Here is a 124,602-nt window from a genome sequence, read left to right as displayed (position 1 = left end):
AGGGCGCCGGACACTCGGGAGCACCGGCCAGGCCTTATGCGGATGGAAAGCGGTTGGGATTTGGGAGGGTTTCCTCTGTCATGCGTGCCCAGTGTTCCTGGACTAGTAGACTGCGTGGCTTTGGGCGGGTCGCTTCTCCTAAGCATCACTTCTGTCCCCTGCAGAGTGACTAGCGCGGATACGGGGGAGAGGATGCCCGCGCCCCCAGGGGCCCCGGCAGCAGATGGGACGGTGGGAGCCGCAGGGCGGGTTTTCTCCCTCGGGCCCCCTGCAGGCTCTGGGAACCCCTGTCCCTTTCCGTCCAGGCCCGCGGTGAGGCCTTACTGCGGCTTCAGGGTGTCTCCGGGAAGCGAGAAATCACCACGGCCTCCTGCCTGGGCCCAGGCTGGTTGCCCAGCGTGGACGCCCCATGGCCGAGTGCTGAACACAGTCGCCTCATACTAAATACCGAACAGATACTGCATTCGCGCCTATTTTACATATAGTTATATAATTGTATTGCTTCTGAAATACCGCTAAGACCAAGAAAAAGTAAAATTGCATCGAATAAAGGACTGCAAGTACTAACTCGTGTGATCTTGGGCGTATAACTCTGCCTCTCTGGGCTTCGTTCTCAACAGCAAAGTGGCTGTGGGACTGCGTAACCACTAAGGATCATTTGTTTGTTCGTTCATCCATTCAGGAGGCCCTGATGCCCTGATTCTGGGCAAGGCCTGTGCCAGCCCACCAAGTGTGTACGTACCCTGTCCTCACAGAGGGGGTCAGACAGGAAAGTGTGAAACACGTCGGTGTGGGGTCGTGAGAAGGACCACCAATGTTTGTTACGTTTTAAAGAGGGTGTGCTGGGATGGAGAATGAGGAGGTGGGTAGGGTGGCTGGCCCGGCCCGAAAACGGTAACCTGGAAGCTGTGATCTGGAGGGAGCAGGCAGAACATTCTAGAAAGGAATGTGGGAAGGCTTTTAGGCACTTCTCTCGCTCCAGGCTGCACATGATCTCCCCTCGGTCTGCCCCAGGTGGGTTCTGCTTCCCAGGGGACACTTGGCCGTACCCACAGACGTCTTTGGCTTTCACAATGGGGGGCGGGGGTGCTACTGGCATCTCCTGGGTCAGGCCAAGGCTGCTGCTACACACCCTGCAGCGGCGGACAAGACAGGCCTCCCAACCATGGATTGTGCAGCCCCAAATGTCAAGACTGCTAAGGTGGGGAGACCCACCCCATTTGCAGATAACTTAGCCCCATTTGCAGATTTGTATTTCATTGGTGGAGTGGAGCCCGAGTTTCAGCAGGAAGAAGAAAACAAAACAATCTCCAAGTGACTCCAACCCCCCCCAACCCGGGGGCAGCAGGACCGAATGGTGCTGAGCCAGGCGAGGGGAGAGGGGCTGGGGTGCCGGTGAGAGACGGAGAGGCAAGTCATTCTTGCCGTGGGTTCAAGTCCTCGAAGGGTCGCGGATCTCCCATCTTCTAGCAAAACTCCTTTCTCAGTTTCCTAACTAGTGATGAGTTTTTACCGATTCAGACAACTGTGCAAGTTGCCCTTCGGGGATGCCCTAGGGTGAGCCTGGGGCCTGGGAGTCAAACCACGCAGCCTCAGGCAAGGTTCTCTTGACTACTCTGAACCGGTCTCCTCCTCCCTGTGAACAGGGACTGCCTCAAGAGCCTCTCCGAGGGGCCCTGAGGGTTCCGGAGCCCTCGCGCCACAGGCCCCTGCTCGCAGGAAGCACCTCACAGAGACTCCTTGCCCTCTTTCACAAGAGCCCTGTGTGCGGCGTGATGGGATTTTCCCCTGGCAGCTCAAAAGTGGATGGTGACATAGTGACATACGTCTTTCCAAAACCTCTTTCAAGGCATTGCCTTTAAAAGGGTTTAAGAGGGCGCCTGAGTGGTTCAGTCGGGTAAGTGTCTGACTTCGGTTTAGATTATGACCTTGCGGTCTGTGAGTTCGAGCCCTGCATGGGGCTCTGTGCTCACAGCTCAGAGCCTGGAGCCTGCTTCCTATTCTGTCTCCCTCTCTCTCTGCCCCTCCCCCACTGGCGTACTGTATCTCTCTCTCAAAAACAAACATATAAAAGTGTTTCTTTAAAATACCTCTTGGGGCGCCTGGGTGGCTTAGTCGGTTAAGCGTCCGACTTTCGCTTAGGTCATGATCTCGTGGTTCGTGGGTTCGAGCCCCGCATCGGGCTCTGTGCTGACTGCCAGCTCAGAGCCTGGAGCTTGTTTCAGTCTGTGTCTCCCTCTCTCTCTGACCCTCCCCTGCTCACGCTGTCTCTCTCTCTCTCCTAAAAATAAAAAAACATTAAAAAAAATACCTCTTTCATAAAACTAAAAACATCCCTCCAAATAGAACAGATTTATCAAATATTTATCTAGGTCATTAAGACCAAACCGGCAAGGTATGTGTACCACAAGTCCACATTGTAGGGATAATAGAGTGATTTGTACCCTAAAGGGGGAAGGAGGGGCAAATCTTAAAATTACATGCCCTGCGGGCCTGAGAACCCGGTAGCAGGCAGATACACAACTTGCTCTCACGAGGACCAGGATCATTGGAAGACTGTTTCTCAGTCCCAGGGTCTGACACAGACCCACATCCCGCCCCGCAAAGTATTGTATGTAGGTTTTGGGAACAGTTCTTGGCGAAAGACAATAGTGTTTGAAGCAAACTCCAAAGAGCAAATATTTTAATTTTCTTCCAGGGTTCTTTTCATTTCATAATATTTTCAACAGTCACACTGACAACATTTCCACAAAAATACTCAATACAGCATTGGTATTCTTAAAGTTCTCACATCCAACACTCCCTTAGGGAAACTAGGAGACTCAGCAACGGGTATACAACATTGTGGTGAGATTAATTAGAGATTCAGTCTCTAACGTCAGTCGGGATGGATTCACAGAAGAGTCGAACTTGGCGCCCCTTTTAAATTCCGCGGTCAAAACGCAGCCGGTCCTGTGTGACCGCCGAGCTTCTATAGAAACGAGGGAAGACAAGTCCACCTAGAAACTGGAGGCTGCCCTTTCATATACACAAAATCCATGTGAAACAGCAAAGGAAACACACTTTGTAGAGGAGGGGCTGCCACGTTGGCCACCCACAGCCCTGCAGAGGTCACGGTCAGCCAGCGTCACACCGGCCGTCTCCCCGCAGCCAGCAGGGGGCGCTCTGGCACTCACTGACAAAAGCTACAGGCTCCACACCAAGGTGTTTTTTTGAAACCCAAAAACTAATGTTTTTGAAAACTGCTGACATCTCAAAATGTGAATTGTTGGAAGTCCAACTTCTCATCCCCGAAGGAGCCCATCGGGATGGTGTGTTGAGCGCCTTTTCGACCCCTGACGTGCAGGACACAGCGAAAGGCAAACACTCCCCATGTCAGGGGGCTGATGGCAGACGGGTTTGTTAAGTTCACCGTTCACCGAGGGGAGTGACCTGCCGGGCTGATCCTGACGCTACGGACTTAGAAATAAATAGGCATCAAAGCACCCAGCTCTTGTTGTATGAAAAGACCACAGAAATAGGCTTGCTCGGCAAAAGATTTTTTTCCCCCGACATTAACGCTACACTATGTAAATTACCTTCCTCGTTAAACCTGAGACTCACAGGTTTATATCTGATTCATTCTACTTGATGCCAACTGGCATGTCCCATCCACCCGCAGATACAAAGAGAATCACTAGCTTTGGACAGTCCCTTCCTTTCGAGCTTAAAGAACTTTATAGACATGGTCTCTAAGGCCTTAAGTGGGTCAGGAGGAGGTGAGGGGAACCAGAGAACTGCTCACGTGGAAGAACAAGCCCTGCCACGCGCCTCCCCACGATCCGAGGAAATACAACCAGTGCAGGTGTAAGAAAATGGAAGCAAAGGCCGGTGATTTCTCCTAAGTCGAGGCACAAAGCTCTTTACAATTGTCACCCGTGAAGCCACTTAGTGCAGGTGTGTCATTTACACCTGCTGCGCCCCAACACCACGGGTGGTCTCCCTGCTCGGGCCCTGAACCTGAACCTAACGCACCTGAGCGGGAAGGACAGCTTGGGACACGCGGCCCCCGCGGAGGAGAGACAGAGTCGTCGAGACGGCTCAGAAACAGAACAGAGGCACCACAGCTACAGGGCATGGTTTTCGGAGGGGGCGATTACAAAGCAAACAGTACTTTCCCAGAGAAGTGACGCGGCAGGAGGCAGGAAACACCGGGTTTTAGTATTTTTTTGCCATTTTCGGCACACGGCTCCTTGGAACGATCTCTTAAAGTGAGTTTTTCATTATAAAAACGTTGATGTTACATACACGTGCTTAAGTGGGAATCCAAGTTGGACCCAAACTTCGCTAACGTGAAGTTTATTGCTCTGTCCATCCTAAAAGGCAAATATTGAAGGGGAGGTCCTACTTGTAAGTAACAGCAATCTGGGGACAGAAAGGGAAACTGGGGGTGCAAATTAGTCCCCGTTCAAAAGAAGGTATTGCCATGGACCTCAACGACTTTATCGAGTGGTCCTCACGCGTGTCTGTCACACTGTATATTCTAAAACTCGCTGACGGAGCTCGGTCGGGCTTGCTCGCGGGGCTCCTTGGGGAGATGCCTGCCCGGCCTCCAGGCGGCTCCAAGCAGACACACGCAGCCCAGTCCTGTGAGAACTGCCCCTCGAAGGTCACCACACGGCTGCTGTGGCCGCTCAGACGCAGCGCTCGCGGAGAGCCCAGGTCTGGGGGAGCCCACGGCCGCTGTGTGTGTGGTGTGGCCTCGGCGCTCTCCTTCAGCGCCATCAGCCCGGGGGGCCCCAGGACGGGGCGCCCTACCACGCACTGCATCCCACACCACCATTCACACACACACACACACACACACACACACACGCTCTAATCATCCAAACATCTCTGTTGGACTTTGTCATACAAATCCCCTTAGTTTGCAGGCAGGCGCTGAGGCTCAAGAGGCATCAAGTGTCTCAGCCACGTCACCCGTCTAGTGGGTGCAGGTCCGGAAGCCCCAGGGCCCTGCCCAATGCTCTTCTTATGGTGTCGCTGTGACATAAAAGCCGGAAAAGACATTTTTAAAAGAGGAAAAACTAGAAGATACTGAATACTGCAGAAGTGTTCAAACATAGTCTACATAAACATCTCCGGGAAAGAGCATCTGGATCAAAGAGGCAATGGACAGAGCCTTGAACCTGAACCTGAGGCAGGTTTCTGGTTCCCAGGTTCTGCGGACAGTGGGCACCGGAGCACAGGCACAGACCGGGTCCACACATCTACGTTATGAAGATACAGGTCAAAACAGGATTTATAAACCGAATTTATCGCAAGACAATCTATTTACAGCTCACAGTGCAGAGAAGAGGAAGCTTAGGTCTCCCTAGGCTGCATCTAAGTGAACTTTATAAATAATTAATGTAACGAGGGAAAATATATTTAAAAATTAAAGGTCTTTTATATTTTTAAGCCCTTGATCCAGGGCTTTTCGGTCTGATTACTCATCACAGATAACATACACAGTATGCTCTGTTTTTCAGGAAACCTGGAGCCTAGCAGGGTCAATGAGCAGGGTGGTCAGAACATGCCCCCTTCCCTCCTGAAGCAGATGACAGACAGGTGTGGCCAGTGTTGACTCGGGATCCCGTTTTACATGGACTCCACTTAATAGCACAGAGTAAGAGATGGTTCTGTGACCCGTAAACAAGTGTTTATCTGAGCAGAAGTTTTTTCAGCGGTACAAAGGAAACAAAATAAAAATTAAACACTGTTGAACACGACTTTATAAACGTTAAGTGTCCAGATTTTTGGTTCACATTGCCCTCTTGTTCCGAAAACCTGGAGAATGAAATGGATTCCACACATTTTTCAAACCGCGAACTGAAAAGCAGTTCTGAAATCCAAACTCCCTTCAAAGGCATTCTTCGCACTTGAGGAAATGAGAAGTCCCATCATACAACTGCAAACACTGGACAGACACAAAGGCCTCCACCGTCTCTGCCAGATTAACCTAGAGTCAAAAACGAGTTCTTGAAGACCCCTTCCCTCTCACTCCTGGGCAAAGATTTCCTGGCTACGAACCAACATCAGCTCTGAGCGAGGCCCCGGCATCTTGGGAGGGTTCCCACTGCTGCACCAAGGAGTACACGCTCTGAGAAAGGCAAACCACCCACGGAAGCAGGAAACAATTTTACCTTTAAATAAAAATACTTTATTCATTCCTGACAGGTTATCAAAACGTACATTGTTAACCACGTAGAAACGGTACTTCGAAATCGCTGGCTAGGGCGTATTTGGAGGATTTTTGGTTAATATCACAAGAGGAGAAATCATTTCCAGTCTCCATCTCCACACATCCCTAATGGGCCTGCGCTAGGCCTGCTTGAAACTGAACATATAAACAATCACATGGGCCCCAGTTCATTACAGAATGAACATTTTCATTTACACTTAAAATAAATGGAACTCATTACATTCGAGTTACTAGCTTCCTTTGCCAAAAACATTCAGTCTTACTCCTCTTTATGCTTTGTGAAAATCTGGAAATCACATAACGAATGTATCACAGGACTTGTATTAATCTACACGCACACACACGCACGTACACGCACGCACACGCAGAATAAAGTGCAACACAACAGAACACATCTGCCACATTCCTGTTCTGAAACTCCCCCGGAACGGTTTCCTGGGGAAACGGAGATCACGCTCTCAAGCGCACGGACATGAACTCCGACAGACCAGGTTAGTTATTCCCCAGTGACGTTTGTATGAAATTCCTATTTGCCTCGCTTTTCACGGGGGCTTCGGTCTCTCATTCTCAATGAAAGCTTCGAAGCTGTGATTCTTTTTAAACCTCGAGAGAAATCGACCCCTCAGGGCGACATAAATAGGGCTTTCAAAGCGTGCAAATGTTTCTGAGCGCTCGGTGCTGTAACAGGAGGCTTCCAGCGATCTCCCGTCTCCAGCAAGAAGTCATTTCACTAAAAGCAAGCTTTCCACTCACTTGGCAGCAAACGCTTGAGGACTTTGACACCAGCCACTGAACACCGCTACAGGCGGGCGCCACACTAGCCCTAAGATGTCACGGGTTTTTGGTTGCGTGGTTTTTTTTGATATTAAATTATTTAACTAGGAAGTGCCTTTGTTCCTGAGATGAGCACAATAAAACGAAAGGAGTCCCCTCTGCAGCTGCTGGCGGGCCGCCACGCTCCTGACTCCCACCCGCACTGTCCTCCTGAAGGGCCGCGTCGCCAGCGTCAGTCTTCCCCACGGCGCCACTTCTGGGACTCGTCCTGCCGGACGTCTGGTCTGATCTGGTTTCTCATGCCACCTAACACATTGGAGGTCGCTTCCGTGGCAACAATCAGAGGCTTCACCACCGCGGGGGGAATCTGGCGCAGGACCTCGCCCACGGCGCCGGTGACCCCTCGGCTCTCGTGTTCTCGGGCTGCCGTCTCGTAAATAGTCTGAGCCGTGTCTGTAAGTCCCTGAAAGAGGGAGAAGAACAGGTCAGAAAAAATCTCTAAATTACCCTACAGTCCACAGCTTCAGCCGAGTCCATTAACACTATGTTTGCAACTAGACCCAAAAAAAAAAAACAAACAAAAAAAACCCACAAAAAAAAACAAAACAAAAACACCCACTGTGCTATTGAGATAACCCAGGATAATTATATTTATGACAAACCCCAATTATAAGGGAAAATAAAAGGCAATTATGATGATTTAGTATTTTGTTGTGACAAGTGTATAAAAAATATAGCTAAACTACAATTTCACACAGGGAAGTGTAAAGAAATATGTAATGATGCAAGAGTAGCTTTCCTGGCACTATCAGTCACTCAAGTTAAATCAAACTCGGCAAACAAAGCTTCTGGAATAAACATGGCACTATCAGTCACTCAAGTTAAATCAAACTTGGCAAACAAAGCTTCTGGAATAAACATAATCACAAAAGAAATATGGTGATAGTTCCTTTGATTCAACTGTAACAAGGAAACCTCATTCTACACAACTCCAGAAAATTACTTAATTTGTTTTAAATTACTGGCTATGGACTGGAAAAGATAGCTGTGGAACGTTCACTTAAGATAAAAGGCTAAAGAGAACATCTTACTGGATTAAATAGAAAAAAATCCGAGAACATAAAGCAGAAACATGTTTAATAATTAAGAACGGGGTTTCTGTAGCATGTTTTCATCTTTCTTACCACTGTGTAACATTAAAACAATGTTTGTTAGGCTTTAAAGCTGAATCTAAAAATGTGTTGATCAGGCCAAGATGGTACAATTCACATGTGACCTTTGAACCCAGCACCCATCTGACTCCGGAGTCCCGCAGGGGACAGGAGGCACCGTGCAGCTGTGACCGGTTTCGGGAGGGGAAAGCAAGGAAGCTGTCCTAACCCAGAACCCAGCCACCACTGGATGGGACAGGGGGACTCAGGCAGGCGGGCAAGAGTATCCCTCCCACCCAGCACAGCCGGAAAAAAGTGCGACACCAGGGAAGGGGAGGCGGGGAGAACCAAACTAAACAACAAACCAAACCACCTAAGTGCTATTTTTTAAAACTACCTAGTACACGCAAGGAAGAAAATGCTCAGTGGATCCACACGCCCCATCGCCTGCCCCCTCCCCCTCAACCCCCTCCGCGGCCCGCAGACAATAAATGGTACTGGGTGACGGCCACCCGGCGAGCACCACCACCAGTGTGGAGACAACAGAAGTAAATGCTGTCTTGGCTTCTGCACCTAAGTGTTACCTTCGCCAAGTCCTTCCAGTGGGGAATTCCAGCTGTGCGGGGACCATCAGATAAAAGGACACAAGGCGCCTAACGAAACCGACGCGGCAGGAACCGCGGGTCCTCCAGACGTGCCCCAGATCCACCAGACCTGCCCCGATCGCCGCCACCGCCCTCATCACAGCTACCAGCCTCCCACGGGGGAAGTTCCTCAAGCCAGGGTCAGCCAACAGCCTCTGGAAAGGGCTGGATGGCAAATGTCTGTGGGCCACACAGGCTCTACTGCATACCCTTTTTCTTTTTCTCTTCTTTTTACAATCCTTCAAAACCGTAAAACTAATCCTGAGCTAGAAGGTCCACACAAAACAGGCTGGGGCCAGATCTGACCAGCGGCTGCCAGGTGCAGAGCCCAGATCTACAGGGCAGCCCATCTGTGAAACACATGGAGAGTTCTCTCTCAATCTCTGAGTTACCAACATCTAAAAGGAAAAGACGTCTTTATTGCCATGTAGGTGCCTCTATTTAAAAAGTTTTTAAACACAGAACTCAGATTCCATCTACCAACTCAATCCATGCTCACTATTCATACCCTCCCTGCCGCAGTCTCATCCTTACGGTCTGAGAGGAGAATGACATGGCAGATCCGAACACCCAGGTTCCAATCCTGACTCCACTGTGACACCCCCCACCCCAGCTCCACTGGGGAGCTGTTCCCGCGGAGCTGGTCCTCAGGTGCGAGAGGACCACCACCGACCTTTAACGGTTGCTATCCACCTGGTACAAAGTAAGCACACAAATATTGTTTTTAAATGAATATAGATTAAGTTGGTCAAGCTTTGTGTAAACTGTAAAGTGCTCCCTATCCAAGTGCCATTGTATCTGGCCTTCAACGGCCCCCACTAGGCCTCGAACCCCAGAATCGTTTTTACAAACCTGATTTCTAACTGTCTACATGTTAGATAAGTAGCCCAAACTGATAGCTACAGGAACAGGTCTGACCAGAAATTCTCTCTATTCTCCCAACTGAATCTCCTCTTAAGAAAGGCAAGTGGTCTTCTTTATTCCCAACACATGTCCTGGGGGCCCTACCTCAGTGGTCGTCTGACGGTCGGGACCACAGAGGCCGCTCTGTCAGGGAAAAGATTGTCCTAGGCGCCTGTGCCTGTCAGAATATGTTGGGGAAACAGATCTGTAATGAACTCCTAACACCTGCATCCTGAGTAAAACAACCTCAAACTTCAGGTCACATTAAAAATAATGTCAAAAAAGATTACGACGAGGAATGTCCCCCAACAATGCCCATAAAGAATCAGGATTCACTGGTGCAACTAAACCGCAATGTGGCGATGCTTAATAAATGTTGGGACTCAAATAGTTACACGACCTCGTGCACAAATAAATAAAGGGACATTTATACGAACATTCCGAAAGTAGTGTTTTAGGGGAAAAAAAATGGCAACTGTCTCCCAACAGGAAAAAAAGTAGAGTCCTACGATAAAATGCTGGAGGACAGTTAAATTAGATGTACATATATCAACATGGATCGATCTTGGAAGGCATACGTTACAGAGCGAAACCCATACGATGATCCCATTTATGTCAACTTTTAAAATATAAATAGTACGTGTGAACACATTCATAATAAAACTATAAACGAGCATACAAAACAAACATGTACCACCTTGAGGACAGTGAAGGCCTGGGATCGGGATAAGAGTGCGCGATTCACCTGAAAGGCAGTACTTCTACACAAAGCCGAGGGAATGCGGCGCGGCATGACTCCGGCGTGACTCGGGTCACAGCCGGCTGGGGAGGGCACGCACTGGCCTCCGGGACCTGGCTGGCTTCTGCACGTAAGGAGAACCGGTCTTCCCCCTAGAGCGTGACTCTCTGTGTGAGCCGGTCACTAGGTGGCCCTGGCCTCTGACCGCACGCAGATATCCGCACTTGCTATTGGCAGCACTTCCAGGTCTGCTCCTGGGGACACTCGGGAACAAACTCCAGCGCTCTGTAGACAAAAGCCAGGAAAGCGCGCCGGCTGAACCAGCCAGCTGGTCCTCTCAAACGTCACTAACCTCTTTGACAACACTGTAGGCCTTGGCCACACCTTCCCGCAGGTCCACTGGCTGGTGGGCGAGGCGGTGGTGAGGAAACCTTTTGATCTTCTTGGGCTCAATAGAAAGGGTCCCAGGAGACACCATGTCATAAGCAGTCTCTGCTGCTGCCTGCATCATTTTGTCAGAAAGAATGAATCAGAAGCAAGCCTGCACATGCTCCAGTGACATACTTGCCAAAAGAACACAGGGACCCACAGGCCCCTAACTTCCGCAGGGGCTGAGTTCTTCACAACAAAAACAAGAACGGTAAAGTGCACATTAAGAATGAATTTCTAGGGGCGCCTGGCTGGCTTAGGTGGTTAAGTGTCCGACTTCAGTTCAGGTCATGATCTCAAGGCTCATGGGTTTAAGTGTTGACAGCCCAGAGCCTGGAGCGGCTCCAGATTCTGGGTCTTTTTCTCTCTCTGCCCCTCCCCTGCTCTTGCTGTCTCTGTCTCTCTCAAAAATAAATGTTAAAAAAATTTTTTTTAATTAATATCTGGATTCAGCAGACTTTTCCAGGTGCTCCTGTCCTCTGAGAACACTCCCCAGGTTACCAGGCTAGTCAAGAATGCCCTGTCTGTGAACAATCGGATAAGGTCTGTAACAAACCTTAATACATCCACTGTTTGCTTTCTTTACGGGTAGCTAGGATCTTTTCACATAAATGAGGCAAAATAAATCCTTGGCTAACTTAATGGTCACAATTTAACTGAAATAGGCAAACAAATTTGACCTTGCATCCACTTCTTTATTCTATGAATTACTTAACACCGGAGAGCTAAGCGATAAAAGAAGTAAATCATCATAAATATCTACCCTCAACATTTTGTATATTTTCATGATATCGTTTTAAATAACAAAAAAAACCCCACCCCAACCATCTTACAATAGGTCCTGCTCTCTGTACAGAGAAGGGCAGGCTAAGGGGAGATACCTGTATGGTCTGAACCATTCTGTTGGTGAGTTCGAGAGCAGCCATCGCTGTGGAGGTGCCGAAGGAGGCGGCACCTCTCTGGAACCCTCTGACGATGCGCCCGTCTTTCCGGTACTGCTCTATGGGTAACCAGACCAAGTCCTTCAGGCCTTGCACTAGAACGACAGCCAACACGGGGAGATCAGTGTGCAGAGCCCGGGGTCTCTGCTATCACTCTAACTCTGGGGCTGTTAACCTGAGACAGGAGGCAAAGTGTTCTTACAGGTGTGCATGACCACACAGCAGCATCTTCTAGAAAGGTCCGCACAAAGATACTCAGAGGCATCCGTGAACTCCAAGAGGGTGAAGAATCACAGATCAGGCAAAAGAAATCATCTTTTGATTAAAGAAGAAAACTCACCTAACTGTACCAGCGAATGCATAGGCCCAACACCTCCCAGGATCCCTGGCAGCTGGTTCTTCTTAATGTCCGTGAGCCATTCAGTGATCGCGTACGAAAACAATTTGTCAACACCTAGCAAGCTAGAGCAAATGACTATGAGTACACAGGACAGAGCAAGGTTTGGGGGCTCACATAAGTTAAAAAAAAGAAAAAATGCCCTAACTTAAGACAAAAGAAAATTTACCAGTTACAAGGACAAAGTATTGTAGGTGTTCAGTCTGCGTCCGTTATACACGGACATACGCGCACACGTCTAATCCAGTTGAACGTCAGTCTCTATGAGGCTCAGGGGACAAGGAGCTGTTCCTGAGCACCCAGGACTCTGGCATTGGATGAATCCAAGGCCTATAAACTGCTACACGGTTCGCAGCTACTAAGAACCATCATGGTGTGAACTTCCAGTCTTTTTGCTAACTAATTTACAACTTTGGGAAACTATTTACAAATAACTATAGCTCTTTTTGAAAAAATACGCCTCAGTGCAAACTACCGTTACTCTCACCGAATAACAAGTAGCCCCTACGTGGGAAGCATCCTCTAAACATGAGCTCTCTGCAGACAATACTGTAAAGTAATTATTTACATTGGTTAAGAAAACGCCAACATTCATTTTGTTGGGAACTAACGGTCATAACCACACCATGAAGCCTCATGTAATGAGCCAACCTACCCGTGCCGGTAGAAAAGCCGCTTCAGTTTCAGTTCTGAGCAGTTTAACTGGGCCAGACCGATCAGGACCCCAGCAAGCGTGCCCTTTACAATTGAAAACAGGTTAATGTGTAGATCGAGAGGCCTAACATTTAAAACAGTCGTTATCTGGGAAAAGCAAAGGGATATTGATTCGCTACTAAAGCCAGAACACTTAAAATATTTCCAACAAAAAAATACATAGTTAACAATACATGTATCCCAACTTCTATCAAACTTTACTCGTGGGTTCTTAAACGGCATTTACTTTAAGAACAGAATTTTAAAATCTTGCACATCATTTCAAACATACGTAAACTATGACAGAAAAGGTTTAAAAATTAACTCCTAACAAGGAAAAACAAAGAGATAATGAGAAAACAAAAAAACAAAGGAGCTAATTTTGTACAGTAGATTTATACAAAGTTTCCAAACCTGATCCATTGACATGTGTTTGCCGTGATAATCAAGTCGGATAGGAACTTCTGATGTGAATCTAAATTCTCTAAAGACAGAGAAAGGGAGTTATTTATATTCAAAAGTACTAACAGCTGAAATTAGATAGAGCTAATTTATTCAACTGGAGAATAAAGACAGTCACAAAATAATGTAAATAGAAGTATCTCAAGGCCTAAATAAAGAGGAATGTCTTTTAGCTTTACTTTTCTTAAAGTAATATAACAACTAATCAGACATTTATCAGATTATATATAGTTTTTGTTTAAATTTTCTCACACAAATCTTTTCCTAGTTTACTAAATAATGCTTACCTTAGAAAAATTTATTCTGGCAGACAATCTCAGTTTATACAGAGAACAAATAGAAGAATCCTTCAAAATTAAACCAAATAATATAATCACTACCAAGATGTAAGCAAGGAAAGATGCAAGGGATGTAAGCTCCGTGGTGATGCAGAAAGTGCCGGAAAACCCAGCCGCGAACCCCAGTTTCACCAGGTATACGGGATGCAGTCATGGGTAAGGAGCTTAAACTCTGAGCCTAAATACCTCTGTATTTTTTTTTAATTTTTTACTTTTTACTTTATTTTAGACAGAGAGACAGAGCAGAGCAGGAGAGAGAGGCAGAGAACCTCGAGCAAGCTCCATGCTCACCGTAGAGCCCAATATGGTGCTAGATCCCACGACCCTGAGATCATGACGTGAGCCGAAATCTAGAGTCAGGACACTCAACTGACTGAGCCACCCAAAGCACCTCAAGTCAGTGAATTTTTATTTTTTGTAAAATTTTTAAGTGTTTTTTTATTTCTATGAGAGAGAGAGCGAGCAAGCGAGCGAGAGCAGGAGAGGGTCAGAGAGAGAGGGGGACACAGAATCCGAAGCAGGCTCCAGGTTCTGAGCTAGCTGTCAGCACAGAGCCCGACGCGGGGCTTGAACCCATGAACCATGAGATCATGACCTGGGCTGAAGTCAGATGCTCAACCGACTGAGCCATCCAGGCGCCCAAAGTCAGTAAATTTTTAAAATGCCCCCTACGCTGGTGAATTTCAGTGAGCTTGCAATTAATGCTTTTAAACAGGGTATCAACAACCAGCCACTGGGAATTCTGTGAGAATGAAGTCATAATTATACACTGATGATATATACCTCAAACAAAAGGAGCTGACTTTCCAAAGCTGGGCTATAAATTGGACTTGATACACAATTTTTCTACAGAATTAACGTCTGCATTTATATCCTAAGCCATTCCACAAAGGCCCAGTTTAACGCACAGTAAGATGGAAGCTCCGTGTTCCATCAGGCACTACAAGGAGCCTGGGGCCCCGGGCCATCCCCCGTCTTCCAAACATGCACCTCCATTTGGTCTCATTGCGTTTTCTCGGTGACAGCCCCTTGAAGCCTGCCTCTCCCTTTCGCACTCTTTTTTCCTACATGGCACAGAATATGACAAATCATCTATTGTAATTATTTGTAATCTCAACTGTACACGGATTTTTCTCTACTTTGTTTGCTGTGCCCAGAACAAGAGTTGGCATTTGGCAAACACAGAGGAAGAGCTCAGTTGGTACGGGAATGGCTGGGGGAGGGGTGCTATTAGGCCATCACTTAGAAAATGCACTGGATTTGGGATGAAGACCTGTGCTCTGGTCTTGACTCGGCCACTAACTGCGTGGTCTTGAGCAAGTCAACTTCTCTGGGCATCAACTTTCTCGTCTGTGAAGGGAGTAGTCTGGATTATAGCACTGCCTACCACCCCAGGGTCACAGACTCTCTAGGAGTTTTGAAAGTATAAACGATTTTAAATAGTCTAGAAGACTAAGCTATTTTAAGTAGTCTAATGATAAAAATAAAACGTTTGCCTAATAAGTAAGGCTACACCAGCTGACTAAATAAAAAGTGTCCAGTCTCTCTGCTTTCAGGCCAGAATTGTTAACAATTCAATTTCTTTTGGGCCGGTTATCCAGTGTTCACAAAAAAACAAACTAGAATTCCAGTGATTACTTCGAGTACACGATTTCTTGGTAGAAAAGAAATGAGATCCTTCCTTTCTGGTGTAAGGTCTGGAAACACCAGAGATCATCTCTCCAGGATCTTTCCAATTCTCATATTCTGTTATTCTTTTCTCTATTTCCTAGAGTACAGAAGATATATAAAACATGAAAGCACTATAAAATAATTACACTGCCTGCTTTGGGCCACAGCTAAAGTGTAACCTGAAGTCCACCTGCAAAGAGAACGTGGGGACCATTGGTGTCAGCAGGAGTAGAGAAAACGAGGGGAAGTAGCTGACAGTCCCTCACGACACAGGTGGCTTGGATCCTCATCGTCTCTCTTTGCGAAAGAGCCCAGGCTCCACGCCCACCGTCAAGGGCTGGAGAGCAGGAAGATGGGGAGGAAGACAGGTCTGGAATAGAAGGACAAAGTCCAATGTGCAAGCGGCGGGCCGAGTCGTGGGGCAGTAGCTACAGCAGAGGGTGGCAACGCAGGGGACCCGTCTTTCCTGATAGTGCCGACGAGCCGGGGAGAGAAGGGTCCCGAGAGACACGACAGTGCTGGGGAAGGGCAGATGGAAAACCACAGAAAATTCTCACATAGGAGAAGGGAAACACAGCAAGCCAAGGTGTGTAAGGGACATCGTGTTTGAGGAGGTACAAAGAAGCCACCACAGTGCCTGGGAAGAGGGACCGGAGGGGGAAAGCAGCAGCTAAGAGGAAAAGGCCATTCCTGCTGCAGAATCAGGAGAAGCGGCTCCTGAGCCAGGGCTGCTACATGTGATCGAGGGGTGAGGGAGATGCTACGTGTAATGGGGGGGAAGGGGGTACGGGAGGCATTACATGTAATTGAAGGGTGCGGGAGATGCTACGTGTAATGGAGGGGTGCAGGAGACACAACATGTAATTGCGGTGAGGGAGATGCTACGTGTAATCGGGGGTGCGGGAGACATGAGGCCCACTTGTAAACATACCAGGCGATGGTTTGGCAGCGCACAGAGAACCCAGCCTAATCTCACGATTTGCAAGTGTACACGAATACGTTCAAGAATAGCCTGCAGGGGTGCCGGGGGGTGCAGGGCTCAATCGGTTGAGCGACTCTTGATTTCGGCTCAGGTCATGATCTCACAGTTTGGGGGTTCAAGCCTATATCGGGCTCCATGCTGACAGCACAGAACTTGCTTGGGATTCTCTCTCCCTCTCTCTCTGCTGTCCCCACCTCCCCCACCCCCGGCTTTCACACTCTCTCTCTCAAAATAAACAAACATTAAAAAAAAACCCTTCAAAACTCTAAAATAACTTCATTTGTTATCAAAATTACATGATTTACCTAAAAAACACAGGCTGATCACTAAATGGCGCTTCCTCGGCTGAGAAGTCCTTCTGTTCCTCCCCATTAGGCACGTCCACTGAACTGGCACTACCATCCTGGGAAGGCTGCTTTGGCCCCGGGAAAGAAAGAACTAGATTTGGCTCCTTCGAGGTTAAATGCCTTGGCAAAGTGCAGGTGACATCAGCTCCAGGAGACTTTTTAACTGCAAATGTAACGTGCACATTTGAATAATCAGGTTTGCTTCTTTAGAGCATCCACTTAAAATCAATGTAGATTAACTTGTTTTGCTACATTTAATAAATACAATTACTGTTACAGAGAAAATGGACCACCACCTTTTAAAATACTACTTTTACATAAACTACATTTGCAAGATATGAAAAATAAACACAAACACACAAACCACATTTATATAAATCAAAATAAAGACTGTAAGTACGCCCTCAAAGAGGCTTCATAACAAATCAATCCAAGTACTTGTTATAGACTCTTCCAAACTATACATTTTAATACCTTCTGGATCTGGAGCCATTAGAAGCTCTACTTCTGTAGAAAGACTTGTGAAGAAATCCTTCAGGAAGAACAAGGCATCCTAGAATGAAAAGATGCCATTATAATCGAAGGGAAGGGAAGGGAGAGGTAGATTTATTTCTAAAACTAAAACACAAAGTATCTTAAAGTCCCATATTTGACTTATTGTTCATACACAATTTTCACTCTGTGTGAGGCATTATTCCTATTCACTCTCTAACACATACACACACTTCGTTGTTAATTCTCAAAACTCTGAGAAACTCAAATGAGAAAATTAAGACAGAGGGATTAAAAACTACTATAGCTATTTCTAAATCAAAATATATTTTAGTTTTCTTAGAAACACAGCGTTCTCGTTCTTCAACACTCGTTCTCACTGTAAACTCGTGGTGGTGAGGTCACTGGCACTAGCAGCAGCAGCTGGCGGCCCCACACATGTGCACGTGCCTTACAAGTCCCTCCTCTCCTACTGTTGCCTGTAACGCTAGGTCACGTTGCTTTAATACATATTCTTCCTGGAACATGACGCTCAAAACTAAAATCCATAAAATCACCCAATATGGTCTCTTCTGAAATGATATGGTAACAAAATGCACGGACCTGTCTTGAGGTCATCCGAGCAAACCATATCTACCCATTATTAGCAGCTTCCTTGTAGCTGCCTCACTTAAACCAACAAATTCACCTTGGAAAATAGGAAAATCAAATGCCCGAGCCTATGCTTTCTAATTCTTCCCTTCCATTTAGAAAAATTCTAATATAAAACATTAATATCACACCAAAAAGAGCGACGTGACAGTGAATTACACGGTCACAATAGTTGGTAGCGTGCCTACAGTTTGTAATTCCAAAGGAGCTGATCAACTACTAATCACATTCACCAGAACTATAAATGATGGAAGATGGAAAGGGATTTTTCTAGGCAACATGGCATACGGGAGACTAAGGATGGGACTAAGGAATAAGCAGCTACTTCGAGCAGCACTGGAAATATTCTGGTTCTGCAGCAGGGTAGTCAGTTCATGGTTTGCCCATTATTTTATTATGCTTCACACGTGTATATGTATATATCTTGTTATTTACATTACATAACATATGCAGATACGTGTATGTGTATATACACACATTTTATATATACATCAAATATTAGATGTTAACAAACCTAAATGTTACCTAAAATGTTATTCTTTGACCACTAGATGGCAATATTTTAACACTATAAATGCTTTGACTCTGACTGCCTTCAAAAAAATAATGAGAGAAAAATCTAGGTAAAAATATGCCTAAAAGGGGCACCTGAGTGGCTCCGCCAGTTAAGCATCTGACTCCTGATCTCAGCTCGCGTCATGATCTTGCAGTTCGTGAGCTTGAGCCTCATGTTGGGCTCTGCTCACAGCACAGAGCCTGCTTGGGACTCTGTCTGCCTCTCCCCTGTGCTGCTCACTCGCGCGCTCTCTCAATAATACAATTTTTTTTTTTTTTTAAAAGGAAGACTATGAAGACAGTGACTTTTATACATTGTTAACTACAAATGCACAAAACAGAAAAGGGGTACTAATCATCAGCATTTCAATGTTCTCAGAAGTTCTGATTTTGGTATTCATGCTCCTCTTTACAACTCAATAAAACCTGACTTTAAAGCTAGCCAGAAACAGACCCTTCGCAGCAGAGTGTACAAAAGCACACGGAGTGTGTACAAGCACACACAGAGTGTACAAAAAGAGACACGCCCAGCGGCAGCAGCGGCAGGCCACTCCACGCTACAGCCACACGAGCAGCGAGTAACACGGTCCGCTCAGCAGACGGCACCAGGTCCGGTCAGACGGTGCCGAGGCGGCAGCTCTCACCTGCTGCTGCAGGAACGTCTGCGGCGGTGATGGGCAGCTTCTCGCAAGAGTTACCACACATCCACCTCGTGGCCTGGAAAGTGCTTACAGTATCCAACACAAATGGAAACCCAGGTCCGTACAGAGATTTGTACACTAACTTTATAACAGCTTCATTCACCCCAGGGTGTTAAGTCATCTGTTTTCTGTTGGTCCTCCCCCCACCCCATCGCCCCACACAGAGATCTCTGTATCCCTGACATCCTAGTACAGAAGCTGGGACAAGGCTGGCCTCTAGCAGGTGACTTGGAGTTAACAGGTGTCTCTTCCCTACGCAGACTCCCTCCCACGCAGTGCAACACGGAAATGGACGCCAGACGAGGGGAGTCAGGAAATGTGGCCTCTTCACATTTCAGATCTCAGACTTCCTAGTTACATGACCTTCATCGTCTGCTTAGCCTCCCCCGGACGAAGCCTGCCCTCTGCCTGGTGTCTGCCTGCCCTACGGGTACACTGATCTTTGGAAGCAATGGGCATGAACTTCAACAGCAATGCAGCCTTTTGAAAACATGAGAAACAGTATGTTGCTTTCCTACTTCCTGTCTATGACCCCGTTAATAAGGTCAGGGACATAGTCGGTAAGAAAAATACTACTCAAAGCACTGTCCTTCTTCAGCTGATTTGTTTTCAAAAGAAAACACGGAGAACGAGAGTATTTGGTCTTCCATCCAGATGACCAATTGGTATCTCAAACTAAGGACCTCAGAAGATGTGGACCAGAAGGGGTGTCAGTGCGGCGAATCCCTCACCACACACTTGGGGAGCGTGGCCTGGGTCGCGTGTAAAGGCATTACATCTCAGGGAATGATTTCTTCTCCTCCTCTCAGTTAAGCCATGACAGTTATTTCTGTTTCCTCAAAGATTAATAATTTTCCCATTTCAAAATCGCAATGCTTTATAGTTCTAAATAAGAAATTAAGTTCACTATTAAAGAAAAAAGTGTATTAAAGGAAACTGGGTTTGCGAAGTCTGGCAAAGTCATGCTATAAAGACATATCTTAGTCAAATTCTTGTTCACGCTGGTGAGCTCCACAGACCAAATTTCCTGTAAATACTTCTTCGGATTCCTATTACAGTACAGGCCAATGTATGGATAGATCAAATTAAAATACGGGTCTCCAAAGATATTCTTCTCCGAAGGAGAGAATGTAAATCTCAAGTGCACATCAGCAGGTCCATCACAGCTCAGAAGCTACCTATGTTGACATAAAGCTGTGAACTTCTGTGCTTGGCAAGACCTCTTTTCTGAGAAATGCTGAGCTTTCCTTTATGATGTAAATGTTAATACCTTATTCCTGAAATATCTGTCACTTGCATAAATAACAAGTCACCATTATTCAACCCACACTACTTAAGCAAACAAATAGCGCTATCCCACATACACGCTACTTCCGAACCTGAGCTCACAGCAACGTAAGCGGGAACAGGACAGTCTTATTTCAAAAACAGGCTATTCTAATAAATAATAAATAAATAAAAATCTATTTTCTCAGCTGCCACATGCTTTGGTAGTAAGAACAGATAACACCTTCGATCTTTAACGAAGCCAGGCGCCAAGCTAAATATTTAATGCCCATTATCTTATTCAATCTTCATTTCTAAAACTGATGCTACATCTTCTCTTACTTGGATTTTACCTGCCAAGAAACGGAGGCATGGAAAAATAACCTGCCCAAAGCCACACAACCAGTACAGAAGAACAGAGATGCAAATCCAGGTCCAACCCCTAAGCCCAGGCCCTGCGCCGCAGGCCACACGCCTCTGAGGCACCACGCAGTCACGCAACTTGAACAAGCGTGTGCACGAGGTGCCGGCCACGTTTCACACAGCCGAGCCAACTCGACACCCACAATAATTCAATGGGATGCTTGCTAAAACATGGCAAGTGGATTTCTTTATGTTTTTCCACAAATCTCTGCTGCATGTGACTGGTTTAGGTACCAATTTACTATTTGTCATTCTGCCCAGGGCAGTAGTTCTCTTCCAGGTGGTTCGGTTAAGACAAAACCGCTCATGGAGCACCTGGGTGGCTCACTCGGTTGAGCGTCCCAACTTCGGCTCAGGTCATCATCTCATGGCTTGTGAGTTTGAGCCCCACACGGGGCTCTCTGCTGACAGCTCAGAGCCTAGAGCCTGCTTCGGATTCTGTGTCTATCTCTCTCTTTTTCTCTCTCTGCCCTTCCCTGCTTGTGCGCTCACTCGTTCTTTCAAAAATTAACATTAAAAAAAATTTTTTTTAATAAAAAAGACACAACTGTTCTTATCTTTCAATCACAGACAGGAAGGAGTCATTTAATACTCTCTGAAAACACCTGTGTACCTGCACGCATGTGTATACAGAAGGATGGGGGTGGGGGGGAGCGGGTACTCAGCGCTCCAGCACACACGCAATGAGGAGATGGAAGGATAATATCTACCAATGTTTACCCACCAATGGTTCAGATCCCAAGCGCCTAATGAATCTGCCGTGTTCCTTACCAGCCAAACTCTGCTTTAATTCTGCAACTTTCATAAAAGTGAAATAATAAACACTTCAATTCTCCTAGATTAAACCTCTTCTTGGGGGTGTGGGACGGTTTTTACACCCTAACTCCCTAAGCGAGGTTTGCGGCACAGACCTGGTCAATGTTGAGGCGGAGGGGCGTCAGCGACACTCTGAGGCAGCACTCCTGGGGTGACCTGCCCGACTCCGGGCGCACGTGTAAAGCTTTCACGGTCAACTGCAAGGGGAGAAAAACATTTTCCCCCTATGACGTTACAACCTTGTTTTCATTTAAAAAGGAAAAACAGAAAAGAAACAAAAGGAAAAAGAAATCCCATTTCTATTTCTGGCATGAGAACTCAAAGTGGAATTGTTTAGCCTTTTTCCTTAAAAGCCTGGGTCACACTCTCCTGGGTCATGCACTCCCTGAACGATCTCCAGAGAGATGTGGACTCTCCTTAGCAGAAGAAGACAGCGCTGTGTGTACAGACTCGCAGGGGCTTGCGGGCCCCGGAAGCTGGCTAGGGCCACGCTCCAGAGACAGCCGCTGTGACGTTTTCCTCCAGCAGGCCTGAGCCAATCATGCCTATTCCACTAAAACTTACAAAGTGCTAGACTTTATTGCTGGAACATTCCCAGCAATACTAAATGTCCCATGTAGATCACTATGGGCTTCCTGTTTTCCTCAGACATCAATATACTGGCAATTGTAATGAATGGACCCTCAAAGTGACGTGTAAAATAATTTTTAAAACCTAAAACTTTAAAAGCAGCATATTTCAAAGGGATTTTCATATTAAAATGATTTAAAGAAAACACCAACCAACCCAGCAATTTCCCCCAGTCTAAATCTTCTGCAGTTACATATAATAAAAGCGCTCTCCCAGCACTAACCCGGGGGCAGCAAACAGGAGCTTAGGTCTCACCATGTTGGAATGCGCCTTCCGGGGCAGCTCTTTGCTGCAGTACAGGTACAAGAACTTATTCATCTGCGATGTTGCCAGACGGTCTCGGATTTCAAGATCCTGCACGGTGAGCACCTGGCGGGACACCGGGTGCTCTGAGAGGCTGGGGTCACACGCTGGTGTGCAGGGCGGGTAGACCTCGTGCTGGAACTTCACCTTCACAGACACCAAGAAACACACGGCAATTTTTACCTTTTCTTTAAATTAAAGCCCCTTTAAAATGCAAAACATCGCCCCTCGTTTGTGGACTTCTCAGCTTTCAATTCCACTTTCAGAGAACAGAACAGTTCTTCATTTGTTCACTTATTTATTGACCTGCGTGTCCCCTCCGAGGATAAGCTTGACTGACATTTCTTACTTGATCATGGCAAAATCCCTATCCTTTTCAGGCAAAACCCTCAACAGGAATAACACACAAGATCAGCATCTGGCGTTCCTATGAAATTGCTTGAAAATGAATCAATGGACACAGGGGTTCAATTTCCCAAGGGGGGAGGACAAAGGTAAATGAAATCATGGAATTTTCGTCACTGCACTGTTTCTATGGTGAGTACCCTACCCTCATATATGACACTGGGCACAATCCCAGACGAGCTGAAAGAAGTAAATGCACAGAACGTCACTGGTGGCCTGGACACACTGGTCTCAGACATTCGTGAGGGACGGACGGAGGTGCTGTCCACGGCAGGGCCCCTCCCCCAGACACTCGAGGGCAGTGGTTCCCCAAGTGTGGGCCTGGGAAAGGGAGTATCTGAACCACCTGGAGACTCATTAAAAATGCAAAGTCACGGGCCCCACCTCACACCTACTGAATCAGAAACTCTGGGGCCCAGCAACCTGTGCTTTAACAAGCCCGCAAGGTGCTTCTGACACTTGTTCAACTCGGAGAGGCGCCCCTCTAGGGAAAGCCTGGGAAAACACAGACAAGAGCCCTCAAACTTCTCAGAACGTCTGAGAAAGAAAAAGAGGTTGAAGTCTTACAGGATCCCCTGCACTTTTCCAATCCAGAGGACTGGGACTCATGGCTCAAGGCCACTGGGTGGGGGAGTGACCCCAACACCCCCATGAACGCTCCTACTTCAGTGGCTTTTTCCTTTGAGCTGCCATCTTACCTTGCTTAACTGTATTTCCATTAAAAAGTCATGGTTTCTTCCTTTGCCTCCACATGCCATGTTACGTCCATGCCGCGTGGGTGTGTGAGAAGGAGAGCTGTGAGGACTGCTGTAAATGGGGAAAAAACAAAAAACAACCAAAAAAAAAAAAAAAGCCAGAAAACCCTTTTGTTAAAGAAATATTCAAAGAAAGGCCATGAGTGATCTCAGGAAAAATGGCAAGATAAAGAGAGAAACTAAGACTGCGAAGCTATCCGCATGGTGCCACTAACTGTCTATGTATCAAAGCCACACCTTTACGCTCTGGAGACCCTGAGAACATGACGCTTATGGCAGTCATCGGCCTGCTAAATACTCAGAACTGCAGGAAAACCTAACTGCGATGTTCACGTAACAGGACCCGCAGAAGACAGACCTCCTGGTAAGTTCCTTATTACTTCAGAAACTCCTTACAGTTAGAGAACAAGTCCTAAAAACCCCTGTCCTACAAAAAAGAATTCTACTAAAGTCACAACTTTTTAAAAATATCACTTTTAAATAGAAAGTCCTCTACGCTGTTGTGCCCAAGGTCCCCACTCCCTGAGGCCTCTTCGGACTCCCCTGACCCAGTGAGAGTGCGTGCCCCCACCTCTACCTGCTTCCTCAATCTAGCCCTCTGCCACCACCACCGAATGACACACACACTGAGCAAGTACTTCAGGAGATCGAGCCCATGCCTGGCACCCAGCTGGATGCTGGAGAGTCAAGGGCACATGTGGTCCCAGCCTCCTGAGGCACCCGCTTTACTGCCTCGGGCTCATGTGCTCACATAACGGTCCTTCTGACTGGAGGCCAGGGCCTGGGTCTTCTTCATTTTGGTGAATGTGCCTCTAACATAGGCTCCGGCAAGTGGTAGGTACCCTGAAGTTTTGCTGAACAGAAATCACTTAAGTTGCCATATTTTGGGAAATATACGTACAAATACGTTCACAAATGAAAAGCTGTAACACTAAAGAAGTAACCTAAATTATATAGTTCTCAATACTATTTTATTAACACTCCTTAAAATGACAGATACTATGTATTCTGCTATGAAAAGAACATAGTCACCTATAAAAAAAAATTCTGTAGAAATCAACTTACATATAACTTTTAGCTGGAGAAGTAGGAGGGGCTGTTCCAAAATCCTTTCCTCCATAGAGGTGCCAAACCACAGAGATCTCTTTAACCACATACCGGACGACAGGGATGGGAAAGTGCAGTGGGGCTTTGCTCGTATCGGTCTTCTTAACGGGCTGACTAAAATAATTCTCTCTTATTACGATTGCATCATCAACCATAATCTTTACAATTGGTTCTTCTTCCTTCTCCTACAATAAACAGGGAACACACATATCATTGTGTCGCCGAAGGAGCCACTGATTACGCTGCATATCTCGAGATTTCTTGATTCTGCACTCTTTTCAACAATTTCAATACACAAAATGGGGCAAGTTACAATGTAGTAATCACCACGTTGGATACTCTGCATTATTAGCCATAAAATGGATTTTCTGTTCTATGTAAATCACTCCGTAAAAATGTTTTATAGTCCTCAATTCAGCTTTTACTATTTGATAATAAAAAGGCACGGATTTACTGGGTGTGTGTCTGGGTGTATGTGGAGGGGGGTGTACAGTTCTCTAATTCAAAGCCAATACTACGTTCCAAACTTAATGTACTTCAACATGCTGGCCAAATTACCATGATCCTAATAATGAACTTACTCTGAGTTTGATTGTTTTTTAATTTCCCAGGATGTTTCACCATTTTAGTAAACTGTGGATTCATTAAATCCAGGCCATACTTTTTAAATATGAGGATTACTCTCTGGGGCACCAGAAGTGAAGCCTATGACTCTTGATTTCGGGTCAGGTCATGATTTCACAGTTCCTGGGATCAAGCCCCACATTAGGCTCTGCGCTAACAGTGCAGAGCCTGCTTGGGATTCTCTCTCTACCTGTCTCTGCCCATCCCGGACTCCTTCTCTCTCCTTTAAAATAAGTAAACATTAAAAAAAATAAATAAATGTGAGCATGACTCTAACATGGAAATTCTACGTCTCAACCATCCATCAGCCTTCACACAAACTGTATCTTATCTTTCCCAATTCTTGGACTAGCAACTCTATATATACTCCCTTCTGCCATTTCTTACTCTGAAGAGCTTTCTCACTACACATAACATCTGTAGCTTAATAACCTATGTAGAAAATTTTGCAAATATACAGCATTCTTCTCTGAGTCTCGGAGAAACGTGTCATAGAGATAGTAAAGTATGGCAAACATATGCAAAGCCTCAATAATAAATTAGAAAATGACACCATTCTCAACTACAAAGAGTTAAAATAACCTAAAGACTCTTTTGGGTACCCTTTGATCAATTTTCCTTGGAACACTCCCTTCAGGACTCAGTGACATTATCCATGTATTACCTGAATGGTTGCTCTTGGTGCAAAAAGAATGCAAAAGTCATCATTCTCAGTGGGTGCACCTGTCATTGCATCACTGATCAGGTGGTGTGTGAATGACGTGTAGGCAGGGCTGGGCTCCTGGGACACATTCCCGCTCTCATCTGGAAACAGGAAGAGGTCTGAACAACATGGCTCCTGAAGGTGAGATTTTTCATTCAAAACACCTAGGTTAAAAAACAAAACAAGACAAAAAAACAAAAACCACTCAATTTTGGCACATTTTGAAACATCAACAATAACGCTTAGTAAACATTTTAGCCGCATGTCAGGTGACACTATGTTGAATGTTTTCACCTGCAATATCTCATTTATTTCTTACAATAACCCTCTGACTACTACTAAGAAGACCGATCACAACTTTGATGTTCTCCAAGCAGACAGTAAATGACGGTCTCATAGACAGTCTCCTCTTAGTAATTCGGCGTGAGCAAAGCTCAGAAATTCAGCAGCAGCTGGTTAATGCTGACTGGAGGTTCGTTAGAGCCCGATTTTCATATGAACAACTCTGCCCTGTGGGTGGAGCTCTGGAAGAAACTTCTGGGACAATATTGCAAGCGGGGGTGGGAGGGGAAGTGGGTTATATCTGGCAGTCCCTCCCCCCAAAACTACAGGAAGTATCTGCTTCTGGAAGGGGGTGGGAGAGACAGCAGCCAAGTGGTTTTCGGCCAGGGGTTGGAGCCAGGCAGCAAACAGACAGCTTCACCGGGGGCCGGGCGTCCCAACGGGACCCTCCTCTCGGGGGCTATGGCAGTGGGAAGCTCACAAAAGACTGTATGTGAGCCAAAATCTGCACATGAACACACATTTTCACGCATTCTATCACCTAGCAGGCCCACTACTTCCTCCATTCAGTCGTTCCAACCACTGAACGGACGGAGAAGCCTTAAGAGGCTCACAGACCGGATTTTACTTCTAAGTTACTCAGCCTTTACCATCTCAGCCTGGTGCACCGGAACACTGAAGCTGCTCCGTAAATATTCATGAAATATTCTGTCCCACATAAGCACATTAGCTGCTAATATTTACGATAGATACTGTAGCACACAAGAAGCTAACAGTTCCTACTTGCTTCCTGAGCTCTCCTTTATTTCAAATTGGAACAGAAGCAATATTTAACGCTAAACTTTTCTAACACCAGGAGATAATCTTTTAAAGCTGAGATTTCAGAATATATAGAAATGACTGTGTTTATCCAATTAGAAAACAGTTACTTAGATGCTTCAGGTGGGCTATCAAGGCTCTGTTGCCAGCTGGCTCCTCCCCGTCTCTCCAACTTCACTGGCTGATTCTTTTCAACGAGAAGGGAGCTTCTGTGCCAGTAACAGCCGGGGCTGTGAGATAATTAAGGCTCATGCCTGCTTCTGTGCCCTGTCCATGTTCACGATCTTGCCAAGTTTACCTTCTCTCCTCTCCACATCCCTAAAGCTCGTCCTCTCTTGAAAAGCCGCTCGTGTCACTTGCGCTGAAGCCTAATGAGATGGTCCTCATCCCTCCTGAACAGTAGTTAGGGGATGGGACCCTTTCTGAAGCGCTTTCTCATGTCATTTCTCAATCGTTCTAAGTAAGAGCATCAGTTTGGTTTAGTGCCGATCTGTTTTACGAAACTCTACGCTAACAGCAAAGATAAGCTTTGTCTTCCATTTGATCTGTTTCCCCCACGCCGCCACCCCGGCCAGTGTCATTTATCTACTAGACACTCGATAAACACAAGCTGACTCACTACTAAATATCCACCAAAACTCAGACTTGTCTTTTGTTAATAAGTTACTTACTGAAGAATTTACATGCACACAGATAACATAAGCCTCAACTACAGCCCCGGGGGCCCCGGGGAAGAAGGCTGGGCTCGTCCTACCATTCGACTGGGCTTGTGTGGACGCGGCGGCCTGCTGCAGGTCAAGCTCCTCCATGGCATCACTCATCAAATCCCGCAATATCTGCTGATCCGCTTCAGGAAGCACTGGGCCCCGTGAGGCTGAGCGACCACTGGAATCTACCTACAGCCAAAACACCTAATTAAAAATACCTGAAAATGCTCTCAGAAGCAGATGACGTAGCATGGTTTTGTCCTGGAAACACACATTTTACAAACACACCAGAAGCGGGAACACAGGCAGTGTTGTACATTCTGCCCAGCAGCGCTTACATCTTACGTTTTCAGCATTGTCACCATCACCCTGACAATTACTGGCAACAGAAATAAATATGCCATCAGCTCCCAGGCAGCACAGGGAACCGGGGTCAGAGAGAGACAGAACATCAGAGGAGAGAGGATAAAAATACTGCAGTGAGGCCTGGGGCGACAGAGTCTCTCTCCGCAGAGCTGGATCTGCTCAAATCCAGCAGCTGCAACAACGCTCGCTCCTGACCCCGAGCTGCTGGGGCTCAGAGCCTCGGGTCTCGGGATGAATGGACATCTAAGGACAGCAGGGGGCACACACAGGAGGGGAAACCTACTGAATGGGGGGCAGGGCTCAACTCCAGCACTGACACTTCACCATTTTGGTCAGTGAACGGTGCACTCGTTAAATCCAGACCACGCTTCTTAAATGGGAGCATGGCTCTAAAGTGGAAAGATCCAATTTGAAAGGGGTAATTTAAAGCAACTTTTAGTAAACTGGAGAATGTTTTTAAAAAGAGAATAAACAACCGAGAGGGAGTGTCATGAATTGCCCTCTAATCAGTGGGAATATAGCAGGAGCAAGGAGTCAAAAACAGAAGCGTAACACAAATGAAGTGCAGAAGCATCCTGAATGAAAGTCAAGGCCAATCAGACCCTTACTAGAGGCTCCATCACTGGAGAGACTGAGAATTCTGTTCACAGACCAGACCATGAAAAAGAATGGAAAAACACTTAACAAGGGGCACCTGGGTGGCGCAGTCAGTTAAGTGCTTCACTTCGACTCAGGTCATGATCTCGCGGTTTGGGGGTTAGAGCCCCGCGTCTGGCTCTGCTGACAGCTCAGGCTGCTTCAGATGGGGGGTGTGGTGTGGTGTGGTGTGGTGTGGTGTGGTGTGGTGTGTGTGTGTGTGTGTGTGTGTGTGTGTGTGTGTCTGCCCCTCCCCCACTCACCCTCTGTCTCTGTCTCTCAAAAATGAATAAACATTAAAAATATTTTTTAAAAAAGAAAAAACGCTTAACAATTAAAAATGCTAAACACACTCAACACTGTTCAATCTAGATGTAAGAGAGGACAGAGAGGTACATATTGGGGCATAAGAAAGCACTGACCTGAAAATCAAAATATCTGAATTTTGTTGCCATTTTTACTACTAGGTTGGGTAAATCACCTCAATCTCTGGGTTTTAACTTATTTATCTGCAAAACACAGATGATAATCTTTACTCTGTCATACTAGGTTAAGGGAAATCACACAGGAGAATATAGACTGAAAACCGGACAGAACCCTACATAACAAACATGAAAGAGAACAGAGGTCTTCTGGAAACAATACGTTTCCTGCGTCTCCCCCTCTCGGATGCAGTTTTACACCTGACTTACACCTCACAAGCTCTTACATGCTAAGTGTTTTCTTTCTGCCCGGAGGGGAGATGAAATAACTTAAGTCTAGAAAAAACTATCATGTTGGCTAAGATTAGGGTTTTGAAACAAAGAATATCAAACAGTGGAACGGTTTTCCAAAAAGGCCCCTGGATGCACCTTTCCAGACACCACCACTCTGAAGGTAAATAACAGATGATTTTCGATGTTTCTTTGCTACCTCATGACGGTCATGAAGACCTCACTGACCACCCCTGTCACCTAAGTGGCTGCAACGGGTCACAGGGAGTAAGTTCTCATGCACGCCGCCGTCGGCTGTACCTGTGTCTTTCTTTCAGGGGCTCCCGGCTCCGTTTCCGCCTTGTTAGCCCCGTGTAAGTCCCCGTAGCTTGCGATGTATTGAATGAGATTCATTAACGCAGCACAGGAGTCCGAGCACGTTCTGATATGGACGATGTCACTGGAACAGTGTAGCTCGAAGCGCGGCTCGGTCTGGATGGAGACAAGGGAAAAAGGATGAAAACATTTTCCAGGGGCACCCGGGGCTCAGTCAGCTGAGCACTCAACCCTTGGTTTCAGTTCAGGTCATGACCTGACAGTTTGAGAGTTCAAGTGGGATTCTCCCCTCTCCTCCCACCCCACCCCACCCCCGTCTCTCCCTCTCTGTCTGCCCCATCCCCGCTTGAGTTTGTGCTCTTTCTCAAAAATAAACTTTAAAAAAATATTTTAAGAAAATTTTTTTCCAAACACAAGGTAAAATTTTCTTGTGTTGCATAGGTTTACATTAAAATAGAATTTTTCTTGCCACAGGAAATGTGTATTTATAATGAGTAAATCCCAATTTTAAAATATTTTATCTACTTTTGACCAATTTTTACAGTAAATTCAATACTTCTATAAAAAGTAGGACTTAGATAAAAATTTCCATTTATTTTAATGACTTACTTGCTCTCCATCAGAATCAGATTTCACTGCAGTGATGGTTAGTTCCAAAAGCCCCATATCCATCACACGGACATAATCTGAAAGTTTTTAAATTAACAAAATGTCGGAGCAAAGCTTTCAAAAAATGCTTATCCAACCAACATGTATTAAAACTAGCATCTCTTGGGGCGCCTGGGTGGCTCAGTCAGTTAAGCCTCTGACTTTGGCTCAGGTCATGATCTCACAGTTCGTGGGTTTGAGCCCCGCATCGGGCTCTGTGCTGATAGCCAGCTCAGAGCTGCAGCCTGTTTCAGATTCTGTGTCTCCCTCTCTCTCTGACCCTCCCCTGCTCATGCTGTCTCTCTCTCTCTCTCAGAAATAAAACATTAAAAAAAATAAAACTAGCATCTCTTTAAAATTTATGGCATAATTTGATGCATTTAACTGACGTTCTAAGGCCATGACAACTTCAAACTGGTGCTTAGTAAGATCCTCAGTTCAACGGCATCATTCCAGAGTTCGAATGCTTTAAAATACTCATGTACAAAAAATAAAGAGCATTCTCCTACCCCAGATTTGTTTTTCAACTCTTACCTCTATTCAAATTTATGGTAACAGTATTACACTTGTCGGACAAATGTAAAGCAGCTTCATCCATGATTATTCTGAGGAAAAAAGATAAAAATCAACATCTAAAAACTTAACTTGGAATACACAACACGTGATCACGGCACACTTAAGTGTATCAGATTGATAAGTTATCAAAGTCATGTAAAGTTTCTTACAAGTGCCATCTGACATTTCCTTAAATTTCACTGCTTCTGCTAGAAGGACTCAATGTGTGCAAAGAGGAAGACTGAATCATCTGCTCAAATTCATTTTAAATTTTCAGCATATTTTGATAGATGCCCAAATTCATAAGACTTAAATTAGGAAAATAAAGGGTATCAGATCATATGTGAAGTTTATATTCTGTTTTAAGAAGTAAACTATCCATCCCAAGAATTCATTTCCTCCCTAAAAATGAAAAACATGGATATACAGAAGGGATGGGACGAATCATCTGAAATCTAAAAATTAAAAACCTGGAGAGAGTAGCCGGACTACGAGGAAAAGAATGCTGGTGTTAATGAAAGACTGGGACTCTTATCGGGTTTAGGTGAGTATCAGGCAGCATGTTTGGACCAGCTGCATTTAGTAGACACCAAAGTTCACAGACACCTGAGAGTAGATGATGATTTATCCAAGGCCACGCTACTCGAGACACTGAATGTTTCCACGGTGAGAAGAGATCGAATCGGCAAATAAAGAGGCCTAACACCGAAAAGAAACAAAAAAACATCACTTGGCTACCACCACAAAAACTCCCTCAAAGGGCAGGATCAACCTTAATTTGAATTAAGTATTTTTTCAAAACTTAGTACGTATTTTGAATAGTTTTATTTTGTTCCATCTGTGAACTAACCTATAATCGAGTGCACAGCTCCAGAGATGAACGTGAAAAGTTGTAAATGAAGTTGGAGGATTATATCCCAGGACAGGTTCATCAGCAATATTCAAGAAGTATAAAATCTATAATCACAAAAATAGTAAATGCCCTGCTTTAGAAGGGAAAAAAAATTGATAGGACGTCCTTAATACCAATGTAAAATAAAAGATCTCACAGAAAAAGCAAAACCAAAAAGCAAACCATTTATTGAAAAACTAAAGCTGAAAGAAAATACTCATCATTTTGAAGGAATTCATTTCAAAAAGTATTTGCAAAACTAGCTTGAAATGGAGAGAGGCCATCTGACCGCTGCAATGCTACAGACATCTTGGCAAAATCCTACCTTACGAAACTGAAGCATGTATGATACACTTTCACGTTACTTTGCCAGGGACAATTCTTGAAAAAAAAATTTTTTGCTAAAGACCACTTATGCTCCCCGCCTGGTTTTATACATAATCCATTTTTGGGAAAAGTTACTCCTCCTTAAATTATACCTAACTCAGTATGAAAACCAGTCTCTCTCTCACCAACATCTATTCTCCCAAATTTCTATCTAAATGAGGTTAGACCAACCTCTCCCTTACAACCGAGCTCAGTATTCACACGAATCAGTGCTTTACCCTCACCACGCTGGGCTAAGCCTCCTCGTGTTTCCTAAATGCTCTGATGAAAGCTCTCTGAAAACTTGCAAGTATAAAATATTTTCAGAGCAAAAGGAAAAGTTCCCTTTTCTAAGGAAAATGAACAAAACTCACTATGCACTAGTTTTCATTCTCACATAGAAAAGAATTAACCAACCGTATTTCATTAATCAAACAGTTGTTACACTGGAAATTAATTACAGAAATCCTTATAAATGCCTCAATGCTTGTTACTGGCTTAGGGAATCATTCTGAAATTACAGCTCTTAAGGGATATAGGGTTAGAAGTTCAATCACTACCTCATTCATTTCCCCTCTACACTAGGTGCTCCAAGGTTCTGGGACACAGAATCCCTTCCCTTAAATGATATATATGAGAACTCTGAGAGGTTTAGGGCCCAAATTTCAAGGTAAAAAATCCATTTCATTCTGGAGTGGTGATAATGTTCTATTTCAGAATACACCTAAGAGGTGGTTACATGGGAGTGTTTGCCTCCGTGGAAATTCGGTGAGTGCGGATTCTGTATGACTAGTGACTCTACAGTGTGTGTATTACACGTCAGGATGAAATAAGAAGTAAAACAATCCGTGCAGAACAACTCTCTTACCTGCTCGTGCCAGCTAAGCCCAGAAGGAAGCATTCTGTGCTGGAGTGTGGCTCCTTTCAATCCCACAGCAATGAGAAATTCCTACACACAACAACACAAAGAATTCCATTTACCACCTACGTAACCCTCTAATTCAAAACTTGAAAAGGTTTTCTAAGGAAAAAATGTGTTGCCTTTTATGCGATCACGTTTAGCTAGTAATCAAATGGATGGCAAGCATTTGATGGTATAAAAATACAAAAGACAAACCTTTGTGTTGGACTCTGATTTATCAGACAGTATTTTAACTGCAACAGAGAGCATATTCAAAGGATCTCCTCCAACACCATCTGAAGCGGCTCTACTGACGCCATCTTCTTCAGAAGAATAAATAGTAGGTTCCAACCAATGTGGGCGGGTTGAACTGGGCAGTCGTGTTTCTGTAGGGAGAATCGCTCCATCCACTATGCCTACATCCACAATGAGAAGACAACAAAATGATAATCTGAAATTAGTTCATAGACTTTCGAAACTCAAAACTCCATACACTTCCACTGAATATAATGACCCAGAACCAGCTTGACATTACTAATCTGTACGTCTCTGCTAATGTNAAATGCTTTTAGGAAAATTAAACAGAAAAATCTGATAAACATGAGGACTGTCCAAGTATGGTTTTCTACACTTTGGGAAACAAAAAAAAAGAATGGTGCAAGTCTCTTCTATTTTCTATTCACAAGGTAACAGGGAATGTACACAAAGGGATGTTAAATTCTGTATTTGTTAGCATAAGGAGATACTGCTTAAGAGTAACAAATGTAAAGTCTCATCAACTCACTGGTGGATAATAAGATATGGTATATCCGTAAATGGAGTTATTATTCAGCAATGAAAAAGGTTAAAACACTGTCATACTTGGATGAGGCTTGGAAACATCATACAAATGAAAGAAGCCAGTCACAAAAGACCGTGTACTGAATGACTCCATAAACATACAGAATACATAAATCCACCAAGTAGATTAGAGGTTAGTTAGTGCTGGGGCGGGGTCGGGGGATAGTGAGGGTTATGGGAGGGGTACAGCTAAGGGGTACATAGTTTCTTTTAGGGATGATGAAAATGTTCTAGAGTTGACTGTAATGATGGTTACAACTCTGTAAAATACTAAAAACCAATGAAACGTAGAGTTTAAATGGGTGAAATACACAGTGTATGAATATCAATAAAGTTGTTGCCTCCCCAAAAAACCAAAACATCAACTCCTAATGTACAATAAGCATTACTTGGCCAGTGGCATCAGAACACCCCACAGAAAACAATTTCTATTATCAGAGTTCTGTTCTCAGTAGATTTTATGAAACAAAATTTAAACCGGTCTAAACAGAAGCGAACAAACGCACATGAAACGTGTCCTACCTTTGTGGTACAGACTGAAGCTGCTAGAATGAAGGCAGATGTAGTGCTTGTCATCAAAACCTTCGTATTTTGTCACACAAAACAAGGAACCACTGTTGAACTCTAACCAGAATTCACCATGCATATTTTCCAACAGCTCTCCATTATCTTGCTAATAAAAAGATCGGAAAAACACAGAAGCCATTATTTAAATGCAGAAAAGGAAGAATGGCCCTTGGGTTGCTCTTTCCTGATTCAGTTTAGAAGATTCTCCCATGTGGCCACAAACTGGTCTGATTCTGGAACCACCCACCAGGGTGGTATTAAAAACCGAATAATCAAATTCTGGGTGGGGCCTCTTCTGTCAATCCCGGTACTTCATCCTTTGTACAGATGAAATTTCTAGTCATCACTTCAGGAGCAGAACCAGCATTTTTGCCAAAAGAAGGACCATATAACGCTGTCTTCCAATCTGCAGTGACAGACTGATCTTCCCCAAGCGGGAGACAACCTCACACTCCCTGGATGAGAGGACGCTTGTATAGATGGGGGAGATTTGAAACGAGATACACTCGCAACACTTTGCATTTGTAAATCCTCACCTTTACTTCTGTAAACACGGCCATTAATCCATGATTAACGCTCAGAAGAACAGACAGAAAACTTTGTGAGTTCTTGTTCTGAGAGTCTAGTTTTTTTTTCCTACGGGACCGGTAGCTGGGATCAACAGTAGAAAAATACTGCAACGTCTCCTCCTCAGATCCACTTTCCTCATCTGTGAGAAACAAATGTCAAAAATCTATGGTTCTGACAGTTATGAAAATAAAACAGTACCTGGAACAGTATCGCAATACTTATCTGACAACCTGTTTTTTACCGAAAATCTGGCATGACAATAAAAATGTATTTTCTATATTGTTCTTTCCCACTTAAGACCATGTATATACTGTCCCTAAAAGACAACATATTTCATTGATGCCATTCTCAATATGGACATAAAGTGGGGAAATACCGGAAGTTACTAAGAGATGTTATAAAATATATTACAAGTAGAAAACAGCCAAGAAACATTTTGATATCAATTGAGAAAAGGTTACTAATTTTAATTCAGAACAGACTTAAAATACATTACCATAGTGAAGTGTAGATTTAAATTGACTAAAACTATCTTTGTTGAAGGCATTTATCAGTTGGCTGGCCACGGAAAGGCCATGTGAAATATTCTCAAATGTCTCGACCGGTGAAGGAGCCGTTGGCTCCCAAAGCAGCAAGTCATTAAAGATCCTGTTATAGACACAAGGTGACAAGTAAGTACGTAACTCGTAGTTCAAGTGGAGGTACACTAAAGCACAGGCCTTTATGAAGGCACAGGAATAATGATTTTTCTAAATGGTGACACAGAAATTAGATCCTACCCCAAAAAAAAAAGTTTTTAAGCATTAATTATGTTCTTTCAATGGAAAAATCACTGGGCTGGACCTAGTGCAGGGCGGTGAGAAAGGCATCTGTGCGATGCGATCCCTACTTCGCTAGCTGCCCAGTTGTGCCTGTGTGGTGTGCCTCGAATTACATACACCCAAAAGCACTTTAATGGAGGAAGTTAATCTAAAACCCACGAAGAGCAAGAAAGCGGTTGACAGAGTAGCGCACACCTCGTTCTGTCTCATCTGACGGCCCCCAGTCCCACGGGGCAGCCAAGGAGGAATCCTTACCCTCACTTCACACTCGGAGGAGCTGCCTTGTACGGGCCACACAGCTGACGTGCCAGGAGCTGGGGCCACAGCCCAGATCTTGTCTGGCCCCCTCCCCCACCACTCACTGTCCCCAGGGACAAGTGCTTTCCGTCCCGCAGAAGTGCAGCTTCATCAGGGAGAGTGCAGGAGACCAAGAGTGCGTGTGAAGCGGGAACACAGACAGGAGACCCACTCACGAGCGGCCCCGCCACGGCAAGGGCGGTGACTGAGACACGTCAAGCCAGGCGACCAACACATCCTATTTCTTCAAAGAAACCTGTCACTACCCCACGCCCTTCTGCTCCTGCCCCCACCCTCAGCACCCAGGCTTCACGTTTCCACGAAAACAGACTTCACAACGTCCTCTCTCCCTCAGCAAAACCTTCACGTCTAACTCCATCATGGCACCCGTGACACTCTATTTTCTTGCTTCCCCTTCTCAGACTGTAGCCTCTGAGAGAGAGCACGCAGGTCCTGGACACCTTTACATGTGCTCGCACAGTGACTGTCACATAACAGGCAGCGAGGGTTTGGTGACCGACAGGGAAGGACTGCCAAAAGCACAGCCTCACATAAAGCCTAGTGTGAATACCACTTATGGTGCCAAGCCATGATGTAGCCCTGGCCCTTCCTGTGAGAAGCCACTCGTCTAGGAATTTTCTGGGCCAATTCCCGAGCTTCTGAAGCCCTAGAAAGTATAAACCGGGATGGAGTACTAGGACTCCGAGTAGACTGAAGTCCCCACTCCAAGGGCTCTCCATTTGGACGCATCAGTAGGTGAAGAATACCAGTGACATGGGCCAGAAATAGGTCTCATCTCAGACATGATGACAGCTGGGGCCCCAGACAGTGCGGTACTCATTGGCTGGCTGGGCTCTCTTGGGCATATTACTTACTGGACAAAGAAACAAAAGAGCCTAAGCCCTGATCTTACTTTGAACTCCTATATAAATAAATAACGACGATATAAAAGAAAAAAAAAACAAAATGGAAGAATTTTCTCAGGAAATACTCTTCCTTTACTTACTCCCTACAACTATTCTCTTATCTTCGTAGGCTAAAAAGAAACCATTACTTTATCTAAAACCTGGAGTTCTGGTAGGTGACCTGGAGATGTAAGTTTCATACGATTTTACATTTTGGCCTAAACACAGTCCTGATACCATTAATACTATAAAACACTGGATGGTGTTTCTACTACGAAGAAAACAGACAAGACATTTAAGGGCACATCGCCGCGGTTCTGTGGCTATAAGCCTAAAATAGAATATGTTCAATAAATATCTGATCCAGAAATTTTTTTTTTTTACATTCTATTCTAAATACAATTTTCTATCTCAAACGTTTAAAACAGAAAAAATGGGCCTGTACCTGAGACTGTGTGTCTAAACAGCCAGCTGACCAAGGGACTGATATATGAATAAACCAAGATCCTAAATGTATGGAGTTAAGGCAGAGTTGGTTATAACTCCTGCTCAGAGTTATGTTTTTAAATGTATGAAAATTAAAAATAAATAAAAGTAAAAATTATATATTTCGTTATACATGTGTATATTTTTATATATAATATAAAATTAAATTTATATATACTGTAAAATTGATGTTAAAATTATATAATTACATAATATGATTATATAATTAAAAGGGCAATATTGAAACATTTCGCAAAACTCGAATGGGGTCGGAGGATTAGGTAGGGCAGAATATCAACTTTTTCACTTTGATGGCTGAGTTATGATTACGTGGAAGAATGTCCTTGTTTGTGGGCAATACACATTCAAGTGCTCAGAGAACCTCAGGTGAGCAGCTCACTCTCAAATGTTTTGAGGGATTGGGGGGAAAGAGCTCTTTGTGATGTTTTCTGTAAGTTTGAGAATATTTGAAAACCTTAGTATTAGCGTCAAAATAAAAACATACATATTTAAAGGCAAACAAGGAGCAAAGACCTCACACCTGGGAGCGTGGATGCGTGACTTACGAGACCCGCCGGGTAAGGAACCCTCCGTTATCTATGTAACTGCGGGCTCTGGGCAGCAGGAGAAGAGGGCAGAGTGAGGTTCCACAGAAACGCTCTTGAGGAGCCCCCATTTAACCAACTCCTCAGAAGAACAGATACTCTGGCTCCCCGACAGGTGCAGCCACCTGCCCCACGTGCCATGCTGACTGATGTCCCCATATGCTAACTGCTGGCTCCTTGGGGCTACTCTCCAGCACACCTGAGAAGTCTGCTCCCACCAGGCGAGCTCAACGTTCTGTGTATTCAAGTGTCCTTGTGTTTGGCCTCAAATGTGCTCATCCCAGCTGTATTTAAGTATATTTTCATAAAATACTGTGCTAACAGGTGACTTTGAAATACATAGACTGGAAAAATCTTAAAACCCAAGAAGGATTTTGCACTCAGATTACTTTGAACCTGTTTTATCAGAAACTGAAAATTACAGACAAACCCTTTTGGGTACTACAACAACAACAACAAGGTCCGGTCTTGTATTTAAAACGTGGTAAATGAACATATTTATAAACTGAATGTTTAAGGTACATATTTCTGTTCTGATGTTGCACTTTAACCAACAGCCACCTGCTCGAGCAAATGCAGGAAGAGGAAGAAATGGACTAAGCCCTCTGACCTCTGGGCTGGACTTTGAACTAGTCTTTCATTTTTCTGTCTTAGCCTTGCACATCTGTCAGCTCTTAGATTATTTCTCAACTATAAAAGAGTGGTTGAGAGATCAGTGGTTTCCAAACTTTAGATCACGCATAAACCCTAACTGCTAAAAACATAAAAGCCTTCTGATGTGAATTTACAAATTATGTTTTAATCTACATATTATGTATATCAGAAGATATATACACCTTATAAGACTTTTTAAAAAGTTAAACAGAAGAACATTTTCTTCCTACATTTCAATGGACTGTCCTATGAATCTATCTCATCATCAAGACAACTGAACTACATAGATCTTTCTTGAACTTAATTTTCTGGTTCTAAGATCAACAGCCTTGGTCACTGGTAGGCAATAAGGAGGTTCAGAGCTTATTAACAGGTAAGGGATAAGAGCCAGGGACATCTGATACTAAGTAAATGTATGGCGGAAACAAGGAGCTTCTGAAAATTAATAAAAATGAAAATAACAAGTTTTACATATGGGAAGCTAGTGATAAAAAGACACTAAGAACATCTTTTTCTAGAAAAGCACATGACCATCTTTAAAGTATGCTACAGAAGAGACTCCTTCCGTGTATGGGAATGAGGACAGTAACAGAGGACCACTGAGTGCTCACCATATGCTCGGCACTGTTCTCAGAACTTTCCGTGTACTGTATCCTCTAATCCTCTAAACAACCCTTTGAGACAGGTATAAGTATCACCCACTTTTTTTATAGATAAGGAAACTGAGCTTAGGGAGGCCACATAAGTTGGGAAGGTCTTCAGAGTCTAGGATATTTCAACTCTTCTCATGTACGTTGGGAAGGTCTTCAGAGTCTAGGATATTTGCTTGGCATGTATGTTTAAGGATATTTATAATCAATTTAAATTGTTACACACAAATTGACAAGTTTGAGTTGCAGAATTCTAACAAGCTGCTTTTTTAAACTCTGAAAAAAGATGCTCCTTATAAAAGATTGAATTCTTTTTTTTTTTTTAAATATTTTTTTATTTATTTCTAGTGTAGAGAGAGAGAGAGAGAGAGACAGCGTGAGCAGGGGAGGGTCAGAGAGAGAGGGAGACACAGACTCTGAAATAGGCTCCAGGCTCCGAGCTGGCAGTCAGCACAGAGCCCGACGCGGGGCTCAAACCCACGAACCACGAGATCATGACCTAAGCGAAAGTCGGACGCTTAACCGACTAAGCCACCCAGGCGCCCCAAAAGACTTTGAATTCTGAGTGTACCCCAGCACCCACTGGCCTTACATACAGGGATCGCCCCACCAGCACCTGCTGGCCCTCCATACAGGGATCCCCCCACCCAGTACCTGGTGGCCCTCCATACAGGGACCTCCCAACTCTTTTCATGTCACTGCACACACAGAAGACATATTTGCTCAGTGCCCAGTCAGAGGTAGGGTGACAGACAGCAACCAGCCAACCACAGTGGAGGAAATAAACATTTCACACACAAGTAACTGGAGTTACCAGACACACTGGTTAGGAAACTCTGCTATGACAACAGCCCACTATAACGGTAAGTTTTGAAATCAACAGCACACAAAGTACCCAGAGATGGCAGATAATATTAAAAGCAAGGAAAGAAAAGGGGAAAGTGGGGAAACAGCGGGGCAGTTAGGCAGAGAACTCCAATCCCAAAGACTCAACTAAATGTGTTTAAACTCACCTATTATACAGCTTCTCATAAAAACCTTTGTTCGGTAGTGTTATATGAATGCTGGGCAATGTAAGTTCTAGCACATAGTGAGAATTGCTGATTGCTTTATCCTGAAACTCTGTCATTTCCACAGTGTCTCCTGGCATCACCATCTAAAATATAACAGTTTGGTGCAGAAAAAGGATCAAATAACCATTTCGTATTTAAAATAAGAGTAGCATCTTCTTACCCTATCCATAGGACTTGGTGTGTGAGCAATTAAACAAACATGTAATAATTGTAACCAAGGAAGAAATAGACATTACTCAGTCTTGCAGTTAAAAACCCAGCAAAAATAGTATACGAAGTATTTTTTTTTAAATTCAGAATGAAAATGATTGGTGTATGACAGAGGATAACCCCCTCGTTGCTAGCTCACTTTTATCTTACCTGTTCATTTTCAAACATGACTCTGCGAGAAGAAAAGGGAGAAGGCGCTGGTCTTCGCAGGTCACAAACGTCCTTCAGGGAATGAGCACCACCTTCCTCTTCTTCCTGGTAGCGGCCGTCATTCTCTTCTTCCTCAGCTGCTATTCTCTCCAGAATGGAATGCATAGCTGGCGGATTTATTTTCAGTACAATTCTGATAGCAAAGACAATTTAAAAACTCAAGGTCTAAGAGAAAATTGCAAGACTTTAACCTTTCTGCAAACTAACACAAAAACCACTGACGACAGGATTCAGCTTCTCTACAAAGTCTAATTATTGACATGTAACCACTTCAGAGTGCGGTGTAGCTTCGAAGTACAGAAGTAAATAAAAGAGGGGCGTTAACATTTTACACTAGGCTAACTAAAAATCTGATCTTTTGAGGATAAAAGGTGATCTTTGAATTTCATGAACAGCCAGCGAATTTTACCTAAGAATTCTATTTATCATCATAAAACCAAATGCTTCTGGGGTTTGCTCTGCCATTATGGAATGCTTGCTGACCTAAGAGACCTACATTCTAGAAATTGTTCACATGGAAAAGGAGAGGTTGATAAGGGAATAAACTAGAACTGCAACAATAAAGTAATTTTTCCTTCAGGAATGAAAGGCTTGCAGGGCTGTTGCCCTCGGCCCCTCCCTTCCTACCCCTGCTCACCACTAGTAAAGGCTCTGCAGTCTCCTTAACACCACTGCGAGGCGGCCCGACGTCCCCAAACGAAACAGTGGCCCTGTACCTATAACGGGTTTTCCCCCTACGTAGGTGGGCAGTTGATTCAGTGATGAACAAGGACAACCATTTCCTAACTTAGATACTCTCATATCAAATGTGCTTCCAAATTAAGTGAAGTAGATCCATTTCTTATGATGGAAACTCATACACTAAATTGCCCATGACCGGGCACGTACTGAACACGCCCATCCGAAGAGCCTGCCAGGCCTGATACACTGGGGGCGTGTGTAACATAAGGCAGGCAGAAAACCGGGGCAGGCAGAAAACTGGGGCAAAAAGACAGACCACTTTAATTCTCAGGTTTCAAATATTCAGCTTTCAATATAATAAAAAGTCACTATTTCAAGTAAACTACGTCCTTTTAAATATATCCAAGCCTCCTGTCAGGCCATTAAGTTAAATAATAATATACAAGGAGTGACAACTGTGTTACAGAATAATTAGTAGTCTATAATAAATATAATTATTTTATTAATTCTAAGAACTCCTGAGGTAGTTCTTGATACCCACCCACCTGCACACTGGAGTCACCTGGTGTAATTTTAGACCGACTCTTCTGATGCCCAGCCTCGAACCCAAAATCTCAGGGCAGGGTCCATGAGTCAGTATTTTGTAAAAGCTCCCAGATTTGAAAAACAGTGTCCTAAAGAGATCACGGACTAGAAGACTCATTTGACAACTAACCACTAAATGATGCCACACGACTCTTCTCCTAGAGCCCTGGCGGGTTTTAAGAGTTCAGGATTCTGGGGAGCCTGGGTGGCTTAGTCAGTTAAGCGTCTGACTTTGGCTTAGGTCATGATCTCACGGTTCGTGGGTTCGAGCCCCACGTCAGGTGCTGTGCTGACTGCCAGCTCAGAGCCTGGAGCCTATTTCGGAGTCTGTATCTCCCTCTCTCTCTGACCCTCCCCTGCTCACACTGTCTCTCTCTCTCCTAGGAATAAATTAAAAAAAAAATTTAAAAAAAAGTTCAGGATTCTTCTGTCCCTCTAGTTAAACTGTGTAGCTTGAGACCAGGGAATACACTTTACGCTTCTTCTCACACGATACCAACAGATACCTTTCACAGAGTAATACACTCAACATGCACTTTTAAGTTTATTTTATCCATCTTCCTCTGAGCTCTCTCATTAAGGCTGAATATTTCTAGTTTAAATTCATAGCCAAAATGTCGATTCATACCACTGCAGCAGTTTATTTTTGAAAGGATAATCTCACTAAATGCCTATCATACACATCTGCTACTCACCGTGGCCAGTCGAAGTCATCTGATGATGCTGTATCTCCATCTACCCCACTACACACATGGAAAAACTTAATAGATGGTTCTCCTTTATCTTCCTGGAAGGACCCTAAAGAAACAAGACTGATTCACTAAAATGCATTTCGTCTCAAGTGCTAAAAGAAAAAGTGGTTTCGTTCTTACATAAGCACAGATCCCCTAGATCAGGGACATGGGGCAACATGAAATTGTTCAGCACTTATTTTTTTGTCCCTATCTCATGGGTACATGTAGGGAGACAGGATGAGCAGATGAATTAAAGATGATGTTTTCTGTTCAGATTCAAATTCTTGGGTACCAAGTTCGATGTATGTAAGGTGCATAATCATGACATAGTAAATACAGCAGGTGCCACTTACTGAGGGCCTCTAAATGATTATTGTACATAAAAGTTTATACAGTTAATCTAGGAACACAGGGATAATAACTACATTTCTTAAATGTTTTGTACCAAGCATGGGAAGAATTCCCTCCTTTCACAATAACCAATGCATGATTTTTCAGTCCACTTTACAAAGAAGGACTTTCCCCCAGGATCCTGAGTTTCCTATCACTGTAGATAAGATCGGATAATCCCCAGATCAGCAAGTCAACTGTAAATATCTGTCAAGATGTGTAAAACTCAGAACAAGGAGAAAGAGGCTTTGCAGCATTCCCCTATAGAAAAGTACTTTAACGAAGTGAGTAATCATGGTTAGTAACTGAAAAAAGATTATCTCCCATATTGGTATACACTACTAGAAAAAAGCCACTCCTCTTGTTTTCTAACGGTATATAATGTTACTATACTAGGGGCTGTCACAGATGCTTTCGTGTTTGTTTCAGTATCAGTTGTTTCTGGTCTGGCTCTTACGGGAACATTCAATCTTACCAACTAGTTCTCTAAAGGTAAGTTCCAATTTAATCTGTTCTGGGGTTGATCCTCCTATAAATTCAGTCTTAAATTCTAGATCTGTGAATGCTAACTGAAGGATCTCCTTCTGAAGTGACTTCTTGAACCACGGTCCTCTTTCCTGATCAGAGCGAAGATCAGGTATTGGAAAGCGAACAGAAAGATTTAATGCCGGTGTGGCAACTTGGACTGATATCCGACAATTTGCAGGATTATGTGAATCATCCAGAAATACTTCAGTGAAAGCCTTGTGCTAAAACACAAAACATCAAAAATACACCAAAATGTCAAATGAATAAGCACAAATGAGGTTAGTATTCAACATTACAATATGTATAATCACTATTTCCTCATTCAGTATCAAGCATTAAAATAAGATTCAAATTAACTACTACCATATTAATTTAGTGCAATGAAATTTTATAATGTAACAGCTATTGGCACCATGCCAAATTACTGGCAAAAGTTAAATCCTCATGTAAAACCAAAAGAAAAACTGAACCAAAGTGAAGATACAGGTGCTATCGATGCACACATATATTAGAACGGACTGAAGAGGGATAGTGTGTAAAGTAGATTATCAATGAGTCCAATACAGTTAAAAATCAATTTGACACTCAACATGAAGGATTTTTCTACCACTGTGCTACTGGAAAGGCTCAATGTGAAGTAAGATAAATTAAGCCAAATGCAAAGGCCCACTCATCCAACCCTGACCCTACTCTGTATTTCCAGGCCGAAGCCCAGGGCCTGGCACAGCGTAAGTTCTAAACATTCACCAGATGACTCACGCTGAGCTCCCATCCAACCCAAGGGTATAGGCCCATCGAAGGGCTCTTAGAAACCCAGACATGGACGCTCCCTTTGCTCAGAGTCATTTTACCACCCAAGTGTCAAAGAACATGCCCTTCAGATAAAGGTCTATTAGTAGTTTTTTTCTAAAATGTATTGAAGCTTACAAAGCTTTAGTCCAGAGTGCACTGCAGGTGAGAGCACCCCTCTACCTCGTGAACTGGTATTCTAACCTCCCAGATTAGAAACCCCCCTTCTTACCCTAGACTTGGATTTTTAACACACCTATCCTTTCTCTCCCCTACCGGACTCTGTAATACTAGCCCCTCTTCCCAGCAAAAATAACTGGAGAGATTAAGCCATCATTCCGGCACATCTACGGCTAGCACACTAGCCCCATAGAACTTCAAGTAACTCGTGATTGGTGAGAACATAAAATAAAGAATGCTGATTTAATGTGAATACCCACCATTCATGAAGGGAGAAACAAGTAAGCAGAAACACAGCTTTTCCCTTTTCTTTTTAAACCAAAGTTGTCTCTATCTGTTCCTGGTCCTTAGAGCCCCCAAATTCCTAATAGATTTCTTGCAAATCTGACTTACTTGAATTGCTTAGAAAAGACACCAAGCACCAGATAGATCTAAGTAAAGGTGACCTAATGTGATGCCCAATAACCCAATACTATAAATTATATTCCCACCTTCAAAAGTATATCTTTCATATGGGCTACATTTATAGGGAGACCAAGTAGTTTACTAAATGTGTGAATGAATTTTGCACAGATATTGTAATTAAAATTTATAAAATCTGGATAAACACAGAAAAGGAAAGGGAATCTAATTCTACACTCTACCACAATCAATGCTACCAACTGGTACAGTTCCATCCATTCTTTTGCTATACCTTGTTCATTTACACAGTTGTCACAAAAGTTTATGTGGAGTAACATGTTTCACTTTTTCTCTTAATACTCCTTCATGAACTTTCTTCATGTTGCCACCCATCTTTATAACCATCATTCAACATGGCCACAAAAATATTTTACTCCATACATTAGCAAAGCTTATTCAGCTAGTCTACCACCTAGGCAGAAAAGTCTTGGTTTTTCATTATTATGAATAATGCTGTTTTAGTAATATGTGCTATTTAAGCTATTAAGAATACTTAATCTCACAAATGATCTCAATAAGCCCATTAGCTAGCTATACTCATGATTAGCATTTGCAATGTTCTCAATACTTACCAGACTAATATGTTTATTGTATGAAGTATACATGTGAGATGCCATCATTTCCACTGTAGTAAGTTTTTGTGGTTGAAGCAAGGAATTTAATCTGTCCACAATACTGATATCCAGCTCACAAAACACCGGATTTAACTTAATTTGTAATTCTGCCTTCTGAGGAACAGAACTAAGTCTTGCTTGATTACCCTTTAAAAAAAAAGGAAAACATTAATAGGACCATCAATACCATAAAATAAAGTGAAAATCTTAGGATTGTGACAAAATACATATCAAATGTAAAGTTATAGGTGGTCATCACATAAAAAGGCTTCTTACCTGGGGTCCTTTATTCTCAGAATGCTTATAATGAAGCTGAAGACACACAGGGGGATGGGAATCAGTTCGCTCTTTGGAATGGAACATTAAAAGCTTATGAGGGAAGATAAAAATAAGTTAAATGTAAGGTACTTAACTATCATTAATCCCATGAATTAACAGAGGTGTTAATATAATAGTGGGAAAACCTTAAGCTTTCTGAAGCCAGGAAAGAGGATTTTACATTTCATTTTGGGCTCTTATAAGCAGTGCAAATCCTAGACAAGTTAGTTAGTTCACTTCTGGGATACTTAGGATCTCATCTGTGAAGTATACCTGAGAATTCAAGTAAATTAATGCCCAAGAAAGTACTCTGAAAATAAAATAATGTACAAAGGCAGTAACAACAATAAATGTTATCACAACTTTGAAAAGTTTCCCTAGAAAACATTTTAGAATTAGAAAAAAAAAATCAGACTACTAATAAATGAACAAAAGAGATTATGCTGGTATTAAACACTGTTATGAGCACACTGCAAGCATTCAATATTTGCTGAATGCCAAAATTCTTCTGAAATTAATGGTGCTTGAAAAATTAGTGAAATGAAATCATCGGTCTCGTAACATATCTGCCACTCTAAAACAAGTCAACTTTAAATTAAAAGGTCTAACAGACTCTTAGAATGACCTTGAACGTCATACTTTTAAAATGTTCAACAGGGGCACTTGGGTGGCTCAGTCGGTTAAGCGTCCGACTCTTGGTTTCAGCTCAGGTCACAATCTCACACTTTGGGAGACTGAGCCTCATGTGCTGTTAGTACAGAGCCTGCTTCAGATTCTCTCCCTCCCCCACCTCTCTCTCCGCCCCTCCCCTGCTCGTGCTCTCTTACCCCCTCTCTCAAACTTAGAAATGAAGAATCCTAAAGGAAAAGTATCTAGCATTTACCTCTGTGTAGTGAGGAGGAACAGAATGAAAATCAGTTGGAAATAGGCACTCCAAGAGTTCCATTTGCCCAATGGACATATCAGTACTAAAATATCGGGAAGCTGATCTTTGTCTTTGTTCATAGGACACTTTGACGCCAGTACCTATAAATCTGTTATAAAAAAATAAAGCATTTAAGAGTATTCATGTACTTCTACATTAACCAATGTGTTAAAGAAGAGTACACAAGTGTTATTAAAGCACACTTATCTGCCCCTTCTGACAAATTCAAGTTGTTAGTAATCACTAACAGCTAATATATCCCTAAGGATATTAACCAGAGAGATTGTTTCAAATTTCCCATTCCCTGACATAATGAGGCAGCTCTATTGATAGGAAATGATCCAGGATATACTCATTTCCTAATACTGACCTTCGTTCTTTGGCATTTAAAAATTTATATTGCAGTGGACAAAAATCTTTCACATCTGTAAAATAGATGTAATGGATTCTTAAAATTATCTAAGAGCTTCATGCAATATTTTTCAAACTTCAGTCAGTGGATCTCAAGTGAAAGTCCATTTCCAGTTGCTGCTACTTTTGTTAGATTTCCTCCTGGCATATATTTGAAGCCTTGTCAAAAATGGCGATAGGGGATGTTTCTACCATTTTATTATAAATACTATGGTTCTTACCTGTAGAGTTTCTTTTGCTAGGTATAAAAACTACTCTATAGCAACTGTCAACGCTTTAAAAAAATTGAAGTTAAAATAAAAGGCCAAACCATTTTCTAAACATATTAATGTATGTCCCTAAACTACTGTATACACTACGAGCAAAAAATCACTTTGTTAAAATAAACGGTATTTACATATTAAGAATATTACACTTAACAAATTTAATTATCTCCTCGCTTACCTATTAGGACTCAACCCATTAAAGCAGAAGTTGAAAGTGCAGCACCGAGGCTCAAGATCAGCCTCAGTGCCGTCCCCCACCCCATTGCCAGGGGCAGAGGGCCACACTGCATCCACCTTGCTGAGCCACTGACAGTAAGAACTATCTTTAGGATTCTAATGGTGTCAATATTTTAACTGGCTGAATGTGGTTGAAAAAACTTGTCAAAAGCAGAGAAAACTCCAGATTATCTCAATCGAAAACTCCAGATTATCTCAATCTTTATGTGAATTGTTTCACGTGCCAATGAACCAGAACGAGAGACTCCATGGTAAGCATGTTTCCAGCGCTGAAAGAAAACCTCACTCCTCCTCTCCTTGACAAGTAAAATGGGAAATCAGAAAAACAAATGCAAATAGGTAGATACAAAAGCCCACATCATCTGGTTCTTTTTCAAGGAGTGTTAATAAATATGAGACAGTTTACCTAAGGTGATCGTGTTTGCAAGCTTCTGCAAATACTACTCGGAAAGATTTCAAATCATCTGTTGAAAATCTTGCTGGGTCAATCTTTTCTATGCACGTAAAGAAAGCTATCGCCAAAGGCGTCAATGGATTAAGGTTCAAAGACGTTTCAGGTGGAGACAAAGGATCGATATGAAGCACGGAGATGGAGAAGGTTCCCACAGCAAGTCTAAAAATAAGCTCGGGCCTGGATTCATCCACTGAAACAGATCTAGACGGGAGAGCTGGAACACATGGGTTAAAACGGGATACATAAAATACTTAAAAGTAATCCATGATATCAAGATTATAAAACATTTACTCATGTTAGTTTAAAAAAAAAAACAACAACAACAACCAGGTGATCATACAACAGTTTGAATGACATTTGATGTCAAACAAGATAAACTATTCTCTCTCTGCATTTTATATCCTGGATCCTTGATAAAGAAACATATGGGGGTTGAGCATGGGACTCAATCTCAGGTTGAGTTCAAGCCTCACACTGTGTAGATTAAATAAAGCAAAAAACAAAAAAATGGGGCGCCTGGGTGGCTCAGTCCATTAAGCAGCTGACTCTTGACTTTGGCTCAGGTTATGATCTCACGGTTAGGAGACTGAGCCTGGCATCAGGCTCAGTAGAGCCTGCTTCGGATTTTCTCTCTCCTCTTTCTCTCTCTGCTCCTCCCTCGCTCGTGCTCTCTAAGTAAATAAGTAAAATTAAAAAACAAACAAACAAAAACACATGAACAAAACTTTTGCAGTAATAAAACTGTATTGGAAAAGTCACAGATGAACCAAAAGTTGCTCAAATTTTCCTTTAAGCCTCGTGTCTCTTTCAGTTAAATTTTGCAGAGGAGAAGCCTGAGGTTCTCTTTCAAGAAAAGCGTCAGACGGTTGATGAGGCTCCTCAGCTGCGACAATAATAGGAAACTTATGTGTACTTTTTAATAAAAATATTTAAATATGCAAAGACTACAAGTTCATTTTCTTTCTAAATTTTGTTAAAGGGCCTAGATCAAAAGATTTTATGAAGGGAAAGCAGTGGCAGAATGGCATTTTCAAGAAAGAAACAATGTGCTGTAATTTTCAAATCTTTTACAGTTCCAGGGGCACCATCAGTAAACGTCTCCTAGTACGTACACGTTTTCTGTAAAGCTGGAGGGGGACCCAGGGCAGATGGGGGTGCTGACCCCCTCGCTGGCTGTTCTTTGTGATGATCAAGGAAATCTCCCCATGTGGGCTGAAGCTGTGAAAGAGTTTTTTTTAAAACACATGAATAAAGCACAGAATTTTAGAAGCCACTTTTCAAGCAGAGTAACAAATAATACTTTACCACAGTAGCACTTAATGGAGATCCTGCCGGAGTATTTGTATTTGTGTATGTACTAGTTAACGATAACTCGAGGTCCATATTTGGAGGGTCTCCAAGGGGTGGAAGAGAAGAGAGACTATGGGACATGTCCATATCAGCCATGGAGAAGAAAACTTCTTCTTCTAGAGAGAATTACACTTTGTCAATGGTATAATTCATGTCTTTGTAGTAAGTTAACATATATTAATGTAATATTCTTCCTTCAGATTATCTGCAATACAGAGATGCCCTAAATTTTACATTCCTTCCAGTGGGTTAGTGGGTTCATTTTTTTGGATCCAAGATATAAATGGCATAATAAAAACTCAACCAAATACAAGTGTAACAAAAGGTTATGCTATCCTACTGGTGAACTTGTTTTGTGTTTTTTTTAAATATATGACATGCAGTACCATATGGTATATTTTTAGGTGTCATGTGACAGCTTAGGAGTTAAAACCCAACTTTAAAATAGTATGAAGATCTTGCAGTGTCTGGTTTCACATGCATACAGCTATTTCTTTAAACACAAACAAACCTGAATATGTTATTTAGAATTCTATTTACATTTCACTTTCTTCTTTCTAGAGGTTGTTTTACCCTCGTATGAATGAAGTCTGTTATGACCAGAATTTCTTGAGAACACTTTCTTGTTTTTAATTTATTTAGGTCAACATTCTGGATTTAAATGGATTCTTATTACCTCAGGTATTAGTGCTTAAACATTCTAAAACACCTGTAAATGCCAGGTCTACCTGGTAAAGACTATATTTACAGATAATTGATAGAAGAGTAGAGAAAGGTTCCTGAAGGAATCTACTGGAAATCATTATACAAGTATGTAAGAATCTGACAAAATGAATAATTAGCCCCAATTTATCTTTTGCGTCAATCTGCATTTTTGTAAATTGACTGTCTTTAGACTAAAAGAAAGGATAACTCACGACTTACAAGGTTACACAGTCAACAAAAGCCACACGTGGCAGTAGAGCGCTGTAATTAATGTCACGGTTAGATCAACGTATTAACTTAGACCTTCCTGGAGCACAGATCTTTTGTTCTTTACTGAACTCCATTTCACAACAGCCAAACTGTTTACCCTGCTCTATGAGGACACTGTAGGGACGTAGTGTCAACTGCTTTAGTTGCTTACCCCGGCTAGAAGGTGTACGAGCAGATTCGGTCTCATAAAAGCTTTGCTCTGAAGACACGCCCGCGGAGAGGGAATCTTTCCTCAAATAATACCGGTTTAATTCCATCTGAATTCGATACTCATCTTCCTGCTGCATAGGTCGGTTTTTTCTATCTTTATTACCTAAACCTATTTTGCTAGAATTTTCTGGAAGTATAGAAAGGAAAGCAAAAGAAAGCAAAACAGTAACTAAATCTGGAGTTCATTAACTCACTCCCCAAACCCACTACTTGTTCAACACTAACAGCAACTTCATGCCACAATCAATGCAGAACTACCACTATTTAATATTAATCAGAGACCTACGCAGTAGCTTTAAGCAGCTAGCTAGAAATCATAGAATCTTTGATCTTAATTAAAAAGTTTTAAAGTTAAAAATAATAACAACAGAGTTGTCCGTTGCCATACTTGCCTGGTCCAGCAATAGCTGCTAACATATCCAAAAGCAAGTGCACCTGCCTTGGTGACAGGAATAGATGAATAGAGTCTATCTGTCCATCAATATCCAACTTCAAAAAAAAAAACAACAACAACCATTCAGGATAAACACTCTTGAAAATCTCATCACCACAAATCCCAGTATACTTTAATGCATGGAGATGAATATGGATTAGTCACTCTTGAATTCTTTGACCTAAGAGTCCATCCACGAACTCACACAATCTAAATAAAAAGACTTATGGCCATCAAATTGCTGTTCTAAGAGGGAAAATCCTCCTGAGGAATTCCATGTTGGCAAGTCCAAGCTCTTCGAGTTTTCTATGGAGTATTTAAGGTATCTGAAGACTTAAGACACAGTTGCTAAGAAAGAATATGAAGTTGAGCCTCCCTGGGTGGCTCAGTTGGTTAAGCGTCTGACTTTGGCTCAGGTCATGATCTCATGGTTCATGAGTCTGAGCCCTGCATCGGGCTCTATGCTGACAGCTCAGAGCCTGGAGCCTGCTGCAGATTCTGTCTCCCTCTCACTGTGCCCCTCCCCGGCTCATGCTCGCTCGCGCCCTCTCTCTCTCTCTCTCTCAAATAAACAAACATTAAAAACAACTAAAAAAAAAAAAAATATGAAGTTAGTAGCACAGTATTCATTCCCAACAGGACTTCAAGACTCAAGTCACAATCCTCAAAGCTAGATTCAACCCAGCATCATATCCAAGCTCGCCCACTTGCTAGCAAAGCACGTGGGGACCCTCTCTACCAGCAGTGGGCCTCACACTCTCCGCTGGGGAGGAAAGTGCAAGCCACAGCAGCGAGGCTGATGGAGTGGATGCTCATGTGAACTGCCTNCTCTCTCTCTCTCTCTCAAATAAACAAACATTAAAAACAACTAAAAAAAAAAAAAAAGAATATGAAGTTAGTAGCACAGTACTCATTCCCAACAGGACTTCAAGACTCAAGTCACAATCCTCAAAGCTAGATTCAACCCAGCATCATATCCAAGCTCGCCCACTTGCTAGCAAAGCACGTGGGGACCCTCTCTACCAGCAGTGGGCCTCACACTCTCCGCTGGGGAGGAAAGTGCAAGCCACAGCAGCGAGGCTGATGGAGTGGATGCTCATGTGAACTGCCTTGCTCTTTTCCAAGTCTCCGTCCATCTTATCTCCTAGAAATAGGAGCCCACCCAGTCTCATCCTGATTCCTAGGCAAAAATATCCTAACAAAACAGTTACTCGTTCTCTCCACCACATTCTAAAAGGCTGAATATGCTGTGCTCGCCTTACTTTTCATTCACCTCCTCTTAGTCCTAATGCTAACACTCCTATTATCTTTATGCCATTGTGGAATTTAAAAAGAATCAATTAATAAAATAAATACATTCATATTTGGAAAATGGCATCTTTCCCAGGGGGAAAAACAAATTTCTGATTCTAAAAACAAAAAATATTATATAGTAACTCTGAGAAATGTCCATGATCTGAGACTATAACAACATTCTCCAATAATAACAATCATCAGTATCACTGTGTGTGTGTGTGTGTTTGATGGGGTGCTACGTCCCAACTTGCATGAGGCTCTCTCTGCCCCTCCCTGACTCATGCTTTCTTTCTCTCAGAATAAACTTTTTAAAAAAATTTAAAAATAAAGTAAAATAATATCAAACTCAATGACACAGTAACTGAAATGAAATGTCTAAAAATTCAATACATACAAGTCCTCTATCACCTTATATAGTGCACTCCTGAAAGTGCATGCTAAAACTGAGTATGTGAACCATAAGGCTTATACACTATTTGGGGTGGGTACCAGTCTCAGAGAACTAAAAAAAAAAAAACAACCAAAAAACAACAACAAAAAAAAACCCCAAAAACCTTTCATAACATTTTGAACTTGCAGTTGAAAGACGTGGGTCTACAAACATCAAAGGGACTAAAGATCAGACACTTTGAGTGCCCCTAACCAAGGCCACCTTTGTCTACACCGCACCGTTTATGAGATTTACATTTCTCAATGCTAATATCTAGAAGTTCTATTTTTCCATTTAGCCTTCATTTTCATTAAATAAGAACAATATGTACTCAAAAATCAGGTTACTACTACAAAAAATATTATCATATAGGCGAAGAGAGTAAGATCCCCAAATACCACACCCCCATGGGGCGCCTGGGTGGCTTAGTCGGTTGAGCATCTGACTTTCGCTCAGGTCATGATCTCGCGGTTTGTGGGTTCGGGCCCCGCGTCGGGCTCTGTGCTGACTGCCAGCTCAGAGCCTGGAGCCTGCTTCAGTCTGTGACTCTCTCTCTCTCTGACCCTCCCCTGCTCACACTGTCTCTCTCTCTCCTAGAAATAAATAAAACATTAAAAAAATTAAAAACAAACAAACAAACAAAAAAACAAATACCACACCCTGGCTGGCAAACCATCAGGCAGTAACTCCAGGCGTTGTTACCTGTCACCTAACACACAGATGTCCAAAAGTAACAGCGAAATGGCACTGATACAGATCAACACATAATGTGCATAAGTCTGGGTCTGCACAAAGATCAAATACACAACTGATGAAGTCTATCTATAGTTAATCAAAAAAGAACTACCAAAGTTACTATGGTGATTCCTTCTTAGAGAAAGAGCAATGCTCCCCCCTCAGAGGCAGGAGTGTGTTAGCTCCCCAAGGACGTTAGCACATCAGGGGATTCCCTGAGGGCTTAAACACACCTAAAGCTGGCTTTCTCGAGTTATTTTATGATGAGGCTTGAGACCTAGAGAAAGGAGGTCCTAGCACCTGACGCAGGACGGAGCAGTAAAGGAAGGAGAGGGAGTCATCAGAAGCAGGAAGGCTGGCGTTCTGATAGCACCTTCCCCTGCCCCCCCCTCTAGCCAGGGTGCCAACCCAGGGACAGGTGCTGGAGACCCTTCAAGCCCTGAAAACCCTACGAGCACTCACATGCACTCAGCTGCTCCCTTCCCACGTCCCCCCAGCAACCTCTGCAGCCCGCATCACACGCTGCATTAAGGCACAGCCAGGATTCCACCCCTCTCTGCATCTGTCCCGAGTTGCTGCGCGGGGCCTGGCCTACAGCAGCCACTCAGACACCTACAGCTGAATAGCACAGTGAAGAAACCCTGACATCTTCTTAAACTACATTTTACACAGATCGTATAGAAAATTAGTTTTCAAAGAGAACACGTCACAAATACATTTTTAACTGGCGACACAAACACAAGCTTCCTGATTCCCCAGCAGACCGCCCAATACTGCTCCCTACGTACCAGGCGCAGCTGTCTTTACAAGCTCTTCCAAAAGCCATGAGTTATGGGGGGAGGGGGGAGGAATCAATCTCTTTTCATAAATATTCCACACCTATAAAAACAGTCCTTCTGCTCAAAACGGTGGGCACTTTCACCTGGATACAATTACATACACACCTTCTACAGTCCACTTCTCGCTTTCCAAAGCTCTTCTCCTAAACTTACTTTTAGGATGACAGATTCTTTAATCAGTTGCTAGTTTCTGAACTAATGAATGTTTCTGAGCCGCTCAAGTGCAGGAAAGGGCGCGTAGGCGACGGTGCTAAACCCAAGCGGCAGCAGAAGGGCAAAGGCGATCGTCACGTGAGCCTTGCAGCCGGAGGGCAGAGGCCCTGGCTGAGAGTGAGGACACGGACTCCAGGACCACGGGCACCCTAGTTACAGGGCAACCCACGGTGACCAGCGAAGGGGCCACTGCACAGGTTAAAGAATACTTGTACTTCTGTTTTGTTTTACTATAGAAGATAAAACAAGTGCTTACCTTAGCTCCAGGAAGTACTTCATTCTGTTTCAATGTGAGACTCAACTCCAACCTACCAATCAGCCCTCCAATCTGCACGGGGTCAGAGGGCGCCACCTCTGGTAAATTTCTAGTTAGTTGTGGGTGTGGCTCGTAGACAATTTTGGGATTCCAGCTAGGTGACAGCTTTGGCTCAGTTTCCTACAATGAGACAATAAGAATAAAGTAATTCTTTAAAATACCTTAGTGTAAAAAAACTAAATTCAAAACACAAATGTCAATATAAGAGTAAAATACCTGACATGAAAAACTTATTACGTGACAATGAATAAACCAGTATCTTAAAGAGCCAAGGCATGGAAAAGGACTTTACGAAAAAAAAAAGCACAGTACCTCTTCAAATTATAGCAATAAAAAAATAGGCATTCTGAAATAATGTAAAAGATAAATGATGGAAGGACTGACTTATAAAAATGACTCTCTACTCTCAGAAAGGGTTAATAAAGTCCCTTAATTATAAAACCGTTTTAAGACATGTGTAAGCTTTCTGCAATACATCCATTACGTAAGGTAAATGTGAACACGGTTTTTGTTTTTACCCTAAAAGGATATTAGCCGTCGTTATACCATTTTCCCCCCAAAACACAGTACCAATGTTACACACCTCACTGGTAGGAAAGGCATTAATCATAATAAATAGGAGTGTTTTAAAAACCCTGAAGTGTAGACATTACTTCAGATCAGACGCAAACTCAGTGACACATATTCCATATCCTAGCAAACATAACAGCCCCCACTTAAACCTTTTAAACATCGAGGAGTTAGTGTTTGGGGTTTTGTCTTGTTTTGTCGTTCTTACCACTGGTGCAGTCGAACACACGGGGGAGGATTTTGCTGACGCAGAAAACTCATCCCAGAAGAGGGCCACCCCGGAGAGCTGCAGCAGCTTGTGTGCGAACGCTGTAGGCTGATGCACGTTCACGCCCGCGGACTCGTCAGCAGCCTCATCACAGTACACGGTCCTGCACGGTCAAAACCAAAGCACTTGCATAAACACCTAAGAAAACCCACTTGCAAGTCTAAGAAACACATGCAGCCTTTTCAGCTAAAGGACCTGTCATGTGTTAGCACAGCTTAGAGAATGCCTAGAACGTGCTCGGCATTTCGGTGCTTTACTATGAGAAACGTTTTCGCCAGGAGACCTCAGCCGCAAGAAGGGTGGTTTTAGGGGGCTCCCAAGCTGGGGGGGAGTAAGAACTTCCTAAAGCTGGCCTCCACCCCTGTGCTCCCTCACAAACCTATCTTGGCTCCAAGTCACACATCTGACACAAATGACATTTCTTGAATTCGCACAATTCCATGAGCTCAGTTTAAACAAAATACATAATGTGGTTCTACATGCATGAGATTTCAGTAACTTAATGTACCTTTTCAGGGGAATGCAACCTAATTTCAAAAATCTGTTGACAATAACTGTTTCACAGGACACCTGGGTGGCCCGGTTGGTTAAGCATCCAGTTCTTGATATTGGCTCAGGTCTTGACTCACAGTTCGTGAGATGGAGCCCCATGTTGGGCTCTATGCTGACAGCACGGAGCCTTCTTGGGATTCTCTCTCTCTCCCTCCCTCTCTTCCTTTCCCCCTGCTCAAGCTCGTTCTCTCTCAAAAATAAACGAACATTTTAAAAAAAATAACCACTTCACTCATAGGTATGATGTTTTGTGAAAGGCAGAAACCATATCTGCTTAAAATCTGCCAACAACCCCCACAGATCCGTATCCAAAATGTCTTTGGGGCTCAGTGTACATACTCCATTCTCTATATTTCTGCATTAGGGCACAGGTGAACTCCAACTTCAGCTCCAGTCATGATCTTGCAGTTTGTGGATTCAAGCCCCGCGCTGGGCCCTGTGCTGACAGTTCAGAGCCTGGAGCCTGCTTCAGATTCCGTGTGTCCCTCTCTCTCTGTATGTCCCCCTACTCCCACTCTGTCTCTCTCTCAAAGTTAAATAAACATTAAAAAAAAAAGTTTTTAAAAAAGACACAGGTGAACAGTGACTACCTCAAATCAACAGTCAGGAGCGTGTACATGAATCAATCTGTTTCAGAGCTGTTTATAAGATTCCAAGTGGGCAAACACAGAAAACTAAGTGGTGGTGTCTATATTTTTAAGTAAATCACAATCACACAGATGGACTTTAAGATACTCTCATAGAATCCTCAAAGAAAACAACAGCCTTAACCTTTCTCATGAAAGCAGCACTTAGATCAAGCAAAGGAAACCAAAAAAGCCCCTCATGTTAACGAGACGTGCTGCAACGGCGCCATCACTCATATGAAAAAACTCCCAACAGGGGTGCCTTAAATTCAGCAGCACTCAACTATTCACGATTTTTATTTGATATTAACTAAAAGAGAACCATTGCTTTGAATTCAATATTATATACAAATTATACCCCAACTGGTATTATAAGTTTTCAGTAATGGGATTAGAACGTATCTTGGAGAGCAGCACTTTACTGTGAAATCCTACGATGTATTAATAGCATCACCTCTCATCTCTAAAAGCATCATAAACTCTCACGAGAGACTTAGCTCTTACCATTTATAAAAGAACAGAACAGGGTCATTTGTTCTCAGCTACAAGGAGTCTTACCTTTCTATCCGAATTTCAAGTGCAGTTCCAGTTTTGGAATTTTCTGGCACGTGTTCAATCCTCAAGACAGTGTCTATAAAAGTGACTTTCACTCTTCTTAGTACTAGAGTAAACAGGTAACCGTCAACATGAGGCCATAGGTTTATTGAATAAAAACTTCTAATGAAAAGAATAAATGCTAGTTTGACAAGAACTTCCAAAATAAAAAAAGTGTATTTCTTCCCTTAAAAATCCCCAAACCTTAAGTTTGGTAATAAATATTTTGCTTTGCTGAGCACCTACTACATCACATCTCAACAGACACTTGGGCTATAGCTAACACTCTCTGTGGAATTCTAATCCCTTACACAAGCACAATAAAATAAACGGGGAAACTAGGACACAAAAGGACATCAAATTAAATCGGATATAGTATTTAAAATAGCTTCAATTCTAAAGTTCTGAAGTGAGAACAGTAATTCATTTAAAAAACAACAACACTCCAATGGCTTTACCTTATACAAGGCTTACTAAATAAAGGTACTAAAATACTAAAAACAAAACAAAATCTAAAATTTTTGAAAATACTCAATAATGCCAAACCTGTTTCAATGGTTTCAGCAAACTTTTCAAGTCCTTCAAAAGGCTGGGATCCTTCTCCTTGTTCATCTGTTAATTTCTGGCTAAGACATTCTTTTGCCAACTGCATACTGCTGGTCATGAAACTTGACCAATACATAGGCTCAGAACCAGTTGCTGCAGAAAACATAGATTAATTCGAAATAACTTCTCATAGTTACAAGAAAGCCATTTCGTAAAATGCCACATTTGAAATAAATTCTTAATCCTCCCAGAGATGCTTAAATATTTAACATGGTGTTACCTAGGCATGTGACACTCTAGAAATTACTCTTGAGATGTAACCACCATCTTGTAATAATGGAGAAGAAGAAAAAAAAAATCACAGAAAGAAGTCTAGAGACATATGTTCTCATTAAATGACATATATCTGCCAAATGTTAGTAATTTGTGAATTCCTTCAACAAGTATTTAATGCATGCACGGTACTGTTCAAAAGACTAGAGAATAAGGGTCAACAAACTTCTTTGGTGAGGGTCCAATGGTAAATATCCCTGGCTTTGTGGGTCCTATAGTCTCTCTCCATGAGACCATGAGGACTCAACTCTCTCACTCTAGTGCAAAAGCAGCCGGAGAGAGTAAATGATTGAATGAGTATGGTAGTGTTCCAGTACAAATTTACAAAAATATGACAGACGAAATTTGGCCTCCAGGCCGTGATTAGCTGACCCTGCTATAGGGGATCCAAAAAATATTAATTCTGCCCTCCAAGAGCCCACAGTATAACAGAAGAAATAAGATGTGGTTAAGATGGATTAGTAAGCAACTAAGTAACGTCAACAGAAAACACAACTAAGTCAAGAGGTTAATTCTTCTCACGGACAGAATTTAACAGGAAAACTGGTAGAGTCGGTACTTGGCCGAGGTTTTGGAAGGTTAGTATAAATGTAGATAAAACAGAAAAGCATCCTTGGAGAAATAAATGAACTGGGAAAAATCCTTTCCAGATCCACCCTCAGCAGAGAGCTGTACCACTCTCACATTATTCAAAACAAAGTCACAGAGACTACTAGCATTGCTGCCTTCCCAAATGGACTTTAAAAGCCCTTCTCATGGAAGATTTTTAAAGGGAGACTATTTGACTTTCCACAGGAAAGTATTGTTATATCTACTCATCATGGTTAGAAAAATAAAATATTCTTGTTCATTATATGCCATCATCAAGGGCGATTTCCATGCAGACTACCAATTTTCAAACTATAGGTGCTATTGATTCTAGTAAGTATACTTTAAACTCTGGTGTTCCAGACAGCACTTGGGATTATAACCCTCCAAGTACATCTTGATAAACAACATTTGCCACTGAAGGAATTCAAGTTCAGAATTTAAGACGATTTACATCATGACTCTACTGGCTTATAAAACATACACACGCTACACACACTCCGAAGCAGAAAATCTTAACATAACAACGTAGCACGGTGGTTCCGAACAGGGACTGCACAACTAGACTGCCTGGGTTCAGATCCCATCTTCCCACTTAACTAGTATGACCTTGGGCAAGTCTTGAATCTGCCTGTGCTTCAATTCCCTGTTCTGTAAAATAGGGATAATAAAAAGTATCTATTTCAAAGAGCTGTCATAAAACAGTATTTGTACAGCACTTAGAACAGTATCTAGCATGCAAGAAGCACTATATACGTGTTTGGTAAGTCAGAGAACATCAAATATGTAATTAAAGCTACCACACACATCGATTTGCAAATAATGACTTACTACCACTTTAAAGCTTTTCCTTCCCAAAGTTTTCTTTTGAAAAATTTCAATCCTAAGAAAGAGGTGAAAGAATGGTACCATGAACACCTGCATAGCCTTCACTTAGACTCACTGTGACTGTACCAAACATACACAAATACATACAAACTCTCATCGTTTTGCTGAACTATCTGAAGGTAAGCCGCAGGCACCCTACCACTCACTCCTAAATACCTCAGCATATAACTTCTAAGAATACGAACATTCCCCAGCAAAAGCTCAGTAACAATAACACACCCAAGAAAGAGAACACTGACAAAATATTATCTTCCATATAGTCCACACCCAAATTTCCCTAGTTGTCTCAGTAACATCCTTCGTAGCAAAAACAAAAACACAGGATTAACTATTGCAGTTATTCGTGTCTTAGTCTTCTTTAATCTGAAACAATTCCTCTACCTTTCTTGTCTTTCAAGATACTGATACCTCTAAAGACTGCCAACCAGTTAGTCTGTAGAATTTCCCTTATTTTGGATGTGTCTACTTCCTTCTTTATGATCTGATTCAGATTAAGCACTTTTAACAGGAACAATGCATATTTGATGTGTCCTCACACGACATCACATCAGGACACACCTGATGACCATCTGATCCACTATTGATGAGATTAAGTTTGATAACTCGGTTGTTGCGATGACAGTCAATTTCCTCCATTGTGAAAGAAACATTTTTCTCTTTGTAAATTATATGCAATGGATGGGAGGTATGTTGATACCATCTAAATATAAAGCTCCTCACAACTTTCACCAAAAAGTGTTAGAATTCATTGATGATTATCACCTGTATTTTTTTTTTTTTTTACATGGTGGCCAAAAACATGGTTATGGTCTATCATTTTTCCCTACTCTATGAAGTAGGTATCCTACTGTAATAAAGAGCTTTTCCTTCTTCCTGCCTCTCTTACATACTGATTACTTATTTATAACAGTATGAACTTGAGTTTTTTTTTTTAATTTAGTGTGTTATAATCCACTATTGTCATTATTCTTTTTTCACTCAAGTATTCCCAGATTTGGCCAATGAGAGCCCCAATGAGCCCAATCCTCTGTCCTTTTAACATTTATCCACCAATCTTTGAGCAATTCCTTTATTTCTGGCACAGTACTTCAAATCTTTAAAACACAAGTCACTTTAGATCATCAGTAACAAATAATTAAACCGAATCATCATTATACCAAAGTTCCTGCAGGTAAATAGGGCAAGAAGTAAAGGTAAAATCATACACACCCAAGTCCTACTATTTTTATCTCCTGAAAAGCTCACAAAGACAATGCTAAGTAATAAATTAAATACTTAATACAATTAGGTTACTTTCCCACTCTCTGAAGAATACAAATAGAAACAAATCAAACACATAATGCACGTACCTAGGCGAGGTCTAGGCCGGAAGACCATTTCTAGCCCTTTCACTTCCAGTGCGCAATTATCCTGTAGCAAGGAGCCCCATGGAACTGACAGAGATATTGACTGTATGAATCCTTCAGTGACTTCTAAAGGTGCATCTGCTGACTCCAGGATCTCATTGAGACACTAAAGAGAAAAACCACGTATAGTTTGAAATCACAGGAACAAGAATTCAAAGATGCTAAATATGCTCCTCTAGGTGTCAGACACTAGGGATTAAGAAAGCAGAGTCCAGGGGTGCCTGGGTGGCTTGGTCAGTTGAGCCTCTGACTTCGGCTCAGGTCATGATCTCACGGTTCGTGGGTTCGAGCTCTGCGTCGGGCTCTGTGCTGACAGCCAGCTCAGAGCCTGGAGCCTGCTTCGGATTCTGTGTCTCCCTCTCTCTCAGACCCTCCCCTGCTCATACTGTCTCTCTCTCTCAGAAATAAATAAAAAACATAAGAAAGAAAGAAAGGAAAGAAAGAAAGGAAAGAAAGGAAAGAAAGGAAAGAAAGAAAGAAAGAAAGGAAAGAAAGAAAGAAAGAGAAAGAAAGAAAGAAAGAAAGAAAGAAAGAAAGAAAGAAAGAAAGAAAGAAAGAAAGAAAGAAAGAGGAAGGAAAGGAAAGGAAAGGAAAGGAAGGAAGGAAGGAAGGAAGGAAGGAAGGAAGGAAGGAAGGAAGGAAAAGCAAGCAAGCAAGCAAGCAGAGTCCAAGGGGTGCCTGGGTGGTTTGGTCGATTAAGTGTCCAACTTTGGCTGAGGTTATAATTTCACGGTTCATGAGTTCAATCCCCACATCGGGCTCTGTGCTGACAGCTTGGAGGCTGGAACCTGCTTCAGATTCTATGTCTCCCCCTCTTCTCTGTCCCTCCCCTGCTCGTGTTCTCTCACTCAAAAATTTTTTAAATATTTTTTAAAAATGAAAAAGAAAGCAGAGTCCAAGATAAAGACTCCCCATCCTTCTGAAATTTACTAGATAGTTTACCATGAAAGACACACGTAATTAAGATGTAGTGAGCTACCTGAAAGTGGAAATACGCTGTACTGTTTAAGCATGTAATACAACCTAACCTGGCATCTGAGGAAGTGCTATTTCAAGGTGAGACCAGAGAAGGCTGAGGAGTCACCAAAGTGGTCCACACAGAGACTATAGTGTGTGAAAGGATTCAAAGAAAGCAGAGGTCAGAGAGTGCAAGCCCACATACTTGAGACGCAAGACTTTTTGAAAAGGAAAAGCTACTCTAGACTCCACTGTGGTGTGCTAGGGTGAGGAGCCAAAGATAAAGCTACACAGATAAGGGAGAGGGAGTCCAAACAGCCTTGTAATTCACGTTACAGAGCCTGACATTTATCTCAAGAGCGAAGTGAAGCCATTGAAAGATTTTAAGCAAGGGCACAAGAATGGGATTAGAACTTTTAGTGAACCACGTCTGCTACCGCACAGAGCGTGCACTAGAGGAAAGCAAAACTCGGGCAGAAAGGCTGTCATGAGTAAGAGAAGCCAGGGAAATGGGTTTGGCGAGGACAGTGACACTGAGGGTGGTTAGAAGTGGACAGACTATTATATTTTAGGAAGTAGAATTAATTGGCATCATGAGAAATTAAAAAAATAAAGGACTGCAGAATAACTCTCAGGTTGCTGCCGCGGGCAACTGGATAGATAGTGCTATCTACAGAGAGTAAACCTGGAGAAGGTTAGGGGAAGCAGAGGAGTTCAGTTCCCAAGAGCAGGCGCGTAGGTGGAGATGTTGCAGCGGCAGCTGGTTATTCTGGTCCAGGTATCAGAGGAGAGCCATCCGCGCTGAGGCCCTAGGGTGATGAGATGGCCTTTGGAAACTTACGTAGAGTTAAGACAAGAGGCCTAGGACAGAATCCTGATAAACACCAACATTTAAGTATTAAGAATTGGTTTATGAAAAGAAGCACCTGCCAAGTAAAGTAGAAAAAAGCAAACAGAGAAGTAGAAGGAAAATCAAGTTAAGTCTTATGTCCCAGAAAATCATGGAAAGACAATTATATAAAGAAAGGTCCAGTGCAACAAAAGGTAACAAGAGGTCAAAGATTTTTAAATGTCCACTGGCTTCTGTGATATTTAGGGCGCTGGGGGCCCCAGTGAGAGCGATTTTAATGGCGTGGTAAGGCAAAGCAGACGGCAACAGAAGGAAGACAGGATGGATGTAAATGTAGTTAACAGAACAATTAAATGTATTTCTTGATAATGTACTTTTTTAAAATTTATTTTTAAATGTTTGTTTATTTTTGAGAGAGAGACAGAGCATGAGCAGGGGAGGGGCAGAGAGAGGGGGAGACACAGACTCCAAAACAGGCTCCAGGCTCTGAGCTGTCAGCACAGAACCTGACGCGGGGCTCAAACCCACAAACCATGAGATCATGACCTGAGCCGAAGTTGGACACTTAACTGACTGAGCCACCCAAGCGCTCCGCCCTGATAATGTACTTTTTAAATTAAAATAACACAGTTTATAAAATGCCAGCTTATGCGTGAGATACGTCCTGCATGCCATGGTGAGTAACGGCAGTGTCATAATTCTTTGTCTACAGACCTATCGCTGAATGTTGGTTTGGACTGGCTTGTGTTTGGTCACTGGAGGTTACCACTCTAAAAGGCTTTCTTCGTGCTGGCGTTTCCGTAATCCTACAGACATGCTGAAGAGTACCTGGGCATGGATGCTTTTAAGGTAAACACATACAGATCCTCACTCTCCAAATATACTCTGTTCTAAAGCCGATCTTCCTGAGAAGCGTACTTGACAGTGGCACCATGTTGGCTCTCCTCTCCCGTATTCCCTCGTACAATCTCCCTTCTCCCGCTTAGGCAAAAAGGCCTTTTCCCTTCCTGAATCCTCCTTGGTGCACTGCCCCAGGTATAAAAGACTCCAGGCAAGGCCAGCAATAGGTTGCTACGCTTTCCCTATCTTACACATGTTTTTGGCATGGCACGCAAAGAACCAAGTGATGTTGCTACTGCAGAATGCCTTCGAGTCTCATCTACTTCTTTATGACATCTACGTTTGTTAAGCTTCTATTTCCAAAACTTAGAATGAAATTTATGATGAGCCCGATCAAATTCTAGTAAAATATATCCATCTATGAATACACAAGCTAATCAGGGGAGGGGAAACCACCTGGCCACACCATTAAGAAATGTATTCCCAAGAGAAGATTTTAGGTTTAATTTTTCAAACATATTTATATCGTTTTGCTCAACTGCACACTTATAATAACACAATCCACAGGAAAAATTTTAACACGTAAAACCTAATGATTACCTGTAGGAAATACCGATAAGATTAATATGGTAGGGCCTAGAGGAACTACTAAGACGACCACTAAAAAACTGAAAAAATAGGAAATGAAGAAATCATTAAAGGAATTAAAATGGGAATTAAAAGGAATTGAATTAAATTTTAAAAGGAATAAGGAGGAGCCCCTAGATGGCTCAGTCATGACTTCTGACTTTAGCTCAGGTCATGATCTCACGGTTCGTGAATTCAAGCCCCACATCAGGCTCTGTGCTGACAGCTCAGAGCCTGGAGCCTGCTTTGGATTCTGTGTCTCCCTCTCTCTCTACCCCTCTCCCAATCACCCTCTGTCTCTCTCTGTCTCTGTCTCCCTTTCTCTTGCTCTCGCTCAAAAATAAATATTAAATCATTAATTATATTTACCTAATGCAAAAGAAAGCTTGATAGCATGTCTTAAAATATGATCAATTTCAGCTTAGTCACATGTTTTTACTCAAGAGAAATGACAGCATGATCAACAAAAGACTTAAGCATAAAATACATAAGTTATGATAAAATTTTGCAGAGGAAGTAAGGTGAACTGAACATAAGCGTTCCATGGGAAAAAGTAGGTTACATTTCCAACTTTAATGAAGAACTTGTTCAAGCATTTTTAAATGCATGATGGTGGATATTTAGATCCTACTGGGTGAAAATACATATTTTTATATCAATATTTATAACAGTAAGAATTACCCTCTACAACTATTTAAGCTGTTAAGTAAACTAAAGGCCAACGTCGAGTCACTCGCCCTCCAGGACAGCAAATCAAGACTTAATTGCAGTTTCCACCTCTCCAGAAGTGAAATTTTAAGCCAATCAATCTGGATTTTCTGGTTGGCACCAATGAGGTAATCTATCATGTGGGTTCTCTCCTCCAAAGGAAGATGAGGTAATCCACCTAAGACTCCCTGCTCTTTCCCACTGAGGAAAAGAAGTTCTGGCCTGAAACCATCTTCTTCTTTTCTTTTGCTAATAACTTCTCCCCACTCTCCTCCCTCCTTCCTATAAAAACCTTCCCTTTTGCACAACTGTGGAGCTCCTCTATATCAGCTGGGTGGGGTGCTGCCTGAATCACATATCAGTGAAAAAAGCCAATTAATGTTCAAATGTCCTTGGGTGAATTTTGTTTTTTATCAAAATTTATAATGGATACCTTTTAATTTTACTTTTTTAAATATTTGTTTTGAGAGAAAGCACGCGCGCGCGCGCACACACGCGCGCACACACACACACACACACACACACAGTGGGAATGCAGCTGGGGGGCAGGGAAGAATTCCAAACAGGCTCAGTGCTGTCAGTGCAGAGCCCAAATGGGGGTTTGACCTCAGGACAGTGAGATCATGACCTAAGCCAAATCCAAGAGTCAGTTGCTTAAACTGTTATGTCAAATTTTTTTAATGTATGTTTATTTAGAGAAAGAGTAAGAAAGAGTGCAAGCGGGGGAGGGGCAGAGAGAGAGAGGGAGACACATGATCCAAAGCAGCTCCAGGCTCTGAGCTGTCAGCACAGAGCTCGACGCGGGGCTCGAACTCACAAGCCATGAGATCATGACCTCAGCCGAAGTCGGACACTTAACCACCTGAGCCACCCAGGCGTCCCAAACCATTAAGTCAATTTTAAAATGCACAAGACGGTAGTTTTTCAAAAATTTAAGAGAAAACTGGGCAGTGTGTGAGGGACACTCCTTTGAAACAGCATGTGTTCTGGGCCCAGCTGGCTCACTCACTTGCTGGGTGGCTTTGGACAAGCTCTTGAATCTCAATTTCCTCGTCCATAAAACAGGATGGTATCTATGTCACAGACTGACTGTGAGCATAAATGAGGTAATAACATGTAGAGCTACCAACATAGTTCCTGATACCAAGTACACACTTTATAAGTGTTGACTATTGCTCTTCATCTTCCACAGTGCCTACCTAGCGCAGTGATGAGCACTCTTAGGAATCCAAGGTGTGTCTGACAGTATGCAAAAAGAAAAACATTAAGTTACGGTTTTCTTTAATACGTACCATCAGACTAACCAGGGAAAAAAAACACATCCTTATTAGTTTAAATCAAGGCATCAAAATTCAAAGACAGATAAAATAGAGCATAAAAATTAGCAAGACCTAACCTGAACCAATTAACACTTGATTAGCACTTACTGCATACAGGATATTGCACTACACTATTTTATACCTATGTTATTGCATTAAATCATCACAATAGCCCTCTGAACTAAGTGTTTCTGTGCCCATTTTACAGATATGGCAACTGAGATCAGAAGAGTTAACTTTCAAAAGCTCTTCAATTAATCACGGCAGAAACTATAAAGAAGAAATATTTTCACAATGTAAAATTTTGTTAAGAGGCAAATCAAAACGACGTGGTAACATCAGTAAGTCTCAAAAAAACAGCACGTGGGCTTGCGAGCCAACTTCTAGAACAAGCTTTCTATGATAGAAAAACTCTCAATCCCTTTGTACCAGTTTTTCAAAAGTCAGTCAAGGACAATATACATCAGACTCCCATTAGGAGGCTTCCTAAAAATGCAGATTCTTGGGTGTTTAGAACAAGAATCTATAGGGAAGGGGCCAGAAGTCTGCATCTTGCCAAACTTCCCAGGTGAACCCAGAGCTGCTAATGTTTTTAGAAGCCCAGCTTTCTTCAATCTTTTGAGCCAGTGTGATGTACAAAAAGAATATAGGAGTTGGAGGGGCGTCTGGGTGGCTTAGTCAGCTAAGCGTCCGACTTTCGCTTGGGTCATGATCTCGCGGTTCGTGGNAAAATAAAAAAAAAAAAAAAAAAAAATATAGGAGTTGGAAAGACTTAGGTTTGAAATCTTGCCTCACTGCTAATCTAAACCTGAGTAAGTTACTTAACCTTACAGTAAAAATGGAAATGGTCACACCCAACTTACAGCAAGAAAACCTACATGAAAGCACCGACTACGGTACACGGAGATGGAAGGCGCTTAACAAACGGTCGCTATGATCTTCAGAAGCAGAATAAAATCCCCTACCTCGATTCCGTCTCCCCTCCAGTCATCATTCTCTGTGGGTAGCCAAGGCAGCCTCACCCGAACCACCAACGACTACCTGCCTTCTAACCGTCAGCTCCTGTGACGCTGCTCTGAACGCTGCCAAGAAGAACTGCCACAATGAACAATACGCAGTCCGCCCCTTCCTGAGTGCTCAGCATAACTCGCACGCCACTTCCCTCTCTGGAATTCTAACTTTCTTTCGCTTCTGAAACACTCTCCCCGCTGCCACTCTTCTCCCAGCCCTTTACCACTCGACATCGGTATTCTCTTAAGTTCCATCTGCAGCCTTTTTGGTTTCTCAGACTAATCTACACACAAACCACGCACCTGTGTGCTTTCTGTGTTGCAGTCACTACGGATACTCTGATAACTTCAAATCTTTGGCTCCAGCTCTCCCTCAGCGCCCTACTATCTATATGGTGAAAATAAATGAAAAAAAAAACTCATTTAAAATGGAGGCGGGAGGGGCGCCTGGGTGGCTTAGTCGTTTAAGCGTCCGACTTTTGCTTGGGTCATGATCTCGCAGTTCGTGGGTTCGAGCCCGTCGGGCTCTGTGCTGACTGCCAGCTCAGAGCCTGGAGCCTGTTTCAGAGTCTGTGAATCCCTCTCTCTCTGACCCTCCCCTGCTAGTGCTGTCTCTCTCTCTCTCTCTCTCTCTCTCCTAGAAATAAATAAAACATTAAAAATTTTTTAAAAAAATAAAAAATAAATAAAATAAATAAATAAAATGGAGGCAGGAGGCCAGTAAGGAGAGTTCTCAAGTCCCTAGCACTGCGGTCAGTTGCAAACCCAACGAGAAGAGACCTACCTTCCAAGTCCATCCTACCTGAGCTATGAAGTCCGGTCCCAGCAGGAGGTAGGAGATGTTCCTCCTTCCCCGCCCCCCACAACAGCCCAGTCAGGAAGGGATTTCCCGGCTCAGCCAGTGAAGGGCCACTCCACTCTGAACTCCAGTTTACTCCAATGGCCTTTTTTTTTAGAACGGCCCTCCCAACCTCCCTCTTTCCTCTGTAAAAGAGCTTACTTCTTCTCCTTTGCTCTCCAGACTTGCCTAAGGTTTTATTGTAGCCCACCTGTCCCAGATTGCAGTACTCTGCTCTTCCCAAATAAACCAATTTTTGCTGGTACAATACCTGGCGGTTTTACTTTTGAGGTTAACAATATACAGCTCCCACTGGCTCCTGAGCGTCTCTGTCTGGATGCTCCAAAATTCCCTTAAAAATCAGTGTTAAAACTTATTCTCCCCTCAACTTCAGTCTCCTTTCCTCTCCCATTTGCTCCTCATCCCGACAGGGACAGGGACAGTGACAGGGAGGAACACAACCTTCCCCTTCTCTACTATTTCCTATTAAACCAATAAACTAGTGCAGTAAGGGACGATCATTTAAGACTCATCCCTCTATTCATGTTTTTCGTATTTTCATAACAATTTTAAAAGAAAAATTTAGAATGTCTGGCTCTAAAGAGTCCCATCACAGAAGACCAAAACAAGTTCAGACTGGCTCATGGGTTAGTTACTTCCATAATTAAAAGTCTGAAATCTGTGTACCATATTGTTATTTCTGGAAGAGATGAGATTAAGGACCATTCATACTTAATATATTTTAGGTACATATGTGTGTGTGTACATATTTCATCTTTATTTCTTTACCATTTGCTTTTTCCACAATTAGCATGTTAATTATATAAGAAAAGTAAACAACTGGGGCTCCTGGGTGGCTCAGTTGGTTGAGCATCTGACTTCGGCTCAGGTCATGATCTCATGGATCATAGGTTCAAGCCCCGCGTCAGGCTCTGTGCTGACAGCCAGCTCAGAGCCTGGAGTCTGTTTCGGAATCTGTGTCTCCCTCTCTCTCTGACCCTCCCTTGCTCATGCTGTCTCTCTCTCAGAAATAAATCAAACATTTAAAAAAACTTAAGAAAAGGAAACAACTTAAAATACACCAAAATGTTTTAAGCTGTATATAGGCAACGACAGCCTTTGTAACATGGGGATCTATCAACAGTAGACAACAATCTAGGAAACTGAATGTGATAGAATTCTCTTCCCGGTAAACACCAAGATTTCATTTGTCTCGATTTTGTGGCTACCTTAAACTTTTAAATAGAATAGGAAGTTTTATTACGGCACTGAAGAATGGTATTAAAAGAAGTCTGGTAATGTTAAGGAAATAGTTCTGGAGAGAGTAAACAGTTGAGGAATTTAAACTGGTGCTGCTAAGGTACAAAATAATACCCCTAAATATAAGATGTTTAAATAGATCACACTTCTATAGTCTTACATGCACTTGGACAAAATCCTCTATATAAGGATAATCATAAGGCACTTAGAAATTCACTCATTCTATGAGACTCCAAGGTCTACTACAGTATACGTGCAGGACAAAATTCTTAGCCTACATGGCCAAACTGATTCCTTGGTATCTATCTACTCAGGCAATACTTTCCTCATTAGCCCACAGAAGTAGATCCTTGAGATTGAATAATTCTTAACCTAAAAGCAGAGACCTGAAGTGCTAAGCAAGTATCTTACAGATCACCTTAGAGTTTCTCTTATGTTAAAGGCCGTTTTGCTTTTAGTTATCAATGAGTTTCATGCATGTAAAGGGAAGGTAACACTGGTCTACTAGACCATCTGGCAAAGAATTAGTAACCGATATTGCTTGAACTGAAGATAATTTTATTATACATGCCAGTATAAGTAGGAAGGCAAAAGAAAGATTATTAGGTTGAAATTAAAAGGCTTCCATGTCTTGATGTCCATTCTCCAGGAAATACTGAACTTCCATGAGGAAAGGGTCTTTATCTAGTTAACTGCTCTATCCTCCAGCCTGTCATAGCGGCACATACTAAGAACTCAAGAAGTGTAACAAACCAACTGATGAAAAAACTTTAATTAAAAAATATGGGGCGCCTGGGTGGCTCAGTCGGTTAAGTGTCAGACTTTGGCTCAGGTCATGATCTCACAGTCTGAGTTTGAGCCCCACATGGGGCTCTGTGCAGACAACTCAGAGCCTGGAGCCTACTTTGGATATTCTCTCTCTCTCTCTCAATACACACACACACACACACACACACACACACACACACACACACACAGCACCTGAGTGCATCAGTGGGTTGGGTGTCTGACTCTTGATTTTGGCTCAAGTCATAATCTCATAGTTCGTGGGATCGAGCCCCGAGCCAGAGCCTGCTTGGGATTCTGTCTGCCCCTCTCCCACTCGAGTACTCTTTCAAAATAAACAAACATTTTAAAAAAATAATAAGAATAAAGTCACAGTCTTAAAGAGTTGGAAAAGAGTGAGTCATCAAATCCAACCCCCTACCCAAGTAGAATTTCCTTCTTTCAACATTTTGCATCTTCAAACCCTTCCTTGGGAACTCATGAACTTAGGAGTGCGTTACCTTGCGGAATAGCTCCAAGCCCCTGCTTCTATTCCTCCCTCCCACTTCAAGCCCTTCTAAGGTAGTGATCTCCCAAGTGGGGAGTGTAACAGTTGATCTACAGGTATGTAAGAAGAAAATTAGACATTCTATATGCAATTTTTCATTTTTAGACTTAAAAATTGTACCGACGGGGCGCCTGGGTGGCTTAGTCGGTTAAGCGTCCGACTTTCGCTTAGGTCATGATCTCGTTGTTCGTGGGTTCGAGCCCCGCGTCGGGCTCTGGGCTGACTGCCAGCTTGGAGCCTGGAGCCTGTTCCAGTCTGTGACTCCCTCTCTCTCTGACCCTCCCCTGCTCACGCTGTCTATCTCTCTCTCTCTCTCTCCTAGAAATAAATAAAAAACATTAAAAAAGTAAAATAAATAAAAATTGTACCGATATTTAACATACAAACGGGCAGTGGCACTCTCACTCAGGCCATACACCAGAACGGCACAAAGGGAAGAACAGTAGCTCCACAATGGGGAAAAGTGAAGAGTGGTGCCCTCATCAGGGTATGCATTCCAGGGGAGCATCCTGAAGCTTATTTGGGCATACATTCTCCGTAATAAAAACAGATCCATAAACAGAATCCTGTTAAAGAGAACGTGACTTCTGTAACTTTCTGATTTCCTGATTTTCTTATGGCCAAATATTTAAGAGCTGAATTTAAAGATAAGCAGTTTTCTTCTTCACAAAGAGTTCCAAATATACTAACCATGTATGAGATGACCCATGGCTATCAGTAGTAGATGCTACCTAGCAGGTATATTCCAAAAACCAAACACACTTTATCTCTGTAAAATAAAGGTATCACTTTTTAATTTTTTTTTTGAGACTTTATTTTTAAGTAATCTCTACACCCAACATGGGGCTCGGAGTCACAACCACAAGATCAAGAGTCACATGCTCCTCTGACTGAGCCAGCCAGGTGCCCCAAGGTATCACTTTAATAATGAGAAAAATAACTGATCTTGGGATTGTGAGTTCAAGCCCCACATTGGGCTCCATGCTAGGTGTGGCGTCTACTTAAATAAAAGCATTTTGGGAGCATCTGGGTGGCTCAGTCAGTTAAGCATCCAACTTTGGCTCAGGTCATGACCTCACGGTTCATAGGTTCNAGAGAGAGGGAGACACAGAATCTGAAGCAGGCTCCAGGCTGAGCTGTCAGCACAGAGCTCCACACAGAGCTCAAATTCACGAACCATGAGATTATGGTCTGAGCCAAAGTCAGATGCTTAACCCACGGAGCCACCCAGGTGTCCCAATAAAATAGCTTTTAAGGTGGGGCACCTGGGTGGCTTGGTCGGATAGGCGTCCGACTTCGGCTCAGGTCATGATCTCACGGTTCGTGGGTTCAAGCCCCGCGTCGGGCTCTGTGCTGACAGCTAGCTCAGAGCCTGGAGCATGTTTCAGATTCTGTGTCTCCCTCTCTCTCTGACCCTCCCCTGCTCACGCTGTCTCTCTCTCTCTCATAAATAAATAAAACATTAAAAAACATTAAAAAAATAGCTTTTAAAGTTAATTTATATATACATATAAATGCAACAACTTCCAATTAATTAGCAAGAAAAACTGAGATCAAGAAAGGAATGTCACAGTCCATCACAACACAGCCCTAAGCATAATTGATGGCAGAGAATTAAAACATTATGAATGTTACCAATGACAGAATTCTACCACTTGAACCTATGAATCTTTGTGAGGTATTTTCTTCAGTCATGAAAGTCATTAAAATCAAAAGCCAAATTTGGAATCAGAACTTTGAAGAGTTATTACCTAAGTGTCACATCCAAATTTACCCTAGTTCATACACAGCACGCTATAAGAAATAAATCGACATCAAATGTTTACTGGATGCTTTGACATTTTATTTTTTTTCTAATTAATTTATTTTTATTGCCAAAGCTTTGACATTTTAATTAGACATGTTCTTCACCTTCAAGGAACAGAACCATAATCTTCCGACTAGGTCTAGCCAACTGTAAATTCAAATATCACCACCTCTGATTTCCCATGAAGATTAATTAAAACTACACAAAAAGGAGTGCCTAGCACAGTGCCTGAAATAAACAGATACTTAATAAACATTTAACTGCTCTTTCCCTGGCTTGAAGCCATGTGATTAGTGAAGAAATAGGGGCTTACGGTTTAGGTTTGATTTCTCGGGGTACCACCTGCTGGCTGTGTAACTTGGGGCATGTTATTTAAGTCCAACATTAAAATGGAAATAATAATACCCATCTTACAAGATCAATGTGAAAAGTCCTTAAAGACAAATTCATATAGTCATTCTGACGGCACAGAGCCTGAAGCCTGCTTCATATTGTGTCTCCATCTCTCTCTGCTCCTACCCCACTTGTGCTTGCTCTCTCTTAAAAATACATATTTAAAAGAATTTTAGGGGCACCTGGGTAGGATGTTAAGCGTCCGACTTCAGCTCAGGTTGTGATCTCGCAGTCTATGGGTTCGAGCCCTGCGTGGGGCTCTGTGCTGACAGTTCAGAACCTGCAGCCTGCTTCAGATTCTGTGTTTTCCTCTCTCTCTGCCCCTCCCCTGCTCACGCTGTCTCTCTCTCTCTCAAAAATAAATAAAACATTTAAAAAAATAATTGTAATAAGTAAGTATCCAACCCTCCTGCAAGATAGCTTATTCGTACCTATACCAAAAGAATAGATTCATGGGTCATCGAACTTAAAACTATCCATCACAATCCCTATCTTCCGCTAAGGACTACAGCACTATTGTACCCTGACCCAGTGCCTACCATGGACTGTATACCCCATGAATGTTTACTAAATTCAGGTGAATGACTGTGTCCACGGTCACTTAGCTAACTGGCAGCCTGGACTGGCGTGATCTACCCAGATGCAGGGCTGGGTCTACTCAAACCAAGGCTCTTTCCACTATCATTTGTACTCTGCCTAGTTAAGTCATCTACTCACTGAAAAAAAAATGTTTATTCATACTAATATAAATAATTGAAGGGTCATAATAAGGTATTAACTGTAATTTGAATTTTTCAGGTGTCTGCGGCTAAAGTCACTAGTCTGTTAAAATACTTTTATATAAAAGAAAAAAGCACTTAAGTTTTTTTACATAGCTTATATGAGGGGGAGGGGTTTCCTTTTGTTTTGCACAACTATGACCGGAAAGTCACCTATGCACATAATTTCCTAAATGTCACCTGTATAGGATTCAAACTCCCAGGAGCCAACCCTGGCACAACACGTAAAGGGTTGGGGGAAGGAGAAACGCTGTCCCAGGTCCCATTCGTGTTCAAGTCCCGGCTGACGACTATGTCCTCAGCATACAAATGCAGGTACATCTGAACGTGGGGAGTTTATACGTGAAGCACCTGTAAGACCCACGGAGTCAACTCACAGCCTCGGGATGACAAGCCGACCACAGGGTTTTTTTTTGTTTTGTTTTGTTTTGTTTTTTTTTTAAAGGTCTGACACTCGCAGCTTCAGCGCTTTTGCAACACCTGTTCGCGGTCTGTCACGTGAAGCGAATAAGCATAAGTGCACAGCACCAGCCGGGGCCCCACGGCCACTCGCAGGGGAGGGGGCCCTGTAGACGCACCATCAAGCAAGAGGCCTTCACCTGACCTTCCTCGCAGATGACTGCCTGCGGGGTTCAAGCAGCGCACCCCGAAAAAAACAAAGGAGTAACTCCGAGTTCTGACATCCCCGAAGGTCCTCCCCATCCTTCCAGAGTGTGGTCCCACGAAACGGGATTGGTTTGCCACAGAGGCCCGCGCCCCCTGCTACCCCAGGGACAGGACTGGTCACCTCCTCCCAGGGACCCCGTGCGGCCAGCGTCAAAACCTCCCCCGCCCCCCAAAACCACTGACGCAACTGCCGCCCTCCGTGGAGACTCGTTCCCGTCTGTTAAGTTTCGGAAACACGTGACTGGGGGCCGCAAACTTGCTAGACACGGGTTAAACACTTGAACACGTTTCTCTGAGTCCCTGCCACACTCCACTTGGCGCCCGACGGTTCCCAGGGACGCGCGGCACGTCGCCAGTCCTGGGGGACACCGTTCAAAGCGCCCCAAGGAGGGCGGCGGGGCCCGACCGGCCGGCCGCCGGCGACTCTTACCCATTTGTCCAGGGGGACCTGGGCGAGGGAGCCGGTGCCCTGGTACAAGTCCAGGCTGAGCTGCTCCAGGCTCAGCTTCTCCTGCAGGAAGTGGCCCAGGTACCGCTGAAGAAGGTACCGACAGGCCCTCTTCTTGATGGACTCCGAAAACGGCCAAGGCATGGTGACGGCTGGCCGNAGCAGTCCCGGGGCCGGATGCGGACGGGCGGTCGCCGTGAGGGGCTCGGGGTCGCTCAGGGGCCCTGCGAGCGGGACGCAGCGCAGCAGGCCGGGCCGTGGGGGGCGACGGAGGAAGGGGCCCGGTGTCCGGGTTGACAGGGGTCTGGGGGTGCGTTTGGCCTGGGCCGTCCGGTTACCCGGGACCCCGACCCCGGAAACGGGCGCTGGAAGCTCCGCGGACCCCAAGCGGAGGGCTGCGGCATCTCCCCGTCCTTCCCGCCCCCGGTATTGACCGGTGCCCATTGTCAGCAAGTTCTGCGTCCCCCGCCTCTTTCAGGTATTGTTTCCAAAGCCTCGTCCTCGGTACAGTTTGGCTAGCGGCTCGCAGTTTCCCGAGCGCTGCCTTCGTGCGGGCTGTGCTGCACCGGCGACCGGGAAACTTGAGTTTGGGAGGCATCTGTGGGCAGAACTGCTCTCTCTGACCGCTGCCAGAGCCTCCGGACCCCGCGGAAACCCGGGTGAAGTACTTGTGCTGCTCTGGGAATCTGCGCAATCGTATTTCCGCCTTCATTTAGGGGGAAACTCCATGCAGAGGCCGAGGCGGCCGTGAACTTGGTCAACCCCGAAAGGCCTGCGTGCGGGTAATCGGGGTCCTGGAGGCCGATGCCCGGGGTTAGACCCCACACTAGCAGAGCTGGAAATGGGGAACGAACCTAAGCAGAGCCGCGATACATCCGGTTTAATTAAGACGGACGGTTTAAGGAGATTTCACGGATACGTGCGTTAACTTGCACAAATGCCTTAGAAACACCGAGACAGCCTCGAAATGTTGACAGATGAGAGCAGCTCCCCTTTTTCACAACCACCTTTTCGTTTGAGAACCAGTGGGTTATCTCCTGTACTTAGCGGCTTGGATTGCTGGTTCCCCTCATTCTTTGTAGACTTGCCCCAAGCAGTCTCAGTAACTTCAGTTCCCTGGCTCTTCATTCGTTCAGAAATATCTGTTAAGGGCCCATTAAATCAAGGTCTCCGCAGTTGAGGTTGTGGAAAAGGTGGAAAAGAACCCAAGGAGTTTGTGTTGTATAGTGAAAGGGCCATTCCTGTATTCAGTAAGTATTGATTTACTGAGTGCCCTATGCCAGGGACTGTTCTCGGTGCTGGGGATGCAGCAGTGAACAGATTAAGTCTTTGGCCTCATGGAGCTTAACGTTTTATTGAGAGGAAGGGAAACAGTAATTAAATAGTGTATGGTATGCAATGTGCCAGTAAGTGCTGTAGAAAAAAAATAGAGTGCTATAAAGAGAATGAAGAGGGAAGAGACTTACCACTTTTGCGTAGAGGGGTAAGAGAAAGCCTGACTTATTTAGTAAGGCGATGTTTTAAGAGACTTGGAGAAAGTGGGGAGCAAGGCATGGGACTACCCCAAAGAGTTGTTTCCCAGGGTAGGGGAACAGCATGTTCAGACCCCCTGGCAAGGGCTTGCTTGACGAAATCAGGGAACATCAGCAGCGAGCGAAGACGAATAGAAGCTGGGGGCTGGAGTGGAGGCAGGCATTACAGAGCCCCGTGAGGAGTTTGGCCTTTTCCTCGGGGTGAATGGGTTAGAGGAGAGGAGTGACATGATCTGGCGTAAGTGTCCACAGGTCCCTGCTAACTGGAGTGTGGACGTGGGAGGACAGAAGGAGAGAAGGCCAGACCAGGTAGAGGGAGGTATTGCAGTAATCCGGGCAGCAGAAGGCAGTGGCTTGCACTAGAGTAGAAGTGGTAAAGGTAGGAAGAAGCAGTTAGATTCTGGGTATATTTTTAAGATGATAAGTAAAATATGTGTATGAGTAATAATTATATTTGGCATCAAAGGAGTATAAACAAAGCGATGAAAAAGTGGGATCTCATCTGGCTGGGAATTAGAATAGGCCTTGGAAGATTTGAACTGGACTTTTGGTCAATGGATACAGTTGACTTCTTTCTTTTTTTGAAAAATTTTTTAACATTCATTTTTGAGAGAGAGGGAGAGGGAGCATGAGTGGGGGAGGGGCAGAGAAGGAGGGAGACAGAATCTGAAGCAGGCTCCAGGCTCTGAGCTGCCAGCACAGAGCCTGACGTGGGGCTCGGACTCACAGACTGTGAGATCATGGCCTAAGCCAAAATCAGACACTCAACTGACTGAGCCACTCAGGCGCCCCCAGTTGACTTCTTTCAAGTCCAAATGATAGGTGACTTCCTTTGGAATATAGACTTGCCTTCAGGCTGTCTGAGGAATGCCTGAAATTTCAATCGGTAAAGGAAAATAAAAATCGGAAGATTTTACAGCAACCTACATGCTCCCTTTGAGTGTTAAGGGTGTTGCCTTGTACATTCTATGCTTTCTAGGAGAAATTCAGCATAAATGTTAAGGCTTAGGATGTAGCATTATTATATCTTTAGCTCAAATAGGGTATGAACTCACCCTAAATCCCAGTGCTATGTTGGCGTTTTCATACAAGACGGAAGGCATCACAAAATGTTAACCCCTGGTGCTATTTAAATGAGGGAAGTGCAGAAACACTGTCGACTTTTTAAGAATTCTGTAAAAGGGGGCACCTGGGTGGCTTACTCGGCTAAGCGTCCGACTTTCGCTTAGGTCATGATCTCGCGGTTCATGGGTTTGAGCCCCGCGTCGGGCTCTGTGCTGACTGCCAGCTCAGAGCCTGGAGCCTGTTTCAGTCTGTGACTCCCTCTCTCTCTGACCCTCCCCTGCTCACGCTGTCTCTCTCTCTCTCTCTCTCTCTCTCTCTCTCCTAGAAATAAATTTAAAAAAAAATTAATAAAAAAAAAGAATTCTGTAAAAGGCTTTGAAGTCACAGGTTAGAAGCTGCACACCATAGCTACATACATCCTTCAGAGAAATCCACGTTAACGTGTGAAGCAAAAGGGAGGTGGATGAAATGCTGTTTTGAGACTTGCACTTGAGGGAAGAGGAATGTTGGCCGTAGGGCTCCCATGTTCCGTGGTTCTGGGAGCTGCACGAGACAGCAGCAGCCGCAGCACTTTACGTGATGTAAGAAGTACCAGACTCGGAGTTAAGTGGCTTGAGTTTCAGGGTCAGGTCTTTAACGATCTTTTTAATATATAATAATTGACAGATACTGTTTCTGAGCTTCGCACCATGCTAAGCACTTACCATATACTCCTTCATTTAGTACTTGCGGTATCCCTTTAAGTAGGTGCTGTGGTTAGCTTCCTTTTAGAGAAGAAGGAACAGTGTGACTAGAGACATTCAAGTATTTTGCCCCAAGTCTCAGAGTAGAACTCAGATTCTGTCCCTGTTCAAGACCCTTTAACCACCACATCGTCCTGGCCACTTCTTGTTCACATCGAGAGGATTTTCTAGACTGAAAATGAAATGAAAGCAATCATGATTAAGATACTGCAGTCTAGCCCTCTGTGAATTGTTGCAATGTCAGCCGTAAAGTCAGACTCTCAAAGTGAAACTTAGAACTCGGAATACTGCCCTTGAAATCATGCCGCCTCTATTTGTTAGCCATGCTGTCTATAGGAACGGTGTTTTGTCATCAAGGACAAATCTACAGTCTTTTTTCAGCTCTTTGATGCTGTAAATTTGTGACAAAACACAGCAAAGCCAACTAAATGAAGTAGAGAATGAAGAATTTAGGGATAAATAGCTTGATAACCAGTTCGTAAATCCTCCAGAACACCAACAGATGAAGTAAGAGCTTGTTCCTAAATAATTGATGTATGATGTTATAAGGAATCATTTTGGAAACTTTAGACAAGGTGATGCAAATCTCCCAGAATAACTGAGAGCACCCGTGAGGTATTCCAATTTTTTGAAGGTGCTGGCAATGGAATGTTGCTCAGAACCTGGTAGAGAGCCAATTTAGAGTTGAAATGGAAAGCAGAAATGTTTTCTATTTTATATCTCCTTAGATATTGATTTCTTTTCTTTCGCTTATACTGTACTTTATATTAAGTATAGGACCAAATCCTCTGTGTAACCTAGAGGATTACATGGAAACAACCTAATGCTAGGAGGATTTTTTTAAGCATTTGATATTTGAGTCTTTTCTTAGGATTTCATTTACAGTTTCTGGTTTTGAAGGAAAGGTTATTTACAGGGGTATAGTGTTGATGCTTGCTTACAGTTTAAAAGGCTTCTCAAATTAATACTATCCATATATTTCTTCACTGTTAGCTCTCTCCATAATCAACAAGAGCACGGTACAATTCTGTTGGCTTGATTTGTTATTACTCAGTTGTATATATGTGTCTCTGTCATTGTTGGAAATGGGGTGCAGACTAATTTTATGAATCAGTGTATAAATGGGAAAATAGGCCATTTTTATTTGAATTACAAATACTGTGAGGCTCCTGGGTGGCTCAGGCCGTTAAACATCCGACTTTGGCTCAAGCCATGATCTCCAGGTTCATGAGTTCGAGCCCCATGTAGGGCTCTGTGCTGACAGCTCAGAGCCTGGAGCCTCCTTCTGATTCTGTCTGTCTGTCTCTCTCTCTGCCCTTCTCCCACTCATGATCTCTCTCTCTCAAAAATAAATAAAACATTAAAAAAATTTTAAAGATAAGTAAACATTAAAATTTTTAATAAAATAAAATACTGTATATTTGTAATACTATAAATGATTCTGATTTTAATTGCAAAACACACATACATCTTAGAGCTATTGAAAACACATAAAATGTTATGTGTTAACAGAAAATAAAGATTTAACTAGCTTTAGCTTTGGCTAATTTCTGCACGTTGCTAATTATAATTAATCAATTTTATTCACCTTTACTTTCAAAACACTTATTTGAAAAACAGGTAAATTCAAACCTCTCGTTCCTCTTGAAACTGAAGCTACCAGTTGCTACTCAATAGCTTGGTTTCTCTAAGAAGAATGTTTCTGCTTCTGTGCCTTGGACTTTCCAACATATCACATTTTCAGAACACGTTTGTCTGATTGCAAACATAATACATTTCCTTTCTGCCACAGAAGAATTAGAAGATAAGAAATTAAGAGGTTGGGAATAAAGGACTTAGAAATCAGTATCTTGATAACCAGTTTCATGCATCTTCCAAAAACACTACCATAAGGTCCCAAACCATACCAACAGCTGGAGTGAGAGCTATGAGTAATTACCTTAGCTTTTTTCAAAACACAGTATCCTAACGAGTGGGGGAGGTCTGACTGCATACTAACTGGCTACCTTTCTACTAGCCTCCACCTCTACTCATTAATGTACGCCTAGCTAGTCCCGGTTCCTGGAATTTTAAGCTTTAGACTTAATTTCTAAGGTTAGGGTGGTACTTCTTTTACTTTTCACTCAAATATTTTTTATCAGAAGCAAAGAAAGCTCTAGGGATCTCGAGGCATAAGCTGAAGAGGGTATGGCTTAAGACCTCCATGTGCTTTAAAGTCTTAGGCGATTCTGCATCCTACTCCATAATATGTTACTATCACAGTGACATGTATTTGGGGGGAATGCCTACAGTGTTTATCCTGTGGCTTTGTGTGCCCCTTGTCCCAGGGCCAAGTATCCCAGCTTGAGAAGCAGAGAGTTAGAATGTTTTCTTTCGTTTATTCAGAAAATATTCAGGAAAGAAGCACCTGGCTGGCTCATTCAGTGGAGCACATGACTCTCGATCTCAGAATCGTGAGTTCGAGCCCCACGTTGGGTGTAGAGATTATAAATAAAAAAATATATGTATATTCAGAGAAGACCTGCCTTATGGGAGATGCTTTGCTGGTGATGTAGACATCATGGGCTCTGATTTGCAATGAAGTATGAAAACCTGCAGCACTACTGATGCAACAGAAGAAGGACGTAATGATTCACTCTTGAGATCAAGATATAGAATCCTGAAATAAATGTGTCTGAGCTGAATTTTGAAGAATTAAAAGTCTGAAAGTACAGCTCAACTTTGAACAATGCAGGCACCAACCGTTATGTAGTTGAAAATCCAGATAGAACTTTTGATTCCCCAAACTCTTAACTGATACCCTACTGTTGACCTGAAGTTGTACCAATGATATGAACTGTCAGTAAACATCTATTTTGTATGTTACATGCATTTATGTGCAGTATTTTTATCAATAAAGTAGAGAAAAGATGTTATTAAGAAAGTTATAAAGAAGAGAAAATAAATTTACAGTGCAATACTTTGTTTAAAAAATCTTCATAAAAGTGGAACTGTGCATTTCAAACCTATATTGTTCAAGGGTCACCTGTAGTGTCAGAATAATGATTTTTAAGTTTGAAACATGGGTCTTATACAAACATAGTAAGCATGTGTCAGAAACGTTTTTAACTCCATGGAGTGAGTCATGAGAATAGAAGACACAGCCTAAGGAATACAGTTAATGATGTTGTAATAGCTACGTAACAGGACAGACGGTAGGCATACTTGTGGTGAACACAGCACAAGGTACGAACTTGTCAAATCAGTAAGGTATACACCTGAGACTAACATTGTGTGTGAGCTATACTCAAAATTTTTTAATATATTTAATTCATTAATGAACTGGCAAGGTGGTAAAGTTCATCAAAGTAATACGGGAAAGGGGTGCCTGGTTGGCTTGGTGGACAATACAACTCTTGACCTTGGGGTCATGAGTTTGAGTCCCGTGTTGAGTATAGAGATTACTTAAATATTAATATATATATATGGGAGAGTCCAAAATCACTGAAGGAAAAACTGAGAAATAAGATCACAAAGTTAGCTCAATACTGGCTACTGGGATCTGCACTCCTGGCAAAGGCGGAGGGACAGGGCCCAGATTTCCCCTTCCGTCTGAAACGATAAGAAAATGGGCAAAAATATATGGGAGAAAAAAGACTTTTAAGAGTTTGGGGATCATACAGTGAAGGACACTGATCCCTGAGAGGCAAGATACAAATGAGGTGAGCCCATTGCCGCAGCATATTGCCTCGAGAGAATTTCTAGGCATGTTACCAGGAGAAGAAACCCATGTAGAGCCCAGTAGTCTCCCTGAATTGAGGATATGGACTGAGGAGTTCAGAAAGGCCAAGCCAAACTAGCAGAGAGTACTAGAAAGTAAAGAGCTTCGCGGAAAGCAAGAGCTGTGGAAATATACGGAGGATCCTCCTTCTGGCTGAAGCTGAATACTGATCAACACGTAGGTGTGAGGAAACCACCCAAAAGAACTTGAGGACTTTTCAGAACTCAAACAGGGCTGGGAGTGCTCCTGTTCCTATCACCCAAAATGGAAAACCTCATAATCCATAGGACATCAGAATTTTTGGGAAGGTTTTTGACTCTACAGTTGGGTCAGAATTAACCAGAAATGAAGTATAGCTTTGATACTGCCTTAAAAAGTCTAAAAGCAAGATGCCAAAGGATCAAGCTGTTTCCAGACAACTATATTCCAGAAGAATGCTTAGTAATAATTATAGGAGTATTAAAATAGCCAAGACTGTACAAGGTAAAATACACATTGTCTGGCATCCAGTAAATTACCAGGCATGCAAAGCAGCAGTATACGACCTATAGTAAGAAAATCTACAAATTGAAATTAACCCAGAAATTGCAAATTAGTAGACAAGGACATTAAAACGCTATTTTGTATGTTTAAAAAGCTAAAGACTGAGCAAATTAAGTACAGACATGGAAAATATGTTTTTTTTAAGACTCAAGTTGAAGAGATTAGGTACAGCAAAAGAAAAGATTAGTGAATTTGAAGACATAGCAACAGAAGCTATTCAAAGTGAAGCACAAAGAGAAAGAGACTAAAAACATTGAAAAACGGAGTAGGACAACTTTACTTAGACTAATGTTCATTAAATTGTGGAATCCCCAGAGAGAGGAGGAACAGGTCAGTGTTTGAAGAAATGATGGCCACAGGGCGCCAAGGTGGCTCAGTCGGTTGAACATCCCACTCTCGGTTTTAGCTCAGGTACCATCTCATGATCTGTGAGCTCAAACCCTGTGTCGGACTCTGCCCTGACGGTGCAGAGCCTGCTTGGGATTCTCTGTCTCCCTCCCTCTCTGCCCTTCCCCCACTCGTGCATGCTCACACTCTCTCAAATAAAAACTTAAAGAAGTCCCAGATTTTTCCAAATTTGTTAAAAACTGTATAAACCCACAGATGGAAGAGACTCAGAGAACCCCAAGCAAAAGAAACGAGGAAAACTACACCAAGAGGAGCAGAGATAACATGATATCAGATTTCTCCTAGGAAACCATGTAAGCAAGAAAATAGTCGAGAAATGTCTTTAAAGTCTTGAAAGGGGGGAAAACCCCTATTAACCTAGGATTCTCTACCCAGCAAAACCGTCTTTCAAAAATGAAGGTGAAAGGAAGACTTGTGTAGATACACAAAAGCTCAAAGATTTCATCAACAGCAGATGTGCACTACAGGAACTGTTAAAGGAAATCTATCAGGCAGAGGAATATGATACAGATCACATGCAAATGTAGATAAACAGGAAAGAATGTGGAACACCAGAGGTAGTAACTATATGGTTAAATATAAAATACTTTTTCCTTATTACTTAAATCTCTGAAAAATTATCAACTGTTTAAAACAAAAGTAGTTTAAAGTATCATTATAAAGTTTCAAACATGTAGAAGTTGCACAAAGGCTACATAGTATACTCTTGTAAAGTACTTATATTCTACATGAAGTGGTATATCACTTCAAGGTTGAGGTAGATGATGACAACTAAAGATGTATAGTATAAACTAAAGCACCCACTAAAAACACATAACAAAGAGTTCTAGTTCTCAAGCCACCAAAGGATATAAAATAGAGTCCTAAAAAGTGGTCAGTCTAAAAGTAGGCAGAAAAATAAGGAAAAGGGAGAGAGTACAGATGGCATAAAGAGAAAACAAATGAGATAGATAATAACCATATCAATAATTATAGTAATGTTAAATGTATATGGTCTAAACACTGCAATTAAGAGGTAGAGATTGTCAGATTGCATTAAAAAAAGGACCAAATTATATGCTGCCTAAAAGAAAGCCACTTTATTATTTTTTTTTTATTTTTTAAAATGTTTTATTTATTTCTAGGAGAGAGAGAGAGAGACAGCGTGAGCAGGGGAGGGTCAGAGAGAGAAGGAATCACAGACTCCGAAACAGGCTCCAGGCTCTGAGCTGGCAGTCAGCACAGAGCCCGACGCAGGGCTCGAACCCACGAACCGCGAGATCATGACCTAAGCAAAAGTCGGACGCTTAACCGACTAAGCCACCCAGGTGCCCCAAGAAAGCCACTTTAAATGTAAAGACATTTTTACCATTCTTAGGAGCTTAAAGCTATTATATCAAAATCAAATTTTCCTATCTGGGTTTCAGCACCCTCCAAATTGGGCCATCTGCGTGTATTAACCTCCTAACATTGACCTTGTATTAGACTAGTTAGGCTAGTCTCCTTAGAATTCCTGCCACACCCCATGCCGACTTTTGCTTATGCTCTGCTCCCTATGAAGAATTCTTCACAGCTCTCAAGTCCTTTCTGCTTTACCCATAACTTCATCCGTGCTCATTCAAGACCAGTTTTGACTGACCTGTTCCATGAGTCAAAGTCAAGCCCCATCATAACTGACAATTATATCATAGATCACAGAATGTCAGAGCTCTCAAGAGCAGTAAAGAATTTCTTGTCTATTCCCCTTATTTTATAGGTGAGAAAACCATGAGTCCAGTGAGGTTACATGGCCAGCCCAAGTTCATCCGAGTTTAGTGGTAAGTTTGTAGTAGGACAAAAACATATCATTGCTTTCTCTAATTATCTGCCACTCACAATTAAGTATATTTCTTAGGTTATAATTATGATGCATGTGCATAGTGTTAATATTTATGTACGTATTTCATGTGCTTGTCTGATTTCCCAGATTAAGCTGTAAGCTACCAGTAGACACATTTAATTAGTATTCTGATGCTTAGAAAAACGCTGGATTACATATAGATGCACAGTGAATTATGATACTTGATTAATAAACTTAGAATCCAAATTGACAAGATCACAAAACATAAGAAATAATCTATTACTTTTTTCCATTTGAAACAAAGTAGTTAGGGGCGCCTGGGTGGCTCAGTCGGTTAAGCGTCTAACTTTGGCTCAGGTCATGATCTCATGGTTCGTGGGTTCAAGCCCCATGTCGGGCTCTGTGCTGACAGCCAGCTCAGAGCCTGGAGCCTGTTTCAGATTCTGTATTTCCCTCTCTCTCTGACCCTCCCCTGCTCATGCTGTCTCTCTCTCTCTCTCCCCCCCCTGCTCATGCTCTCTCTCTCTCTCTCTCTCTCTCTCTCTCTCTCTCCCTCTATCTCAGAAATAAATTTTTTAAAAAAACATTAAAAAATTTTTTAAATAAAAAAAGAAATAAGATGGTTAATTATCCTCCATAGAGTAGCTAAGATTCAAAATATTTTTTCTAACATGTATTTCTCAATCTTGCTTCTCCTATATAAAATAAGTTTAATTTAGTACTCTTGTATCTACTGGGTTTTTTTCAGCCATAATATAAATTCAGTTCATCGTCATGTGAATCATGTTATCCATGAGTATTCACAAAGGTCTATACCTATTCTTTCTGCTACAGGAGCCACTCACTATTTAAACTTAGATGAATGCAAATTAAATAAATTTGAAATTCAGTTCCTCAGTCGCTCTAACCAAATTTGCTGATAGCCGCTGTATCCTACTGATAAGGGATGGTTTCTGTCATTGCACAAAGTTCTTTTGGGTCTAGAATTGCTACATGATGATAAATTGCCTTGCCCGCAGAAAGGGAAACCAAAGGTTTTTACCAGATTCATATTGATGAGAGCCATTCTGGTAACCAGACTGTGGCTCTAAGGTGAAGAGTGATCTTAGTAGCGTCCCTTCCCCAAAATGGACATGCATTACCTCATCCTCTGTGGCGCAGGCCCCCACAGCCAGGTGCACAGGATAATCCACTGAGAAGTAAGAGAAAATAGTTTACAGTTCCTATTTTACCTTCCCCTGTTTAAATTCATATTTATGTGTTTTTAATATTTTAATTGTAGAATACGTACATAAGTATACATATAACAAACAGGGTGTCTGCTCAGAGTATTTTTAGTTACAGGAATGCATAATCAGAAATGTAGAAACCATTTCCTTAGAGTCCCAGTGATAAAGCCACCCCGTCGCTCCGTGGTCTATGCTGTAGCTCCCACACTGTCACCACCCGCTGACTTCATGTTTTTTGCCTCTGCGTTCTATCCCCTCACGTGAGGATCTATTTGGATAGGCCATTCGCCATCCAGAATCCAGTAGTTGGAGAGAGCTCTTGATCCAGAATAACTTATAAACCCCTTGCCAGCCTTGAGATGGTTCCTTTAGTTGAAACTGCATCGCCAGTATTTTCCTGTGATCACGGTACTGGAGTTACAGGATACAAAGAGTGAAACTATAATTAAGGAACCTTTCCAAAGAAAACACTAAGCTTGGCAAGAGCTCTGAGCCTTCTTTTAAGAGAACTGTGTAAACTGCCTAGTATTTCACACTGTCCATCCAATGTGTATATTAAAAATAAATTATAACTTCCAAAAAAAGAAAGTCAGGGAATGAAGTCTCTTGGACTATCTTCATACTCCTTTCCTGCTCATCGGGTACAGACACTGTGGTAGAGAGAACAGTGGCCCCCAAAGATGTCCATGTTGTAATCCCTGGAAACTGAATATATGATAAGAGGAGCTTTGCAGGTTTGATTAACTTTAGGCCCTTGGGCCCGGGACATATCCTGGGCTGTCCAGGTAGGCCCGGTATAAGTACAAGGCTCCTGGTAAGGGGCGCCCATGTCAGGAGTCAGAAAAAGAAGGTGTTACCGCAGAACCAGAAGGTGGAGCGATGTGCTTTGAAGGTAGAGGAAGGGACCATGAGCCAAGGAATACAGGCAACTTCTAGAAGCTAGAAAAAGCAAGGAAGGAAACAGATTCTCCTCGGAAGGTTCCAGAAGTATTGCAGCCCTGCTGATACTTGGATTTTAGATTTCTCTCTTCAAGAATTATAGGAAAATAAATTTGTGTTGTTTTAAGCCACTGGGTTTGCAGTAACTTGTTAACATTAGCAATAGGAAACTAATGCGGACACATACTGATTCATTTTACAGAGCTTTTGTTAAGCACTTTGGCCATGACAGGCACCAAAATATCAGTTCAATTTTTTATTTTTTTAAGTTTATTTATTTTTTTAAAATTTTTTTATATCTTTATTTTATTTTGAGAGACAGAGAGTGAGTGGGGGAGGAGCAGAGAGAGAGGAAGACACAGAATCCAAAGCAGGCTCCAGGCTCTGAGCTGTTAGCACAGAGCCCAACGTGGGGCTCAAATCCATGGACTGTGAGATCATGACCTGAACTGAAGTCGGATGCTCAACCAACTGAGCCACCCAGACGCTCCAAAGTTTATTTATTTTGAGAGAGAGAGAGATCACGCACATGCATGTGCAAGGTGGGAACAAAAAGAGAGGAAGAGAGAGAATCTCAAGCAGGCTCCATGTTATCAATGCAGAGCCTAATGCAAGGCTTGCAAGACTCCATCTGAAGACCCCAGAGCTCCAGTTTTAAAATCTCTATACTTTTATAAAACTGTTGAAGAGGTAGGGCCACCTGGGTGGTTCAGTCAGTTAAGCGTCCAACTTCTGATTTCAGCTCAGGTCATGAGCTCATGATTCGTGGGAAGTCCCACATCAGCCCCACGTCCAGGCTTAGCATGGAGCCTGCTTGGGATTCTCTTTCTCTGTCTCTCTCTGCCCCTCCCCCCCCCCCCCAAATAAATAAAAAATAAAAATAAAAAACTGTTGAAGAGCTAGAACAATCACTGCTTTTCATTTTGGGTAGGCTTCTAAATCAGTTAGGCTTTCAGTTAAAGAATGGGAAATTGTTGGTTTCAGTAACTGAAAACTGTGAAGGTTGGACAGCTGTCAGGACTTTAGCTCTATTTCCCTATGTATCTCTTAGCTCTGTTCCTCCTCATTGTCAAGATCCTGCTTGGGATAGTTTCCCCATCTCGAGAAGGCCACCGGGAACAGTGGGCTGTGCACTCAAACTGTTCTGGATCAAAGTGACTGGGAAGAATTCGTATGTTGATTGGGACAGTCTTTAGCCAGGACTGGAGTCAATCTCACGTTGTTTGGTTACTTGACTCGGTAGGGGAAGGAGGTGTTGCGATCCCCCTTAGAAAATCTGGGTGCTATTAGGAAAGGGAAAGGGTATCGATCATAAGCAAGAACCTGTTATAAGCAACAAAAGATAGATTGTAATATCTTGAATACTGCTTCAATACTAAAATGTATCGTTTTCACGTATATATATCATCACCAGAAGTTCTGAGTGTGTCTATTTTATGCATCATGTAGACATTTTAGGAGAAACTCTTCTAAAAGGTTGCAGTTAAGAAAGTTGTCTCTTTTTTGTCCATTGGTGCTAATTATTACATAACAGTTTGATGACTAACTTTACTGACCTGTGAGGCTGTCTTCCATTCTGGTGTTGGGTTCTTCGTCTTTCTTTCTCCAACACTAAAGTCCTAATTGCAATGAATTAGACTCTTGCTTTAAAAGCTTGCCAAGCTTTCTCATATAAATATCTTTTTTATGTAATGATTATTATGTCTGACATCCGTAATTGAGGTACCTGTAGAGAAAGAGATGGAATTTTTAAGAAAGTAGAAAAATTATATAAATGTTCAAAACCAGTTGAAGAGTCATACTATATTAAGGACAATGGATGCTAGTTCAGAGAAATGAAATCTTAACTGACTTTTAAATCCTGTGGGTAAAAAGAAACCGTATTTTCTTCTGAAGAAGCTTCCCTACCTTCCAATGCAATCTGACACTCATGAACTTTCCTCATTCGTACAATTCAAATTTTAAGAATACTCACCTGCCACCCCAGTCACAGAAGAGAAGCTACAGCCACATAGCAGCCTGGCAGTGATGTTGGATTGAGTCAGCCTGAGAAATAATATTTTTCAAACTATAATCTTTGGATCAGTTCAAAGAAGTAGTGATAACATGAGTCATTCAATAAATGTTATCAGGGCAGTAAGCTGTCCATTTCAAAAATAAAGCTACACCAAAAGAAATTCCAGCTGTAACAGAGAGTTAACTGTGTATACAGAGAATGAGAACTCAGAAAACAGCTTAAGAACTTTTTAAAATATAATCATCAGATGGGGAAGGCCTTCTTAAGCAAAACCCCAATCCAGAAGTCATGAAAGGAGCCACCGAGAGTAGTGTACTGTAGTAGATCGGAATTTGAATTCTGATTTCAGATGATTGGAGTTCATTTCCATTTCTGTTTTTTACAGCTGTATGATCTTGGAACTAAGAATACCCTGTAAATATCCAAAAAGATGTTTCATCAAAACAATACATACTCAAACAGTGAGGCATCATTCTGCCTCTCAAATGGGTAAATATTAGAAATGATTGTAAAGAGGGTAGTGAAAAAGAGTATAGTCCCTCATATTCTATTCGCAGAGTATAGATCTGTCAAGCCTTTTTATTTTTTTATTTTTTTTGAAGGTGAATCAGCAGTATCTGTTGAAAATTATAATGGGCATACCCTTTGACTCAGCAATTCCAATTTTAAACCTCTGAGCTAGAAAAATAATTACCCATTAGAAAGAAGAATGTACTAGGATTTTTACTGAGACATTGTTTGCAATAGCTAAAAGCTCATATTCTAAATTAGCATCACCATGGGAATTCACCTTCGGGGTAGGGGTGGAAAACTTAGATCTTTTTTTGAAAATCTGTACATGTCTGTGAAAAACAATCAAAAATGGTTTTAATTTTTCTTTAAGGCTTATTCATTTTTGAGAGACAGAGCATGAACAGGGGAGGGGCAGAGAGAGGGAGACACAGAATCGGAAGCAGGTTCCAGGCTCCGAGCCGTCAGCACAGAGCCCCACGCAGGGCTCGAACCCACGAACCGTGAGAACATGATCTGAGCCGAAGTCGGACCCAGATGAGTAATATTTGGAATGTCTGTCAATAGACATGTTTTACGTCCTCTTCTTTGCAGAATGGAAACGGGCTGTAATCCCATGGAGCTAAGCAGCATGTCAGGATTTGAGGAGGATGCAGAGCTTAATGGTTTTGAAGAAGCTGACATGAAAGACATGAAGCTAGAAGCCGAAGCAGTCGTGAACGATGTTCTCTTTGCTGTTAACAACATGTTTGTCTCGAAAACCTTGCGCTGTGCCGATGACGTGGCCTACATCAACGTGGAGACAAGAGAGAGGAACAGATACTGCTTGGAGCTCACAGAAGCAGGACTCAGGGTAAGCCGCCTTTCTGTTTAGGAAAGAAAAAATTCCTCCTGTCTTTACCACGTCAGGGGTTGGGGAGCAAGAGGAGTGTTAACAGACTACTCAGGCAGCTCCAGGATTTTTGTAAGGAAACCTTTTTCCCTAGGAGTTCTTACTCCTCCTAAAGTCTGTCAGTCAACATGGGGAAATTGGGCTTTTTTGAAAAAGAAAAACCATTTGATTTGCAGAGTGTGACTTTGTTTTGATCATCGCCCCCAAACTTACTTCTTGTCTGTAGCTAAATATGTCCACCAGAACTAGGCATCCTCTCTACCATTGTGTTAAGAGGATCTTTTCCCACCTCTTATCAAATGTGTCTTCAGGGGCGCCTGGGCAGCTCAGGCTGTTGAGCATCTGACTCCTGATTTCGGCTCAGGTCGTGATCCCAGGGATTGAGATCTGTATTGGAGACTGCTTGGGATTCTCTCTCCCTCTCTCTCTGCCCCTCCCCTGCTCACATGCTCGCTCGCTCAGTAAATAAATACACTTAGAAAAAAAATAGAAAGAAATAGGCAAATCAAAAATAGAGATAAATGACCCTGCATAAATTAATTCCATCTTACATGGATTAATTCTGAGGTGGCCGTGTGAAGATAGGAAGGATTCTGATCAGAGTCTGAACCCAGTGTGAATTTGAGTGACCTTGGGCGAGCCATTCTTCTTCTCTGAGTCATTGCTGCTTTATCTATAACCTAAAGACTGAGGCGGGGGGCGGGGGGGGGGGGGAGAAAGAAAGAAAGAAAACTAAAGAGGATTTGGGGGATGATTATATGAACAGCTTGCAGAAAGGTCTAGAATCCTTAAAAACCTGGCACATGGGTATTCAAATACTTGCTTCTGCAGTCTCAGTTAACTTGCTGAGCAACTGTCCTGTGTCAGGCATTGGAAATCAGACCATGAGTAAGACATGATCCCCATCCGCTAGTAAGACTACAGTCCAGCACGGAAGAGAGGGGCGCACAGAAGTAGAAGGTGCCGCAGCACACCATGGCTCTGCAGAGGGGGGACGCGTCGTCTGTAGATCTCTGCCTCTGCTTTTCATTTAAAGCAGCGACAAGGCCACTTCTAACATAAACTCGCATCTTCTATGACTTGAATAGATGTCATAAAAAAATTAGAGTTTATATATGGAATTCACGAGCTTTAGTCAAGTCAACAAAAACCAATTTCACCCTACACTGTGCTGGTGAACCAGCGTTCATTTCATTGGGGGAAAAAGCTCTCGTGTTAAAGAAAACACGCGCACAGAATAGCACCACTTCTACCTGAGCACTTGTTTCCCTGGCACATAAGTAACATGTTTGTAACGTTGTTAGTAACTTAACTAATTATAAAGCAGGATTAAAACTATCAACAACTTTTAGAACTCTTTACAAAAAGTAAATAGGGGCAAATAGGGGCACCTGGGCGGCTCAGTTGGTTAAGCATCCAACTCTTGGTCTTGGCTCAGGTCATGATCTCACAGTTCATAAGATCAAGCCCCAAGTTGGGCTCTGTGCTGATGGTGCAGAGCCTGCTTGGGTTTCTTTCTCTCCCTTTCTGTCTCTGCCCCTCCTCTTTCTCTCTCTCTCAAAATAAATAAACACTTAAAAAAAAAAAAAAGAGTCCAAATAAAGAAGGATGAAAATGTGGACTGATAGGGCACGTGGCTCACTCATTTGCGTGCGACTCTTGATCTCAGACTGTGAGTTCGAGCCCCACAATGGCTGTAGAGGTTGCTTCAAAAAAATATATGACTCTTGATCTCAGGCTTGTGAGTTCGAGCCGCACGTTGGGTATAGAGATTGCTTAAAAATAGGATCTTCCAAAAAATGTTTAAAAAGTAAAAGGTAAAAAATAATTTTTTGAATCTTTAAAATATGGACTGATAATATGTTATCTATTATGTGCCTTTAATTAGTGAACCTTAATATACGTGGGATTAAATAGAAGCACTTTTCAGTCCATGAAAGTGAAACACTGGTCCTGTATCACTTTCTACATTCCTTTTTCTGTTCCCGATAGGATCAGGAGTAGATAAATTAAACTTTCACATTTTGAGAAAAGAATGATAAAGAGGGCATTTTGCTGGTGGTGGTCCTGTGTTTCAGAATGGTTAGAAATAAGCAGATTCTAGGGGCCCCTGGGGAGCTCAGTCGGTTAAGCATCCAACTCTTGGTTTCAGCTCAGCTCATGATCTCACGGTTTCGTGAGATCAAGCCCTACATCAGGCTCTGCACTGACAGTGTGGAGCCTGCTTGGGATTCTCTCTCTGCCCCTCCCCCATCACACTGTCTCTGCCTCTCAAGATAAAAGAAAACAAAAAAGAAATCTGCAGGTTCTGACTATTGATGGAGAAATCGTGTTGCTACAGAATGGCCCATATAAATACTTGGTTTTTGCTTTCTGTACCAAGATGACGTCTGGTCCTTAAATTCACTGTTGCATTTCTCTTGTAGGTGGTAGGCTATGCTTTTGACCAAGTGGATGATCACTTGCACACTCCCTATCATGAAACAGTCTACTCTTTGCTGGACACACTGAGCCCTGCCTACTGGGAAGCATTTGGAAACGCACTCCTTCAAAGACTGGAAGCTTTGAAACGGGATGGACAGTCATGACTAAGCTCTTTCCTTCTTGAGGGGGCTGTGCTGGTATAAAACATTGACCTAAAGCTTTGACATCCTTACGTATTGTTATAGTAGGAAATGCATCTTTGGTTTTAGGTCTGTCATTTCTTGCTTCACATTTAGGCTTTTGACTCATAATATTATTGACTAATGGATTCTCTTTCTTAGTTCCGGATTCATTAAGGGAATCCTGAGGGCATTGCTGGGACACCATGACTAAGACCTTCACATTCCTTCATAGAGTAGCTGCGTCTCAAAACCTAGTCAGTATTTCATTCTGTTATCACAGGACGTCAATGCCGCCAGCACTGTCTTTTACGTAGGAAATTCTAGAATTGCACAGTAATCTACAGGAATTAAAATGACCTAACTTCAGACTTTGATTCAGCTTGCTAAATCAGGGGTTTACTACTAGCTTGGACTGACTTTGTAGTAATTATTTTGCTACTAGCCTTACTGGAAACAAATGATCAACTAGTTTCCCCCCCGGCACAAATTTTGAAATTCTCTGCTTCACTTAATCTATTTATATTATGAATATGGACCGATACAGATGAATTTAACTCTATATATAACTTAGCTAGTATTAAAAGGAAAACAGGTACTGAAGTGACAGTTCTGTATTCCTTGTTTGCAACAGGCAGCCAACTAAAAGGACAGACCGTTAGCAAATGAATGTAATAATTACTTATTTCCAAGATATTGAAGCACATAAGCAAATATGGGAACAGGCTCCATTTTTCTTAACAAAAAACATCTTCAGTGTGTGCGTGTGATTTAAAAGGAAGAAGATTCTGATTTCGCAGAAAACAATATTTTGGCCTGTGTTGACTCTTCCTATGAATGTTTGTTTACATAATGTACAGTATATATTCAGAAAGTATTTTTGCTTCTACGTTTACTTTCTATAAAGTCGTGCTCTGGCATTCCTGCCACTCCCCCACTTCCCCAACAGACGCACAGTGTTCCGTCTCCAGGCCGAATCTGCAGTGTAATGTGAGTGCATTGTATGGGTTTGAAACCCAAAGGATGAATGGAGCATTCAGAAACTTAAAAGAGGGAGACTTTGTTTTTATATTTTATTACAGGCACTAATATTTATAAAACTAAACTGTACCATGCTGCTACATGTTTTCAAGTACACGTTGAATCCTAAGGATTGGGGAGTCGGTTTTTTAGTAGTAGTCTAAAGCAGCAGCTGTAGAAATGTTGAACTAAATTCTGCCTCTGGACCCACCTTCATAATTCGTCATCTGCAGACCTTTTTTTCATCCTTATTTGGTAATAGGTACCCTTTAGGCCCTGAAGATCATGTAGAGCAGGTTGAAGTTTGGTTTGTATCAGTATTCATCGTCAGAGTTCATTGCAAGGCTTTAACTGCGTTTGCTAAATGCCTATTCCCTCACAACTTTATTTTCCGATGCTAACTGTTTGGGCAGTGAAGTCCAACTGCAAGTCGGGTTTTCTCACGCTCACTCTCAGGCTAAATAAATGTAAAGGATATTTGTAAAGTTTGAATAAAATTCTGTTTACTCACTTTGAGCTAAGTATGAACAAAAGTGATTGTATGTTCAAAAGTTGACATTGTTCGTTTTGTGATACATGGCTGGTTCCAGGAGACTCTGCATCCATTTTTAAATTCCATGTTGTTACATTTTGCTGTGAAGTGATTTGCTCTTTATATTATTATGAAAGAGGAACAGAGGGAAGACATTAATAAAGCTATACAGATACTAAAACTTCCATTTCATCTAGATTGTTTAAAGAATTTAATCAGATAAAGTGAGCCTTGATTTCATTCCCTAAAGAAAAAGGGGGAAAGCAGAAAAATCCTCTGAGTAACTCTTACAAGCCAATAAGGAAAAAAGGAGAAGAGTGAGCATATAACATGATCAAACAACTCCAAAAAATATACAGGTGGTCAGGAAGCACTTGAAAGATACTCAACCTGACCAGTAATTCAAGAAAGGAAAATAGGGTTAGCTATGTATTTCACCTAATAATTAAAAAAAAAATTTTTTTAATGTTTTTATTTTTTCTCAGAGAGATAGAGACAGCATGAGCAGGGGAGGGTCAGAGAGAGAGGGAGACACAGAATCTGAAGCAGTCTCCAGGCTCTGAGCTAGCTGTCAGCACAGAGCCCGACGCAGGGCTCAAACCCACAAACAGTGAGATCATGACCTGAGCTGAAGTCGGACACTCAACCAACTGAGCCACCCAGGCACCCTTCACCTAATAATTTAATAATTTCTCTTATTTAAATATAATCATATCAATAAGGATTTAGTGAGGAGCACTCTTACGTTGTGTCAGAGGATATATTGAAACCTTGCTGGAAAACCTTTATAGAAACCTAATAGAGCCTTTATAAAAAACAGCCTAGCAGTCTAGCATAGGGAAATGATTTAGCAGAAGATGCACTATAAGGATATTCATTTCCTCTAATGAAAAATTGGAAAGGCTCAAAAAAGTGGTTGTTATGCCACATCTTCTTGATGGGAAAATATGTGGCCATTAAAAATGAAGAAAGGGGCCCTTGGGTGACTAGTCCGTTGACCGTCCGACTTCGGCTCAGGTCATGATCTCACAGTTCATGAGTTCAAGCCATGCATCAGGCTCTGCTGTCAGCACAGAGCCCCCTTCAGATCCTCTATCCCCCCAACCTCTGCCCCTTCCACACTCACACCCTGTCTCTCAAAAGTGAATTTAAAAAAAAGAAAAGTAAAAAATGGCAATGGGAAAAAATTAGGTTGCATGAAAAAAAGATCTAAAACTATGATCTCTCTTTGAAAAATGTACAGGAAGAATACAATGTTCAGCAATGTTCACGTGGCTATCACTAGGTGGTAAGATAGATGATTTTGATTTTTTTCATACTTTTTCACAGTTTTTTTCATTAACACTAATTAGCACAGTTTTTCATTAGCACAGCTTTTTTCATATGCACTAATTCAGTAAGATGTGGATGGTGTTTCAGCTGGCTGAAGAATCTTTCTCTCCCAAAAGCACCGAGCTGCCCTGAGCTGTGCTCACCCCCAGGACCCTTGAAGAGGCAGTAAGACTGTGAAGACAGGAGAGGGCCCGCCCACCTCATTTCCCAGGACGACACCCTTCCCACCTTTGCTGCAGGTCAGCCCAGCCACAGATCAGCCACTAATGGTGTCCTGATGTTAGCTCCCTCCGCCGCCCACCGCACCACTTCCTGTCCGGTGTTCAAAACACAGGATGTGCTGTTTGACTGTCATGGGAAGCCGGGTGGAAACTCAGAGCCTGACATGTGTCACGTGAACTTCAGAACTCTGCCTTCACCCCCTTTGTTTTGGGGATGGCATGGCCGAAACGTGGGCAGATGGAAGGCCTTGCTCAGCAGCCCACCCGTGAACATGCGTTGGGTCAGAACCCTGTCTTCCGTCTCCACCAACTACCCATCCGGTCTGTGTTGACACAAGCATCACCTGAACTCTGGCTCTGGACACACCTCATTTTATTGCACTTCACAGGTAATGTGGGGGGGTGGGGGTGTTCCCACAAACTAAAGGTATGTGTGTTGTGGTCATATGTAATCAGTGATCCTTGATGTGACTGTCGTTGGGGCGCCACAAAGCACGCCCATTACAGGGTGGTGAACCTTGTTGATCAATTGCATTCTGATGGCTCCAGCGACCAGCCATTCCCCCCACCCTTCTCTGTCTTCTTGCACCCCCTATTCCCTGAGCCACAACAATATTGAAATTAGGCCAGTTAATACCCCCACAATGGCTTCTTAAGTGTGCACGTAAAAGGAAGAATTGCACACCTCTCATTTTAAATCAAAAGCTAGACATGCTTAGTGAAGAAAACGTGGAAAACCAAGGTAGGCCAAAAGCGAGGCCTCTTGCACTGGGTAGCGGTGATGTAAATGCAAAGGGGAAGTTCTTGAAGGAAACTGATTGTGCTGCTCTGGTGAACACACGAATGATAAAGCAAAACAGCCTCATGGCTCATGTGGAGGAAACTGTAGTGGTCTACAGAAGATCAGCCAACCACAACATTCCCTTATACCAGAAACCCTCATCCAGAGCAAGGCCTTAATTCTTCAGTTCTATGAAGGGTGGGGGAGGTGAGGAAGCCGCAGAAGAGAAGTTCAAAGCTGGTAGAGGTTGGTCAGGAGGGTTGAGGAAAGACATGGTCTCCACAGCAAAAGTACAGATCAAAGCAAGCTGTCTAGAAGATCTAGCAAAGCTAATTAATGAAGGTGGCCACACTAAACATTGTCCATGTAAATGAAACAGCCTTCTACTGGAAGAAGGTGGCTTCTAGGACTGATAGCTAGAGAGAAGTCAATGCCTGGGTTCAAAGGATGGGTTGACTTGTTAGCAGCTAACGTAGCATTGACTAAGTAGAAGCTGATGCTCATTTACCATTCCAAAACTCTGAGGGCCCTTGAGAATTTAGGCTAAGTCCACTGTGTGCTCTATAAATGGAACAGCTAAGCCTGGGTGATGGCACATCTGTTTACAACATGGTTTGCTAAATACTTTAAACCCTGTTGAGACCTGCTGGGTTGGGGACGGGGGGGGAAATCATTTCAAAATATTACTGGTCATCGGCAGTGTCCCTGGTCGCCCAAGAACCCTGATGGAGATGTGCAATGAGATGAATGTTATTTTCATGCCTGTTAACAACAGGCAGGTCTATTCTGCAGCCCATGGATCAGGGAGTAATTTCGACTTTCAAGTCTTATTTAAGAAATACATTTCGAAAAGCCGTAGCTGTCTTATAGTTCCTCTGATGGATCTGGGCAAAGTACATTGAAAACCTAAAAAGCCTTCACCATTCTAGATGCCATGAAAAACATTCATGATTCACGAGAAGAGATCAAAATACCAACATAGAGGTGTTTGGAAGAAGTTCATTCCAACCCTCATGGATGATTTAGGGGGGGTTGAGACTTCAGTGGAGGAAGTCACGGCAGATGCGGTGGAAATAGCAGGAGAATTAGAATTGGAAGGGGAGCCCGAAGATGGGACTGAATTGCTACAATCTCATGATAAAACTTGAACAGGTGAGGAGTTGCTTCTTACGGATGAGCTAAGAAAGTGGGTTTCTCAAGATGGAATCTACTGGTGAAGATTGTTGAGATTGACAACAAAAGGTTCAGCATATCTCCTAAACTTCGTTCATAAAACAGGAGCAGAGGTTGAGAGGATTGACTCCAATTTTGAAAGAAGTTCTACTGTGGGTAAAACACTATCAAACAGCATCACATGCTAGAGAAATCATTCCTTTTTTTAAATTTATTTCTAGGAGAGAGAGAGAGAGAGACAGCGTGAGCAGGGGAGGGTCAGAGAGAGAGGGAGATACAGACTCTGAAATAGGCTCCAGGCTCTGAGCTGGCAGTCAGCACAGAGCCCGACGCGGGGCCCGAACCCACGAACCGCGAGATCATGACCTAAGCGAAAGTCGGATGCTTAACCGACTAAGCCACCCAGGTACCCCTAGAGAAATCATTCCTGAAAGAAAGACTCGATCAATGCTGTGGAATTCATTGTTGTCTTATTTTAAGACACTGCCCCAGCCACCCCGCAGATCGATCAACCAGCAGCCATCAACACTGAGGCAAGGCCCTGCACAGCAAACATTAAATTTCACTGAGCGCCCAAATAATGGTTAGCATTTTTTAGCAATAAAGTATTTTTTAAAGACCATATGTACATCGGGTTTTTTTTACACATAATCCTATATCACACTTAAACAACTACACTATAGCAGAAACACAACTTTTATACGCACTGAGAAACCAAGAAAATCATTTCACTTGGTTTGTTGCAATATTCTCTTTATTGTGGTGATCTGGAAACCAAAATTCTCCAAGGTATGCCTGTATATGAAAGCTGATTCTGAATAAAGAAAGGAATAACAGTAAAAGAAAGGAGCATTACTTGTTGACATAACGGAATTAATCAAAAGACTCTCCTCATCTACCAAGATGAAGCCAGCCACTTATAACTACGGCACAAGCTCCCATACCAATAAGAATGAAGCAAAGCTGAGATATATATTGTAACACAACCAGCTGAAAACTTTCAAAATACTTAGCTGCTTAACTGCATATCAATAGGGACAACCTAAAAATTGAAATGAAGCATCTAGTGAATTCTAGAATATTTGAACTGACCAGTCATTTGGAAGGATGCCGAAGAATATTTTACTCCATCAAGTTTTGCACTGGTCTTCATGAATATTTTTACATCTCATTGATAACGTACAGAAAAAAAAAATATTGCTATGAGCAAGCTGTTCCCAAAGTGAGTGCAAAATTCCAAAGTGTTATTTTATCAAAACAAGCTTTAGTGAAACATGTATAAAAAAGAAAAAGAGGTGGAGACCAAAAAAAAAAAAGAAAAAGAAATGAAAGGCTCCCATTTACAGAAGTGTGCCTTAGCCTTGGGGGAAAAAAAGGTGATTTCACCTTTGGACACCGCTTCAGAAAACTCTGTCATCTATATCTTATTTATACCTAACAGCCCTGTTAGGCTGGTGATCTCACTCCTGTTTTACAGCCAATTTAACAGCTGAGGTAAGGTTAAAACATTGTACCAATCTCCCACAAATGGCTGCAGAGCTGGGAGTCAAGGACAGATCTGCTGAGTGCCCAGAACCTCGAAACTTTATGGAGCTTCTGGGTCACATCCATTTTCTGAGGCAATCAATTATCTATATACACACACATGTATACAGGGGCACCTGGGTGGCTCAGTCAGTTAAGCTGCCAACTCTTGATTTCCGCTGGGTCATGATCTCACCATTAGTGAGGGTCATGATCTCACCATTAGTGAGTTCAAGCCCTGCGACAGGCTCCATGCTGCCAGTGCAGAGGCTGCTCGGGATTCCCTCTCCCTCTCTCTCTGCCCCTCCCCTATCTGTCCTTCCCCCATGCTCTCTCTCTAAATAAATAAATAAATACACACACACCCACACACACACGTGCAAAAAGAAAAAAATTGCTGCATGTGTTAAATATTTACATTTAACAGATTACTGTGTGTAGCACAAAGCATTTCAATAGAATCAGACTGTTCCAAACTCAAGGGCAGGATATAGTCCACAAGGTCATCTGTGGTCCTGCCATAAGACAAACGGAATGTCCTCCTTTAATCTGTAGGGTTACCCGGGCACCTGCATGTATACTCTCCTTTGGAAAGATCAAAAGCCTACGTTCCACCCCTTTGGGACGGTGGATGACTGGCCGCCGCCAGCCCTGCCCGCCCCCAGGTCTCCCGGAACTGCTACCGAACAGCCGGCCGAGCCCCATGGATCCAGCCCCAACTGGCTCTACAGGGAGGACCACCCACGCCGTGGCTCCAGCGCCCTGGGCACGAAACTCTGCGGCCGCCGCTGCTCTCTGCGCTGCAGGATCCTCACGGCCTCCGGGTCAGACCATCTCACAGGGCGACGTGTGGCCAGTTTTCAGCAGTGTTTTCAGGCCTCCGCGGCCGGTGACCCCTGAGGCGTGTTTCTAGTTTCCGAACCGAAGAGAAGAAAGGGAGCAGGTGGCAAGGCCTCAGGAGGCCCCGAAAGACAGCTCGCCCCGCAGCCGAGCACAGCCTGCACGCCGCCCTGGGCCCACGGCCCCGCAGCCCCCTCTGCGCGCCGGANNNCCTGGGCCCAGCACCAGGAGAGGTGGCCGGCGGCCCAACTCCTTGGCAACCAGAGGGACGCTTTCTCCTTAGCAACCAGTGCGGCTGCCGCCATGGGTGAAGAGGAAGTTACTGCGCCCGTGGAGAAAGTTATCCGGATCCAGAGGGTGTTTATAAACCTGCTGGATTCGTACAGCAGCGGGAACATCGGGAAGGTGAGCAGCGGCGGGTCAGAGTGGAGCTCGAGCTCCCTGCTCCCGGTCCCCCTACCGGGCTCCCGAACTCCCCCACCCCCACCCCAAGAAGCCAGCAAGAGTCTGTGGCACGGGGCGCTGTCAGGGGCTCCCCTTCAGAGAGGGTTCCTGGTCCCGGGCACCAGTCCGCTCGCAGAGCCGCCGCTGGAAGCCCAGGTGTTTGCAGAGTGCCTGACCAGCCCTGGGTCCTCCCCTGGTAGTGAAAGGAAACTGAGACCCAGAAGGAGGAAGGGACTTGCCTCACGTCACGTAGCAAGTTGGGGGGCAGACCTGGACACAGAGCCCAGATCTGTGGCCTCTTAACTAGGTTCTCTTTCCGCACCGCTACCGCATCTGAAGGAAGCAACTGACAGGTAAGTCCAACCAATCCTATTCATCCATCCCTCAACATACGTTTTGCGGGTCTGTTATCTGCCAGGTACGGTTTTGGGCCCACTCAGCTTCCCCACCCTTCATCTTTAGCCCTGGGAAATGGGGATATTCTCAAAGAGGACCCTGTGGCCCTTCTTAAAATGCTCAGTGGGGCGACTGGGTGGCCCAATGGGTTAAGTGTCCAGCTTTGGCGCAGGTCATGATCTCACAGTTCATGGGTTCGAGCCCCATGTCAGGCTCTGTGCTGACAGCTCAGAGCCTGGAGCCTGCTTTTGATTCTGTGTCTCCCTCTCTCTCTGCCTCTCCCCCACTCATGCTTTGTCTCTCTCAAAAATAAACATTAAAAATTTAAAAAAAAAAAAAACACCCAGCAGTCAAAAGAAAGCCATAATTTTATCATTTCCCTGAGCAGGACTCCTTCATCTCAATTCTACCCTCTGGAGCCACACAGAAGAGTAATCTCACACTGGGCAGACATTTGTGAGGCTAATGACCGCACTTTCAGACAACATGCACTGCCCAAAATAGGATGCAGCTACGGGGTGTACCATTTGTAGTGGTTCCCTAAGGCTGTGGTCACAAATTACTACCAACTAGGTGGCTTAAAATAACAGGGTTTATTCTCAGTTCTAGAGACCAGAAGCCCCAAATCAAAGTGTCAGCAAGGATTGATTCCTTTTAAAAGCTGTGACGGAGGGTCTGCTACCTGCCTCTCGTAGCTTCTGGTGCTTGTGGGCAATTCTTTTTTTTTGTTTTTAATGTTTTATTTATTTCTAGGAGAGAGAGAGAGAGACAGCGTGAGCAGGGGAGGGTCAGAGAGAGAGGGAGATACAGACTCTGAAACAGGCTCCAGGCTCTGAGCTGGCAGTCAGCACGGAGCCCGACGTGGGGCTCGAACCCACAAACCGCGAGATCATGACCTAAGCGAAAGTCGGATGCTCAACCGACTAAGCCACCCAGGCGCCCCGCTTGTGGGCAATTCTTGAGGCCCTTGGCTTGTAGACTCATCACCCCACCCTCTGTATCTGTCTTCACGTGGTGTTCTCGAGTGTCTCTGTGTCCAAATCTCCCTCCTTTGATAAAAGGACACCAGTCAGTGGATTAAATCCCAGATGATGTATAATTGCACCTTCTGAAATAATTGCACCACTTAAAATCATAACTAGAGCTAACATGTATTGAATCGTGACCAGCTCAGGTCAGGATTTCACCATTTGTGAGATCCCCACAAAATATGCTTCTCTAAAGAAAGGAAGCATTGGGCACCTGTGTGGCTCAGTCAGTTGGGCACCTGACTCTAGATTTCAGCTCAGGTCATGATCTCAAGCTGGTGGGATCGAACCAGGGCTGGCTCTGTGCTGAGCGTGGAGCCTGCTTGAGATTTTCTCCCACTGCCCCTCTCCCTTGCTCTCTCTCTAAAAATGAAATGAAATGAAATGAAATAAATATAAAATAAAATAAAGGAAACATTAAAGAGATACATGTAGTATGAGCTGACTTACATCTTTCAAAAAGATAGATATAGGAGCTCCTGGGTGGCTCAGTCAGTTGAGTGTTCAATTCTTGATTTCAGTTCAGGCCATGATCTCATGATTTGTGGGATTGAACCCCATGTCAGGCTCTGCACTGACAGCGAGGAGCCTGCTGGGGAGTCTCTCTCTCTCTCTCTCTCTCTCTCTCTCTGCCCCTCTCTTTCTCTCTCTCAGAATAAATAAATAAACTTTAAAAAAAGATACAAATCTAGAGAAAATAGGTAGATAGATAGGTAAAGATGATCTATATGCAGAAAATATCTCAAAATATAGACAATACCCACAACTGTTACTACCTCATCCCTTCGTGAACATCTACTAAATGGCAGACACACAGAGAACGACACAGTGGATAAGATCTAACATAGCTACTGACATTGTCTCTGGAAGGAGACAGACGATAAGTAATTTTTTGAACAAACACAGTGTGTGGTGTGTGATAGGTACTTTGTTGGGTTTTTTAAAATGTTAACTTATTTTTGAGAGAGCGAGCAAGCAGGGGAGAGGTATATAGGGAGAGGTATAGAGAGAGGGGGACAGAGGATCCCGAGGCAAGATCTGTGCTGTCAGCATAGAGCCCGACGTGGGGCTCAAACTCACCATCCATGAGATCATGACCTGAGCCGAAGCTCGATGCTTAACCGACTGAGCCACCCAGGCGCCCTGTGATGGGTACTTTGAAAGGAAGAGACCAGAAGACTGGCTGATGAGAGAGGGCGGCTGCCTCAGAGTCTGGGGAAGGGGCTCTCCTGAAAGATGGCATTTCACCTCACATCACAGGATGTGGACAAAGCCGGAAAAGCTAGTTCTCGGGCCACAGGCAGAGACAAAGCTCCCGAGGAGGGCGTCCCAGGGCAGAGAGGTGAGGGTGCAGGAAACCAGAGACTGCAGGGCAATGGGCAGAGACCCCAGAGCCCACGAGACTCGGCGGTCCACAAAAATGTTTCTTTTAAAATCAGAAGGAACCAGGGGCGCCTGGGTGGCTCAGTCGGTTAAGTATCCGACTTCGGCTCAGGTCATGATCTCACGGATCGTGGGTTCGAGCCCTAGTCGGGATCTGTGCTGACAGCTCACAGCCTGGAGGCTGCTTCAGATTCTGTGTCTCCCTCTCTCTCTGCCCCTCCCCTGCTCACGCTGTCTTTCTCTCTCTCAGAAATAAATAAAAAACATTAAAATAAAAAATAAATAAAATCGGGGGGAACCAAATGCAACTTTAGAGTAAAAGATTGTGGGTCTTTATGGCAATATAGTCATAAAATATAATTTTTAATATTTTGGGGGGGTGGGGAAGGCCATGAAAGTCAGAAGGTGGGCCTGCTGGCAGCCACATGGTGCCTCAGGTGTGGTCAGCACTCCACTGCTATTTGTTGCATAAATTAACGACGCAGAGTCCAATACTAAAGGCCCACATCTGGGGACAGGGGAGGGGAGGGGAGGCTCTTGGTTTATATTCTAAATCCAATGAGAGCCACTGGATTATTTTAAAAAGGGAGATGAACCTGATTGAGATGAGGAGAGTGGGAGGGAAGAGAATTTAACTTTTTACTTTACCCCCCTGTTGAGCTCTGATTAAATTTTACAGCAGCATATTTTTAATAGCAAATTTTCTTTTCTTTCAGTTTGTACAGATCGTTTTCCAAAGGGTATCAATAGCAGAATTTTTCAGTTATTCCTTAACTAACATGGACCCCTATTAGGGTTCTGACCTTTTAGGGTAATTGCTGTTCTCTGTACCAAGCACTTGTGTGGGTGGGAATAAGAAGCCTATAAGGCAAATGGAGCCCAGGTCTCTTGTCTTCAGGCCCCCGGCCCAGCGGGGCAATGCCACCTGCTCCCCACAGCCCCTGGTCCCCTCTCCTTCCCCAGGACAGAGCGGTGTGGTGGGCGTGGTGCGTGTGCAGCCTTGGGGATCACAAGGTTCATCTATCTGCACCTCTCCCTGCCCGAGCAATCTTGGGCAAGTTACTTCCAGTTGGGCATCTCTTTGCTCATCTGTGAAATGAGATAGTAGAATTGAATATGTATTGAATAAAATTGAATTATGTTTGAGAGAGAAATGAAAATATATATGACATACTTGGAAGAAATATATTCCAGTAAGAGGCCGAACCTGATAATCTTGCGTTACTAACTTGAACTGAATTGTTTTTATCAAAACAAATGAGGTGGGACTTCTTGTTTGCTTAGTTTTGGTTTGTTTTTCCTCCCAAGGTGTAATGATGTCACGATTACATAGGTGTTTAATATGTAAATTAAAATCATTCTTATTTGTGTATAAATAAGTATATATATACACATATATACATCCATATATGTATGTGTCTATATACACACACACGTGTATATATGAAATTCTTTAAAATTTTTTTAATGTTTATTTTTGAGAGAGACAGAGTGCAAGCAGGGGAGGGACAGATAGAGAGAGACACAGAATCCAAAGTAGGCTCCAGGCTCTGAGCTGTCAGTACAGAGCCCAATGCATGGCTCAAACTCACAAACTGTGAGATCATGACTTGAGCCGAAGTCGGACACTCAACCGACTGAGCCACCCAAGTGCCCCTATATGAAACTCTTTGACATTACTTAAGGATAACCTCTGTAAAATAAAAAGCAAAACTTTGCCAACTTCATTCTATTTCATTATTCGCAAAGGTGGCCACTGGCTACATGTTGCTATTGACCGTTTCAATGTGGTCAGTTGAAATGGAGATGAGCTTGTCCTCAGTGTAAAATGCACATCGAATTTAAAGACTTAGTATGAACAAAAAGGAATATAAAAGATCTCATTCATCATTTTTTTCCATTGAGTACATGCTTAATTGATAATATTTTGAATCTGTTGGGTTAAAGAAACATTATTTAAATTAGTTTCACTTGTTTCTTTTACTTAGGTTAATGTGGCAACTAGCCAATTTAAGTTACCTGGGTGGATCACATTACATTGCTACATTTCTATCAGACAAGACCAACATGGTAACCGCAGCCCTGCTCTGCCTCCTTAACACCTTCTTTAAGCTCTCTGGGCCTGGGTTCCTCATCTATAAAATAGAGTGCCATTGGGGTGCCTGGGTGGCTCAGTCGGTTGAGCATCTGACTCTCAATTTTGGCTCAGGTCACGATCTCAAGGATGGCAAGGTGGAGCCCCATGTTGGGCTCTGCACTGCTGCTTGAGATTCTCCCTCTCTGTCCCTCCCTTGCTCCCACTCTCTCTTTCTCAAAAATAAACAATACATTTTAAAAAACTTTAAAAATAGAGCACCATAATAGTACCCACTTGGCCGTGTTACTGGGGTTACTGTTAGTTTCAGCAAACCACCAGTGTACAATGCCGTGGGCTATGCATGGGGCCGGGAGGTGGGGGAGGGTACCTCTAGCAAGCCCTAAAGAAAGGTCAGTCTTTAGAATNAAAAACTTTAAAAATAGAGCACCATAATAGTACCCACTTGGCCGTGTTACTGGGGTTACTGTTAGTTTCAGCAAACCACCGGTGTACAATGCGTGGGCTATGATGGGACCGGGAGGTGGGGGAGGGTACCTCTAGCAAGCCCTGAAGAAAGGTCAGTCTTTAGAAGNCCCTGGTCAGGCTCCATGCTGATAGTTCAGAGCCTGCTTGGGATTCTCTCTCTCCCTCTTTCTCTGTCCCTCCATTCTCTCTCTCTCAAAAATAAATAAATAACCTTTTTTAAAAAGTTAAAAGTAGAACTACTATGCAAGCCAGCAATTGTAGTACTAGGTATTTACCCACAGGATACAAAAATACTGATTCAAAGGGCTATATGAACACTGGTGTTTATAGCAGCATTATCAACAATGGCCAAATTGCAGATNCTTGCCATTTGCAATGACGCGGATGGAGCTAGAGTATTATGCTAAGTGAAATCAGTCAAAGAAAGACAAATACCATATGATGTCACTCATATTAAAACAGATGAGGGGCACCTGGGTGGCTCAGTCGGCTGAGCAGCCGACTTCGGCTCGGGTCACGATCTCGCAGTTTGTGAGTTCAAGCCCCGCGTCAGACTCGCTGCTGTCAGCATCAGCACAGAGCCTGCTTCGGATGCTCTGTCCCCCTCCCTCTCCTCCTCAGCCACTTGCGTTCTCCCGAAAATAAATAAAAATTTTTTAAAAGAAATAAAACAGATGAACATAGGGGGAAATAGAGAGAGGGGGAGGTAAACCAGGAAACAGACGCTTAACTATAGAACAAACAGTTGCTGGAGGGGAGGTGGGGTGCCTGGGCTAAGTGGGTGAGGGGCATTAAGGAGGGCGCTTGCTGTGACGATCACCGGGTGTTGTATGTACGTGATGAGTCACTACATTCTACATCTGAAATGAATATTACACTGTATGTTAACTGACTGGAATTTAAACAAAAACTTGGGGGAAAAAGACAACAAAACTGCAGACCCCCCCGCGGTTAAGGCTGAGAGATTTTACAGGAAGTACAGGATCTGGGTGGCGGCCACAGGAATCCCACTGGCGCTGCCAGCCTCTCCCCCAGGTCCCCAAGGTAGTCTCGGATCTGGCACCTGCCATCCGAGTCTTGTTACTAAGTCAACACTGAGGTCAGCGGGATGTCAAAATCCATACCGAGGCCCCGGAGCAAAGGAGTCTACAGAGAGACCAGTGAAGGGGAGAAGGCGGCTTCGAGAACAAAGGGGAGAAAAATGTGTCCACATAAAGGCAACCTTGCTGAAGCACTAGTGTGTTCATCTTCATTTCCAGCCATTCTTATGTTTCTCTAGCAGTTTCCCTGCCTCCGCAGACAAATGCTAAACATCCAGAGATGGTTAAATACCTCCCGTAGGGGCGTCCCTCTCATCAGCCTGCCCCCGCTCTTGACCCTGTCATACAGCCCTGTCCACGCCGTACCCTGGAACAGACTTTCCTCTTCCAACCAACCCCACCCAGCCCTACTCGTCCTGCAAGATTTAACCCAGGGTGTCATCTCCTCCAGGAAGCCCTCAGTGATCCCCACTTCTTCCCCACTCCCGGTTTGGATCCTGAGCTCTTTTCTTGGACTCGCATAGCATCTTTCCCTGCCTACATCATCACACTTTTCACACTCCATTGTTATCATCTGTCTATTGCGGGTCGCACTGATCATGACGATTAGCCCCTTAAGAACAGACGGAGTCTCAATTACTCTTCTGCTGTCATCTTTGGTACCTAGCACCTTGCCTGGCGGAGGGCGGCCCTCAATAAACACTTGTGAAATGAATGAATGAATGAATGAATGAATGAATGAATGAAAGAGTCCTCTCCCCGCATCTGCCCCCATCATAGGGAACTTCCGCCATCACCAACCCCCTTTCACACTCTCTTGGGTCTTAACTCACCCCTGGATTCTTTCTTTCTGCCTAAACGTGTGTTCAACGCTCACATCTTTCACACTTCATCTGGCCTCCCTGGTGGCCACCAGCCTCTTTCTCTGCCCCTGGCCCCTGCCACACTGAACGTCAGAGAGGGCCCCGCCACAGGAACTACCTTGGCTGGTGTCACCAGTGAGCACCCAATTCCCAAAGTCCTAACTTACCGGGCTTTCCTCTTCTGCAGCCTTTGTTGTGCCCGATTCGCGAGTCCCCTGAGACCCCCAAGGAGCCGGCACCGATGCAAATACAAAAGGGTCTTTATTACAAGCTCAAGCAGGGGCTCACCTGCCTACCGGTGTAGTGGCAGAAGGTGAAGCCCGAACAATAGTGAGCAGGGTTTTTATGGGGTAAGGGACCGGGTGTTACAGTGCACACGTTGTACGTGTAGCATCATCGCATAAGCACCAATTACAACTGTACAGCAGCACCCATGGTAACAGCTTTGACCATTCAGTATCCGTGAGGTGTCCATTACTTTTGGTGGGACCCAATCATGACTTTTGAGGCTCCTTTGAAAATGACCAATTATGAGGTGAGTTCAAAGGGCCCATGTGGGGTTCAGGCAAGCAGTGAGAAATTGGCTGGTTTGTATCTGCAGTTCCCAGCCTTGACTCAGACCATAGGAGTGTTTTTTGATTAGCTGATCCGAGGGCGGTCTGAGGATGGCTTTAGCCTTGAGCGATCTGAGGCTTTTCCTGGAACTGGGGCTACGTGCAGCCCGAGGTTGCTCTTAATGGAGGCCTTAATTTCAGGCTCTTCACCTTCACCCCCTTACTTCCCTCGCTCATCGGAGCGCCTCCTCATTTCACTGCCTCCTTTTCCTCTGTCTGCCCTTGAAATGCGCCTTTCCCCAGAACTCCCTCCTTTCTCCTGACTTAGGATGTCCTTCCTAAATCTTAGCCGGTCCCACGGCACCAGCTCCCCCATACAAGCCAGTGGCCTTCAGATCTGCCCCCAGCCCTGCTGATCGACAAATCCAGCTGCCCCCTGACGTACTCCCCTCGATGTCTGCTGGCCCTTCTAATTCAATATGCTCCCAATAAAATTTATTACACACCTCTGCAAAACCGCTCTGCCTTTTAGACTCTTAATTTTGATTCAGGACCTATATCTGTTTGAGCTGTTTTGAGGCTGTAAGTAACAGGGAGAAAAGGCAAGGCAAGCTGGCATCGTAAATAAGGAGATTCTTCAGTTTATGTGGCTGGTTGTCTCCAGGAAGATGCAGCTTCAGGGCTGGCGTGATCCAGGGGCTTCAGCTCCTTTTTCTGCCCCTTCCTGGCCTCTGCCTTCCTCCAACGGTGACTTCGCTCCAGCTGGAGGCAAGGTGGCAACGGTCCAGGGCCTCACATTCACACCATGGTGACACCATGGTGAAGAGAACTTCCAGAAGTCCTCAGAGAAAGGGGGATGAACATTTCAGCAGCCCCCTGCAGGCATCTCCTTGAATCTCACTGTTCTGAAGTGAGTCACAGGCCCGTTCCTGAACCCATCACTTACCCTTAGATCAGTAAGGCCCAGCCCTGAAGCTAGAGAATGGAGTCCAAATCCTCAGGCTGAGAGTAGAGTCGCTGAACAAAATTGGGGTTCTGCTGGGAAAGAGGAAGAGGAAGTGGACGTTTGTGTCCTTCATACCATTCATCACGCGCTCACCGCTACCGCTGCTGTGGGCCGGCCGCTCGCCCTGACTCGTGTACCCTCTTGGTCATGGGATCCTCCCCCGGGTGCCTTAGAGCCTCTCCACGAAGTGCCCCTTCCCATTAGCATGGCCATCTGCGTTAGTTCACATCTCTGCCAGCTCCCACTATTTACACTGGAGCTCGAATCCATGAATGTGTCTCGAGCGCCCTAAGGATCCACCGAAGAACGAACGTGCAGCTCCACGGCAGGGCAATGAGCATGGCCGCAGAGGTGTGCACACACAGCATCTGGAAAGGGCAGTCGGTGAGCGCTTGGTCTTAGGAACGGAGCGAGGCAAGTGTAGCTGGAGACCCTTCCTGCCACACAGTTCGAGGCCGCCCCGAGCTGCTCTGGTCTGGGGATCTGGGAGCTTCCATCGGCACACAGTCCTGAGGACGGCCCACAGTTGGGAGGCGAGGGTCTACTGGGAGAAGCTGGGACTGAGGCCTGGCCTGCCAGGCAGAGAAGGGGGCAAGGAAATCTCACAAAAGCGGGGGACACACGGGGAAGTGAATGGTATGCTTTGGAACAGAAAGCATCAGCATAGCCAAAGCGTGGGTTGCAGGGAACCAGGGAGAAGAGGCAAGGGTGGCGTGTAAGGCGAGAGGGGGCAAAGGATGGAAAACATCAGGCTGGTCTAGTTTGTGGCAGGTGCCTCTGCCTGGCGCAACAAACCATCCACTATTCTAGGCTCTGCTGAATGAGCTCGTATTCACTCTTCAGTCCGACTTGAATGTCAACTCCGAAGAGCCATATTCATATATTCCTCCTGGACTATCAAACCTCAGATGCACTTCTATGATAGCCCTTTCTATATTGGGGGCTGCCACGTAAGGCTGGGCAGGTTGCACACTGCACAAGGGTGCCTGCCTAAGGGCATGAGTTGGAGCTGTGTTCTGTTGGGTACAGAGTGCCCAGAGTAGGTGCCTTCTTATAATTTTCCCACCAAGAGCAGGTTGTCTTTTTCTTAATTTTTTCAAAGGCTTCCTATATTAGATACGTCCTTGTCTGCATTAGACTATAATTTGTTAAAAGTTTTCCCAACAACACACACACACACACACACACACTGCTCCTTAGTATAAGCAACCAGATATTATTCATTTTTGCCTCTATCCTCGGGGTCAAACATGAGGCCCCCACATGTTGGTTGGATAAGCAAATGAATGTCTAAATGTGGTCATGCAACGTCGGATCAGGATGGCCTTGCTCTTGGAAATGTGCCTGTTTCGTTCGACATCCAGCTATGATTTCACACGCGTGTGCGTGTTTCTTTGGACACCACTCCCACATGCTGTCATGGGCTGGGATCACAGATGCTTTCTCTCTCTTCTCTTGGGCCGCGTCTGGAGCACACGCCTTCTGTTTGTCCAGTGGCTTTCTTTCTTCCTTTCCCACATCGTTCCTGAATCTCGATCAGTCTCAGGTGTGTTGGGAGACTAGGCTCCTCCTCGTCTCACTATTGAAAAACAGATATTTGGATCAGCATTTTCAGAGTGTCTTCCCTTCGGCCCGTTCAGTCCAGAAAAGAAATCGAATGAATGGTATCATGGATTGAACTGTGCCTTCCTGAAAAAAAATCTGTCGAACTCTTAACCCCAGGCACCTTGCAACGTGACCTTATTTGGAGATAGGTCTCTACAGAGGAAACTGAGTTAAAAGGAGGTCATTGGGGTGGTCCCCTAATCCAGTACGACCTATGTCCTTACCAAAAGGGAGCACTTAGACCCAGACATGCACACAGGGAGCCCACCTGTGAAGAGGAAGGTGGAGATGTGGTTTGCTGCATTAACAAGCCACGGAACGTCAGAGGTCGCCTGAGAGGCACCAGAGCTGAATCTCCATCACAGCCTTTCAAGGGGACGGGCCCCGTCAACACCTTGATCTCGGACTCGTAGCCTTCAGACTGTGGGACATGAACTTCTGTTGTTTGAGGCACTCGTCTGTGACACTTAATGACAGCAGCCCCAAGAAGTGAGGACAACTGGATGCAAAATGCCTTCGAGAACCAGGCTGGGGAAATTGGCCGTCTGCGCTGTTGGGTTTAGCAGGGATGCATGAACCGCACCAGGGTAGCCCCGTCTTTTCATAAGGAAAGGCATTCACTCTCTTGTTCTCTAGCCAAGTTTTGTGGGAAGCAGCCCACGTTTGATCTGACAATGTTCTGTTTTTCATGCAAACTGGTCAAGGAGCTGTGGGTACAGCTGATCCTCAGGAGAACTGGAATCACAACAAATCCCGATTTGGAAATGCGGGGTCCTTTTTAGGGTTATTTTTATTTTAATTTTTTTTAATGTTTATTTTTGAGAGAGGGAAAAGAGAGCAAGACGAAAACTCCAAAGCAGGCTCCAGGCTCCGAGCTGTCAGCACAGAGCCCGATGTAGGGCTCGAACTCACAAACTCAGAGATCGTGAGCTGAGCTGAAGTTGGACGCTGAAGCCCACTGAGCCACCCAGGTGCCCCTAACACTCATAGCACGGCACTCCTAAAAATGTGCTGGCCCCCACACAGGAAGGAACAGCTTCCTAAAACACAGTGATCACCGAAGTTACTTCTACCTAATGTAGGAACTTTTATATTTCTACCCATTAAAAGTTCCTGTGTTTCTGAAATAGTCCCAACTGTCACCTATAATAAGGCACCTTGCATGTGCAAAGAGGATGGATGAATGCCACGTTGAGGGTTCTGAAACCATCCACGTTCATCACTCATCAGCACTTCTGAGCGATTCAGGATACATAACGGCTCAAGAAATCTCGCACAGAGTTTGCGTTCGTTTCAAATGCCTGGCACATTTTTCTTCCAGTGTGTTCTAATTCCTCCCTTCTGAATTGGGGTTTAAACAGCCTGCAGAAATAGTCCCTACAATCATTATGCAATTTTTTAATCCTCTGTTCCCAGCTCTTTTCATAAACTTATTTGTTACTTAGAAACTACACACAGAAGAGAGCCAAAGCTTCGTTTTTAAATAGAAACCCTGCACATGTTTCCTGCAGGATACTTCATCTGCCATATAGCTAATTTGGAAACTGTCATCCCAGCTAAATAGTAAGGTTCGCGCCTTGCAACAAACGACTGTCAATTCTCTTTTTTCAGAGCCTCTCTCGCGAAGACCTTCTGATGCGCCTCCTGGAGTGTGACGTCATCATTTATAACATCACTGAGAACCCGCAGCAAGCAGAGGAGGCCGTCTGGGCAGTCTCTGGTCAGTGACGATCTTTCTTTTATCTCCAGGGACACTACTTGTGTGCAACTTACTTAACCTAAGAGTCATCTAATGAACACGAGGTACTTGAGGACCGTGGGAAACCTGATCTGAGACTTACCTAAAACATGAAGTGAAATTAGGCTAATGAGGGGCACCTGGGTGGCTCAGTTGGCTAAGCGTCCGACTTCGGCTCAGGTCATGATCTCACGGTTCGTGGGTTCAAGCCCCACGTCGGGCTCTGTGCTGACAGCTCGGAGCCTGGAGCCTGTTTCAGATTCTGTGTCTCCCTCTCTGTCTGCCCCTTCCCCACTTGCACTCTGTCTGTCTTTCTCTCTCTTTCAAAAATAAACAAACATTAAAAAAGAATTAAACAGTAGGTGGGGTGCCTGGGTGGCTCATTTGGTTAGGCATCCCACTCTTGACTTCAGCTCAGGGCATGATCTCACAGTTCGTGAGTTCGAGCCCCGCGTTGGGCTGTGGGCTGACAGTGTGGAACCTGCTTGGCATCCTCTGTCTCCTCTCTCTGTTCTCTCACCTTAAAGTAAACANCTTGAATAAGATGGACAGCAAAGTGACATTTTTGGCTTAAATTCAAAGAAATGGAATGAGCCTCAGGAATGACCGTACCACAGTCAGGGAAACGATGGAGAAATACCATCTTTGGATGTGTGCGATTCCTCAGGAGCTTAGAGCATTTGATTTCTTTTTTTAACTTTGTGCCTACATTTCATCCAGTAAGGAACAGNAATGGAATGAGCCTCAGGAATGACCGTACCACAGTCATGGAAACGATGGAGAAATACCATCTTTGGATGTGTGCGATTCCTCAGGAGCTTAGAGCATTTGATTTCTCTTTTTTAACTTTGTGCCTACATTTCATCCCGTAAGGAACAAATCAAAAACATGAACATTGTGTCAACTTTTGGAAACAGAGCTTCTTTGAAAGCCTACTTTCTGTATTTTGTCCCTCTGCAAACATTTACAGATGACGTATATATAATTGCGCCTTCTGAAATAATTGCACCACTTAAAATCATAATTAGAGCTAACATGTATTGAATCCTTATTTTGTGTCAGGCTTTGAAAACTGATTTTTCTATATAATGTATACTTGCAATTTAAAAGGTTTTTTTCCCTTAAAATAAAACCTGGACATGTCTGGGGGTGCTTGAGTGGCTCGGTCTGTTAAACATCCAACTTTGGCTCAGGTGAGTGAGTTTGTGAGTTCGAGCCCCGCATCGGGCTCTGTGCTGACAGCTCAGAGCCTGGAGCCTGCTTCGGATTCTGTGTCTCTGTCTCTCTCTGCCCCTCCCCAACTCACACTCTGTCTCCTTCTTTCTCAAAAATGAATAAACATTAAAAAAAACAAAACCTGGAGATGTTTGGAAAATTAAAACGCACAGCAGGGCTTATAATAAAAAGTCATGATGCCCTTGAACTTCCTTCCCACTCTATCCCTATACCTGAAGAGGAACCTCATTTAACCCACTCGTGCTTTTTCATAAATAAAAATGCCTGCACCGATGTCCTGTGATTATGAGTTTTTGATGTTAACCACTGCCCTTATGCTGTGACAGGTGGATTTTAGCTCCTCACAGCCTCCCCTCCCCCCCGTTTCAAAAGGCGCCATAATCGGGGCACTGGGTGGCTCAGTTGGCTGGGTGTCCAACTTCGGCTCAGGTCATGATCTCACGGTTCATGGGTTCGAGCCCCGCATTGGGCTCTGTGCTGACAGCTCAGAGCCTGGAGCCTGCTTCAGATTCTGTGTCTCATTCTCTCTCTGTCCCTCCCCGACTTGTGCTCTGCCTCTCTCTGTCTCTCAGAAATAAATAAATGTAAAAAAACAATTAAAAGAAAAGGCGCCATAATCATTTCTCAAACGTGGGCACTGCCTCTCCTTCCATGCTTTAAAATGTAGAATGTGTGTTACTGTGTGTTACTGTAACGCCTTCTAATAAAGGGCTTTGAATATTAAGAAAATGTTACTTCTCTGTTTGCTGGAAAGGATTTAACTGTATTACCAGGCTTCTGAGATACAGTGTCCGTGTCTGCAAGAAAGGACAGTGGGAAGCGTCTAGCCGCGTCACCCGGGGTGTGGGGTGGGGCTTTGAGAGTGTTGTCATTTCACCTGATGTGCGTCTTCTTAGACTTGGGACCTGTTTTTCGTTTGGGGTTGTTGGTTTATTTTTTAAATATGTTTGTTTGTTGTGTTTTCTTTTTGCAGTGACTATATATTACTTCTTAATAATGTTTCATTAAGTAATTTTTAAATGTTTCAATATAAAAGGACTCTCCTACCTTGTCTTTCACGGATTCTATCAAAGGAAGGCAAAATGACATGGGAGAAAGGGAATAAAGTATTAGAAATGAGAGAAAACATTTGCACATAAGGGTAAAATGGGGGTGCCTGGGTGGTTCGATCACCCAGAGCATCCAACTCTTGGTCTCAGAGTCACGAGTTCAAGCCCCACATTGGGCGTGCAGCCTACTTTTTAAAAAAAGGGATAAAATGTGCTTGTTCACTCGTGAACAAGCAGATTATTTTAGACCCATTAAAATAATCATAAATGAAAGGCTAACCCACTTCGAGGACGTCTAAGTGTGCCAGGCAGTCACAAAATAGGCCAGTTGAAAGCACGGGAGAACAGAAAGGGTAAAAGGGCAAAATTAAATTGAAGCGGCAATTTTCTTTGATAGAATAAAAATGGAAACTGAAGCAAACACTTGGGCCCTTGAAGGGGATTAGTATGTGGACACAGTGTTCTCCTACTTAATTCTGCAATGCTGCCTCACCTCGGCGTCGGAATCCACACGTTTATTAGATTCAGGACATTATCACTTTATTGTTTTGCTTCTTTAGGGAATCAGCTCCTGAGACCCAAAAAATGTACCACGACAACCCCGTCGCTTCGATCCCCTGACAGTGTAACGGGACCTCTCTTTAGTAGATTTTTTTTTCTTCTGCAAAATTCTATGTCATGAAAAACATTTTAGCAGCATCGCACGCTCAAAGTATTTAAGAGGTTCAGTGCTTAGATGTGCAGAGAGCACCCTGGGGAGGAAAGAAGCCTCCAGGAATCAAATGTTCCTCTCTCCACCCACCACCGTCCTAAGTTCTGATCCCCACGGAATGTTCCCACTCAGCCAGCCCTGCTGATGAACCAAAGACCCTCCAGCCATGGCCCACGGCACCTGCTGCCTGGGCCGCCCTCCCCAGGCCGGGTAGAGTGGGAAGGGTGGGCACGCCCCAGACTGCTTCCTTCCACAAGGGCGCAGGCTGCACAGGAGGCTTAGCTTCGGATTGGGGGCCCTTGCCCAGACCTAACCTGGACAGGGCTTCCTGCTCCATTCTGCACACAGCCAGCTGGCTCTAGGGCGTAGTGGGGGAGAGCACAGGCCTTGCAGGGAGGCTGCCTGGATGGGACTCTGCCCCAGCACTCCTCTGTGCCTCTGGGAAACCGCACCTCTGTTCCCTCATCTGTAAAACAGAGCTGACGGGAGCACCTATCCCATAATGGTAAGGATTCAGTAAAGCTGTGAACCGTTCCAATCGAACCAACTATGATCGTTATTACCACTGGCCCTCCGTGAACGTGACAGCACATTGCTAGAGGCTGGGACACGGGAACGGGGGTTCGGGTTGTGAGCTGGGCTCAGAAGAGGTCAGGTGATGGAGGGAGAATGCCAAGAACATTCTTGGGACAGGCAGGTGGCTTGGGGGGGGGCGGATAGGCTCGTGTTGCAGAGAGGTGACACTCGTCTTCGCTTGCTCCTGGAAAAAGGAGTAATTTCAAGTCCCACCTACGCTTTGGAAAACCAGGTCTTTGTAGATCCAAATAACTGTCCCGCTTTTTGGCCCCACAGCACTGAATGAAGAAGTCAGCCACTTTGAGAAGCGAAAGGTATTTATTTTGGTATCCACGGTGATGACCTGGGCCCGCTCCAAACCCCTGGACCCGGTAAGTAGAGCACTAGCTTTTCCTTTATGCACCATTCCGCCCTTAATGTGTGATGTGTGTGCGGAGAGAACTTTCTCTGATGCACTGTGTCTTCTCACACACTCCGGAACCCAATCCCGGAATAAGCGTTCAACAGGAATCACCGACCCTAAACACGATGAATTCTAAGGGACCTCACTGTGCTATGTGCCACTTAGAAAGGAAAAGGAAATTCTACGAATGACATTAAACCTTAACCATGCTTACTTATTACTTAGACTTCCTATTTGAAAAAGCTCTCTTTCAGACTAACTTAGACCTATGTTTCTGCCCTTCACATTCTTGCGCACAGATGAAAAGGAAAACGTAAGCAACACGCTGTTGTGATAACAACACCCAATGTGTTCATATTCTGGGTCCCAATGTCTGACTCACACCCACCTTCTTTGTCCACACGATCACGCAGCATGAAACCTGCCTCGCGGCCTTCATTTCCTTTTCTACAAAGCACATCGTTCTTACTCTGCGAGAAAATGTGAAACTACAGCCTTTCTTCCCGGGACTGCTTATTTTCTTTCCTGATATCAGATTTACGTTTGCTGCTCTGCCCCAGTGCCTTTGTGCTGGTGGACTGCCTTTTCGCTTCAGTGCTGAATCATAATGTAATCTGTGAGCATGAGCACTGGGTGTTATATGGAAACCAACTTGACAATAAACTATTAAAAAAAAAAAACTAGATGAACAGGAAAAAAAAAAAAGACAGTTAGAAAGGCAATTAAACGAACATATGCCTAGGGTACCTAATTCAATGTGAAAGGATGACAGTGTGAACAGCTGCACTTGAGGTCACACTCAGGCACCAGCAAGGACAGCATCGATGCTCCTGGCGTTGACAAGCCATTGATCCCAAGGCACATTCTAATGTCAGCGTTCTCAGAAGGTCAGGGGGAAACGCACAGGTTAGAATCAGTGGGATTCTACATTACCAGTAACAAGGAAATATTTGGGGATTTATCACACATTGCCTCAAAGGCCATTTGTTTTATTGTCTCTCCCCTGGTGAGTCAGGAGATGCTTGAAGTCAGGGACCCGAGGTTTTGGGTCCTTTTCTCACAAAGGTCACTCACCCACTCCTCACCTCAAGGACCAAGCCAGTCATTGTACCCTGTTATGGTTCTTTCCCTCGGCGTGTCCAGTAAAGTGACAATTGTCAGTCACTCGACTGGCTGCAGGCCTGACGGATCGTGCTCACTCCGTCAGTGGGAAAGCACTCGTACGGACTTAAATGGGAAGGTGTTGACTCATAACTGGTAAGTCCAACTGGTAAGTCACAGCTGGAGCTGGATCTTGAAAACAATGTCCTCAGAGCTCACTATGCTCTCGCTCTCTTCGGTGGCTTCCTTCCTCCTGAGTAGGCTTCATTCTCCCATCAGCTCCCCCTCCTGCTGAGCCCCAGCACCTCCCCTGGAGCTTCAATTCTCTTTCCCATGTTCATTGTGTCTCATCCCAGGATGGGAATATGCTGTTTGTCCAGGTCTTGAGCCTAAACTTGAGCCGGTCACAGTGGCCAGGGGAACACAGAGCTGGGGGTGGGCAGGCCTGGGGTTATACACACCTTTCTAGAGGTGGGGGTGACCGGCCCCCAAACTACAGGGGCTGAGAGTGGAGAAGAGATGGGTCTTCCAGAGAAAATACGGGGAGATAGCTCCTGCGTTAGCTCCTAAGCCCCGTGGCACGTCCCCACCCTCCTGTTGTGTCTCTAACTTACGTTTCCGTAACAGCTCGTGATGGCTTGACATGAGGCTTATTAAGGTATAACGTACAAACAATACACATCACCCTGTTTCTCGCACAGTTCTATGAGTTTAGGTAACTGCATATGGTTGTGTAATCATTGCAACAACCAAGACAGAGGACATGTCCATCACCCCCCAGAATTCTCTACCTCGCACCACACAAAAGCTCGGTTCTAGAGAATCATTTAATTAAATGTGAAGACCAAAACTTTCATTTTTTGAGAAACATTAATAGAATTTATAGAGGGAATCTCTTAAGTAGGACCTAGTAACACTAAATAGGAAAATTAAGTTGCTAAATTCAATTGCAATGAAGTGAATGAGGTATTTATGGACGAAATGATGTGATGCATGAGATTTCCTTCAAAGTCACCCAGTGGAGGAAGAGTTGGGGGGGGGGGGGGGTAGAGAGGAAACCAGTTTTGTTCTGTAGGAACCTGAATTGAATCACATGGAAACATCACACAAACTCAGTAGGGTTTGTCCTATTGAATAATGGCCCTATATTCCTTAAAGATGTCAATAAGAGAGAAAATTGAAACACTGTTCCAAATAAGGATGAATGAGCCATGGCGGTTCAGGACCATCTGTGATCCTGGATTGGAGTCTACACCAGAGGAAAAAGTGCTATAAAGGACATTTTGGGACAGTTGACAAAGTTGGAGCATGGACTCTAGATTGGATAGAATTATTATATCAATATGAAATTTCCTGAATGTTGTCACTGTACTGTGATTTCAAAGGAGAACATTCTTAGGAGATACAAGCTGAAAATTAAAGAGAAAAGGGGCACGGTGTATGCAATCTGCTCTCAGTACCAAAAAAAAAAAAAAAAATACAATTAAAGACAGAATCTTCACCCAGCCCAGAAAATCCCTCCACAGGGCAGGAGAGAAAAGAAACAGCTTTATTAACAGAATAAGCATTAAAACAAAACGTCACTCTTGGCGTGGACAATCCATTGAAGGTTGCGAACATAGAAGGAAATCTCACTGTTTTCTGTAACCAAGCAGACACGATCTGTTACATACATGTTTCCTGGTAAACAACAACTAGCTCTTGAGTGAGAGGCTTTGACAGCACCATCTGTCACAAATAGTTCATCCTAGAGTCACCTAGTAATTTCGGTGGACATCTGTGTTGGCTAATTGGCTTTATCCAGAGGAAAAACAAACCTTTCGCAGCTTTATGACAGGAGGCAGCTTTGCAGCTTAGAGCAAGGCGTCCAGCAAAGTGAGGCTCCTACCTTCTCACCAAGACTGGAAGACAGGGGTCCTTTCTCCGCTGATGTTTACATTACAATTTTTTAAGTTTATTTATTTTGAGAGACAGAGACAGCGTGAGCAGAGGAGGGGCAGAGAGAGAGGGAAACAGAGAATCCCAAGCAAACTCTGCGCTGTCAGTGTGGAGCCCAACCTGGGGCTCGACCCCAAGACCTGAGGCAAATCAAGAGTCAGACACTTAAACAACTGAGCCACTCAGGTGCCCCGGTGAAAGTTTATTTCTTATTCATATAAAACATATGACATGCGTTCCCAATGAATGAGTAAGGGTCCTCCCACCTCTGATTCTAGACCCAGACCACTTCCGTTGGATGGCTTGACCATCTCCCAGCATGGCCTCCAGAGCCATTATGCAAATCTACATCAAGCCTGGGGGCCCCCCAGGGTAGAAGGTACAAAAGACCAGGCGAGGGGAAGCTTTGCAAGCCAGGCCAGGAAGGCGTGTGCATCCCTTCTCTAAATCCCTTTGGCTAAAACCCAGTCACATGGGCACACCCGACCGCAAAAGAGCCTGGGAGTGTCATCTTGTCCTGTGCCCACGAAATCAGTGTGGTCCTGTCTTTGGCGCAGAGAGAAGTCTGCCAGGAGACTTCTGGGAAGGGCTCATCTCTGATAAAGAGAGACTTCGAGGAAGATGCAACCTTCTTCCCTCTGGGAATATTATCGACCGTGGATATGGCGCTTGGAGCTGCTGTTGCCAGTCTTGCCTGAGCCTGCAGAGGAAGGTCATGGCGAGTAAGGTATAGCTCAGGCGGCATCAGAGGGCGGAGAAGCCCATCACACAGCACCTGGAGCCACCATGTTTTTGAATGTTATTTCTGGGAGATGACGAATCCCAGCAGTTTGGGGGCCATTTTGAATTTGGTTTTCTGTTACTTGTAGCCAAAAGCATCCCAATGGATATAAAACTGTATACAGAGCATTTTTAATACAAAAGAAGTATAAATACAGTAGAATATTTTCATTTATATTTATTTTGATTCATGGGAAAATCTTAATGTTTATGGGGTTTTTTTCCTTTAGTATCTTATTTTATTCTATTTTATTTTAAGTTTATTTATTTATTTTGAAAGGGAAAGAGAGCGGGAGAAGGGCAGATACAGAGCGAAAGAGAAAACCTCAAGCAGACTTTGCACTGTCAGCGTGGAGCCCAACGCCGGGCTCAGTCTCACAAACCGCAAGATCATGACCTGAGCCAAAATCAAGGGTTCGATGCTAAACCGACTGAGCCACCCAGGTGCTCCAGTATCTGTTTTAAAAGTATAGCTATGTGTTTGCTTTTTTTAATGTGTGAGTAAAAAGGGGTGAACGTTACTCAACCAAATAGCCCAGAGGAACAATAGTCACATGGAACAATCAGGTAGGAAAGGAGTCCAGCAGGTAGGAAATCCACACAATCACAATGTGTGGCAGCCAATCACAATCACAATCACAATGACCAGTTAAAGAGCGAGTCCAAGGCCATATTACAAGACAATAGATTTCGCCCAATGTCCTAAACAAAAAGGAGAAGAGCACTCTGCAGAGTGAGCTTTTCATCTCCTGGAAGGCTGAAGCCTCTGAACAAGCTTATTGATTGTAGCGCGATGCCCACGAGACGGGCTACGTGTCCAGGAATGCTACCAGACATCAATATGTGGCAAGTGTAGGGTGACGGACATAATGCCGACCCAAAGTGACTCGTCACTGATTAGAAGAGCAAAGATGCAAATAGTTGCAAAGATCCAAAACCTATATTAAAATATACTTGTTTATTTGTAACAAGTGACATTTAAGGACTGGAGGGAACATGGTCAGATGACAGCAGTGAAGGTTCATAATGTGCAAGCCAGGTCTCCGTCCCAACCAGGAATCAGGATGACAACTCAGAACCTGAAGCCCAGGTTGGGTGGTTGACATTCTATCGTGCAGCTGGCCCGGGAGGGGGTGATCTTGCTTGTCCCTGAGTCCCATCTCAGAATGTCAAGGACGAGGTTGACTGGCCATCAAAACCTGAGCACCACGGATATGACCGTCTCTGCCGCAGCCCCGAGGACTAGAAGAGGGGTGCTGGGCACCCAGTCACAGGGAGCGAGGGGGCCAGTGAGGCAGGCTGCCACCCTGTCGTGACAGCCCGGGCCATAGAGATGCCGGGACTCCATTCATCCCGAAGGCAAAGCTAATTATACTGTTTCCAGACCCCGTGTGAGTAGGATCACCAGATTTAACAAATACATATACAGGGTGCACAGTTCAATTCTAATTTCGGGTAAACCGTGAATAACGTTTAGCCTAAGTATATCCCGTGAGATCCTCAAGACGTATTTACACTAAAAAATTATTTCATTGTTTATCTGAAATTCAAATTTAGCCAGGTGCCCTATAGTTTCTCTAGCAATAGTTTATGTGAGCCCCTGGACGTACTTTGGAGGTCAGCCTGTCATGTAACATGTATTTACCGAGTGCCTACCACGGACCCAGAACACTAACTCTCTCCCCGTTTTCCTCCCCATGCCATTACCCCCAATCCACCTGCCTTAGCCTCATTCCCTTCTCCCCACCCAACAATCCATTGTGCATCCTGTTAACTCGTCACCCAAAACGTGTCGTAATCCATCTTGCTCACTTTGTATCCATGGCAACATTCTAGACCAAGCCTCAGCCTTTACCACCTTCCATTGGGAAAGCAGCCCGCAGACTGGTGCGTCTGTCACCTCCTTCCACTGCAATCTTCAAGGGACAGCCTGACTGATCTTAAAATATCATTCAGGGGGCACCTGGGTGGCTCAGTCAGTTAGGCAGCCGACTTCGGCTCAGGTCATGATCTCACAGTCCGTGGGTTCGAGCCCCGCGTCGGGCTCTGTGCTGACAGCTCAGAGCCTGGAGTCTGTTTCAGATTCTGTGTCTCCCTCTCACTGTGACCTTCCCCCACACATACTCTGTCTCTCTCTGTGTCAAAAATAAAATAAACATTAAAAAATTAAAAAAAAACATATCATTCAGATAATGTCTTAGTTCTATTCAAAATGCTCAAAACCCTTCAATCTTCCTTATGCTCATAGAATAAATCTAAACTCCTCAACACGGTCCACAAGCCCTGATAAACTGGCTATTGCTGCCTTGCCCGCCACCAATTCCCAGCTTGGTCCCCCATCACTTGGGCCCTTGTTCCCGTTTCTCCAACCTGCCAACAATCGTGACCCCTCTGGGTCCTCATCCCTGTGTGTCTTCTGTCTGTCTGATTCATTCCGCGGAAACCCAGGGCTTAAATGCTTTGGATTATGTAACTTGGACCACTGTGAGGTGGTTAAAAGTCTCCTATTGAACAGTGCGTTTTAAAAATCCTCCTCCAGGAGCGCCTGGATGGCTCAGTCCATTAAGTGTCCGACTTAACTCAGGTCATGATCTCGCGGTTCATGAGTTCGAGCCCTGCGTTGGGCTCTCTCCTGACAGTGTAGAGCCTGCTTGGGATTCTCTCTTTCTCTCTCTGCCCCTCCTCCACTCTTCCTCTCTCAAAAATAGATAAAATAAGCACTTAAAAAAATAAAATCCTCATCCCAACTACTAGGACCTCTAAATCTTGGATGGATTTGGAGAAGCCACTCTGTACCATGGGTCTCAGTTCCTCCTTCAATTCTCAGTAAGTTTTCATTTTCTTGTTCTGGAAGGATCCTTCCATGGGACCATGCAGAAGGAAGGGTGAGCTGTGGAAGGACTGGACATGATGT

General features: G+C 43.7%; 3 protein-coding genes across 7 annotated transcripts in view; 2 read left to right on the top strand and 1 right to left on the bottom strand.

Annotated features, from left to right (window-relative positions):
- Nucleotides 1–6,158: 6,158 nt before the first annotated feature.
- Nucleotides 6,159–75,935, bottom strand: ATG2B (autophagy related 2B). Of its 4 annotated transcripts, none has more exons than XM_077780858.1 (42): nt 75,773–75,935; nt 61,899–62,061; nt 58,741–58,893; nt 58,159–58,261; nt 56,363–56,525; nt 55,525–55,704; nt 51,715–51,811; nt 51,264–51,449; nt 50,093–50,253; nt 49,900–50,005; nt 48,740–49,001; nt 47,378–47,528; nt 46,453–46,545; nt 46,135–46,323; nt 44,079–44,352; nt 43,175–43,277; nt 41,154–41,346; nt 40,734–40,876; nt 35,799–35,950; nt 35,269–35,441; nt 34,688–34,838; nt 33,542–33,741; nt 33,293–33,373; nt 32,017–32,123; nt 31,773–31,865; nt 31,146–31,216; nt 30,573–30,649; nt 29,949–30,119; nt 27,981–28,122; nt 26,087–26,289; nt 24,757–24,983; nt 23,635–23,743; nt 22,484–22,678; nt 21,694–21,795; nt 17,169–17,247; nt 16,653–16,857; nt 13,309–13,378; nt 12,857–13,002; nt 12,145–12,266; nt 11,745–11,899; nt 10,787–10,936; nt 6,159–7,460 (listed from the first exon to the last, which is right to left on the bottom strand). In XM_077780858.1, the coding sequence occupies exons 1-42, from the start codon at nt 75,932–75,934 to the stop codon at nt 7,230–7,232; spliced, it is 6,294 nt and encodes a 2,097-aa protein (XP_077636984.1). In that variant the 5' UTR covers nt 75,935; the 3' UTR covers nt 6,159–7,229. The 4 variants fall into 4 exon arrangements, with proteins under 4 accessions (XP_077636984.1, XP_077636986.1, XP_077636985.1 ...); XM_077780860.1 differs by having other exon boundaries at nt 12,857–12,939; XM_077780859.1 differs by having other exon boundaries at nt 23,635–23,740.
- Nucleotides 75,936–75,972: 37 nt separating this feature from the next.
- Nucleotides 75,973–95,386, top strand: GSKIP (GSK3B interacting protein). 2 transcript variants are annotated; one of them, XM_077780856.1, is made up of 4 exons: nt 75,974–76,268; nt 85,577–85,637; nt 90,950–91,208; nt 93,674–95,386. In XM_077780856.1, exons 3-4 carry the CDS (start codon nt 90,951–90,953, stop codon nt 93,833–93,835), a joined length of 420 nt encoding a protein of 139 aa, XP_077636982.1. In that variant the 5' UTR covers nt 75,974–76,268; nt 85,577–85,637; nt 90,950; the 3' UTR covers nt 93,836–95,386. The 2 variants fall into 2 exon arrangements, with proteins under 2 accessions (XP_077636983.1, XP_077636982.1); XM_077780857.1 differs by lacking the exon at nt 85,577–85,637 and having other exon boundaries at nt 75,973–76,268.
- An 18,386-nt stretch (nt 95,387–113,772) lies between these two features.
- AK7 (adenylate kinase 7) overlaps nt 113,773–124,602 on the top strand; it is a 51,392-nt gene continuing 40,562 nt past the window's right edge. The window contains exons 1-2 of the mRNA XM_077780986.1: nt 113,773–113,875; nt 117,743–117,837. Of these exons, the coding sequence (XP_077637112.1) occupies nt 113,791–113,875; nt 117,743–117,837 (180 nt within the window). The 5' untranslated portion in view covers nt 113,773–113,790. The remainder of the gene's footprint in view (nt 113,876–117,742; nt 117,838–124,602) is intronic.

Source organism: Crocuta crocuta, unplaced genomic scaffold (assembly GCF_008692635.1).
Source record: "Crocuta crocuta isolate KB4526 unplaced genomic scaffold, BGI_CrCroc_1.0 scaffold299, whole genome shotgun sequence".
Classification (NCBI taxonomy): Eukaryota; Metazoa; Chordata; class Mammalia; order Carnivora; family Hyaenidae; genus Crocuta; species Crocuta crocuta.
This window is presented reverse-complemented; position numbering and strand designations above follow the sequence as displayed.

Coding starts and splice junctions, on each gene's coding strand:
- ATG2B (XM_077780858.1), bottom strand. CDS start 75,934: ATGCCTTGGCCGTTTTCGGAGTCCATCAAGAAGAGGGCCTGTCGGTAC. Junction 49,002..49,899: donor TCCAGCTTTACAGAAAACGT/GTACGTACTAGG, acceptor CATGTGTTCCAG/CTCTCCCGTCTAGATCTGTT. Junction 17,248..21,693: donor TCCGCCTCAACATTGACCAG/GTCTGTGCCGCA, acceptor TTTTCATTCTAG/GATGCCTTGTTCTTCCTGAA.
- GSKIP (XM_077780857.1), top strand. CDS start 90,951: ATGGAAACGGGCTGTAATCCCATGGAGCTAAGCAGCATGTCAGGATTT. Junction 91,209..93,673: donor TCACAGAAGCAGGACTCAGG/GTAAGCCGCCTT, acceptor TTTCTCTTGTAG/GTGGTAGGCTATGCTTTTGA.